Source organism: Meles meles, chromosome 7 (genome assembly GCF_922984935.1).
Source record: "Meles meles chromosome 7, mMelMel3.1 paternal haplotype, whole genome shotgun sequence".
Lineage (NCBI taxonomy): Eukaryota > Metazoa > Chordata > Mammalia > Carnivora > Mustelidae > Meles > Meles meles.
Window position 1 is genome coordinate 102,570,015 of NC_060072.1, and position 144,179 is coordinate 102,714,193.

The window sequence follows — 144,179 nt, forward strand, 5'->3', positions numbered from 1 at the left end:
ATGTTTTTGTCATCGATACAACTTTCTTATGTTGCGCCAGTCACTGCCTGATTTTGAAGTACTGCCATCTGTTGCAGGCTGGGGTGAGGACGCTCTGGCTGTCTTGAGTCTGCAACGGGTCAGGCTGGGTAGGGCTGGGGCATCACATGTTTGCGTGCTCCAAGCTGTCTGAGGTGGTATGGGGAAACAGTGCACAGCTGGGGGACACCAGGGAGACTCCCAGATTCTCCTGGGATGCTAGTGACTGTCCTCCACTTCTGGTTTTTGGAGCACCTGCTTTCAGCCATTTCCAACAATTTATTAACTCTTTTCCCCTGCCTCTCATTAAGATTTCCTAGACATTTTCCCAAGAATCAGGAAGCTAAGAATTGTCACTCTCTTTAATAAATGAATTCCTTAAATATTCTTCCACTACGACAGTATTATTGATACGAGAATTTAATAAAAATAAGCAGTGAATGCTACCTTTAAATGAGGGGATAGTCTGTGTTCTTAACCGAGACCATTTCTCGTACAAGTCAGTTAGAGGACCTTCTGTGTGTCTGAGCTGTCCTTTCCGTTCACTGCATGGTTCTGTGGCTCACACTGGACTGGGTCATGCGGGGGCTTGCTCCAGCGGATGAATATTCTGGAGGGCAGGGAGTAGGCTAATAAGGAATTCCAGGCAAACTCTGGAAAGCAGAGTGGCTCTTGAAGAAATATGTGTGGACTGACTTTTTTGTGGACAGTAGATGACACAGTTAAAGAGAACATGAGTGCCCTTGTGAAGGTGAGAACCAGGATGGGTTCTAATTCAAGAGATGGAAGGAGGCACTGAACGTGGGAGAAGAGACATGGAGCATTTGGGTGGAGGCTGGTCCGGTGTGGCTGCTCCAAAGTCAAGGCCACGGTCCTGCCTGCTGTAGAACACCACTGGATACGCATGTCAGGTGCCAAAACACTGATTGGTGGGAGTCCTGACGGGCTTGACATTTTTAAGAAGAAACCTACAAAAAGAAAGGCTGTATATTATCATCACGCTTTATGAAGTTAACATTTTAACCTCGAGTTTTATTTTTACCATTATTTTGTCTCTGAATGCTGTGGAGCGATAAAATTCTTATTCAGTGTTCTGTGACATTTCTGAACACACTTCCTTATCTGACTATTAAGCGGGCATGCCTGTTAGTCTCAGTCTGTGCTTTTCCATCTCTGATATTTAAGTGGAATTACAATCATACTTCCAGACTTCATTTTGAATATAGTATATTTAAAATTGGTATAATTGGTAGATGATAAAGTATGGAATTTCTTTAAAATTCCTTTGTAGAGGGACACCTGGCTGGCTCAGTAGGTAGACCGCGTTGACTCTTGATCTCAGAAAACAAAAACAAAACACAAAAAACAAACAAACAAACAAAAACTTTGAGAAAAAAGCCCCATAGTTGGATACTGTATTCTGTCTAAAGAAATAATATCTGGATACTATGATAGAAGTTTTAAGTATAACTAATTGTTCTGTACCTGCATATGTTCTTACCACAGATAACACAAGATGAAGAATTGCACACTAGGTTCACTGGGGGGTGGGGTGCAATGTGACATTGATTCCAGGAGAGGGGACAAGCTGACACAGAAAAAGCAGCCATCATTTGCATGACCATGTTTTTGAAATCCCCTCGGGTCTTTCAAAAATGTGTTACGTTTCATTTAAATGTAATACTTTAAGGGAAAAAAAAAGCAAAGGAATGCACACAGGAATTAAATTTGTGAAAACTTAGATCATTTATTTCTGTACTTTCCTCATAATTTGCTAAAAATAGTTTCATTTGAGATGCAGAGTTCTAAGATATAGTAAATGTGTTTAATTCAGATGAAAAAACTTAATTCAGATGAATAAATGTATTCATATTTAAATTCTGATTTAAATATGAATACATGAGAAATCAGACCATCTCTGAAAAATAAAGGCTGAGAAGAATTTTAAATAGATTAAGACCAAAAAAGACATGAACGTTAGTTTTAGTTTGCTAGCGTAAAGCACGTTTGCCACTGTCTTCAGGGATTCTGCGAGAGGACGCGGGGTCATCCTCTGTGGCCCTCGGTGTCGCGCCCGCGGATGCTGTGGCTCCACTCCAGGTAAGCACGAAGACCTTGGAGCCAACTCTGTGGCCTCCTAGAAGTTCCTGACGTTCTCCGAATCGCCCTCTGCTCCGGCCCTGAAAATGCTGTGGCACCTGTCAAGTGAGAGGCCCAAGGGCTTGCCGCAAGCGCACGGGAAAGACCCGGGTGTGGCGGGAAACAAGGCTGTAAGTTCTTGTAGGACGAAAAGTAATTTTCATCGTTGGAGTAAAATAACCAACAGAACATTTTACGTGGTAAACTGTGCCACACGTACAGAGAAGGGCACCGGATAGCTGTGTGACCCGCGCCTGGGTGCATGTGGAGGCTTGGCTGACAGCTCAGGGACGCTGGCTGCCGGGTGGCAAGCCCTCCCTCCCTACCGGGCTGTCCTGCTGTTGGGGGAACCGACTTCCTCACCTCCTGCGATGGCGTCACAACCCACGTAGGGTCCTCCTTCAGAAGGCAGGTACTGGGACCTTGCTGTGGGCCGCAGAGCTGGTTTGTGAGTGTCACCCACATGGAGCACAGTGTGTCCAGCTGTCTTTCCGCTCAGTGGTCCATTATACAAATATGGTGGAGCTCGCGTCCCCGTTCCATTGTGCAGAAAACTCTGGGCATGTGTCTGGCTCCAGTCAGGAAATCAGGAACTGTATCTGTTTTTTTGTTTTATTTTATTTTATTTTAAGGATTTATTAAAGAGAGAGAAAGAGAGCAAGCACACATGCACAAGGGGTGGGGAGGGCAGAGGGAGACAGAGAACAGTAAGCAGACTCCATGACCCGTGTGGAGCCCCACACTGGGCTCAATGTCATGACCCTCGGATCATGACCTGAGCCAAAGTCAAGAGTTGGACATTTAACCAACTGAGCCAGCTGGGCACACCACGTACCAGTTATTTCAACAGACATGTCATTTTATTAATTTATCTTAAACAGCCTGACTTAGGTATAATTGATTGATATACCACGAATGCACATATTTAATGTATATGATCTGACACACACGGCTGGGAAGCCACGCCAACATAACAGACGTACCTGTCATCTCCAGAAGCTTCCTAATGCCTCTTTTTCATTGTTGTGGTAAAAACACTAACATGAGAAGCCCTCTTCACAATTTTTAGGTGCACAATACAGTATCATTAACTACAGGCAAGGTGCCATGCGGCAAATCTCTAGAACTTACTCATCTTGCAAAACTGAAGCTTTACGCCATTGACTGACATCTCTCCATTCCTCCTCCCCCGCCAAGCTCTGGTGACCATATCCCACTGTGCGCTTCTGTGAGTGTGACCGTCGCAGATTCCTCATCTAAGTGGAATCATGCAGTATTTGTTCTTCTGTGATGGGCTTATTCTACTCTGCATGTCCTCCAGGTTCACCCATGTGGTAAAGTCATTTTACAACAGAGACTTGATTTAACAGGTATCAGACTAAGGCAAAAAGCAAACTGTGAGGCAACACCGAGGTAGAAACTGCAAGGAGAAGTTACCACATCTGGGGCTTGCGAGACAAATGGATGGGGTTGGGGTTCAGAACCCAGAAGCCTGGAAGCCAGGCTGGTTCACAGTTACCAAGTGCAGAAGGGAGCTGCAGACTAGGCCAGTGGCCCTGGGAGGCAGAGCTCTGCGGGCGATTCTAGAATCGTGGTGCCCCAGGCAGAGCAAACACCTGAAGTCAGAGATTGTTGACGCTAATTCCTGGGGACAACTCTGGTCTCCCCACCATGGTAGTCAGCACAGAGCTGGGGCACACCGTGGGCAAATGACATTTTAGCCTGGGACTGTCTCTCAGTAGACCCAGTGATCCCTGCGTCTAACCTGTGGTGAGGTCCACTGTCACTGAGTGCATGATGGGAATAAACACACTCAAAAACTGTATGAGCCATGCATGACCCCCATGGCCTGGGGCAGCTCCTTGTAGGAAAGTCTCATAGGTGGGATTCCAAGAGATCCTGAAGATCCCTGCCACCCGCTGCACAAATGCTAGAAAATCCCCTCCGCTGAGTCTGGGCAGGATGAGTGAGAAGGAGAGGGACCATCGGCTCCCTTGGCTAAGTCACTAATCAGCTGACTCTGAGTGAATGAGAAGGGAGACTGCCCTCGGTGGACCTGACCTAATCAAGCGAACCCTCTCCAAGAAGTTCGTGTCAGAGAGAGATTCCCCTTGACCTTGAAGATGCAGCCCCTATGAGTTTGACAGCTGCAAGGAAAGGAATTCTGCTAACAACCAGGAGAGCTACGAAAGGAGCCCAAGCCTCAGGTGACACCGCAGCCCTTTCCAACACCTTGATTCCAGCCTTAGGAGACCTTCGGCGGAGGACCCAGCTCTGCCATGCCCACCAGACTCCTGGACGCCCAGAACTGGGAGCTAACGGACGGGTACTGTTCGAGGGAGTGGCTTTGTGCCAGCTGCGCTGCTGTGAGTCAGCAAGGGGAAGCTGAGACAAATAGTGGTGCCCAGGGAGTACCACGTCCAGGAACAGGTGCAGGGCACAGTGCGAAGACCCGACCAACTTGTAGGGCAGCTTGTCTCCAGCGGTCCTGCACTGCCCATCTGCTCTGTGCGGCAGCGCACAGACCGCACAGAGTGTAAGAGTTTACCGAAACTTCATCACATGGCGACTTTGGCTGCAGCTGCTACCGCACCTCTGGTGCCTCTGCTGGAGAAGAAGACCTCGCACACCTGCTTCTCAGCTACCCACCTTACAGATGCTTTTCCCCTTTTACACCAATTTCTGAGTTCCATTTCGTACACATATTAATGATCCCTATAGCTGCTTTTTGGCTGGTAGGAATTATAAAAGAACATGAGTTTCCATACATGTATCTATTTCAAAGATGTTAAAAATGTAAAAAAAAAAAGTACAAATTATAGTTTGTAAAATACGGCCAATGACAACCCTGAAAATAACTGCAGGGAAAATGCGGCATGCCGTACTCAGAAAATAATCAAACAGATCTTCTGTAAATGAAAATTATATGGACATAACTGGCAGGAAAAATGTGTAGAACAGAACAGAAGGGAGAATTAATGAATTGTAAGACAAATCAGAACAGGATGGAGAGAGAAAATTCTAGAAAATACAGCAGAGAGGATGAACATAGCAGGTGAGAGGTGAGAAGTTCCAACCAGCGTTTGGTCCAAGCTCTGAAGAGTGAGTGGAGACAACAGAACAATAGTTGAAAATAAAACAGGGAGATTTTTCAGACTCAGTAGTAGATCCACAGTCTCAAGAAGCTTAGCAAATCCCAGGCGTGATCAGTGAGAACAGATTCACATCTAGACACATACATCTTATGTCATCCTGAGTGAAAAAAGAGAGATTGCCTAAACATGATAGCAGATGGCATGGTAACAGTATCATCAGAAACTTGAAGAAGAAAGACATACTCAAGTGCTGTAAGGGCATCACTGGCGACCTAGAAACACAGAAGTATCTTTCAAGAATGAGGGTGAATTTCTTTCATTTACAGATGAATGAGAGCTAAGAGAAGAGAATCTGTCAGCAACACAATCCCACTGAAGGAAATTCTTGAGAAGGTACTTTGGGCAGAAAGAAAGCGGTCTGGAAGGACGGGTCTAGGATAAAAAGGGTAGAGAACAAAGAAGGTGAACACCTAAGCAGATGTAAACTAACACTAGAACAGTGGACACAATGTGTAGAGGACTGAAGAACAAAACAAGATGGACTTAAACTGGAGATAATAACATTTAATTCAGGAGAGGGGTAAGAAAATCTACAACAGTCTAACATCTGGGCATTGCCCAGGAAGGAGGGGAAAGGTTTGATCACATTCGGATTTGTGAGTTAGTGGGGCCACCTTAATTTCCAGGGAAACTACAAATAGAATAGGAACAGTATGACGAGGTTCAAAGGCAGAAGGAGCACTCACGGAGTCAGCTAATCTAATCAGATGAGAAAGGAGAGGCAAAGAAGCAGTGAGCAGATGGGACAAATGGTGATCAAGAACCAAGATGGAAAGAAATCTCAGTAACCACTAACCAAACTGATTACAAGAGACAGAAACACTCCAGGGACAAAATAAATACTGTCAGAATAGATACAATAAAATCTAACACATACTACATATTGTTCATGAGGGAAACCTCTGAACTTAAGCTAAAAAAGGTTTTAATGTCAATTAGACATTAACTGAAGGGAGGCTGAGATCACTATATAAATAATCATAAAACCTAACACAAAAAGTATTATTGGCAGTAAAGAAAGTCATGTAGTTATATAATGAAAAGCTACTTTTACCTAGAAGTCCATACTAGTTTTAAATATATATGGACCAGTAGTGTGCCTTAGATACATATAGTAAGAAGAAATTGACAAACCCTCAATGATAGGGAATTACTCAGTAATTTATAGGAAATATTTGAAATAAAATGATAAAAAAAAATTGACCTAATGGACAAATACAGGACACACAACAAATGCTGAAAGCACTTTCTTCTTAAAAACTCAGAAAAAAAATTTTTTTTTTTTTAATGAGCAGACTGACTACAAACTAAGTCTCAACAAACATCAGTGGGTGGGACTCATGGAGAGTATGTTCTCTGACGGTGAAAGAACAAAGTTAGAGTTAAGTATTTTAAAAATATATGTTAGGGGTGCCTGGGTGGCTCAGCGGGTTAAGCCTCTGCCTTCGGCTCAGGTCATGGTCTCAGGGTCCTGGGATCAAGCCCCACATCGGGCTCTCTGCTCAGCAGGGAGCCTGCTTCCTCTCTCTCTGCCTGCCTCTCTGCCTACTTGTGATCTGTCTCTGTCAAATAAATTTAAAAAATCTTTAAAAATATATGTTAAACTCCTACATGCAAATTAAGAAAAACATTTTTAAGTAAACCAGGAGTCAAAGGAGAAATTCTAATGGAAATGAGAGGACAGTTTGGACTGACTAATAAAAACAGCGCGCTTCAGTATTTGTGGAACACAGCTAAAGCAGTATTTAAAACCCGCGCATAGCCTTCTGTACATAAAATTTAAAGAAGAAAGCCTGAAAAATTAATGAGCTAAGCATCTGTTTTTAGAAGTTATAGAAAAATAGCAATTTAAACTTGAAGAGGGTGGAAGGCAAAAAAGTAGTAACTTAGAAGCAAAACTTCATGATATAGAGAAAGTACCAAAATAGAAAGGAAGAGTAAAGCCAACAGTTTCAACTTGGATAAAACCAATAAAAGTGACAAAAGCATGTAATGGTTCATTGAGAAACAAAAACGGGAAGAAAAGGTACATAAGGCTAATATAAAAAAATGATAAAAAGGACATCATATCTGAGGCAGATAGTTAACGATAATGTAGTACATACTAACTTTGGACCATTTCAAAATATGAAAAATATGTAAGAAATATTTGGACAAATTAGAAAATATCAGTTATTCAAATCCAAAATGTAAAAACCTGAATATTCCTATAATTATTAAAGAAACCGAATCTGTTGTTAATTATCTTCCCACAATAAAATTCTAGACCCAGATAGCTTCTATCAAACATTCAAGAAGAAATAATTCCAATCTTCTGGAAATCTTCCAGAGAACAGAAAATGAGGAAATACTTCCTGTGATGGTTAGTTTTCTGAGTTGACTTTATTGGGCCACAGAGTGCCCGGACATTTAGTCAAAACGAGTCTGTGAGGGTGTTTGGGATGAGATAGCCTTTGAATAGAAAAGATTGCTCTACCCAGTGTGGGTGGGCCTCATCCAATCAGTTGAAGGCCTGAATAGATGTCATACACTGACCCTCTTGTGAATAAGAGGGAACTCCTTCTGCTTGACCAAATGGGCAGGGCATTGGTCTTTTCTTGGACTTGAATAGAAACACTGTCTTTTCTTTGGTCTTAAGTCTGCTGGCCTTTGGTCTGGGGCTGACACCATTCCAGCTCTCTTAGACCTCCAGCTTGCTGACTTCAGACCTTGGGACTCTGCAGCCTCCATAGGCATGTGAACTAATTCCTTTCAATAAATCTTTGTATGTCTACAAAGTTAGGGTGACACATATAAAAATATAAAGATACATAAACAAATAATATATATATTTATTTATTACGAGGAAGTGGCTCACATGATTATGGTAAAGAACCAACAAGAGACAGATTTAGATAGATGTACTTCTCCTGACGGATCTCTTCCTCTAGACAGCTCTGACCAGGAAGGATTTTGGTGCCCAGAAGTAAAGTCTCCTCCAATAAATACTTAGAAATGAGGAAGTGGCTTTAGAACTGGGTGATGGGCGAGGCTGGGAGAGGCTTGAAGCACACCCAGAAAAAGCCCAGAAAAACCCAGGAAGTGTCTTTGAATAGATTATAGGCATTCTGGATGATTCTGGTGGGAGCCAGGAGGGAAAGTGGGGAGCTGGGTAGGAGGCCTCCATCTTCTTAGAGAACACATAAATAATCACGGCAGAGTGCTGGTAGGATGTGGACATGAAGGGCTGTTCTAGACAGTTCTCAGACATAAATGAGGAAGAGCTTATTGGAAAGCCAAGGGAAGACAAACTTTGTTGTAAAGGAGCAAAGAACGTGGCTGAACTGTGTTGTAGGATTTTGTGGGGGGGGCAGAACTTGCCCTGTTCAGCAGAGGGGACTTCTAGGCCAAGTGCTGGAGGTCTGGCTTGGGTCCTCATTACTGTGAGAGGAGAGGAATGAGTTGAAAGAAGGAATTGTCAAGCAGCCAGCAGCCAGAGGGGAGAATACCCTGTGGAGGGGCAGAGACTCGAAGGGCAGAGGAAGCCAGGAAGATGGAACCAGATGCTGGAGCTATGCCGCGGGGAGCTCGGGCTGCCTGGGGCCACGGTAGTTGGGGTGGCAAGGAAGGATCCTCCCCGGTGGGGCCTCGGAGGGAGCCTGGCCCTGCCTGCGTGCTTCTAGCCTCTAGAACTTCTGTCTTCATCCGCAGGTTGCTTTCACTGTCCCTACAGGCTTGTCCAAGGCTCTGCTACACACTAAGACATGTTGAGTCTTGGACAGTGAAGGACAGTGTCAAGGCCTCGTGGAAACAAAGACTGAATCAGTCGAGAAACTGGCGACTCTCAAGAACAGCCTGCTCTCTGCCCAAGAGCAAGGGGAATGAGAATTAACTTGCCCAAGAGCAAGGGGAATGAGCAAGGGGAATGAGAATTAACTGCTACATACTACAGACACCTTGAGTCTTGGACAGTAGGACAGTGTCAAGGCCTCGTGGAAATAAAGACTGTATCAGCCAAGAAACAGACGACTCACAAGAGCAGCCTGCTCTCCGCCCAAGAGCAAGGGGACTGAGAAGTGAACGAAGAGCTGAAGGAAATCTGGTTATGGTCACTTCTTAGGTTAAGTAGGATGGTGTTGCTGCTACATGTTCTCTGTTGTGTTTTGCTGAGTAGATAAAAAAGCCTTTCCTTCTTGATCCACTTCTAACCTTGGATTTGATAGACTATGCTTCTGCAAACTGAAATAAAACATTTTTCAAATTAAAAAAGAAAAGGAATCAGAAATCAGAACTTTAGAAAATTCTCAAGCCTGTCCATATCGCAAAAAAGGAGAAAGCTTTTTCTGAGAACACCAACGGTGTGCCTGAATCACCATTTGATAAAGACCTCCGGGCTGTGTCTCAGGGATTTAAGCAGCCCTGTCAGCAGGGGCCAGGGACAGAGATGGCATTAAAGCCACAGAGAGGCTGCAGGTTTGAAGGGAAAGGGACAGAGACTGATGGGGGAAGGGAGGACCGGATTTTACGGGGCTGGACCACAGAGCTACCAGGCTGCAAATGTGCACTGTTCCTTAGCAAAGGGAAGAATGACCCTGAAGGCAATTCAGAGGCCCTAAGGGCTGGGGCACCCAAGGGACTCAGTCAGTTGAGTGTTTGCCTTCTGCTCAGGTCTTGATTTCAGAGTCCTGGGATGGAGCCCAGAGTCGGACTCCCTGCTCAGTGGGAAGCCGCTTCTCCCTCTTCTCCTCAGCTCGAGCTCTCTGTCACTATTTCTGTTTCTTTCTCAAATGAAAAATAAATAAATAAATAAATAAAATTTTAAAAAACAAACAAGCAAACAGAGTCCATAAGGGTTGACCCTCTCACAACAAGCTCAGGGGCAAGGCTGTGTCTGTCCTCGGTTTCAGAGAGCAGAACAGCTACAGAGCACCAGGTGGGCCTGGGAAGGGAGGCTGTTGCCTTGGTGGGCCTGGATGGGAGGACATGCTGCCAAACAGGTTGATTCTTCAGCCTTAAGATGGGCTGGTATTTGCCTGTTTGGACTTGTCTGGGATCTGCCACTCCTTCCTTCTTTCCTTTTTCTCCCCTTTTGGAGTGGCAAGATCTCCCCCGGAGCCTGTCCCACCAGTGTATTTTGGAAGCAGTAAAGATTCCCCACTGGAGAGGAATTTGCCTTGGGACGAATCTACTTCCAATCCCTCCCAGACCTGATTTAGGTGATTCTGACCTTGGACTTCTGACTTAGAGGTGGTGCTGAGCAAAGCCTTTCAGGGATATTGGGGTGAAATGCAAGAATTCTGTATGTGAGGATGTGAATTTTGGGGGACCAGGGACTGTAACTATAAAACAAATTGTGTCCCTCCACCCCCCCCACCCTGATTCTTTTTTTTTTTTTTTTAAGATTTTATTTATTTATTTGACAGAGAGAGAGATCACAAGTAGGCAGAGACGCAGGCAGAGAGAGAGGCAGAGAGAGAGGAGGAAGCAGGCTTCCTGCGGAGCAGAGAGCCCGATGTGGGGCTCGATCCCAGGACCCTGAGATCATGACCTGAGCCGAAGGCAGCGGCTTAATCCACTGAGCCACCCAGGCGCCCCCCCACCCTGATTCTTATGTTGAAACCTCGATGCTCAATGTGACTGCATTTGGAGATAGGGGGTTTTATAAGATTATTAAGGTTAAATGAGACAAGGTTGGGGCTCTACTCTGATGGGCTTGGAGGCTTTTCTCCCTCCCTCCCTCCCCTCTACCATCCCCTCCCCACCCCCTAGTGAGAACTCAGTGAGAAGGCGGCCATCTGTAAACCAGGAAGAGTCTCTCACCAGAACCCCACTGTGCTGACCTTCCTCTTGTCCCCCACTGCACAGTATTTTGTTCTGGCAGCCCTAGTTAACTGAATCATGCCCCAGATCACTCTAAGTGGCTAATGTAACTTGATGAGAACACTATTAGAAGGAAAGATTACAGTACAGTACTAGTAATCTTACTACGGAATAAAAGAATTCTTTTAAATTAGGATTTTATTGACTTTACATCTGCTGTGAAAAATACAAGTTATTGTTTTAACTGAGAACATAGCCTTAAGTTTTAGCCACAGATTTAAAAGATTGCTGAGGGTAAGCCTATAATAAGAATGCTCCCTTGGTTATTAAAGAAACTTGTACACAACCCAGCATTTTGGCTGAAAACACAGAAGCATTTTTGAGCTATAGCTCTGAATTTTAACAAGGACATGCATGGTTTCACCTGTGCTGATGGCAGCAGTATTCCTTGGAGCGAATCAAAGATAATAGACATTGTTTTCAGCATGTTTCATTGTTATTGCCCAAAGGTGGAACATCTTTGTGAAACACCAAATCTGATCTTTTGAATGAGCTTAGTTACACAAGGGAAATTCCCATGATGTTGAACACGAAAAATTATTTTGAAAAATTGCCGAACTGAATCCAGTTATATAAATAAAAAATGAAAAGCTAAAACCTACAGTCTGGCTGATTTGGTGCCACCCCAGTTAGGCTAGTGCGACGAGGCTTGTTTGCGCTGCCTTCCTGGCCCCAGATGTCCCCTCTCTGGTGTTAGGATTGTCCTCCCTCCTCCTGGGACAGGGAGGGCACCTTTCACAGCGAGAAGATTGCCTGCTTTCGGGAGGACAAGGGAGGGTCAGAGTGTCCTGCTTGCACTGTTTCTCAAGTGCCTTTAATTCAAAACATCAGTATGCCTGAGTGGGACAGCTTCAGTAAGTACCCCACAGGCAGAATTCCTCTCGTTAGTTTCTAGTCCACTTCTCTTTTACCCACTCTGGATGGAATCCACCTTTCTTTCCACATCTTAGCACTTTCTTTTCTTTTTCTTCCTTCCTTTTAAACATTTTACTTATTTGAGAGAGAGTGAGCATGCACGAGCAGGGGAGGGCAGTGGAAGAGGGAGAAGCTGGCTCCCCACAGAGCAGGGAGCTGGATGAGGGACTGGATCCCAGGACCCCGAGATCATGACCCCAGCGGAAGGCAGAGCCCTGCAGGCTGAGCCCCCCAGGCGCCCTGTCCTGGTGCTTCCCAGGGGAAGGTTAGGCAGGAGCCTGCGGAGCAGTGCTCTATGCCGTGGTGGGAGCAGACCGCTCCTGGCGGCGTGACGGCAGCAGCCTCGTGTGTTCAAACACTTCTAACAAAAATGCTAGAATTACAGCCCCTTACTGAGAAATACTGTAATGTTCATGACGGACATTAAGAATCATGAACTCTAAACACTGAGCTCCTGCTTTTTGTTTTTTTTTCTAGACGGATCCGGTTGAGAACACATTTGAACAGAACCCTGAGATCAAGTTCTACATCAGTTCTGGACCCACATCTCCGTCCTCACACAGTGGAGATGAAGTCAACCCCGTTAAGGTGCCTCCTGGGGGCGTTTGGCTCCCACACTGTTCACGTGTGACACAACAATGGGAGAACGAGCCCCAGTCAGACAGACAGTGGCGTGTCTCTCCTCGTGGAATGCACTGCGGGGCTAGCATGGTCCCTGGTCCCTTTGGGGATCGTCAGGTTAACTGGCGATGCCGGGGGATGTGACACTCACAGGAGAACTCTGTTCCTCAAAGCCTGTGACAAATGACACAGCCTCCACGGTCTCTTGAGGAATAGCAGTTCACAACTGCCTCTGCTCCGAACACTCGGGAGTCAGGGTAGAGCAGGAACCTACATCGGAACATCCAGTCTGGGTCTAGGTATAATTAGTAAGCTGTAAAGATATCTGTGATGACACTTATTAAAACTGGAAATATTTTCTCATCTTCTATACAATGGTACATAAAACGTTTCATTGGCTCTTCCTTCACATTAGTCAGAGACTGAGTCTCTGCAAGAGAAAATATTTCCTCCAGAAGGCGAAGGGGTCGGTGCCTCTCTGCTCACGTGCTCCCTGTTCAGAAACGCCACTCCCCTGCACCCCGATTAATCCGGGCAGGGGTTCTTTGCTGCTGGCTTTGGGACAAGGGACTGGGTCGCAAGCTGTGGGGGGGCGTGTGTGTGTTTAGTCGGGAAAGCTTCCGTGTGGCCTCTAGCGGTGCCAGACCTTACCTGCGAATTCTGCTCTGCTCAGAGCCTCTGAAATTTTGATAACAATTTATCTTATTGTTTTAAAAGCTTAGTAACTGAAATATTTCCATCATAGAGGAATAACCTACCATGAATCCACAGATCTACTGCCCACAAATGCAGCCAGGTTTGTGTCAGATAAAGAAATGAGGATGAAATGGAAGGCAGTGCCCGCGTGACCGGTACTGTCCTCCCCTGGGACAGTCCTGCCCCTTTCTTGTACTCTGCGTCACATGCTTGTACTCATACTCCATAGCTGGGGACTGCTCAGCTGGCGTGAAGCACGCGCACACGGAGTCCCCGCTCCTGCCCAGCAAGCCGTGCTGAGATGCCTCCCTCGCTCAGAGTGCGGTGCGTCGTTCTGGCCTGCCTGTGCCCATGTGCTTAGATTTACAGGACGATTCTCCTCTGGAGGCACGTCTGGGTTCCTTCCCTGTCTCAGCACCACAGTCTTTCCATTATAGTGAGCCTGTTGGGGCCCTGCTGCTTCTGTGGTGGCCCCTCTCCCCAGTCCAGGGTCTCAGTCATCTGAAGCCAACCAGGCTCCAGGGTAGATGACCTCTGCCTGACAGGTGCTCAGGAGGTCCCCAGGCCCCGAGCCCAGGGCCTACAGCATTCACCTCATGTCATCTCATCATGCAGGCACTTCAGCATCCCCCATATCACAAGAAGAAGGGTAGGGACCGGACAAGTAGATGTTTTCGGAGAAAGAGAGAGACCACATTCACCTAACTTTTATAACAGTATATTGTTCAAACTGGTCAAGTTTGTTATTGTTGTTCATCCCTTACTGTTCCTAATTTATAAAGTAGACTTATTCACAGGTGTGTATGAATAGGAAAATGTATTTATGTATATAAGGCTTGGTACTGTGTGTGGTTTCAGCATCCACTGGGGTTTTACTTACATATGGGCGAGTTTGTTCACTATATTCACATACATGCATATTTTCAATGTAAAAATTTGGCAACAGAGTGCTTTAATTTTCAGGGAATAGTTACAGGTTTTATGGAAGCTTTGCAGGTACAGAATGAATTTAGTTTTCCTAGACTACTGAAGGCTGCCATCTGACTATCACCTCGAATACTCCAGCGTGTATTTCTTACAATCAAGAATATTCTTCTATACAAACCATAAGAGACTCTTAACCAAAGGAAACAAACCGAGGGCAGCTGGAGGGGAGGGGTTGGGGGCTGGGGTCACTGGGTGATAGGCATCAAGGAGGGCATGCGATGGAATGAGCAGTGGGTGTGAATCACCAAACTCTACCTCTGAAACTAATAATACATGATGTGTTAATTAATTGAATTTAAATAAAAAAGTAAAAAAAAAAGAAATATTCTCCTACATACATATACACCTACAGTACAACGATTGTGCCTGATGATGTCATATGCCTGCCATCTGACCCCAATTAGGGCCACAGTTGTCCCGTGGCTCCCATTCCAGCAAACGGACCCAGCCCAGTTCAAACTCCTGCTTTGCCTGTGCTTGTCATCTCTCTGCAGTCTCTTCCCATCTGCGACAATTTCTTAGTCTTTGATTTTGTGACCCTGAGACTCTCAAAAGGCACAGGCCAGTGTCAAGTAGACTGCTTCTCATTAAAAAAAGAAAAGAAAAGAAAAGAAGAGAAAAGAAAAGAATAGTTTCCTCAGGGCTTTATGCAGATTATGCATAGTTGGGCAGAATATCTCAAAGCCAGGCTGTGGTTTTCTCACTGTAGCCCACCAGGCTGCTTGTCTGCTTTGGCCACAGCAGATTTGCCAGGCCTCTCTTTTCCTTTGTAATTGGTAAGTATCTTGTAGATGTTAGGTCCCCCAATAATGGGTCTGTGATTAAAGGAGCAAGACTGATAACAAAGCAAAGGTCAAGCAAAGCTTTATTTTCCGCCAAGCATCAAGAATCAAACCGGGGGCGCCTGGGTGGCTCAGTGGGTTAAAGCCTCTGCCTTCGGCTCGGGTCATGATCCCAGGGTCCTGGGATCAAGCCCCGCATCGGGCTCTCTGCTCTGCGGGGAGCCTGCTTTCTCCTCTCTCTCTCTCTCTCTGCCTGCCTCTCTGCCTACTTGTGATTTCTGTCTGTCAAATAAATAAAATCTTAAAAAAAAAAAAAAAGAATCAAACCGAACGTTCGGGGCAGCACCTCTTACAAGAGAGGGCGACCTTTCTCTGTTTCACAGACTAGTTTTTAAGGGCAAAGGCCATGTGGTTGGACCTGGCCACACACAGGTGGCCAATAAGATTGTAACACAGAGGAAACTCCACAGTTATGTTAGGTCACACATAAGTGACCAATTGAATTACAATTTACCCTATAGTAGACATTTGGCCTAGCCTATCACCTTGGTTAGAACTGGTGCCCAAAAGGCTCCCAAAGGGCGAGGCCCATACTCCTTAGAGATAGGGAGACAGTATGCAACCCCCCACTGGTCAGATGTCTCCACCTGGCCTGACCCACCCTTGTATCTGGGCTTTGTTACCTGGGGCTGGTTTCCAGGACTTGTTTTTAAGTAAGTCCCCTGGGGGAAGGGGAGCAGGGACAGTTTAAGGGTTAAACAACAAGGTTATTGTTTAACCTGGATGGAAGCCTCTGGCTAAATTGGTCCTTACAGTAGAGAGGTACTCTGAAACCATTTGAGTACCCTATTGCTCACCAAACTTAACATTTCTTTTTATCTGTATGGACTCATGGTTTCTTATTTTATTCAATGGCCTACAATCTCTTGGTGTCATTATTATGACATTCAAACGGTCGCAGAAGTGGTCTGTGTGAGCCTTTTGGTAGTGTCCTCTTGACGTGCCTTCATCGCCCATGGAGCGCCTTCGTTCTATCTGGCAGAACAAGACGCATCAACGTCTGTAAGGTATTGCCCCAGCCCTGCATTCAGCCATCTCTCCAAGGAACACGGATGGCTTTTAGTGTTTACAAGTCTCGCTCTGAGTGTTAGACGTGCCCTCTGCTATTGGAGTACCACTATGCCAGGCCCTTTTACTAGAGAAAATTTGTACAGTAGTCTAAATGGGGAGACCTTTTTCCTTTTTAAGATTTATTTAAAGAGAGCGCATGCATGCACGCATGAGCATGAGTGTGGGGAGGGGCAAAGGGAGAGAATGAATCCCAGCAGACTCCCCGCTGAGTGCAGAGCCTTACTAGGGGCTCCATCTCATTAGCCCAAGGTCGCGACCAGAGCGGAAATCAAGAGGTGGCCGCTTAACCAACTGAGCCACCCAGGCGACCCAAAATCAATCCACCAGTCCATCTACGTATCTATCCATGAAAGCCGGGTCCGTGCACACATAAATAACTAATTCCAATCCAGCATCATGGGGTTTGCTCTAGTTTTGTCTCTTTCCACATTTCTAACTCCCTTCTGCGTCCAGTCTCCCACCTCTGCAGAGCCCATCCTCACCCCACGGGGTCTCTGCATCCACATGCCAGGGCACCCTGCACGTACTTCTCTTCTGCCAGCACCAGAGCTTTAGAGAACCAACTTCCACTCTTCCTTGGCAGCATGAGAAAATTCTCATTTCCCTACATCCATGTCAACACCAACTGCTACTAGGCATTTGAAATTTTGTAATTCTGATGGATATAAAGTAGTATTTGATTATTGCGTTCATTTGGTCAGGCAGAGGTTTTTTTTAAAAATTTTTTTTAAGATTTTATTTTTATTTATTTGACAGACAGAGATCACAAGTAGGCAGAGAGGCAGGCAGGGGTGGGGGGAGGAAGCAGGCTCCCTGCTGAGCAGAGAGCCCAATGCGGGGCTCGATCCCAGGACCCTGGAATCATGACCTGAGCCAAAGGCAGAGGCTTAACCCACTGAGCCGCCCAGGCGCCCCAGGCAGAGGTTTTTTAATTTTAACACCATAAAATCCATCAGTCCTTTCTTTTATTGCTTGCACTTTTTGAGTCTTTTCTGAGAAATCCATTTCTATCATATCCTTCTATCCCAAAAGTTCCAAAAAGATTTAAGGTTTTGTTTTTCACATTTGGGAAATTAGATCTTTGCTCGTAGGAAAGACAAATCAGTTTTGTCAGCATGACGGCTCTCTAGTCCCATGCATTGACTAGTCCATTATTTCCTTGATAATTTGTACAGTGGAACGCCATTTCACTGCAGTCGGCTGCCCTGCACTCCACAGATACTGTGGTTTTTACAAACTGAAGGTTTGTAGCAAGCCCGTGTCCAGCAAGTCTCTTGGTGCCATTTTTCCAGTAACATTTGTTCATTTCTTGTCTCTATGTCACATATTGATAATTCTTGCAATAGTTCAACTCTTTCATTACTGTTGTATTTGTTACGTGATCTGTGATCAGTGACTCGCTGAAAGCTCGATGATGGCACTTTCTAGCGATCGACATTTTTAAATTTAGATATCGATATTTTTAAATTTAGATATTTACATTGTTTTTTATTAGAAGAACAATGTTGGCATACAATCAGTTTCAGGTGTACAACATAGTGATACAGTTCTATACATTACTCAGTGCTCACCACCGTAATTGTAGTCACCATATGTTATTACAAAATTATTGACTATATTTCCTCTGTTGTACTTTTCATCTGCATGAGTTACTTATAACTGGAAGTTTTATTTTTTATTATTTTTTTAACTTAAATTCAATTAGCCAACATCTAGCACATCATTAGTTTCTGATGTAGTTAGTGTTCAATGATTCATTAGTTGTGTATAACTGGGAGTTTGCATTTCTTGGTCCCTTTCACCCATTTCATCCATCCCACCACACATCTCCCTTCTGGCAACCACCAGTTTGTTCTCTATTTATTCAGGGATATTTATATTCACATCTTCTTTATCCCTTCATTTATTGGTGGACACTTGTGTTGCTTCCATGTCCTGGCTATCGTAAATAATGTTGCAGTAAACAGAGGAGTGCAGATACCTTTTCAAATCAGTATTTTCATTTTCTTTGGGTAAATCCCCAGCAGTGGAATTACTGGATCATATGGTACTTCTATTTTTAAATTTTGGAGAAAGCTCCATATTGCTTTCCATAGTGGCTGCACCAGTCTGGATTCCCACCCACAGTGGATCTGGGTTCCCTTCTCTCCATATCCTTATCCACACTTATTTCTTTCCTTTTTGATAATAACATAATGACAGGTATGAGGTGGGAGCTCACTGTGATTTTGACTTGCATTTCCATGATGGTGTGAGTGATGTTGAGCATCTTTTCATGTGTCTGTTGGCCATCTGTGTGTCTTCTTTGGGAAAAAAAATGTCTGTTCCAGTTCTCTGCCCATTTTAAAGTCAGATTATTTGGCTTTTTGGTGTCGAGTTGTATGAGTTCTTTATATATTTTGGGTATTAACCCTTACTGGATATAGTATTTGCAAGTATCTTCTCCCATTCAGTACGTTGCCGTTTCATTTTGTTGATAGTTACCTTTGTTGTGCAAGTTTTTTAAAATTTTGGTGTACTCCCAGTAGTTTATGCTTGCTTTGTTTCTCTTCCCTGAAGAGACATGTCCATAAATATGTCGCAGAGGTGATGTCCAAGAGATTACTGCCTATATTTTCTTAGGGTTTTTATGGTTTCAGGTCTCACATTAGGTCTTTAACCCACCTTGAGTTTATTTTTGTGTATGGTCTAAGAAGTTCTCAGTTTCACTCTTTTGCACTTAGCCGTCCGGTATTCCCAACCCCATCTGTACCATCCTTTTCTTACTGAGCAGTCTTGGCACCTTGTTGAAAATCAGTTGATTGTATAAGTGAGGGTTAATTTCTGGGCATTCCATTGGTATATATAACTGTCTGTATGTCAGTACCACACTTAGCTTTCTAAGTGTGAAACACCCCCCCCCAAACTGTTCTTTTCAATACTGTTTGGGCCATTTGGATCCCTTGAGAGTCCATATGCATTTTGGGATAAATTTTCCTATTTCTGCAAAAGTATCTCTGAGATTTTAATAAGAAGTGCACAGAACCTGTGGCTCGTTTTAGGTAATATGGACATCTTAACAATATTAATTCTTCTAATATATGAATAAGATGTTATTCCATTTATTGGTGTCCTCTGGGTTTCCTTCTCCAATGTTCTGTAGCTTACAGTGTACAAATTGTTTGCCTCCATGGTTAAGTTTATTCCTAAGAATTTTTTTTTTCTTTTCCATGCTATTACAAATGGGGCTTTCTTCATGTATGATCATGTCATCTGTGAATAAATATTCACATGTCCTCTTCCCATATAAATTTTAGAATAATATTGTTTATATTTGTCACAAAGCCTTAAAGTACTAACATTTTGAGAGAAGCAGCATTAAACCTGTATTTAATCTAGAGAGAACTGGCATCGTTCCTATGTTGAGTCTTCCCATTCATGGTCTCCTTATGCCTCTCCTCTTACTCAGAAATTCTTGGACTTCTCTCAACAGCATTTTGTTGTTTTGAGCACACAAGTCTTGGATGTATTTTGTGAGATTTGTAGCTAAGTTTTTGTTGTTGTTGTTAGCAATTGTAGATGGTACTATACTTTTAGCTTCAATTTACATGTATTTATCTTTAGTATTATCGAAGTATAGTTGATTTTTGTATGTTGATCTTGTAACTTGAGAACTTGCAAAGCTCATTAATTTCTAGGACGTTTTTGTTTGTGCGTATAGATTCCTTGGAATTTTCTATGATCATTTCATCCAAAAATTGGTACAGTTTTATTTCTTCCTTCCCAATCTGTATGGCTTTTGTTTCCTTCTCTTGCCCTACTGCCCTGGCTAGAAATTCCACTGCTATCACAGAAGAATGGACACCTCTTGTACTCACATTAAGGGAAAACAACTCAGTCTTTCACCATTAATTATGATGGTAGATATAGGATTTTTGTAGATGCTTTTTATCAATTTGAGGAAGTTTCTTCCTTCCTAGGTTGCAGAGAGTTTTTAATCACAAATAAATTTAAATTTTTGGAATGTTACTTCTGCATTAACGTATTATATGATAAATTTTTGTTCATTAGCCTGTTAACATGATAGATAGCACTGACTGATTTTCAAATACTGGATTAGCTTTACTTCCCTGGAATAAACACAATACTCATAAAGTATATGCTTTGTATACACCGTGGGATTCTATTTGCTACTACACTGCTAAGACTTTTGTATCCACATTAACCCAGAATGTTTGTCCGCAGTGTTTTCGTGTGTGTGTTGTGCTTGTCTGATTTTGCCATCATAGTAATACAGGCTTCACAGAATGTGTTGGAGAGTATTCTCTTTTATTTAGTGAAAAAAATTATAGGAGATTATTGATAATTCTATTTTGAGCATTTGCTATAATTTTCAAATAAAGCTAATCTGGAAATACCTTTTTGGGAGGTTTTAAGTTAAAAATTTGATTTCTTTATAGTTTTCAGGTTATTCAAATTACTTATCTCCTATTGGGTGAATTGTGGTAGTTTGTACTTTTGGAGAAACTGGTCCATTTTATTTAAGATATTTCATTATGGATATATAATTTACTACTCTATTGTGTCAACATTTTATCTGATCAAATAGAGTGTGGCAACTTCACCTCCTTTACATCATTTTACTCCTCCTCATTTGTAACAGAATTGTGTTACTTCTCTCTCTCTATGCACTGAGGAATATTAGACTGTGTTACAATGTTTGCTTCAACCAGCTAACATAATTTAGAAAATCTATCAAGACCATACTTTCAGGGATCATTTCTACCCTCTGTTACTAGAAAAGTTTCTCTCCATGTGTAAGACACCCCAAACCACAAGGAGGAGATGCAGTGTCCCTTCCTGAGCATGAAGCCAGGTCTGGATGTTGCTTCTCCAGCTGCCCTTTGCCACTGATGATTATTTTTCTCCTCCTCTGGGGGAGTAAAAGGGAAGGGACACCCTTTGAGAGGCTTCTAAAAAAAATCCTATTTACCCATATTTTCACTCTTGCCATGTTCTTCCTTCCTTTTGGTTCCTTCATTTCCCTTCTGTGGAGAGAACTTACTGTAGCCATCCCAGGTATACTGCAGACAAGTACTCTCCATGTTTTTGAGACTGTTTTGATTTAAAAATCACTTAAAAATTTAGTGGGCTTTAGGGACACCTTGTTGACCCAATCTGTAGATCATGCAACTCTTGGTCTCAGGATTTTAAGTTTGAGCTGCACATTGGGTATAGAGATTTCTTAAGAATAAAATCTTTTCTTTTTTCAGAAAGATTTAATTTATTTATTTGACAGAGAAAAAGTGAGAGGGAACATGCGTGGGAGAGGGGCAGAGGAGAGAGAGAAGAAAGCTCCCGCTGAGTAAGGGGACCAATGCAGGGCTCCTGGGGCTGGACCTGAGTCGAAGGCAGATGCTTAACTGACTGAGCCACCCAGGCATCCCAAGGAACCTCTTAAAAAAATAAAATCTTCGGAAAAATTTAGTGGACTTTATTTGGGGCTAGTTTTACATTCATAGAAAAAGTTAGTGGCAAATACAAGTTCTTACTTATCTGTCTCACCACCACCCACACAGCCCCATTCCAGTTATTTCCATTATTAACAACTCGCATTAGTTTGGTACATTTGTTACAGTTATGAGCCGTTATTGTTGTTATTATTATTATTATTAACTGAAGTCTATAGTTAAGGTTCACATTTTGGATTACACACTTTATGGATGTACAAACGGATAAATGACAAATGGATGACAGACAGAGATCAATCGCTACAGTACCAGGAACGTGCAGTGTCACTGTTTTAACAACACCTATTCCCCACCTATTCTTCCCTCCCTCCCTTCACCACCTCAAATCCTGGAAACCACCAGCCTTTCCACTGTCTTCACAGCTTTGCTCTTTCCACTGTCATATAGCTGGAATCACACAGTTTTTTCAGATTGGCTTCTTTCATTTAGCAATGTGCATTTAATACATTTTCCCCCTCTGGCTGCTTTCATTATTGTTATTTTTTAGTTTAATTTTTGCCTTTAGTTTCCAGAAGTTTTACTACATTGTGACTTGAATGTATTTCTTTGGGTTTGTCCTATTCAGAATTCAGTCAGCTTCTTGAATCTATTGTCTATGTCTTTAGCCAAACTCAGGAAATTTTCAGACATTATTTTTCTGAGGACTTTCTCAGCCTCATCATTTATACTCATCTTCTGGGACTCTGATGTTAGATCTTTTGTAATAGTCCTATTTTTCCTGTCTATTTTGTCTATGATGTTCATATAGGATAATTTATATTGTTCTATCAAGTGTATGAATTCTGTCCTCTCTTCTGTCCTTCTATTGAGCCATCCACTGAATTTTTAATAGTGATTTACTGCATTTTTAAAATTTCTCAAATTCCACTGGTTCTTCATTACAGCTTCTATTTCTTTACTGAGACTTTTTACAAGTTTTTAAAAAATGCTTTTGCCAGAATGTTTCTTTGATTCATATAAAAATTAGAATCTCCTTGTCTATAGCTACAAAAACTCTTCCTGGGATTTTGATCGGTGTTGCATTAAATGAATAGATTAATGAGAATTAATATACTCACTATACAGCATCTTCCAATTCATGAACATGGTATGTCATTCCATGTGTTTAGGGGTTAATTGCTTTCAGCAGTGCTTGGTAGTTGTCAGGCAACAGAGCCTGTGCATGTTTTGTTAGGCTTATTTACATGTGTTTGTAAATATATATTTACTTATTTAGTTATATATATGTGTATATGTGTGTGTATACACACACACACACATATATATATATATTTAAATTTTAGAGGTACTGTGAATAGTATTTAAATAGTACTTTAAAATTAGTTTCCTATAGATTCAATGCAATCCCAGTCAAAACTCTGACAAGTTATTTTGTGAATGTTGACAATCTAATACTATAGTTTATAGGCAGAGACAAAAGACCAAGAATTATCAACATAATATCAAAGGGGAAGAACCAAGGTGGAGGACTGATGCTATCCAATGTCAATACTTACTATAACGCTGTAGTAACCAAGACAGCATGGTATTGGTAAAAGAAAAGACAGATAGATTGATGGGACAGAACAGGAAGCCCAGAAATAGACCCACATAAATATAATCAACTGATCCTTGGCATAAGAGCAAAAGCAAAATGACGGAGCGAAGGTGGTCTTTTCAACAAACGGTGCTGGGACAACAGGACATTCACCTGCAAAAGAATGAATCTGGACTCAGAGCTTACACTCTCACAAAAATTAACTCAAAATGCACCACAGACCTAAATGTAAAATGCAAAACTAGAAAACTCATTGAAGAGATCACAGGAGAAAATCTAGATGACCTTGAATTTGGCAATGACTTTTTAGACACAGTATCCAAAGATAAGCTGGGCTCTATTAAAATGAAAAACTCCTCTGTAAAGACAATGTCAAGAGAATGCAAAGACAGTTGACAGATTGAGGGAAAATATTTGCAAAGACAAATTTAAACTGCTATCCAAAATATACAAAGAACTCTTAAAACTCAACAATAAAAAAACAAAACAACTAAAAATGAGCCGAAGATCTAAATAGGTACTTCAATAAAGAAGATACATGGATTACAAATAAGCACGTGAAAAGAGGCTTCCTATCCGATGTCATTGGAGAAGTGCAAAACTTAAAACAACAACGAGACACCACTCCACACCTGTCAGCATGGCCAAAACCTGGAATGCTGACACCACCACATGCCAGTGTGGCAACAGCAACTCCGATCATCGCTGCTCAGAGGGCAAAATGGTGCAGCCCTCTGGAAGGCAGTCTGGCAGTTTCTTACAAATCTAAGCACACTCTTACATACTACCCTGCAGCTGCACTCCTTGATCCTTACCTAAATAAAATGAAAACTAATCCCCATATCGAATTAAGTACACGGAGTTTATCGCAGCTTTATTCGTAAATGCCAAAACTTGGAAGCAACCAAAATGTCCTTCAGCAGGTGATGGATAAATGGTACATCCAGACAATAGGACATTACTCAGTATTTAAAAGAAACAAATTATTAAGCCATGAAAAGACACGAAGAAACCTTAAAGTATTAATATGTAAAAGAGTTAATCTGAAAAGGCTACATACTGTACGATTCCAACCATCTGACATTTGAAAAAGGCAAAACCATGGGTATAGTGAAGCGATCGGCGCTTGCCATGGTTCAGGGGAGAAGGGGTGAACAGGTGAAGCACAGAGGATTTTCAAGGCTATGAAAATACTCCGTATGATACCATATTGGTGGACACATGCCTACACATTTGTCCAAATCCACAGAATGTACAACACCAAGAGTGAACCCTAACACAAACTATGGACTTTGAGGGATTACGATGTGTCAGTATTTCCTTGATTCTAATTCTAGTGGGAGATATTGGTAATTGGGGAGGCTGTGCCTGTGTGGGGGCAGGGGATAGTGGAGAAATCTCTGTACTTGCCCTCAATTTTTCTATGAAACTTAAACTGTTCTGAAATATTGTCTTAGTAAAAAAAATCAGTTTTCAATTATTTATTTGTGCTAAACAGAAATATGATTAACTTGTATTAGCCCTGTGTCCTATGATCGTCCCAAACTTACCAGTTCAAGCTTTTTTTTCCTTTGACATTCCTTGGCATTTTCTATGCACACAATCATATCATCTGCAAATAGGACAGTTTGCTTTCTTCCCTACATGTATGCCTATCTTTCCCAGTTCTGCCTAGAACACCGGCTAGGATTTTCAGTTCCATGTTGAATTAAAGTGGTGGTAGTGGTCTTTCTAGCCTTGTTTTCATTCTTAGGTTGAAGCATTCGATTTATCACCCTGAAAGGTAATGCTTGCCTTTGTTTTTTGGTAAATGCCTTTCATTGGATTAAGGAAGTCCCTCCTTTTTCTAGTCTGTTAAGAGTTTAATTGTGAATGGATGTTGAATTTGCCAAATGCTTTTTGCATCAACTAGTATGATGTATCTCTTCTTTAGATTGAAGATAGTCTCTTATAAGCATAATTCATCAATAAGTGTATCTAATATTTTTAAGAGGGAATCCTTATCATATTCATTTTTATAAATTCATGTGAGAAAGTCTATTTAATGGGACACATAGTAAATAGCACAGTGAATCTCCATCAACTTTTTTTTAAAACATGCCTCGATTTTTTTTTTTTTACTTTATTAACATATGATGTATTATTTGTTTCAGGGATACAGGTTTGTGATTCATCAGTCTTACACAATTCACAACGCTCACCACAGCACACCCCTCCCCATTGTCCATCACCCAGCCACCCCATCCCTCCAACCCCACACCCACTCCAGCAAACCTCAGTTTGTTTCCTGAGATTAAGAGTCTCTCATGCTTTGTCTCCCTCTCTGGTTTCATCTTGTTTCATTTTCCCTCCCTTCCCCTATGGTCCTCTGTCTTGTTTCTCAAATTCCTCATATCAATGAGATAATATGATAATTGTCTTTCTCTGATCGACTTATTTGACATAGCATAATGCCCTCTAGTTTCATCCACATCATTGCGAATGGCAAGACTTCATTTTTTTGAGCCTTTTTAAAAGTATTTTTTGTAAATTTGGCAAATGTCCCAAGTCTCCTGCATTTACTACCAAACTTGTAGGTTTTCTCCATGGTATCTGCCATCCTGAAAGGAGGGACATTCCTCAAGTCTGTATACCTACATGTTCTGCTCAACCATTTAAGATCTTCCTTACAACTAAGTGTACTCCCCAGTAACACCCGTAAGCATACAATTCTTCCCATTTCAAGAAATATTTTCTAAGTTCCCAGGAAAGAAATACTGTATGTCATATAGACAGCAAGTTTTATATAGTTGTTGAAGTCTAACTATATAAAGGTGATCTAGATTACCTAAGAATATTTTTAGATAGTTAGTAGTAACATAATCTTGCTGAACCCTCTGTAATTGATTTTAATATATTTCTATATATGTACAGCCATTAAATTCTCATTTAAGCTTATAAAACAGGTATTGCAAAGAGTCTTTTGAGGATTCTGATCATATATCTACTTATTAAAAGTCCCTTCCAAATACGCTTATGATGAGCATTCTTTTTTTTCTTTTCTTTTTTTTAATTTTTGTTTTGTTTTGTTTATTTGTTTATTTACAGCATAACAGTGTTCATTGTTTTGGCATCACACCCAGTGCTCCATGCAGTACGTGCCCTCCCTATTACCCACCACCTGGTTCCTCAACCTCCCACCACCCCCCCCCCCCCCCGCCCCTTCAAAACCCTCTGGTTGTTTTGCAGAGTCCATAGTCTCTCATGGTTCATCTCCCCTTCCAGTTTCCCTCAACTCCCTCTCCTCTCCATCTCCCCATGTCATCCATGTTGTTTGTTATGCTCCACAAATAAGTGAGACCATATGATACTTGACTCTCTCTGCTTGACTTATTTCGCTCAGCATAATCTCTTCCAGTCCCGTCCATGTTGCTACAAAAGTTGGGTATTCATCCTTTCTGATGGAGGCATAATACTCCATTGTGTATATGGACCACATCTTCCTTATCCATTCATCCGTTGAAGGGCATCTTGGTTCTTTCCACAGTTTGGCGACCGTAGCCATTGCTGCAATAAACATTGGGGTACAGATGGCCCTTCTTTTCACTACATCTGTATCTTTGGGGTAAATACCCAGCAGTGCAATTGCAGGGTCATAAAGAAGCTCTATTCTTAATTTCTTGAGGAATCTCCACACTGTTCTCCAAAGTGGCTGCACTAACTTGCATTCCCACCAACAGTGTAAGAGGGTTCCCCTTTCTCCACATCCTCTCCAACACACGTTGTTTCCTGTCTTGCTAATTTTGGCCATTCTAACTGGTGTCAGGTGGTATCTCAATGTGGTTTTAATTTGAATCTCCCTGATGGCTAGTGATGATGAACATTTTTTCATGTGTCTGATAGCCATTTGTATGTCTTCGTTGGAGAAGTGTCTGTTCATATCTTCTGCCCATTTTTTGATATGATCATCTGTTTTGGGTGTGTTGAGTTTGAGAAGTTCTTTATAGATGAGTATTCTTTTAATGCAGTCCACACGCTATGACATTTATTTAAAATGGCCAACCTGCAACACGCTGTATAAGATAAGCACACCCTTTGTGGAAAGGGAAGCATATACTAAATTACTTAAAATATCTTTTCACCACTGTAAGAATTTTAATTTTACTATGTTTCTGTCTATTAATCAGTATAATCCTTTTGCCTCACTTGAGGAATAACTTAATCCTAACAATTTTAGAGATCTATGTAACATGCCCTTGTTTATGTTCATTTCCTTGATTCAGGTTGTAGATTCTGCTCATCTTCCAATCCACACACCAACAATAAAGAGAAAGGAATATCATAGTAATATCCTCCTTCCAACTAAGGTACTTGATTTAATTATAAGCTTAGCGGGTTCCTTTCAAAATGAGAATAAACTGGTTTTGTTCTTACTGCCTTGGTTTTACCAAAATCTTTTTTGCAATTACATTCATCAAACCTCCAATCAGATTTAAAAATTAACACAACAGAAAATTCCACTATAAAAATCTTCTTAAGGTTTGAATATAGCACAGGGGTGAAACATTTAGTGACTATTTTAGGGGAATGTCTTTTCCATTAAAGGGGCTTTGCAGTGTCTGTCAAGTCTCATTTAGAAATCATAGATGATGGTAAACTAATTAACTGAGTTTTGCATTAAATCCACTCAAGGGATCTGTATCCTGCATCTCATAACTTACTCCCAGATAAATTCCAAATTCAGCCATAATTCAAATGTAAAACTGAAGCCACATATTAGAAATGTATTAGAAAGTCTTGGGGCTCCTGGGTGGCTCAGTGGGTTATTAAGCCTCTGCCTTCAGCTCAGGTCATGATCTCAGGGTCCTGGGATCGAGTCCCACATGGGGCTCTCTGCTCAGCGGGCAGCCTGCTTCCTCCTCTCTCTCTGCCTGCCTCTCTGCCTACTTGTGATCTCTTTTTCTGTCAAATAAATAAATAAAATCTTAAAAAAAAAAGAAAGTCTTATAATTTTGGAGGAAAGCCTTCATTTTTTGAATCAATGTACTGCCTATTTAACAAATAATTAAAAATGACCAAAATATTCAAAGCATTCAGTTTTATTAGCCATAAGTAACCAGAAGCCATAACAAATATCAATAAAAAGGAAATTCATAAATACAATAAACCTGTTTTCCCAAACCTGATAGCAAATACTATCATAAATGATGAAACACTAAATATTTTCAGTTAAAACCAGGAACAGTATAGAATTACCCCATATCACCATTAGTATTCAGTAGTTTCTAGGAAATGCAATAAAAATGAAAATAAAATGACTGGAATAAACACTGGAACATAACAGTCTTTCACAAGGTCGGTATGATTGTTTGCCCACAACACCTAAGAGATTCTGGTTTTAAAAAACAACCTACTAAAATTAATAAGGTAATTTGAAAATAAGGTAAATATATAAAATAACACAGGGTATCTCTGTAATATAATGAATATCTAGGAAAGAAATAGAAGATATTTCTATGCCAAGATCAACAAAAATATATACTAAGGAAAACTAAAAATAAAACATGATGAGTGCTTTGTCAAAATTAATGTAAGGCAGTATCAATTTGAATATCAAAAGTATTTTATTTTCTTCTTTCTTGTTTTCCTTCCTTTGTTGTGGTTAATCATAGTCTATTAGAAAAGGCATACATCTCTGCTTTCTAATTAAAGCCGATAAAGGGAGAAAAAAGAGCAGGCACAGAAGTCAGCTTCAGGTTGGAAGGTGAAAGCGTGGGTGAGGTGAGCAGAGCTCAGGAATCTTCATGCTGAGTGATGGAAAGGGCCTACTGACCAGTCACCAGACAGCGGGTCCCTTAGAAGGCTAGAAGGACTCAGGGACTGGAGACACCAGGTCCCCCAGGAGACTAGGGTACTGTGCAGCTCTGCAGAAGGGGGCAAACTGAAGACCTGAATAGGGGGTGCAGGGAGTCCCACCCACATGCGGCATCCAGGGAAGGGCCTGCAGACTCTAGTGTTTGGAGAAGCCAGGGTTTGTTAGGATTCCCATGTTGCTAGTTTATGGTAGCAGTAGTTCTGAGGACAAAGGGGACTGATCAAGAACTGTCCGATCCTCAGTGGGTGACCGAGTTGTTGCTCATTGTGCCAGCACATGCAGCTTTCCTCGGTGGGGTTTCAGTTCAGAGTTTCAGGATGCCCTCTGTCTCAGTCACATAGCCCGCTTCACTGCACCCTCCAATTCATGATTTTTTTTTTTTTTTGGTAGAAAATGAAACACATGATTTGCTAGAGAGAAAATTTTGAAATTATTCTTTCCTTCCAAAGAAGGTATAAAGACCATGTTCCTTCTTGGTTACTTCCCATTAAAGTATATACGCAAAGGCAGTCTCACCCTGTCCACGGCCCTGTCAGTTGAGAGAGCATCTTTGCAAGGTTCAGGATATACTGGACTAAATAAAAGCCAGACCTGATTTATTTGGTTCCAAACAGTATTAATGAGTATGTGATCACTAATGAGACAATTCTCTTCCTCCTCCTTTTTCTTTTCTTGGTAATCTTTTTGGGATCCCTTGCTCAACATTTTGTAGTTACGAAGGAATGAGGGGACAAGATCTTCCATTCTAGTGAGAAAGTTGGAGAGCTGCTTTTCTTGGCACATAAAATGGTATCTGTGACCAGAACCACCTCTTCAACGTGATTTCACCATCCGTGCTTGTTTGGTCTGTCTTGTAGAGTAAGAGCCACCGGTTTTTCCTCATGTCCTTCACTGTCCCCACCAAGTGTCTCCAGTGCACGTCTCTGATGTTGGTTTGATAAGACAAGGTTGTGCCTGTGACACTAAGACCCAGGGAAGAGCAGTGCGGGGTCCAAGGCCAGCATCTCTATCCTCACGTGCCCTCATCTGTAGGGGCTCCCGCAGCGAAGCACACACCTGGGCGGGGTGGGGGGGGGGGTGGCGGTATAGAAACACAGACATGTTGCTCAAAGGCCGGAAGTCTGGTTCTGGTGAGAGCGTCTTCAGGGGGGCAGAGTACGGACTTCTGCCTGTACCCCCACAGGGTGAAGGGGCCAGAGAGTTTTCTGGAACCTCTCTCATCAGAGCATTCATCCCATTCATGAAGGTTCCACCCTTGGTTCCTCAGCACCTCCCATGGATGGGCCCCACCTCCGAACATCACTGCATTGGGAGGGGGTACAATGTCAACATACGGATTTTGGGGGGACACAGACATTCAGTCCATTGCAATATGTTATTAAGCAAACATTCTGTTGTCTCTGAATTGCAGAAGCATGGCAGGAAAGAGATCCCTTTGCTAAAAATCTCTCTGAACCTGTTGCATTTTGGAAAGATCGGACCCTTGGCCATTGGGAATGGTTGGGGGGACCGTGGCACTGTGAGACTGCAGCCTTTTCGGTCTGTGCATGCTGTCCCTGGAAGCCCTGCTGTGTAGTCTGCAGGCAGGGCCACATCTTTTAAGAACATGCGTTTAGGAATATTTTGTTCTCTGTAACACTGGTAGAGCACGAAGACCAAATTCAGGAGTTTATGCGGCAGGAAACTGAACGCTATCCGTGAACTGTAACTTCTTTATCCGACGTATTCAATCTACTATAAATATTACTGTCAGGGAGCAAAGTGCTTTTGGAAATATCGGACAGTGGGTCACTGTGCTCTAGGATGAGGAATGAGGGAAACTTCTAGGGAACAGACTCTGTGCCGTGGCGGGTTCTCTTGCCCGCGCTGTCCAGCGCTCACTCCAGGACACGGCGCTGAGCGGGACAACTTTCCTGCCCTCAGCCCTGCCACCGTCTCAGCCCCCTTCACCATAAATGCAACCTGATGCATGAGACAAAACGGGATCTAAAATGGGGAATTTGGTGCTTATAATATCCTCCCAGGGTGGGGTAAAGAGGCAGGCTCTGAGCAGAGTGCTTTGGCTGCTATCAGGGTCAGAAAAAGATGACAGGATCAGGAAGCGGCCGCCACCGCTGCAGCTCCCTGCGCCCGCTACTTCTGCCAGGATCAGGAAAGGCCCTGCCCTGTCTGCAGCATCAGGACATCACCCACCGAATAATGCCACCGCCCCGCAGCTGGGACCTCACACCTGTCCGGGCAGGGTCCACGCAGTACAGCGGGAGGTCGGCAGCCAGCACCTCTCCCAGCCAGCCTGGATCAGCTCAGTCTCACAAAAGTCCTCTTCTCCACTTGCTGGTGGAACTTCCATCAGGCCCATGCTCCACTGGAAGGGAGGCTGGGATATTTAACTTTTAGCATTCTGATGCTCCAAGAGCAGACCAAACTGCAGTGGAGGCTGAGGGAGGGAAAGCATTGTGTCTCCTGCTGTCATGTCTCTTTATTCCCTCCAAAAAGCATGTGGGTTCCCATGTCACACAACCTGTGTAGAAAAGGGTCCCAGAGTGCCTTCTCAGCAGAAGAAAGGTGCCCTCTGTCTAGACACATAGGCAGGTATGGGAACAGCCTATGAAGGCCGTGTCTGGGAAAGTGTCGATATTAGGGGTTTAGATGAACTCTTGTTAAGTTTATCAATCACCTAGCACTCTGTGAGCACATTCGTAAAAAAAATTGTGTGTGTATATATATATATATATATATATATATATATATATATATAATATCTATAACAGATTATGCAGTACAAATTGTGTGCAAATGAAAATATTTGTTCCATCTTGAGAAGACAGTTTGAGAACAAAATGCAGTTGTCCCCAGTAGGATATTTTTAAATGTCTCAAAGTTTTCTGTTCAAACCTCACCCTGTGATGAATAAATGTTGAAAACTAATGACGGAACTTTGAATTCCAGTATGTAACGACAAATTATAAGACTAAAAGTAAAATAACTTTTTTTTCTTTTGAGGTACTATTTTTATTTTATTTTTTTTATTGTATTGTGTTAGTCACCATACAGTACATCGTTAGTCTTTGATGTAGTGTTCCAAGATACATTGTTTGCATGTAACACCCAGTGCTCCATGCAACACTTGCCCTCCTTAGTACCCATCACCAGGCTCACCCATCCCCAAACTCCTTCCCGTCTGAAACCCTCAGTTTGTTTTCTGGAGTCCACAGTCTCTCATGGTTTATCTCCCCCTCTGACTTCCCTCCCTTCACTTTACCTTTCCTTCTCCTAATGTCCTCCATGCTATTCCTTATGTTCCACGTATGAGTGAAACCATATGACAATTGACTCTCTGCTTGACTTAGTTCACTCAGCATAATCTCCTCCAGTCCCATCCATGTTGATACAAAATTTGGGTATGCACCCTTTCTGATGGCTGAGTAGTATCCCATTGTGTATATGGACCACATCTTCTTTATCCATTTGTCTGTTGAAGAACATCTTGGCTCCTTCTATATTTTGGCAATTGATTCCACTCATTTTTATGGCTGAATAACATTCCACTCTATGGATAGACCCTATTTTTTTTTGTTTAATTTAATTTTTTAAAATTTCTTTTCAGCGTAACAGAATTCATTGTTTTTGCACCATACCCAGTGCTCCATGCAATGTGTGCCCTCCTTAATACCCACCACCTGGCTCCCCCAACCTCCCACCCCCTGCCCCTCCAAAACCCTCAGGTTGTTTTTCAGAGTCCATAGTCTCTCATGGTTCACCTCCCCTTCCAATTTCCCTCAACTCCCTTCTCCTCTCCATATCCCTGTGTCCTCCATGTTATTTGTTATGCTCCACAAATAAGTGAAACATTTTTGATAAATATTTAAAATCAAGTTGAATTTGAGGCATGGTGTTACCAAGTTTGAATTTAATGTTACCAGGGACAAAAAGAAATTATTTGACTATATCCCTAGTGTAAACTGAAATGGTGCCAATATTATTTTAGAAGAGATGCTCAGTCTTCAAAGGAATTCCCTTGTTTTTTTGAAATTTCAATTATGGTATATACAGTTCTGTCCCACATCTTTAATAAGAAAAGTGACAGATTTATAACATGTTCATTATTTTAATTGTATGTGTAATAATTGGATATATGATGTTTCAGCTCATACCGTTTTTATTTGTTGATGTTTTTAAATCAAAACTAAAGATGCCAAAGAAGGCAGGGGCGAAGAAGGGATGGCATAGAGCACAGGCTATAGTCTGTGACTTCAAGCTCTTCCTGTATAATATGGATGAAGAAAAAGACTCCAAACCCAACATTGTCCTGAGTCGAGTGATTGACATGAGGCAAACTTTGAAAGAGAGAATTTTTTAATTAAAAAAAAATGGGAATAAAAATGGCTTCTGATATTTTCTTTAAAAAGTGTTGTCATTAAAATTTAACTTGATGTTAAAGTTCCTAATTTTCTCCATTGCCATGTAAACTTCAAAACAGAAGATTTTGGCCCAAAGTTTACATAACCTGCCCTAAGGTAGGATCATAATTTGTAAGGTTTTTACTCAGAAGTTATCTTCTTAGTGTGTGTGTGTGTGTGTGTGTGTGTGTGTGTGCGCGCGCATGGCAAGGGAAGAGATAGCATCTCAGAACCAGACATTATCATGTGAGATGCAATTCACACAACATAAATGTCACCATTTTAAAGTGTGTCGTTCGCTGGTTTTCCCATGTTCACAAGCTTGTACAACCACCACCACAATTTAATTTTAGAGCATTTTTGTCAGGCCAAAAACAAACCATATTTGCCTTATCTACATTCTCCCTTGCCCGAAGCCCCCGGCAACCAGTGATCTAGTTCTGCGTGTCTGGATTCGTCTGCCCTGGCTATTAATCACACGTGCAGCTTCCGTCACTGAGCGTGCTGTTTTCCAGCTCCCTCCACGTCTCCTGTATCCTATTTCATTACTTTTCATGGCTTATGCCCTGCTTCAGTTTGAGGAAATTCCCTTCTAGTTCTAGTTTGTTAAGTGTTTTTAACAGGTGTTGGGTTTTGGCAAATTCTTTTGCTGTGTCTATTGAGAGGATCATATGGTTCCCCCCTTCATTAGCATGTTGTATTACGTTGATTTTTTAGAATACAGAACCTACCTTACATTCCTCGGATAAATCCCATTTGGTTATGGTGCGGGAAAAAATAGGAATATCCTTTTTACATGCTGCTGGATTGGATTTGCTGGAATTTATTGAGGATTTTCCGTCTGTATTAATACAGAATATTGGTCTATAGTTTTCTTTCATTAGATATTTTTGCCTGGCTTTGCTGTTAGAGTAATAATGGCTTCATAATGAGTTGGAAAGTACTTTTCCCCCTCTTATTTTTTTGGAAGAGTTGTGAAGGGTTGGTATTAAATATGTTTGGTAGAATTCACCAATAGAGCCATCTGGTCTTGAACTTCTATTAAAGGGAAGTTTTCTGATTCCTGTCTCAGTCTCTACTTGTTATAAATGCATTCAGATTTCCATACCCTCCTGAATCAGCTTTAATATTTTGTGTTTCCTAGGAAATTTTCTATTCTTTTAGATTTTCTAATTTTTTTTGGCACATGATTGCTCATAATATTCCCTTACACTTCTTCTAATTTCGGAGAGGTCAGTTAGTTATGTGCCCTCTCTCATTTCTGATTTTAATAATTTGAATTTTTTCTAATTTTTTTCTTGGTTTAGCTAAAGGCTTACCAATTTTGTTAATCTTCTTAAAGGACCAACTTTTGCTTTTCTCTTTCTGCATTCTGTTTCTTTAATCCCACACTCCATTCTTTGTCACTTTCTTCCTTCTGCTAATTCTGGGTTAGTTTGCTCTTCTTTTTCTAGTTTACTAAGGTGGAAAGTTGGGTTATTGAATTGAGATCCTCAATTATTTCTTTGTCTCCTTTTGTCCTTTCCCTTACTTAGGGTTCCCATGATGTTTATCTTAGTATTCTTTATGGTGTCTCACAGGTCTCTGAGGCTCTGTTCGTTTTCCTTCGTTGTTCTTTCTTTCCTTTTCTCAGACTGGATCATACTAATCGCCCGTCTTCAAGTTCAGTGATTTGGTCTTCTGCCTACTCAAAACTGTTTTTGAGCCCCACTAATGAATTATTCATTTCAATTATTTCACTCTTCAACTTCAGAATTTCTATTTGGTTCCTTTTTTACCATTTCAAATTCGTTATTGATACTTTCTATTTGGCAAGACATCATTCTTATATTTTTTAAAAAAGGTTTTATTTATTTATGACAGAGACACAACGAAAGAGGGAACACAAGCAGGGGGAGCTGGAGAGGGAGAAGCAGGCTCCCCGCTGAGCAGAGAGCCCGAGATGCAGGACTCAGGTTATGATCTAGTCATAACCTGAGTCAAAGACAGATGCTTAATGACTGAGCCACTCAGGCATCTCACATTCTTATAATTTTCTTTAGTTCTTTAGCCATGGCTTCCTTTAGGTCTTCAAACGTACTTAAAATGGATGATTTAAATCTTTGTTCAATAAATTCAACATCTGGGTTTCCTGGGGAACAGTTTCTACTGGCTATGTTTTTCCTGTGTATTTTTTATACTTTTGTGTTTCTTTCCATGTCTTACAAATGTTTCTTAAAAAGTGGACATTTCAGGGCACCTGGGTGGCTCAGTGGGTTAAGCCTCTGCTTTTGGCTCAGGTCATGGTCTCAGGGTCCTGGGATCAAGCCCCCCATCAGGCTCTCTGCTCAGTGGGGAGCATGCTTCCCCCTCTCTCCCTCTGCCTGCCTTTCTGCCTGCTTGTGATCTCTGTCTGTCAAATAAATAAAGGAAATCTTTAAAAAAAAAAAAAAACCCTGGACATTTCAAACAATGAAACTGGCAGTTCCGGTAATCAAATCCCACCTCCTCTCCAGGATTTGTTGATGTTGTTACTTATAATTGCTTTTTGTGTCTTTGGTGACTTTTCTGAATTCATCTGTAAAGTCTTTACTCTTGGTCCTATGAGGTCACTGAAGTCTCTACTTTGTTAGCTTAGTGGCCAGCTAATGATCATGCAGAGGTATTTTAAGCATCTGGACAGAGTATATCTTCCAGTCTTTGTTGAAGGGCTTGTGTGCAAATTGGGGCGCTCCTTCAGCACTCAGCCAGGCAGCTGACAACACGTCTTAGCCTTTACTTTCCACCCATGCAAGTCCTCAAGAACAAGGGAAGAAGTAATAGCTGAAAACTTCCCCAATTTAATGTAAAACATTAATCTACATATCCACGTCAGCAAGAAGGGAGTACTCAGGGTCTTCTCAGGTCGTTCCTGAGAATAGCACAGCCCCAGGAATGTTCACAGCCTGTACATGTGCATCGACTGCTAGATGCTCTCTGAGGAGAGAATCCTCAGAGGTCCTTACTCTGCCATTTTTGCAGATGTCTCTCTAAGTGTTTATTATTAAGTAATTCTGAATCAGTGAACTTGGAGCAAGTATATCTTAGTGAAAGAAATGCAGTAATATGTTCTCTCCTCCCCCCGCCTGTTCCGAATCTTTTAAGCCCCTTTACACATTCCTCCTGGTGTATCTGGGCATCTGTCCTTAGCCTTTTACTCCTCCCCCTTCTGCACACACCCAGTGTGATCCTGTCATTTTCCGTGGCTCCAGGTGTCACCTGCACCATGACGACGTGCCCTGCCTAAACGTTCTATCACAGATTATTTGGGTCTCCATGTTCATCCAGTTTTATTTTGATACGTTGCCCAAATCTCTGTTCTGTATTCTTCATACTAGTGAATGTCACCCTTGTCAGAAATTTGATGGTACCCTGAGTAACTGGCACAGGAAACCAGGTTATCTTGAAGGGGACTTTGAAAGATTAGTCTGGTAGTAGATATTTTTTTTATGAGAGAGAGAGAGGGAGAGAGTGAGTGTGTTTGGTGGTGGGGACAGGAAATGAAAGCAATGCTGCAGTCAAGTCCCGCTGGCAATCGTCCACTCTTCAGATTGAATGAGTGTCTGCGCTACTGCGATGGCTCTAGGAATTACAAAAGAAGGGGTGGGTACAAGAAACCCTGCCTAAGGTGATCTGACAGAGAAAGGAAAATGAAGAGAGTAACAAAAATAGATGTACTGAGGTTTTAAGTCATGAAGAATAAGAAAGGGGAACAGCAGTAAAGTTGTAATGGAGAATCATCATATTGGGGGAAAGATATAAGTTTGTTTTAGATGTTGAAGAAGTAGAAAATTACCAAGTGAGCTGGATCAAACAGACTTCTACTTTCAACCAAAATGGAGTAACAAGGGCTCAGGGTGCAGGACTGACTCAGGCAGAAGAGCATGGGTCTCGATCTCAGGGTTGTGAGTTTGAGCCCTATATTGGGTGTGAAGATTATTAGAAATAACTTAAAAAAATGGGGTAACAAGGGACTATATTTAACCTTTCCTCTGAAACAACCAAAGAAACTGATTTAAGGTGCTGGACATCAGATAATAAAAGGCAGTGATCCCTAAAAGGTGGAAACAAATGAGGTGATCTGTATATTTGCCTCAAATTACTACCTTGTGAGAGTTTCAGGGACATAACACAGGAAGTGGAATTCCAGGCAGAGTCAGGTGGACTCCTAGAGTTGAAGACTTGGCACTGAGTCAGAGAGAGACATCCAGGGATCTAAAGAAGACCTCATTCAAGGAGTCAGCAGATTACTGATCAGCACGTGTATGTGAGGAAACTACCAGAGGCCAGTGAAAGAACCACCTGAAGGGTTAGAGAGAAGAGTGTCTGTTCCAACCAGTCAGAATGCAAACCTTGAGATAACTGAATAACTCTGTATCTGTTAGGTAGTGGAATTTTAATTAAACATTATCCCGCAAAGAGAATTTCAAGTCCAAATAGTTTCACCGAGGTATTTTTTCCTATTATTTTTTCCCCTAATTATTGACAATCTAAGGAAAATGCAATACCAGTTCTACATAAGATTTTCCAGGAAACTGAGTAGCAGGTTCCTAACTTGTTCTATGGGACCTGCAGTACCTTGATACTGAAGCCAGACAAAGACATTACAAGAAAAGTACAAACCCTTCTTCTCAAACTGTTCCAAAAAATACAAGAGGAAGGAAAACTTCCGAATTCTTTCCATGAGGCTAGTACCACCCTGATACCAAAACCAGATAAAGACACCACAAAAAAGGAGAGTTATAGGCCAATATCTCTCATGTACATAGATGCAAAATTCTTCAACAAAATATTAGCAAACCAAATCCAATAATACATTAAAAAATCATACAGTACACATCAAGTAGGATTTATTTCTGGGACACAACTGTGGTTCAATATTCACAAAACAATCAACACGATATGTCATATCACTAACAGAAAGGGTAAAAACCATACGATCATTTCAATAGATGCGGAAAAAGCATCTGACAAAGTATTATGTCCATTCATGATAAAAAACACTCTGCAAAATACGTCTAGAGGGAACATAGCGCAACATAATAAAAGCCTTATATGGAAAACTCATAACCAACATCACACTCAATGGTGAAAAACAGAGAGCTTCTCCCTGAGGTCAGGAGGAAGACGAGGATGTCCACTCTGACCACTGTTATTCCGCGCAGCACCAGAAGTCCCAGCCACAGCAATTAGATGGCATAAAGAAGTAGAAGCTGTCCAAGTTGGTAAGGAGGAAGTGAAACCCTCACTATTTGCACAAGACATGATGCTATATATAGAAAGTCCTAAAGACTCCACCAAAAAACTGATAAAGCTCAAAAATGAATCTGGTAAAGTCACAGGATACAAAATTGATGTACAGAAATCTGCTGCATTCCTAATAATGAAGCAGTAGAAAGTGAAATTAAAAAAATAACCCCATTTACAATACACCAAAGACAAGAAAATATCTAGGAACAAACTTATCCAAAGAAGTAGAAGACCTGTACCCTTAAAAAACACTGATGAAAGAAATTCGAGACAATGCAAAGAAATGGAAGGATAATTCATGCTTTTAGACTGAAGAACAAATATTGTTAAAATGCCTGTACTACCCAAAGCAATACAGATTTAATGCAATCCCTACCAAAATGCCAACAGCATTTTTCACAGAACCAGAACAATCTTATAATTTGTATGGAACCACAAAAGACCTCGAATAGCCAAAGCAAGCTTGAAAAAGAAAAAAAAAATAGCCAAAGCAAACTTGAAAAAGAAAAAAATAATCACAATTCCAGAATTTACTTTATACTACAAGATAGTAGTAATTAAAACAGTGTGGTACTGGCATAAAAATAGGCACAGAGATCAACGGAACAGAACAGAAAACCCAGAAATAAACCCATAATTATACGGCCAATTAAACTCTGACAAGGTAGGAAAGAATATACAACAGGAAAAAGACTGTCTATTCAAAAAATGGGGTTGGGAAAAGTGAATGAAACTGAGCTGCTTTCTTTCTCACCATCTGCAAAAATAAAATCAAGATGGATGTAAGACCTCAACGTGAGACCGGAAGCCAAAAAAATCCTCAAGGAGAGCATAGGCAATTATGTCTCTGATGGCAGCTGAAGTAACTCTTTTTTTTAGCTCGGTCTCCTGAGACAAGGGAAATAAAAGCAAAAACAAACTGTTATAGAAACCGTTTCCGCATGGCAAGAGCAACAGTCAACAAAACTGAAAGGCAATCTGCTGAACAGAAGATACCTGCAAATGGCACATGTGATAAAGGGTTAGTATCCAATACATATAAAGAACTAATACAATTCAACTCCTCAAAATCAAATAATCCAATTTAAAAATGGGCAGAAGACACATCTGGGTGGCCAACAAACACCTGAAAAGAGGCTCAACATCACTCATCACCAGGAAAATGCAAGTCAAAAGATCCCACCTCACCCCAGTCAGAATGGCTAAAATAAAAAACACAAGAAACCACAAGTGTTGTCAAGGATGTGGAGAAAAAGGACCCATCTTACACTGTTGGTGGGAATGCAAACCGGTACAGTCACTGTGGAAAAGAGCATGAAGGTTCCTCAAAAAAGTTAAAAATAGAATTATCCTACAATCCAGTAATCGCACTACTGGGTATTTACCTCAAAACTCTTATTAAAAAAAAAAAAACAAACAAAAAACTCTTATTCAAAAGGATACAAGCATGCCTATGTTTACTGCCACATTATTTACAATAGCCCAACTATGAAAGTGGCCCAAATAGATGAATGGATAAGGAAGATGTGGTGCGCACCATGCGCATGCACACACACACGCACACTGCTCAGCTATAAAAAAAGAATGAAAATTTGCCATTTGCAACAACATGGTTAGAGCTCAAAGTCAGAGAAAGACAAATCCATACGATCTCACTTATATGTGGAATTTAAGAAACTAATGAGCAAAGGGAAAGAGAGAGAGAGAAGTCAAGATCGAGATCCTAACTATGGAGAACTGATGGTTACTAGAGGGGAGAAGGGTGGGAAGATGGGGGAAACGGGGGATGGGGCTTTAAGAGTACACTTACATGACGAAATAAAATAAAATATTTAAAAAACACAAACCAATATTCTTTGATTGCAAACTTAGTTGCAAAAAGTCTTTACAAAATGTTAGTAAACTGAATCCAGTGTTATGTAAAAATTACACTGCATCATGAACAAGCATGGTGTATCTCAGGAAGGCCGGATTAATGTTCCAAAATCAATTTGCTACTTTAACTAATGAAAAAGGATCATGTCAATAGATACAGTAAATGCATTGGACAAAATCACATTTATTCTTTTTTTTAATATTTATTTTTATTTGTTTATTTACAGCATAACAGTGTTCATTGTTTTGGCATCACACCCAGTGCTCCATGCAGTACGTGCCCTCCCTATTACCCACCACCTGGTTCCTCAACCTCCCACCCCACCCCCACCCCCCTGCCGCCCCTTCATAACCCTCTGGTTGTTTTTCAGAGTCCATAGTCTCTCATGGTTCATCTCCCCTTCCAGTTTCCCTCAACTCCCTCTCCTCTCCATCTCCCCATGTCCTCCATGTTATTTGTTATGCTCCACAAATAAGTGAGACCATATGATACTTGACTCTCTCTGCTTGACTTATTTCGCTCAGCATAATTTCTTCCAGTCCCGTCCATGTTGCTACAAAAGTTGGGTATTCGTCCTTTCTGATGGAGGCATAATACTCCATTGTCTATATGGACCACATCTTCCTTATCCATTCATCCGTTGAAAGGCATCTTGGTTCTTTCCACAGTTTGGCGACCGTAGCCATTGCTGCAATAAACATTGGGGTACAAATGGCCCTTCTTTTCACTACATCTGTATCTTTGGGGTAAATACCCAGCAGTGCAATTGCAGGGTCATAGGGAAGCTCTATTCTTAATTTCTTGAGGAATCTCCACACTGTTCTCCAAAGTGGCTGCACTAACTTGCATTCCCACCAACAGTGGAAGAGGGTTCCCCTTTCTCCAAATCCTCTCCAACACACATTGTTTCCTGTCTTGCTAATTTTGGCCATTCTAACTGGTGTCAGGTGGTATCTCAATGTGGTTTTAATTTGAATCTCCCTGATGGCTAGTGATGATGAACATTTTTTCATGTGTCTGATAGCCATTTGTATGTCTTCATTGGAGAAGTGTCTGTTCATATCTTCTGCCCATTTTTTGATATGATTATCTGTTTTGTGTGTGTTGAGTTTGAGAAGTTCTTTATAGATCCTGGATATCAACCTTTTGTCTGTACTGTCATTTGCAAATATCTTCTCCCATTCCGTGGTTTGCCTCTTTGTTTTGTTGACTGTTTCCTTTGCTGTGCAGAAGCTTTTGATCTTGATGAAGTCCCAAAAGTTCATTTTTGCTTTTGTTTCCTTGGCCTTTGGAGACATATCTTGAAAGAAGTTGCTGTGGCTGATATCAAAGAGGTTACTGCCTATGTTCTCCTCTAGGATTCTGATAGATTCCTGTCTCACGTTGAGGTCTTTTATCCATTTCGAGTTTATCTTTGTGTACGGTGTAAGAGAATGGTCGAGTTTCATTCTTCTACATATCGCTGTCCAGTTTTCCCAGCACCATTTATTGAAGAGACTGTCTTTTTTCCATTGAATATTTTTTCCTGTTTTGTTGAAGATTATTTGACCATAGAGTTGAGGGTCCATATCTGGGCTCTCCACTCTGTTCCACTGGTCTATGTGTCTGTTTTTATGCCAGTACCACGCTGTCTTGGTGATCACAGCTTTGTAGTAAAGCTTGAAATCGGGTAACGTGATGCCGCCAGTTTTGTTTTTGTTTTTCAACATTTCCTTAGCAATTCGGGGTCTCTTCTGGCTCCATACAAATTTTAGGATTATTTGCTCCAGCTCTTTGAAAAATACCGGTGGAATTTTGATCGGAATGGCATTAAAAGTATAGATTGCTCTAGGCAGTATAGACATTTTAACAATGTTTATTCTTCCAATCCAAGAGCATGGAATGGTCTTCCATCTTTTTGTGTCTTCTTCAATTTCTTTCATGAGTGTTCTGTAGTTCCTCGAGTACAGGTCCTTTACTTCTTTGGTTAGGTTTATGCCCAGGTATCTTATGGTTCTTGGTGCTATAGTAAATGGAATCGATTCTCTAATTTGCCTTCCTGTATTTTCATTGTTGGTGTATAAGAAAGCCACTGATTTCTGTACATTGACTTTGTATCCTGCCACGTTACTGAATTGCTGTATGAGTTCTAGTAGTTTGGGGGTGGAGTCTTTGGGGTTTTCCATATAAAGAATCATGTCATCTGCGAAGAGAGAGAGTTTGACTTCTTCCTTGCCAATTTAGATACCTTTGATTTCTCTTTGTTGTCTGATTGCCATTGCTAGAACTTCTAATACTATGTTGAACAAGAGTGGTGAGAGTGGGCATCCTTGTCGTGTTCCTGATCTCAACGGGAAGGCTGCAAGCTTTTTCCCATTGAAGATGATATTTGCTGTGGGTCTTTCATAGATAGATTTTATGAAGTTCAGGAATGTTCCCTCTATCCCTATACTTTGAAGCGTTTTCATCAGCAACGGATGCTGGATTTTGTCAAATGCTTTTTCTGCATCCATTGAGAGGACCATGTGGTTCTTCTCTCTTCTCTTATTGATGTGTTCTATCACACTGATTGATTTGCGAATGTTGAACCAACCTTGCAACCCAGGGATGAATCCCACCTGGTCATGGTGGATAATCTTTTTAATGTGCTGCTGGATCCTGTTTGCTAGGATCTTGTTGAGAATCTTTGCATCCATATTCATCAGGGATATTGGTCTGAAATTCTCCTTTTTGGTAGGGTCTTTGCCTGGTTTGGGGATCAGGGTAATGCTGGCTTCATAAAAAGAGTCTGGAAGTTTTCCTTCTGCTTCAATTTTTTGGAACAGCTTCAGGAGAATTGGTGTTATTTCTTCTTTGAAAGTTTGGTAGAATTCCCCAGGGAACCCGTCAGGTCCTGGGCTCTTGTTTTTTGGGAGGTTTTTGATCACTGCTTCAATCTCATTACTAGATATCGGTCTATTCAGGTTGTCGATTTCTTCCTGGTTCAATTTTGGGAGTTTGTAGCTTTCCAGGAATGCATCCATTTCATCTAGGTTGCTTAGCTTATTGGCATATAACTGTTGGTAATAATTTCTGATGAATGTTTCTATTTCCTTGGTGTTAGTTGTTATCTCTCCCTTTTCATTCATAATTTTATTAATTTGGGCTTTCTCTCTTTTCTTTTGGATTAGTGTGGCCAATGGTTTATCGATCTTATTGATTCTTTCAAAAAACCAGCTTCTAGTTTCATTGATACGTTCTACTGTATCTCTGGTTTCTACCTCATTGATCTCTGCTCTAATCTTGATTATTTCCCTTCTTGCATGTGGAGTTGGTTTGACTTGTTGTTGATTCTCTAGTTTTTTAAGGTGTAGAGACAGCTGGTGTATTCTGGATTTTTCAATGTTTTTGAGGGTGGCTTGGATGGCTATGTATTTCCCCCTTAGAACCGCCTTTGCTGTATCCCATAGGTTTTGGACCGAGGTGTCTTCATTCTCATTGGTTTCCATGAATTGTTTAAGTTCATCTTTGATCTCCTGGTTGATCCAAGCATTCTTAAGCAAGGTGGTCTTTAGCTTCCAGGTGTTTGAGTTCCTTCTGAACTTTTCCTTGTGATTGAGCTCCAGTTTCAAAGCATTGTGATCGGAGAATATGCAGGGAATAATGTCAGTCTTTTGGTATCGGTTGAGTCCTGCTTTGTGACCCAGTATGTGGTCTATTCTGGAGAAGGTTCCATGTGCACTTGAGAAGAATGAATATTCTGTTGTTTTAGGGTGGAATGTTCTGTATACATCGATGAGGTCCATCTGGTCCAATGTTTCATTCAATGCTCTTATTTCTTTATTAATTTTCTGCTTCCATGATCTGTCTATTTCTGAGAGAGGTGTATTAAGGTCTCCTACTATTATTGTATTCGTATCAATATGACTCTTTATCTTGATTAATAGTTTTCTTATGTAATTGGGTGCTCCCATATTGGGGGCATAGATATTCACAATTGTTAGATCGTCTTGGCGGATAGTCCCTTTAAGAATTATGTAGTGTTCTTCTGTATCTCTGACTACAGTCTTTAGTTTAAAATCTAATTTATCTGATATGAGAATCGCTACTCCGGCCTTCTTTTGAGGCCCATTGGCATGAAAGATGCTTCTCCATCCCTTCACTTTCAGTCTGGGTGTATCCTTAGGTTCAAAATGGGTCTCTTGTAGACAACATATGGATGGGTCCTGTCGTTTTATCCAATCTGCAACCCTGTGCCGTTTTATGGGCACATTTAGGCCATTCACATTGAGAGTGATTATTGAGAGATAGGTTTTTATTGACATCGTGTTGCCTTTGAAGTCTTTCTGTCTATAGATTGTTTCTGTATTTCTGTTCAATGATATTCTTAGGATTTTTCCTCTCTTATAGGACCCCCCTTAATATTTCCTGCAGTGTCGGCTTGGTGGTTGCATAGTCTTTTAAGCCTTGCCGGTCTTGGAAACTCTTTATCTCTCCATCCATTTTAAATGTCAGTCTTGCTGGATAGAGTATTCTTGGTTGCATGTTCTTCTCATTTAGTACTCTGAATATATTTTGCCAGCCCTTCCTGGCTTTCCAGGTCTCTGTGGAAAGGTCTGACGTTATTCTAATGGGCTTTCCTCTGTATGTAAGAAGCTTCTTTGTCCTAGCTTCTTTTAAGAGGGTCTCTCTTGAAACAAAATTCCCCATTCTAACGATAAGGTGCCGTGAGGACTTTCGAGAATCTAAAATCTTGGGAGGAAATCTTTCTGCCTCTAGTACATGAACGTTGTTTCCATTCGTGAGATTGGGAAAATTTTCATAGACAACTTCTTCCACTATATCTTCTAGACTTCTTTCTTTTTCTTCCCCTTCAGGGATTCCAATAATTCTGACGTTGGAACGTTTCATGGCATCGTTTATTTCCCTGATTCTGTTTTCGTGGCTTCTGAGCTGTTTGTTCCAGGCTTCCTCCTGATCCTTTCTCTCTATCTGTTTGTCCTCCAGATCACTAATTCTATCTTCTGTCTCAGTTACCCTAGCTTTTAGAGAATTTAGATTGGATTGGAACTCATTGAGAGCATTTTGAACATCATCCCTGGTGGCTTTCAGTTCTGCCCTAACATTGTGAACATCATCCCTGGTGGCTTTCAGTTCTGCCCTAATCAATTCTGTTTGGTCATCCATGGCTTTCTCCAACCTAGCTATTGCCTGGATAATTGTTAGTCTGAATTCCTTTTCTGACATATTGTCTATGTCGATAGCCATTAGCTCTGTTGCAGAAGGCCCATCCTCTGTATTTTTCTTCTGTTGGGTATTCCTCCTCCTAGTCATTTTGGTAAGAGATGACTAAAGAGATGCAGCTGGACTTATCGATTGTGGTGCAGTCAATGTGCACCCTGGAACGCTTCTGTGCAATCAGGATGCCCCACCCAAATGAGAGAAAAACGAGAAGAAAAAGAAATAGAGAAGAAGAAAGAAAAAAAAGGGGGGAAAGAAAAAAGGAAAAAAAAAAAGAGAGAGAGAGATAGGAAAAAAAGGAAGATAAAAGAGAAGGCTCAGCCCAAATGGGCCACAAGGTAAGATTTGTGGAGTATACAAACAAAAACAGACAAACAAAAAGACTGATAAATGTATATGACAAGAGAAAAAAATATGTATATATAAGCAAAAAAAAAAAAAAGGGAAGAACCTCATCAGAAAGAACCCCAAGTATAAGGTTTATATATTATCAGGACAAACACAAATTCACAGAAACACTGACAGAAGGAAAAATTGGGAGAATGGTTATAGATTCTCAGTGTGGGTGAGGAAGGTTATTTTGATTCTTCCTGAAGGTATCTTGATGTTTTTGTTAAGGGACTCAACTTTCCTAAGTTACAGGGGGATTAGAAACTGGTTTGCCTATAGGGGTAGCATTGATTGGGGAAAGGGGATTACCTTGCAGTTTAACTCTATATGTATAGTAGAAAATAAAAATTAAAAAAGAATAAACTAGACTAAACTAAGTTAAAATTAAAAAAGAATTAAAAAAATAGAAAAACAAAAGAAAAACACGGGTGTATGTATCAAAAAGTTCAGGTTAGAAGGTTATTAAAGAATTTGATGTACTGGACATCTCAGTGTGATGGTAAATAGGTTAAAAATTATCTGTATGTATAAAAAAAAAAGAACCAGAATATTGGTAAAGAGTTAAAAATAAAAGTTGTATTTATGAAGTAGTGGTGATTGTTCTCTTGTAGTCTTTTTTTTTTTTTTCTTCCTTCCTGGTTGGTTTTCTGGGGGAGGGGCCTGCCACGTGGGTTTTCAGACAATGATGTTCCCTGAGTTAGGTCCTCCCGCTCCCCTCAAGGGGGTGAGCTCTTTTTTTTTCAGGAAACTGTTTTTTTCAGCTTTTTGTTCTCTGGGGGTTTTTATGTTCTTTCATCTGCTTTCACTCACCTTGACAGCTTTTGATGGTTTTTGGAGGTTTAGAGGAGAGCAAACAGCACCCTGACCTCCCTCTCAGAGAGAAGCCTCAGACTGTTTTGCAAAAGCTGCTGGCAGAGTCGGTTCTGAGTCACTGTCCCTGGGGATGCAGGAGCTCCTCGTTGTACCCAAAACCAGGGCAGCGGTGGCTGTTTAGGCAGCTCCAGACCGCCAGAGAGGTTCCGAGCAGAGATCGCACACTGAGATTTTCCCGCTGTCCCGGGCTGGGAATGTCTGGTTTTTCCGGCTGCCAGAGCTCCAGGCTAGCGCCTATGAGCACCTATCCCAAGGGAGGGTGTGGGACGCGTTCGTTTCAGGATTGCCGTCTGGCCAGGCTCCCAGCCCCTCACGGGAGCCAGACCCCACTCGTTCTCAGGTGCGCTGGCGTTCAGGTGCACTGGCCGCTCAGGGACGGAGACCTGATTTCTCCGCCGCACTCTCTCTGGCTCCGCGCCAGGGGAGGCTGTCCTGGGTCCGGGGACTTAGGTCCCTGACCCTAACTGCCCAGGTTCCCACTATTACCCCCCGCGATCCTTTGCTGTTTGTTTTTTGAGTGCTTTCAACCAGACTCCAAGTTAATGCTGGTCCCCAGACGCAGAGCACTCTCGTGTTGGGGTGTTACTTTCCGATTGGTCACCTCTGGTGGCTCCCTCCCCCTTTTCTTTATCTTCCGATATCAGTCGGACGTTCCCAGTCTGCTTTACCTGCCACTGGCGTCTTCTGCTCCTGTAGAGATCCAGACGTGTATAATTCTGATCTCAGGCTGATTTCATGGGTGGTCGGAGTTCTTTGGTAGGTAATCAGCTCACTTTAGGGTACAGGTTGAAATGGTGCCTCCTCCTACTTCCCCGCCATCTTGACTCCAAAATCACATTTATTCTTGATGAACTCTTAACAAGGGAGCTTCCTCATCCTGATACGAGTATCTATGAAAATCTTGTTAATATCATAATTAGTGGCAAAAGACTCAGTGCTTTCTCTCTAAGAGCAGAAGCACGACAATGATGTTTACTCTCACCACTCTGATTTCTTTTTTTTTTTAAGATTTTATTTATTTATTTGACAGAGGTCACAAGTAGGCAGAGAGGCAGGCGGAGAGAGAGGGGGAGGCAGGCTCCCTGCTGAGCAGAGAGCCCAATATGGGGCTCGATCCCAGGACCCTGGGATCATGACCTGAGCCGAAGGCAGAGGCTTTAACCCACTGAGCCACCCAGGTGCCCCAACCACCCTGATTTCTTTAACATTGTACTGGAAATCCCAGCCAGGGAAGAAAAAGAAATAAAATACATCCAGGTTGGAAAAAAGGAGACAAAGTTATTCACAGACAAAATGAACATCTATGAAGAAAATCCAAACCCATCTATAAAAAAGCTCTTAGAACTAATATACAAATTTAGCCAGTTTGCAGGATGCATGATCAATATATAAAAATGGATGCACTTCTTTATACAAGAACAAGTAATCAGAAACTGAAATTAAATAAGCAAGAGCATTTGCAATAGCACCAAAACATATTAAAAGTTAGTAATCAATCTGACAAAAGATGTGTAAGACTTGTACACTGAAACTATAAAATATTGATTAAAAAATTAACCAAGACCTAAATAAATGGAGAATGACTGTGTTCATACACTGGAAAAGTCAGTATTTTAAAAAATGTGAGTGTTCCCAACGTTGACCTATATTTTCTTTTTTTTTCCTCACAACTAATCTTTTTAAATTTTTTATTTATTTATTTTTTTATAAACATATAATGTATTTTTATCCCCAGGGGTACAGGTCTGTGAATCGCCAGGTTTACACACTTCACAGCACTCACCATAGCACATACCCTCCCCAGTGTCCATAACCACCCCCTCTCCCCAACCCCCCTCCCCCCATCAACCCTCAGTTTGTTTTGTGAGATTAAAAATCACTTATGGTTTTCAACACAATCTTAATCACAATCCCAGCAGGCTTTTTCACTTTTGGTAGAAACTGACAAGTTAATTTCAAAATTCATAGGGAAATGCCAAGAGGTAGAAGATACAAAACAACTTTGAAAAGAAGAACAAATCCAGAAATACATACACAAATACATACATATATAAAACATTTGTAATATACACACAAAATGTATTTGCAAATATACGAGGTATACTTACATATGTGTACATAATAGGTTTGTGTGTGTATATTTCTGGATTTTCTATTCTATTAATAGACAGCTGATCCTGGAACAATACAGGTTGGAACTGTGCAGTCTACTTACACACAAATTTTTTTGATAAATAGAAGAGTCCAGCATACTATATTATAAATGAATTTGCTTTTCCTTATGATTTTAACAACATTTTCTTTTCTCTAACTTATTTTATTATAAGAATATAGTATATATAACATTTATAAAGTACAGAATATGTGTTAATCTACTTGTTTCGGCTATCGGTAAGACTTCCAATCAACAGTAGGCTACTAGCAATGAAGTTTTAGGGGAGTTAAAAGTTATACAGGGATTTCTGACTGCACGGGGATGGTTCAGTGCCCCTAATCCCCACATGTGTCAACTGTATACAGTATTTTCTAACACTTGCCAAGTCTATCAACAAATGGTACTGGAATTTTAGATATTTATGAAAAAAAATCAACTTTGATCCACACTTTTTACCATATATAAAAATTAACTGAAAATAGATCAGAGAACCAAATGGAGAACCTAGAACTATAAAGTACCTAGAAGTAGACATACGAGAAAACCTTTCTGATCTTGGATAAGACAAAGAATTTTTAGATATAACACCAAAGCACAACACGTACAAGAAAAAAAAATTGATAAATTGATGATACCAAAATTTAAGACTTTGTCTCCTTGAAGTCCTCTGTTGTGAGAAGCAACAAGCTGCAGACTGGGGGCGATCAAACTCCTGACAATGACTTATATCCGAAATGTAGAAAGAATTCTTAAAACTCAATATAAGAGAGTAAACAGCTCAACTTTCAAAAATGGGCAAAAATTTGAAAAGATACTTTAACAAGGAAGATACACATATGGTAAGTAAGCACATGAACAAATACTCAACATCCTTAATTATTAGGGAAATTCAAATAAAACCATCATGTGATGCCATTACACATCCGTAAGAAATGTTAAAATTGAAAACACTGAGCATTTCCAGTGCTGGGAGGATGTGGGGACCAGGAACATTTTTACACTGCTTTGTAAATCGAGTGACCAATTTGGAAAAACACTTGGCAGCTCCTCATAAAGTTAAATGCACACCTACTATACCATTCTGTCTCTCTGGAGGGACTGGAATTCCTGGAAATAGTCCCAGGAATTTTTTTCCCAAGAGAAATCACATGTCCCTGGAAGATGTCCCTGGATAGTCACAGCTGCTGTACTTACAACAGACCCAAACTTGAAATAACCCCAATACCCAGTACTGGGAGAGTGGGTACATTGTGGCCTGGGTACATTGTGGCCTGGCCACACCATGGAATATTGCTCACCAGCGAAAGAACTGCAGATTCATCCGTGCAACAACATGAGTGACAGCCACACAAAAACTACATATCGTGTGTCTCCATTTATAGAAAATGCTAGAAAATTCAAACTACAGCAGCAGGAAGGAGATCAGTGACTGACTGGGGAGGGATTACAAAGCAGTCCCAGGAACCTTCTTCGGGTGACGGGCACGCTCATCATTTTGTGGTGATGGCGTCACAGGTGTACACACAGACCAAACCTTTTCTAACAGTCCACTTGAACACACATGCAATTCCAGGCCAGGTACTCCTCAGTAACAGGTAAAAAAACCTACCGAATCAGCTCATCTGAGGGCACAAGGCCCTTACTCTAGGCCCTGGCTTTGGAGCCAGTAGGTGCCCCCATTCCAGTCCTTGAAGACTGTCTGAATTGGGGTCAGCCTAGAATTTACTGAGGTTTTCTTTTCTTTTTTTTCTAAAGATTTATTTATTTGAGAGAGAGAGGGAGAGAGAAAGAGAGTGTGTGAGTGGGAGAAAGAGGGAGAGGGAGAGAAGAGTCAGACTCCCTGATGAGAGGGGAGCCTGCTGTGGGGCTTGATCCCACAACCCTGAGATTACAACCTAAACCAAACCCAAAAGATAGCCCTCAACCATCTGAGCCACCCAGCTGCCCCTACTTGGGTTTTCCAATACACTGCTGGCCAAGCACTGCGGATGCAACTTTCTGATTGCTATCAGTTACTGCAGAAAAAAAAGTAAAAAATCAATGAAAGTAAAATGGATGATTATGTTAATATATTCTTGCTTTCAGGTGATTCTACTCACTTTCACTGTCTTGATTTTCCTTCAGGGATGGAGCATTTTCTGTCAGCTCTGTCTGGCCCTCCGATTTTATTCCTGCAAGGAGAAAGGAAATGCCCCTTATGTTTAAAGTAAGCGTGCATGCCTCCCTGGGTCTCAGGGTGGTGCAGCCCTGTGCACTGCTGAAGGTCCCAGGAGGCTGAGGTTTCAGAAATGCTGGGGGATCATGTCCCCCTTCCTACCTCCCACTTGCCACAGCATATCTATTCCCCTATTTCTATTTGGGGATAACATAAAGAGCTTTTTACAGGAGCCACAGTGTTTTCACCCTACAGTTAAATCTGAGCTGGAAAATGCGGATGTTCCTGAGACGGTCCATTTATTCTGCAGTATAAGCCAACAGGACAGGTGTCAGATCTGTTGCTGAAACAGAGGATGACTAAGCAGAGTGGTATTGAGAGTATGAATGAAGAGGGGAAAACAGTGACAGAGAAAGAAAGATGACCTCCTTCAAGGTCATCATGACTAGTGGTTCATCGTGGACCTGCAGTAGCGTGAGTGTGCGACTTTTGAATCTAGAAGCATTTTGTAAAAATTGTTTCCTTTGAGGCAACCTTTTGAAGTCCATTCAAAATTCAAACCAAGAGTACAAAATAAAAAATGAAGCAAGAATGTACTTTTGCAATCTCTCTTTTTAAAAAAAGATTGATTTTATAGGGTGAGAGAGAAAGTGCTTGCACAGCAGGGAGGGCAGCAGGAGAGGAAGCAAGAAATGGAGATTCCCTGCTGAGCGCATGGAGCCTGACTCACAACCCCGAGATTATGACCTGAGCCAAAACCAAGAGTCCAATGCTCAGCCGACGGTGCTGCCCAGGCACCCTTGCAATCTCTTAAAAAACAAACACTCTGCTCTTTAAACTTCATATAAAAAAATTAAAGTGATCTTGGAAGTGATTCTTTATAAAGTGACAGAGAAAGGAAAGGACTGTGTTCCCCTTGTGACCCAGGTGGTCACAGTCAATCCATGACTCTTGTATTTAATAAAGGCTGCACAAAGGTGTTCCTGTTTCCTTAGTCCCAGGGTAGATATCTATGCAGACTCTACCCAGAAACCAAGAAACCCTACAATGATCTGGCCATTGGCACTGACTTAGGAAGCAGGAATTTATTATACTACTCTTGCTTAATTAATGTTTACAAAAGAAAGTTTTACATATAAATTTAGAGCGCTGCTAGGTTAAGTATGTATTTTTAAGTTTAAATTTTATTTGCCATTCACTAGTAATTTCTACCAGAAACATGGCCGTAATTTCTTTGGGGTTAATACCCCCATGAGCTAGAAAATAACTTCTGACCCTTGCAGGTTGACTTCCAAACTTAGAGGGCTCTAAGCAGTCGGCAAGAGGTATAGGCTAATCTATCAGGACAGTTCCCTAAGATGATCAAATTAGAAGCAGGCAGGCTCATGCGCTAGCTGAAAAGAGTTTCACTTTGTTGTTTTTCAATGAGCTGAAGTGTTTGTTTATGACCTGTTCCCTGTTGGGCAAGACAATTTCTAAAGATTCCAATTATTCACTGTCTCCTTCAGAGCAGCAGGTGTCTCTGGGGCTGACACAGTGGCCGTGACCACCCTGTGGAGGCGAGGAATCCCTTGCCTTTGAACGAATGACTCGCTTTGGCCAATGGAATATGGGGATGAAGGCAAACACAATTCCCTCATCCAAAGTTAATGTTAACATTTAAAAATATTTCCTACTGGTTTTTGTCCATTTTTAGACAGTGATTGAGTATGCAGACACACACACTTTAATGTGATGCTTTCTAAACTTTACATTCTGTTCAATGAATTTTCATGTTTTAGTAATACTTAAGTTGCTGATACATTTTTATAAAGAGTCACATCAATATATATGATATATTTTTAAAATAGTCTACCAAGATTATATATAGTAATAATACATGAAAATAGGGACAAGATTTTATTTTTATAACAACAATTTTGGAAAATATTATGCTTCTCAACATCCTAAAATATTAACAAACTAGAAGAGGGGGAAGTATGCCCTGTGCCAGGGGACTAGGATATTTGATCATTTCAAGCTCATTTAGGATCCTGTTGTGTTAGTCTGTTAAAGCCTTAGCACTGGGAGAAAATAAGATTGCGCTGTCCAAGGCAGAATGTTTGGACTGTCCACTCTTGATTCTTCCTTCCCCCTTCAATTCAGCTTTCCTTCTTTTCTCTTTCTTCTCCCTGTACTTTTCCGATTTAATTGAGCATTGAGAAAGTGAAGCACAGACATTGTTGTATGCACGTATTTCTTAATACCCTTAACTGACCACAGTAATTTTTGCTAGAATATAATTTGTGTCAGAACGTGACTGGCCAATCTATGACTGTGGGAGGTCAGATGCAAGGACCCTGTGGAACCACACATTTACTCAATGAACCTCATTCTACAGGTAACCCCTTCCTCCTAGATCCTCCATGACCAGGATAACATGTGATCTCATTGCCTGTTAAGAAACCCCCAAGCCCAAAATGGATGAAGGATCTCAATGTGAGAAAGGAATCCATCAAAATCCTGAGGAGAACACAGGCAGCAACCTCTTCGACCTCAGCTGCAGTAACAGCTTCCTAGGAACATTGGCAAAGGCAAGGGAAGCAAGGGCAAAAATGAACTATTGGGATCTCATCAAGGTCAAAAGATTTGCACAGCAAAGGAAACAGTTAACAAAACCAAAAGACAACTGATAGAATGGGAAAAGGTATTTACAAACGACATATCAGATAAAGAGCTAGTGTCCAAAATCTATAAGGAACTTAACAAACTCAACATCCAAAGAACAAACAATCCAATCAAGAAATGGGCAGAGGACATGAACAGACATTTCTGCAAAGAAGACATCCAGATGGCCAACAGACACATGAAAAAGTGCTCCACATCACTCGGCATCAGGGAAATACAAATCAAAACCACAATGAGATATCACCTCACACCAGTCAGAATGGCTAAAATTAACAAGTCAGGAAATGACAGATGCTGGCGAGGAAGCGGAGAAAGGGGAACCCTCCTACACTGTTGGTGGGAATGCAAGTTGGTGCAACCACTCTGGAAAACAGCATGGAGTTTCCTCAAAATGTTGAAAATAGAACTACCCTATGACCCAGCAATTGCACTACTGGGTATTAACCCTAAAGATACAAACGTAGTGATCCAAAGGGGCACATGCACCCGAATGTTTATAGCAGCAATGTCTACAATAGCCGAACTATGGAAAGAACCTAGATGTCCATCAACAGATGAATGGATAAAGAAGATGAGGGAAACTGGAAGGGGAGATGAACCATGAGAGACTATGGACTCTGAAAAACAACCAGAGGGTTTTGAAGGAGCGGGGGGATGGGAGGTTGAGGAACCAGGTGGTGGGTAATAGGGAGGGCACATACTGCATGGAGCACTGGGTGTGATGCCAAAACAATGAACACTATTATGCTGTAAATAAACAAATTAAAAAAAAAAAGATGTGGTATATATACATAATGGAATACTATGCAGCCATCAAAAGAAATGAAATCTTGCCATTTGTGATGACGTGGATGGAACTAGAGGATATCATGCTTAGTGAAATAAGTCAATTGGAGAAAGACAACTATCATATGATCTCCCTGATATGAGGACGTGGAGATGCAACATGGGGGGTTAGGGGATAGGAGAAGAATAAATGAAACGAGATGGGATTGGGAGGGAGAAAAACCATAAGTGACTCTTAATCTCACAAAACAAACTGAGGGTTGCTGGGGGGAGGAGGGGTTGGAAGAGGGGGAGGGAGGTTACGGACATTGGGGAGGGTATGTGAGTTATGGACATTGGGGACAGTATGTGCTATGGTGAGTGCTGTGAAGTGTGTAAACCTGGTGATTCACAGACCTGTACCCCTGGGGATAAAAATACATTATATGTTTATAAAAAAATAAGAAATAAATTAAAAATTAAAAAAAAAGAAACCCCCAAGCCCACATCTATCCCGAGTCTCTCCCTTTCTCTCTGAGAGGCTCAGCTGTCCTCTGTGGTGGGTCTCCATTGCCCAGTCAGCTAAATAACCTGGTGGGTTTCAGGTGAGTTCATGGTGAAGTTTGGTAGGGTGTCTAAGATCGTGATTGGATTGTTTTCAAGCATGGCTCTGTGTAGCTGCATCTATAGGGGTTTTAGGAATTTCTTACCCATTTTTTTTTACTTACAGGTGCCAGATTAAGTGATGGGCGCTGGCATTCAGTGTCCCTCTCATTGAAAGGAAATCACCTGAGTGTGATTGTGGATGGTGAGGCAGGCTCTGTGGCTTATTCTCTGTGTGGGCAGATTGATTCAGGGGACACCTATTATTTGGGCAGTAAGTGAAAGGAATTGGCGGTGCTGGAAATCAAACTATCCTTGTCTTTCCAGCTCCTGCCTTCTAAGACAACCGGCAATTTTAAATGAAGGTTAATACTGAAGAGTGAGGTTTCTCATTCAGTTTAGTCAATGAGAATGTTGAGCAAAGACAGTAAAATTTTCTTAAGGATTTATTTACTTATTTTAGAGAGAGAGCACAAGTGGGAGTGACAGAGGGAGAGGGAGAGAGGATCCCAAGCAGAGTCCCCATTGAGTGTGGAGCCTGACATGGGGCTTGATCTCATGACCCTGAGATCATGACCTGAGCTGAAACCAAGAATAGGGTGCTTAACCTACTGTGCCACCCAGGCGCCCTGGACAAAGGCGGTAAATTATGGCCTAAAATGCAAGTCTATGGGGGCCTTGTTTTGATGTGCATTTGCTAAGATTGGTTTTGAATTTAGCACTCGTTTTCACTGCAGTCACCTGGAAAGCTTCCAGAATGCTAGGGCCTGTCCCCATCTCTAGAGATCTGCTTTCTCTGGCTCTGATGCCTGGGGAGTGGGCTCTTCAGGTGACTCTATGCAGGCCACTCTGAGACCTCTCTCTGTCTCTTACCTTTTGTGCTTCGCTGTATTTTCCGAAGGCCAGATAACTCTTAGAACCTTTTATTCAGGTGTTTTTATGCGACAGTTTCCTTGTTGCACGTGGGCTGTCTTCTCTTTGTCAGCCACTCTCCTCCCCGAGGGGCCCAGGTCCTCCAGTGTGGCCTGGGAACCACTCATGGCAGCACTACTTTCAAGCCTGTCACAGGTGCAGATGTAACCCCCCTGACTTCCTGAGCCAGAATCTGCATTTCCCCAAGATCCCCAGCTGCTCTGTTGCCCTAAGCATTCAGGAAACATTCTGTTGCCTACTATCTATGCACAAAGACACCGTTACCTGCACCAGAGCAAGAGAAGAACTTAATGGCTACTGACACTCACTCACTACCTCGTGGTGAACTTTACCAAGACAACACCAGGCCATCACCCCGACTGTAGGAGACGGTGCGTTTGCCTGTTCGGTAGAACTTTGACCAAGTCTGTCCAGGATCCTTGCAGCCAGGGAGGGGGAGCTTCTGAGAGTAACAAAGGTCCTGAGGCATCCGTGTGAAAAGTCTGAGCCACCAGAAGTTTAGGCCTGTCAGTTGTGAGACTTCCTTCTAATCGTGGCTGGAAGCCGTCCTTGCTCTTACTCCCGATTCGCATTTAATGGTTGTTTTGTTCCAAAATAAGTTTGAAGTCATGGTGAAGATAACTTGATAGCCCAACAAGAAAGTATAAAATCCTCCCTAAGAATTGACAGTAAGCCCACAAACCACGCATCAGGGTGTTTAATCTTTCAAGCCCCCTAAATCAAGCATTGCTGTGAGCATGGAGCGGAGCCAGGAGCATTAGAACATTCGATTGCTTGCTCTCCCCGCTTGCCAAATATGGTGCACCCTCTGACCCAGACAGATTTTTAAACCTTCATGCTTATGATGGATTTTAGAGCTCTGCAGAAGAACCGATTGTTCAAAACTAAATAAAGAATTTATCCAGGAGTTGTAACTTAAAACATAAAAGATTTTAAAGCACTAAAAGGGATATGAAGAAAAATCCTTGCTGTATTGTTTAATGGTGTAAAATGGAATGCTTGTTATTTTGTATTAAAAAGTTAAAAAAAATACTTTCTAAAACCACAGAGTCTTCTCTCATATTTGAGCGTCAGGCATGTTCCAAATGTGCAAGGCACAGCTACATGAGAACAGGTACCTTCCATAAATACTTACATGTTGGTGTGATATGAAGTCACTATGTAATTCATGTATGTATTTTAAAATACTACTCATGTTTCTTGAAAGAGTGTTTGTGGGCTAACCCCCTAATGTACCAATTAAACACTACAATGCTTCTAATGTCTCCCTAGGTCCTCTAAATTCTCATTCCTCCAGTTAAGGATTACCCTGCCCCCCTTTTTTACTAATCTTTGTATTGCCTTTTTATGTTTTAATCAATGTGTAGCACCATGTCAATTTCAGATGTGAGCATATGACTCAGTATTTGTATACTTTGGGAAATAATCCCACAATAACTAGTTAATACCCACCACCATACATAGTTATAATTTTTTCTTGTCAGAAAATGCTAAGGTCTACTTTCTTAGCAACTTTTTTTTTAAAATATTTTTATTTACTTATTTGACACGTAGAGAGAGAGAGATCACAAGTAGAGCAGCAGGCAGAGAGAGAGGGGGAAGCAGGCTCCCTGCAGAGCAGAGAGCCCGATGTGGGGCTCGATCCCAGGGCCCTGAGACCATGACCTGAGCCGAAGGCAGAGGCTTAACCCACTGAGCCACCCAGGCGCCCCAACTTTCTTAGCAACTTTTAAATAGACAAATTTTAAATAGATTACTTAGCTGTAATCACCATGCTGTACATTGCATCGCTATGACTTGTTTTACAACTGAAAGTTTGTAAATTTTAATGTGTTGCTTTTCTTTAGAACCTATATCCATGCAGGTGACTTCACACAGTAGTGTTATGTGTTCCCTTGCTTTTCAGTTTACAAATAGGGCATGACCGTGTGCCTTCTTCTGGGTTCTTTTTATTGTTATTGTTGTCACTGTTTTCCAGATTAGTTTTGGAGTTCCAGCCCTGTGAGTATTTATAGGTAAAGTTAATTAATTTTTACTGCCCTGTGGTTTTGATGTGTACGATACCATGTTTCACTTATTAAATCCGCCATCCCATTTTATTGTAGAGCAACAACTTGATGGTGCCCATTTTTTTGCTATTATAAAAGATGTGATAAATATCCTACATCTGCCAAGAATTGTCTTGCCAGTGACTTTAACATTTTCCTTATGTACAAACTATCAAGCTCTCCTAATATGCATCGTCAATTTAATGAAACAACCTTTGGTTGTTTCCAGCCTTTGGTCTATGAAAGGACCCTAGAGATTTGGAGGCAATGTATTGAAAAAAAGCACAATAGGCTTTTCTTACGCCTTTTCATAAAATTGTGTTGATGTGCAGAAAAGCTGTCTCATTAGTATAGTTTGCAATAACAAATAGTGTCTCTAAGATGAGCAGAATTACAAAGTTTAAACATCCCATGAGAGAGTGTAATGACTTTTCTTCATTACCGGTTTGCTATTTTTTGATTGTAATTAAAATTTGGCACCGAGGGGCAAAAATAGTGTAAGATCTTGCAATCGCAGCACACTGTCTGTAACTAATGTATAAATTCAGAATGACCTGTACGTACTGCGCTGTAAACACCCACTTGATTCCTACAGAGCAATTCCAGGTGCTGATTCAAACCAACTTATTCAACTCTCCTTTTTATACCAACATAACAGCATCTTTTTTCCTGGAGAAGGAATATACACTTTCCAAACAACCCAGCTAATGCCGTCACCAGGCTGCAGCAAACACACAAAACCAAAACACCCCAATTTACTGATGTTAAATGAGAAGATGAGCATTATTTGTTGTGAAGAAAAAGCAGGAGAGGCAGGTCTAGGACCAGTGAACATGCAGCCCCGATTTTCAGTAGATGTGCTGTGCTCAAAGCTGTAAGCACAGGGAAAGAATCCCTTGTTCAGAGCCCCTCATCTGTATGGTCCGTTGGAATCCCCAGCTCTGTTCTGGGGAAAGGCGGGTGGGGGGGGGCAGGTCATTTTCAAATTGAGTGGGAACTTTGAGACCCAAAGATGTCAATGCCAGAGATGTTTTATCCAGTCCCAAGAATGGTGTATGCCAGTGTCTCTTTAATTATGTTCTTTTTGTTTGTTTTTAAAGATTTTATTTATTTATTTGACAGAGAGAGAGATCACAAGTAGGCAGAGAGGCAGGCAGAGAGAGAGAGGAGGAAGCAGGCTCCCTGCTGAGCAGAGAGCCCAATGCAGGGCTCGATCCTAGGACCCCGAGACCATGACCCGAGCCGAAAGCAGAGGCTTTAACCCACTGAGCCACCCAGGCACCCCTAATTATGTTCTTAATGGATGTCCATTGGGACCAGAATACGCATTGTGTTAACAGAGAAATCCACTTTATCCAGCCCATGCTCGGTAGCAATATGTGGTATTCATGGCAGTCGGTGCCCCATGTTCTGAGACCCTCCTTAGCGCACTCTCCTGACAGTGGTTCAGTGGCAAGTTCCCGCTCACCATGTGGTCAGTGACTCTTTGTTGCCATGCTTTCCCATAAGGGCAGATTAGGGCATCTTCCTATTAAAGTTAGGGTGGCCATATAATTTATTGTCCAAACCAGGACACTCGAGCGAATGGAGGGGATGATCTCGATAATTATGACAGGACAGCAGGCGTAAAGGAGAGCTCTGTGGCTTTCTTTCCATGACAAAGTTCCTCTCGCAGATTCGTAGTCTTTTTACATGTGGTGTAGGTTTCCCTTTTTCCTTTTCTATTTCTCCTCAGTGTGAGCTTTGTTTGTAAATTGTTCTTCTGACAACAGTTTCACTCTACCCTACCGTACACAGAGTTCAGTGCCTGCCGGGGAGGGTAATAGGAAGCTGCTGTCCTCTGGATTCCTTTTGTGGAATCGTGGGGCTGTCCACCAGCACACACGCCCTGCAGAGTTAGGAAACACTAAATTATGCTCCGAATCTTACGAGTGTCCTTGTGTGTGTGTGAGGCCTTAGCAGACCAGGGAACAATGACGGCTGTAACGAGGTCTCACTTCATGACCCATTCTGGGGTCGTGACATCCAGTGACAATTTCTCTGTCATCTTCAGAGGTACTTAAATTTCTGACTCCTTCCATGGTGATGGATATGATCCATTGACTTAGCAGTAACTATCCCCTGTCCACTTTCACTGTCCATCCTGAATGAGGTCATGGAGGAATGACCCTCTGCCTTCTCTTACCATTGGGACTTCGGGCAATCTGTGTGGATGAACAGACACCTGGCGGTCTGGGCTTGTCTTGGGCCATGGCACTCCTTGCTTCTTGACCTTTCTCTCATAACTGGAGCAAGGAAGGACTTTGCAGTTTGACCATTCCTTCCTAATGTTCCGCTTTGAGAAAATTTTCTTTGTGACTGCTAGATTCAGTTGAGTCTTTATAGGAACACTTAGGTACTGCACTGTATTTCTTTTTTCTTTTTCTTTCTTCCCTTCTTTCTTTCTTTCTTTCTTTTTTTTTTAGAGAGAGAGAGAGTGTGTAAGTGGGGATGGGTGGGGAGGGACAGGGGGCGAGAGAGAATCTTGCCCAGCGCAGAGCCCAACACAGGGCTCAATCCCACGACTCTGAGATCATGACCTGAGTGGAAATCAAGAGTTGGACGCTCGGCTGACTGAGCCACCAGGCCCCCAGATACTGCATTGTATTTTAGATGCGTCTGAAGTTTGTGATCTGGAGAAAGGGGAAGGTTTATTGGCTGGACGTTTCTGATCCTGTATCTTAACATTCTCAGTCCCTAAGCACTGTCAGTAGAACTCGCCTATAAAGACACAAAGATACACCAGGTGTCTTCCAAATACATCCAACCTTCCAGAAATTCTTTTACAAACGGAAATGCACATATTTTCACATAAAACAAGGAAAAAGGAAAGGGAAACGGGACAGTTTGTCCATTCTTTGTGATGTAACATCACACTTGAAGTATCACCTTCTCCATGAGGCTAATTTATGGGGTTTCATTGTGCCCAACAGTGAGTTTAACCGGATGCAGGCCTTGGCTGGTTTTGGGGTATATTTGTTAGGAATGCAAAGCCTCAGTCACTGAAGGAAGAGGAGAGATGGACCATGTGCATCTTGTGGAAATTCTTAGGTTCAAGCTTGTGGCTGTTGGGCGGGAATGAGAGGAGGCTACATCTTCAGTCCCTGCCCTTTGAAGGTGCACCAGAAACCCTCACGACAAAAGTTCAGAGAGAGGAGAATGAAAAACATTTAAGCACAATGAGTAAAATCTTTATGAAATTACTGATTCCAGGGGCACCTGGGTGGCATAGTTCAATGTCTGATGCCTGATGTTGGCTCAGGGAATGATCTCAAGGTCATGAGATCTGGCCCCACGTTGGGCTCTTGGCTTGAGTCTCCCACACTTTGTCCCTCCTCCCCTCATGGTGTCACTGTCTCTCTCTCTGTCTTTTTCTCACATTAAATAAATAAATCTTTCTAAAAAAATTACTGATTCCATTTTATTTAAAAATTAAGAGACTTATAAAATAACCTCAAACCCCACTGTAAATATTACCAAAAACTTCCTTAATATTTAAATGCTTGGAAAATTATTTTTTAATGTTTTTTTAGAAATATGAATAGTTATGACTCTGTATCTAACAAATTAATAGAAAACATCCTCCTGGAAATGATGTCAATGAGACAATTGTATAAGGTGCAGAATTAATAAAATAGGTGAGTTTCTCAGGAATCACAAAATTTATTTCACAATTTCCTGGAATTAAAAGAATATTAAATTATTAAAAAATGTTGTGCTTCTATTGCTTTTGCATCTGAAGGCAAAATACCCAATTAAGTGAATGCTTTGAGATTTTATCCAATGTGGCTACAGGTAGTTTCCCCAGGAAGCTGGCTCTCTGCTTGGGATACTTGTGTGTATGGTGGTTTAGTGAGGTTAATTCTCAGGAACGACACACGCTGGGGGGAAGAGAGCAGCTGGGATGAGCAGAGACAAGGCGAGGTGTGATGCCGTTGCCATAGAAACCTCAAGGGAGCTCTGAAGAAGTATTGCCCCTCAGGGACGTCCCAGTTGAGGCTGTGGGTCACTGACCCATCCATTGCATCTGTAGGCACTGGCCATCCCTGGGGAGGGTACCACCCATGAGACCCAGCTCCCTACAGCCAGGGCAGTTCCTAGGAAGAACCTCAGCCTCAGTCTCCAAAATGAGGGGTATGTGTGAAATGGAGACGAAGCTGTGTCTGTAGATTTCTCCGCATGATGGCCTTTTACCAAAGCATTTTCAGTGAGTGTGTTTATCTTTTCCTGTTCCCTGGGAATCTGGCGGCGTTCACATCAAAGGACCTGTGATTGCTTTGAGGGCAGCTCCGCAGACTTAGGTTCTGCGGAGGGTGGGAGAGCACGCGCCAGCCTGTTGACCCCACAAGGGGAAGGAGGCAGCTCTGAATGCGGATTGGCTTTGACTTTGATTTCAAAGCTATGGCCTTGCTCATCATGGTTATAAGAACCTTGTCTTCGTGGGAAACCCAGGGGGGTACAATAAAACCACCACCTGCGCATTGTGGTTTGTAATGGTAGAAGATAACCTGAGGCGAATTCAAATTTTTAAGGGTGTTTTGGAGCAAAAACTGATCCAATCACACAACACCAAAGTAGAAGTGATCAGGAGTGTTCTGTGGACAGGAGCCGGGGAAGGGCTCCTGGAGAAAAGGGGCTGCAGCAAGGAGAGGAATTACTGATTGGCTCCAGCTGAAAGCGGGGGTGGCTGTCTGGGGTCAGCTGTCCGTAGGTTCCGGTTTCCGAGCCTTGACAAGCCACACGAAGCCACATAGAAATCAAACTCTTTTATAGCCTCAGACTCTGGTTTGCTGTCCTAGGCCACTAAAGCATTAGTGAGTCACCACTGTCTGATGGCTTCTCTCCTTCATTAATTTAACAGTAATTTATATAAGGACCTACTTAGCCAGAGTGACTCCATCTTGGTCAAAAGCCATTTTGTTGTTTGTGCAGTAAAACTTAAACTGACCCTGGGGCGCCTGGGTGGCTCAGTGGGTTAAGCCGCTGCCTTTGGCTCGGGTCATGATCTCAGGGTCCTGGGATCGAGTCCCACATTGGGCTCTCTGCTCAGCGGAGAGCCTGCTTCCCTTCCTCTCTCTCTGCCTGCCTCTCTTGTGATTTCTCTCTGTCAAATAAATGAATAAAATCCTAAAAAAAATCCTAAAAAAAAAAAAAACTTAAACTGACCCTGCCTCCCTCCCCCTAGAGAAACTTACTTAGAAGCAAGTCTGGGAAACCAGTAAAATACGGTCAACTAGTTCCTAATAATAGAGCCCAGAATACAAGGACGAGTCATCCAGTTCCTGTTAATAGAGTCCAGAATATAAGGACGAGTCGGGCCAGGTGGAGACATTCAATCAGCAAGAAACACACATACTTTTTTCCTAACCACCAAAGAATGTAAACCCCGCTGTTTGGGTGCCAACCTTGAGCACCAATTCTGACCAGAGTAATAGGTTAGGTCAAACAGCTAATATAGGCTAAATTGTAATTCAATTGGCCACCTGCGTGTGGCCTAACATGACTACAATCTCATTGGCCACCTATGTGTGGCCAGACTTTGGCTCTATAAAGGGTAGTCTGTAAGATGGGGAGGGGTCGCTTTCTTCGGAGGCGGCCCTGACTGGTCTGTCAGTCACTTCTTAAGCCTGTAAGCTGGGGGTGGTCGCTCTCTTTGGAGGCGGCCCTGGACGGTCAGTCTGACTTCTAATGCTTGGCAGAGAATAAAGCTTTGCAAAACTTTAACTTTGTTTCAGTCTCGTTCCCCTAGCCAATCAGTCTGACTTCTAATACTTGTAGTAAAATAAAGCTTTAAATAACTTTCACTTTGTCTCAGTCTCATTTCATTTAATAATGGACCTAACAATTTACAGCAAGCCAATTAGTGAATGCAGCAGAACTTGTAAAAATTTACTATTATTAAAAACAGTCCAAGCCCGTGTCTTTTTCATGGGGTACTCCAGGATGCTAACTTTTTTCCATTATTCTCAAGGCTGTATCATTGAGATACTTGTTAATTATGTGTGTGTGTGTTACAAGGTGTTTGACTAAAATGCCTCTTTCAGAAACGGTTGGAAACATAAGTCATTTACATTGTCGTTAGATGTCTCTGTTTACGGTCAAACCTTGTTTTAACTGTATTGTGCTTGCACATGCACGCCCAAAGAAGGAATCTCACATACATAATTATTTCTCAAGCATTTTAAATTCTGTAGGTCCTAGTAGGCCTGTGATTTTTTCTTTCTGATTCTGTTATACCATGGCCTTTACTTCATATGGTTTAATATCATGCTGAAAGGACTGATTTCTCCGGGTGGTTTCAAAAGAGAAATCAAACTCAGCTTAGAGGAAATGGGCCTTGACTCTACTGGTAGACTCTACCTTCAGGTCGTCTGTCGATGAGCCTGGCTCAAGTTGTTATTTCTGTGCTTTACCAAAACCAGTAGTGTCTGTTCTCAGCCGTCCATGAGGAAGCGTAATCCTCAGGTGTCTGCGAGCAGGAGGTGGCAAACTTGCCCGTACAGAATACTGACGGCTGTTTGGGTCATGACTGTTGACTTTCTCCTTTGTGCGCCTCCGTGTTTATTCAGGCTGTCCTGACAGCAGCTCTGGCCCTGGATGCGAAGGTCCCCTGGCCGGGTATCAGGGCTGCCTGAGGCTCATCTCTGTTGGCGACCAGGCAGTGGACCCCATCACGGTACAGCAGGGATCACTGGGGACTTTCCATGATCTCCAGATAGACACCTGCGGCCTCACTGACAGGTAAAGCCATCCCAGGTCATTTCGGCTTTCCTGATTTCAATTTTTGTGTAGTGGGTTAAGACCAAATGGGCCACTGAGGGAGAGCACCTCCTTCTAGCCCCTTCTCTCTTCCTGATAGCCAACCCGTATGGAAAACTATAATTAACTGAAAATTAGAAAATGACCCTGTTTAATTTCAAACAGTTGTTCCTTTCAAATGGTGTTTTCTTCGAAGACGCACTGTCGTGAGTTTTCCTTGCATATGTCCCCAAGCCACTTAGTTTTTACAGAATCCTGTTCATGGTGCTGTAATTGTTGATGAGTATAAATACTGATGAGTAAAAATGCTTCTAAAAATTCTTTCACAGCACAAAACAGATTAGAATATTCTAGAGAGATGATGAATCTTTGAGAACCAGGAAGTTAAAAGCCACATGTGGTCAGCAGGATTCATCCAATGCTCCCTTCTCTATGTGGAAAATGAAAAGTAACTCTTCCTCCTCGATGGTCTCGGCCTTGAGGATTCCTAGTTGCACAAACACAATGAGGAATGGAAGGAACCCAGTTACCAACACTGAGCACAGTACCGGTCAGTGAGGACATAGTGGGGGAATGGGTGCAAGAGGACAAAGTCACAAACTTCCTGCTCTAAAGTAAGTGTGGAGATGTAGTGAGCAGCACACTGACTACAGTGAATACTGATCTTGAAATTCCTTGTCACAAGAAAGAAATTTTTGTGGCTGTGGGTGGTGCTGGATGTTAGTGAGATTTACTGTGGTGATCATGTCACAAGACACACAAATATTGACTCACTCTATTGCACACCTGAAACTAATATAATGTTATAAGTCAATTATACCTCAATTAAAAAAAAAAAAAAGAAGGAAAGAAAACCCCCAAAACCGTAGGATGTTAAAATCGTGAAGCCTTGCAACTTTATTCAAACTCTCTTGTTTGTCATGCTCTTGAACTTTCAGGTTTTCTAGCTAAAAGGGATGGCTTAGCTTGATGACATTAAATTTTTTCTGTGCCTGTTATGTCTGCCCTTCCTGAAGCAGGACTGCCTTACGTTCCTGTTGAATAAACGAGCATACTCCAGACACCCTCCCACATCCGTGCGTGGCCAACTTCTTCCAAGTTCACGCTGTGCAAGGTGTTTTGTGCAGTAAATCTGTTCCCAGTTTAACGACACTAGTTGGAATCCCATGCCGTGTCCAATAAAGTACAAGTTGTGTTGCAATTTGGCAGTGTGTTAGAAAACCGTAAGTTCCAATAACCTGAAATATTAACTCATAAGAACTTGCTTTCCTTAATGCAGAATGTTCATGGGTATACTTTATATTCTGTTCATTTGTAGGGGCAAAAGGAGATTCAAAGAATTAGGCAAAAACTCTGAATCCTAATTCTCAGATTATGAAATGTCTGCTGGCATAGAAACTGGCTTCATCTTTAAGTTATACCTTCCGCCAGCTCTGGAACCCTGAATCTTAATATTGGAGTGGGGTGGGCTCAGAAATACTCTCTTAGAGGTAGGGTACAGCCCTCGCCGATGGGAATGGCTGTCAGTGGCTCAGGAGGGTCAGGGGTCAGGGGTCAGGTTGTTGTTCAGTCGTGGAGCTCGTGAAGCTCACGGGAAGTTACTTCAGTGCCCTGGAAATTCCCACACAAAGCATGATGCAATCACATTGTTTCTCTTACATAAGAAATGCACGTTGCCCCTTTGTGCAGGAAGGTCTTTAGCCAAAAACACACACAAAAAAAGAAAACCAAAAACCAACAACAACATATGCATGAGGTATGCCTGTGTATGTGTGTGTGTATCACCAAAATAGAAAGATTTTCCATATCACACCTAAAAATGGTTGTTAGAAGTATGTACCAGCAATGGATGGGGACCTCTGGGATCTGGGATATTAAGTTACCTTCTCCACTCAGAGCAGAAACTGAGGTTCATGGCAACCCTGTAAGTGGGTCTGAAAAGAGCCATCAGCACTTTGGCTGATGTAGCCAATAATTGTAATTTTTTATGGTTTTTGTGGTTTAACATCAGAAAACATGTCCTTACTCTGCACTGTTAGAAACGTTCACTCTTCCTTAGTGCTTCACGCCTCACCTCCACCTCCATGTTCAATGCACCACAAAATAGATTTCATGTGGAAATATGACAGAACAACCATCCATGCCGGGCTCTTGCCAGGCACTTGCTCCATGCCGAGCCTGGCCATCCGCCAGCCCACACCTTGCTTGTCCAGAGCCAGTCAGGCTGTGCTCAGGTGAAGCTGAGATTTATGACTAAAATGCAGGTGATTTTGTAACTCTCATCTGTTGGGCAAAGGAGTTAATAATTCGTGATGCATAACAGCATCCTGGCCCAACGGCACAGGAGGTTATGAAAAGATGTTTGAAACTGGCTGGGGATACAGGAGACCTTCCTGAGCTACACAAGGACTTATGCACGCCAGGCTCCCATGACACAGGGAAAGCTGTGGGTTCTTGGGGGCAAGGCTTCGGGAACAAAGTATCCCGTGTGATACTTTGTATCATGGTGAGGGATCATGTCTTACAGCAACTGTGTTTTTGACATTAGGATTTCGTGTCCTATAACTCAGGTTATACAGTCCTTTCCAGGTTTCTTTTAGGATCACAGGAATGCCACCTTGAACATCTCTAGGCATGGACTGTACTGATGGGGCTGCTTTTCCCACCTTTGTGGACTTTGGCCAGTGTTCATGTTCTAGATGCTAAATGCAGCATCACGTGCTCTACGTGTTGTTTTTTAGAGATCAATAGACTGAAGTGGAAGTTGTGGGGGGGGGTTGTGGAGACATGTGGGATGGGTGCCTAATTTGTGCTGGGACAAGGCAGGGCTATCAGAGAGGAGGGAGAGACACCTACCATGGGGGGGAAGGTGGTTATGTCAGTTGAGCGAGAGAGGCTGGACATCCAGTGAAGGTACAGCCATGAGCCCAAGCCAAAGTTCCACCATAAGTCTGCCTGTTTGAACATGGCTGCTGTAGAAATTGGGTATCTGAGGATGAGCAGCAGGGATGGTGAGAGAAGGGGTTGCCTGGCTGGGAAGGAGCTACACCACAGAGGCCTGGTGGTCAGCTCAAAATCCAGACACTGATCTAAGGTTCCCCAGGAAGTCACTGAGGGCTCTGTGCTAGGAAGCCCCTTGCATGGCTAAGCAGTACTACTGACAGGAGAAGATGGTTTGGGTGTGGGCCACAGAGAGAGGGTGTGTGGCCCAGAGGCCAGGTAAGGGGCTGCCTACCTATGGGAGAAGGGATGATAGCCTGAGGTAAGGAAGAGAAAAACGTAAACGACGTACACAGTGTTTGGTGAACAGAAGCGCAAGCTGATGAGTTTGTGGCTATGGGGGGATGGAGAGGGACAGGTCAGGATGACCCTCAGGTTCTGGCTTGGACAGCTGGATAAAGGGTGGCATCACCACTCAATGGAACACTGAAGAAGAAGCACAATGTTTGGAGGCACAGAGTCAAGAGGCTTAAATCTGCAGATATTTTGGGAATCACAGAAGTACAAAATCCTAAAGCTGAGAAGAATCTTAAGCATGACATCTATTGAAGTTTCCATCTCAAAGCAGGGATCTCTTTCTCACTGTAGAGAAGAAAATCCTGCTTCTGTTCATCTTTTGGGAATGAGACCCTTGCCCATTCACCAAATGTTTCATCAGTATCCTCTTTTCCACCAAGATTTCTACCACGAATCTTCATATTTTCTGCTCTAAGTCTAGGCACACTTTATCCCCATAGTCCAACAAGTACTCAGTGAATTCCTTTCATTGGCTCTCCTCTAGGCTAACATCTGTTCTCTTAGCAACTGTTTAGAGGTCAAGGCATTAAGCACTATCTCAATCCTGATTGCCCTCCTCTGCACCAACTGTGGCCAACATCTACACTAAATACAGAAGGGACCTGGTCCATGCATGATATGTAGGATTCATAACCTCCCTTCCCAAAGAAACTGGTGTAGACTAAGCTCGCCTCATCTGTGTGTAAGCATCACCAGCATGCTGGACTTGTGGTTTCCACCAATCATAAACATGGAGGTGTGCCGCCATTTTAATTTTCTTACTACAGCTGTTGCCTCTCTCTGGTCTTCTTGTGCATGCTGGGTCCTCCCAGGAAAGCTGGAGGTTTGGGGTAAGGAAGCTGACCTCAGATGTGTAGAGTCAAGGAAACTGTCCTAAATAGGCCAAGGACTTGGGACAACAGTCACTAAGGGAAGGGACCGGATACAAACAGACCTGTTCTATAATCATTGGAGGTGAAGGGATGTTCTTCCATTTTCCCAAGAAGCTCACCTTCTACTTCTTGGCATGGAATCAGGTGTCTTCAACTCAAACGCCAGAAGACCTAGCAGGGAGTGTTTATGTGTGTCCTTTGAAAGACATTGGGCTCATTTCCAGCACCTTCCTCCCAAATAGCAAAGGAGTGCTAACTGCGTATAGAGTAGAAGGAACCCAAAGTTACCCATTCCTTTGACTCCTTGAGAGAAATAGGCATTGAGCTCCAGAGGATAACGAGTACTTACATAAGTTCCTGCAAATTTATGAGGCTTTTGAAGGACTATATCGAGAGCTTTAACTGTATAACAAGAGAGGCCATGTGGCTTGTCAGGACCCAAGTAATCTGCCTTTAAATTGATGTTGGTCTTCATTTCTACATCATTGACAAAATTGTGATGCATAACATTTCCTTGTGAGGATATTAACAAATTTGTTTTACCCATTCCTCATTTGATGGACATGTAGGTTGTTTCCACTTTTGACTCTTATGAATAATGCTGATGTAAACATGAATTACAGGTTTTTGTGAAGACCTGTGTTTTTGGTTCTTTTGGGCAGATACCTAGGAGTGGAATTTCTGGGTCAGGGGTGAGTTTGTGTTTAACTGCTTGAGGAACTTCCAGATTGATTTCCAAAGTACCATTTTATATTCCCAGCAGTGACATAGAATGGTCCAAATTCTCCTCATCCCTGCCTACACCTGTTATGATGTCTTTTGATGAGAACCATTCCAGTGGGTGAGAAGTGGCATCTCATTGTGGTTTTGATTTGTGCTTTCCTAATGACTAATGATGTCGAGCATGATTACATATGTGTATTTTCCATCTGGTCATCTTTTGTAAGGCATCTGTTCAGATCATTTGACTCTTTCGACCCAGTTTTTAATTGGTTGTTCATTGTCCTTATTGTTGAATTTTAAGAAGTTTTATCTATATTTTGGATACCCATCCTGTGTCAAATACAGATTTTGCAAAGACAGTCTTCTAGTCTGTGGCATCTAGTCTCATTCCCTTAAGTTTTAATTTTTTTTTTAAAGATTTTATTTATTTATTTGACAGAGAGAGATCACAAGTAGGCAGAGAGGCAGGCAGAGAGAGTGAGAGGGTAGCAGGCTCCCTTCAGAGCAGAGAGCCGGACGTGGGACTCGATCCCAGGACCCTGAGATCATGACCTGAGCCGAAGGCAGTGGCTTAAACCACTGAGCCACCCAGGCGCCCCTTAAGTTTTAATTTTAACAAAGACTGAATTATCAATTTTTTCTTTCATAGACCATATCTGAAAAGTCCTTGCCATGCCCAAGGTCAGCTAGATTTTTCTCCTGTGTTCTCTTCTGGGAGTTTAACAGTTTGGTATTTTACAATTAGGCCTATGATCTAAGTTGAGTTAACTTTACATTCTTTTAATCTGTAATTAAAACGCAGTGAGGGGGGAGTCAAGATGGCGGGGAAGTAGGAGGAGGCACCGTTTCAACCTGTACCCTAAAGTGAACTGATTACCTACCAAAGAACTCTGATCAAAGAAATCAGCCTGAGATCAGAATTATACACGTCTGGATCTCTACAGGAGCAGAAGACGCCAGTGGGCAGGTAAAGCGGAGTGGAAACGTCGGACTGATACTGGAAGATAAACTAAAGGGGGAGGGAGCCACCAGAGGCGACCAATTGGAAAGTAGTACCCCAATACAAGATTGCCTTGTGTCTGGGGACCAGCATTAGCTTGGAGTCTGGTTGAAAGCACTCAAAAAAAAAAAAGAACAAAGGATCGCGGAGGGAAATTGTGGGAATCAGGGCGGTTAGGGACAGGGGCTTAAGTCCCCGGACCCAGGACAGCCTCCCCTGGTGCTGAGCCGGAGAGAGTGTGGTGGAGAAACCAGGTCTTGGTCCCTGAGCTGACAGTGCGCCTGAGCTGCCAGCGCACCGAGAACATGTGGGGTCCCACTCCCGTGAAGGCCTGGGAGCCTCGCCAGACAACGTTCCTGAAATGTGCGCGCCCCACACCCTCCCTGAGAGAGGTGCGGGCAGGCATTAGCCTGGGACTCTTAGATCCCCGCAGAGGGATCAGAGCCTGAGGCACGTGCGCCCCACACCGTCTCCTAGAGGTGCTCACAGGCGCTAGCCGGGAGCTCTGGGACCCAGAAAAACAAGGCACTCCCAGCCCGGGCCAGTGGGAAAATCTCAGTGTGTGATCGTTGCTTGGAACCTCTCTGGGTCTGGAGCTGCCCAGACAGCTGCTGCTGCTGTGGTATTGGGTACAAGGAGGAGCTCCTTCATCCCCAGGGACCGTGACTCGGAACCTACTCTGCCAGCAGCTCTGCAGAGCATTCTGAGGCTTCTCTCTGAGAGGGAGGTCAGGGTGCAGTTTGCTCTCCTCTAAACCTCCAAAAACCATCAAAAGATGTCAAGGCGAGAGAAAACAGATGAACAAACAAAAACCTCCAGAGAACAAAAGCCTGAAAAAAAACGGTTTCCTCAGAGCCCACCCCCTTAAGGGGGGCAGGAGGACCTAACTCAGGGAACATCATTGACTGAAAACCCACATGGCAGGCCCCTCCCCCAGAAAACCAACCAGGAAGGAAGAAAAAAATAAAAGATGACAAGAGAACAACCACCACTACTTCATAGATACAACTTTTATTTTTAACTCATTACCACTATTCTGGTTCATTTTTTATACATATAGATAATTTTCTAACCTATTTACCATCACAGTGAGATGTCCAGTACATCAAATTACCTAATCACCTTCTAACCTGAACTTTTTGATACATACATCCGTGTTTTTCTTTTGCTTTCCTATTTTTAAAAAAATGTTCTTAAATTTTAGTTTAGTTTAGTCTAGCTTATTCTGTTTTAATTTTTATTTTCTAATATACATATAGAGTTAAACTTCAAGGTAATCCCCTTTCCCCAATCAATGCTACCCCTATAGGCAAACCAATTTTTAATCCCCCTTTATCTTAGGAAAGTTGAGTCCCTTAACAAAGACATCAAGATACATCCAGGAGGAATCAAAATAACCTTCCTCGCCCACACTGAGAATTTATAACCACTCTCCCATCTTTTCCTTCCACCAGTGTTTCTGTGTATTTGTGTTTGTCCTGATAGTATATAAATCTTATACTTGGGGTTCTTTTTGACAAGGTTCTTCCTTTTTTTGCTTTTATATATATATATATATATTTTTTTCTCTTGTCATATACTTTTATCAGTCTTTTTGTTTGTCTGTTTTTGTTTGTATACTTCATAAATCTTACCCTGGGGCCCATTTGGGCTGAGCCTTCTCTCTTTTTTTTTTTTTTTAAAGATTTTGTTTATTTATTTGACAGACAGAGATCACAAGTAGGCAGAGAGGCAGGCAGAGAGAGAGGGGGGAAAGCAGGTTCGCTGCTGAGCAGAGAGCCCGATGTGGGGTTCGATCCCAGGACCCTGAGATCATGACCTGAGCCGAAGGCAGAGGCTTTAACCCACTGAGCCACCCAGGCGCCCCTGAGCCTTCTCTTTTATCTTCCCTTTTCCCCCTGTCTCTCTCTCTCTCTTTTTCTCTGTTTCTTTTTCTTTTCTTTTTTCTCTCATTTGGGTGGGGAATCCTGATTGCACAGAAGCATTCCAGGGTGCACCTTGACTGCACCACAGTTGATACATCCAGCTGCATCCATTCAGTAATCTCTCACCAAAATGACTAGGAGGAGGAATGCCCAACAGAAGAAAAATACAGAAGATGGACCTTCTGCAACAGAGCTAATGGCTATCGACATAGACAATATGTCAGAAAAGGAATTCAGGCTAACAATTCTCCAGGCAATAGCTAGGTTGGAGAAAGCCATGGATGACCAAACGGAATTGATTAGGGCAGAACTGAAAGCCACCAGGGATGATGTTCACAATGTTAGGGCAGAACTGAAAGCCACCAGGGATGATGTTCAAAATGCTCTCAATGAGTTCCAATCTAATCTAAATTCTCTAAAAGCTAGGGTAACTGAGACAGAAGATAGAATTAGTGATCTGGAGGACAAACAGATAGAGAGAAAGGATCAGGAGGAAGCCTTGAACAAACAGCTCAGAAGCCACAAAAACAGAATCAGGGAAAGGATGCCATGAAATGTTCCAATGTCAGAATTATTGGAATCCCTGAAGGGGAGGAGAAAGAAAGAAGCCTAGAAGATATAGTGGAACAAGTTGTCTATGAAAAATTTCCCAATCTCACGAATGGAAACAGTGTTCATGTACTAAAGGCAGAACGGTTCCCCCCCAAGATTTTAGATTCTCGAAAGTCCTCGAGACACCTAATAGTTAGAATGAAGAATTATAATTGTAGCCAGACCCTCTTGAAAGCAGCTAGGACAAAGAAGCTCCTTACATATAGAGGAAAGCCCATTAGAATAACGTCAGACCTGCCCACAGAGACATGGCAAGCCAGGAAGGGCTGGCAAAATATATTCAGAGTACTAAATGAGAAGAAAAAATACTGTTATGCTGAAAAAATAAATAAATAAAAATTAAAAAAATTTTTAAAAATCCATGTGAATGGGATTGAGAGGTACAGACTTCCGATTATAAAATAAATGCTATGGATGAAAAATACAGCATGGAGAATATAGTCAATAATATTGTAATAAGTTTGTGTGGTGACACGTGGCAATGACACCATTCAGGGAGGGTGTTTCATAATGTATGTAACGGCTGACTCACTCTATTATACACCGAAAACTAATACAATATGTCAACTGCATTTTTTAAAATAATTTTTTAAATTTCTTTTCAGCGTAACAGTATTCATTGTTTTTGCACCACACCCAGTGCTCCATGCAATACGTGCCCTCCCTATTACCCACCATCTGGTTCCCCAACCTCCCACCCCCCGCCCCTTCAAAACCCTCAGTTTCTTTTTCAAAGCCCATAGTCTCCCATGGTTCACCTCCCCTTCCAATTTCCCTCAACTCCCTTCTCCTCTCCATCTCCCCATGTCCTCCATGTTATTTGTTATGCTCCACAAATAAGTGAGACCATATGATACTTGACTCTCTCTGCTTGACTTATTTCACTCAGTATAATCTCTTCCAGTCCTGTCCATGTTGCTACAAAAGTTGGGTATTCATCCTTTCTGATGGAGGCATAACACTCCATCGTGTATATGGACCACATCTTCCTTATCCATTCATCCGTTGAAGGGCATCTTGGTTCTTTCCACAGTTTGGCGACCGTAGCCATTGCTGCAATAAACATTGGGGTACAAATGGCCCTACTTTTCACTCCATCTGTATCTTTGGGGTAAATACCCAGCAGTGCAATTGCAGGGTCATAGGGAAGCTCTATTCTTAATTTCTTGAGGAATCTCCACACTGTTCTCCAGAGTGGCTGCACCAACTTGCATTCCCACCAACAGTGTAAGAGGGTTCCCCTTTCTCCACATCCTCTCCAACACACGTTGCTTCCTGTCTTGCTAGTTTTGGCCATTCTAACTGGTATAAGTTGATATCTCAATGTGGTTTTAATTTGAAACTCCCTGATGGCTAGTGATGATGAGCATTTTTTCATGTGTCTGAGAGCCACTTGTATGTCTTCATTGGAGAAGTGTCTGTTCATATCTTCTGACCATTTTTTGATATGATTATCTGTTTTGTGTGTGTTCAGTTTGAGGGGTTCTTTATAGATCCTGGATATCAACCTTTTGTCTGTACCATCATTTACAAATATCTTCTCCCATTCCGTGGGTTGCCTTTTTGTTTTGTTGAGTGTTTCCTTTGCTGTGCAGAAGCTTTTGATCTTGATGAAGTCCCAAAACTTCATTTTCGCTTTTGTTTCCTTTGCCTTTGGAGATATATCTTGAAAGAAGTTGCTGTGGCTGATATCGAAAAGGTTACTGCCTATGTTCTCCTCTAGGATTCTGATGGATTCCTGTCTCATGTTGAGGTCTTTTATCCATTTCGATTTTATCTTTGTGTACGGTGTAAGAGAATGGCTGAGTTTCATTCTTCTACATATAGCTGTCCAGTTTTCCCAGCACCATTTATTGAAAAGACTGTTTTTTTTCCACTGTATATTTTTTCCTGTTTTGTCGAAGATTATTTGACCATAGAGTTGAGGGTCCATATCTGGGCTCTCCACTCTGTTCCACTGGTCTATGTGTCTATTTTTATGACAGTATCATGCTATCTTGGTGATCACAGCTTTGTAGTAAAGCTTGAAATCAGGTAACGTGATGCTGCCAGTTTTGTTTTTGTTTTTCAGCATTTCCTTAGCAATTCGGGGTCTCTTTGGATTCCATACAAATTTTAGGATTATTTTCTCCAGCTCTTTGAAAACTACCGGTGGAATTTTGATCAGAATGGCATTAAAAGTATAGATTGCTCTAGGCACTATAGACATTTTAACAATGTTTATTCTTCCAATCCAAGAGCATGGAATGGTCTTCCATCTTTTTGTGTCTTCTTCAATTTCTTTCATGAGTGTTCTGTAGTTCCTTGAGTAGAGATCCTTTACCTCTTTGGTTAGGTTTATTCCCAGGTATCTTATGGTTCTTGGTGCTATAGTAAATGGAATGGATTCTCTAATTTCCCTTTCTGTATTTTCATTGTTAATGTATAAGAAAGCCTCTGATTTCTGTACATTGACTTTGTATCCTGCCATGTTACTGAATTGCTGAATGAGTTCTAGTAGTTTGGGGTGGAGTCTTTGGGGTTTTCCCTATAAAGAATCATGTCATCTGCGAAGAGAGAGAGTTTGAATTCTTCATTTCCAATTTGGATAGTTTTATTTCTCTTTGTTGTCTGATTGCCATTGTTAAGACTTCTAACACTATGTTGAACAAGAGTGGTGAGAGTGGGCATCCTTGTCGTGTTCCTGATCTCAACGGGAAGGCTGCAAGCTTTTGTCCATTGCAGATTATATTTGCTGTGGGTCTTTCATAGATAGATTTTATGAAGTTCAGGAATGTTCCCTCTATCCCTATACTTTGAAGCGTTTTCATCAGGAATGGATGCTGGATTTTGTCAAATGCTTTTTCTGCATCAATTGAGAGGACGATGTGGTTCTTCTCTCTTCTCTTATTGATGTGTTCTATCACTGATTGATTTGCGAATGTTGAACCAACCTTGCAACCCAGGGATGAATCCCACCTGGTCATGGTGGATAATCTTTTTAATGTGCTGCTGGATCCTGTTTGCTAGGATCTAGTTGAGAATCTTAGCATCCATATTCATCAGTGATATTGGTCTGAAATTCTCCTTTTTGGTAGGGTCTTTGCCTGGTTTGGGGATCAGGGTAATGCTGGCTTCATAAAAAGAGTCTGGAAGTTTTCCTTCTGCTTCAATTTTTTGAAACAGCTTCAGGAGAATTGGTGTTATTTCTTCTTTGAAAGTCTGTTTTTTTATTGTCTTTTGTTGGCTCATTTGTTTGTTTGTTTGTTTTTTAGATTCAACATTCAAATGAAATCATATGGTATTTGTCTTTCTCCATCTGAATTATTTCACTGAGCATAATACCTTCTAGGTCCATCCGTGTTCTATCAACTAGCAAGATTTCATCTCTTTTATAGCTGAGCAGTCTACCGTTGTATGTATGTATACCACATCTTCCTTGTCTACCCATCTGTTATGACTACTCAGGTTCCTTCCATGTCTTGACTGTTGTAAATAATGCTTGCAATAAACATCAGGTGCATGTATCCTTTTGAACTCATGTTTTTATTTTTCTTGGATAAATACCCAGAAGTGGAATTACTGGATCATATGTCATTTCTATTCTTAAATTTTTTGGGGGAATTTCCATACTGTTTGCATAGTTGATGCACCAGTTTACATTCCCACCAATAGTGCATAAAGCTTCCCTTTTCACCACATTCTCCCTAACACTTCCTATTTCCGGTCTTTTTGATACTAGCCATTTTAAGTGGAGTGAGATGAGATCTCATCGTGGTTCTTATCTGCCTTTCCCTGATGGTGAGTCATGAGCATCTTTTCATGTGTCTGTTGACCATCTGGATGGTCTCTTGGGAAAACATCTGTGCAGATTCAGTGCTCATTTTTAAATTTTTTATTTATTTTCTGATGTTGTGTTGTATTCACTCTTTATATATTTTGGTTATTAAGCTCTTATCAGATATATCATTTGCAAATATCCTCTCTCACTCAAAAGGTTGCCTTTTTGTTTGTTGATGGGGTGAAACTTTCTGAGTTTGATGTAGTCCCAATAGTTTATTTTTGCTTTTGTTTCCCTTGCTGAGGAGGCATATCCAGAAAAATATTGCTAAGGCTGATGGGCAAGAGTTTATTGCTTATGTTTGCTTCTAGGAGCTGGTTTTTTTTTTTTTTAGATTTATTTATTTATTTATTTATTTGACAGAGAGAAATCACAAGTAGGCAGAGAGGCAGGCAGAGAGAGAGGAGGAAGCAGGCTCCTGGCTGAGCAGAGAGTCTGATGCAGGACTCGATCCCAGGACCCTGAAATCATGACCTGAGCCAAAGGCGGAGGCATTAACCCACTGAGCCACCCAGGCGCCCTGCTTCTAGGAGTTTTATGGTTTCAGCTCTCATATTTTGAGGTCTTTAATACATTTTGAGTTTATATTTGTGTGTGGTGTAACAAAGTGGTCCAGTTCCATTCTTTTGCATGTGGCCGCCCAGTTTTCCCAACAGTCATTGAAGAGACTGTCTTTTCACCATTGTATATTCTTGCCTGCATTGCCATAGATTAATTAACTATACAATCATGGGTCTATTTCTGCACTCTCACTTCTATGCCATGGATCTCTGTGTTTGTTTTCGTGCCTGTACCATAATGTTTTGGTTACTGTAGCTTGGTGGTATAGTTTGAAATCTAGAATTATATCTCTAGCTTTGTCCTTCTTTCTCAAGATTGTTTTGACTATTCACGGTAATTAGACTTCAGAAATCTGGAGCATACATACATTTGCCTTGAACGTTGAAGGACACTTAATTCACACACTTTAATTAGATAACATACTTGTTTGGGGGAAAAGACAGGTATTTACTTCTTGATGAATCATTAATATCTAAGAACTTCACGTTTCCGATTTAGGGATTCTAAGAATACAGACTCCTAAATGCTTCAGGGAATAAGTTTTTTTTTTTTCCCATTTTATTTATTTTTTTCAGCATAACAGTATTCATTGTTTTTGCACAACACCCAGTGCTCCATGCAAAACATGCCCTCCCTATTACCCACCACCTGTTCCCCCAACCTCCCACCCCTGACCCTTCAAAACCCTCAGGTTGTTTTTCAGAGTCCATAGTCTCTTATGGTTCGCCTCCCCTCCCCAATGTCCATAGCCCCCTCCCCCTCTCCCAATCCCACCTCCCCCCAGCAACCCCCAGTTTGTTTTGTGAGATTAAGAGTCATTTATGGTTTGTCTCCCTCCCAATCCCATCTTGTTTCATTTATTCTTCTCCTATCCCCCTAACCCCCCATGTTGCTTCTCCATGTCCTCATATCAGGGAGATCATATGATAGTTGTCTTTCTCCGATTGACTTATTTCACTAAGCATGATACGCTCTAGTTCCATCCACGTCGTCGCAAATGGCAAGATTTCATTTCTTTTTTTTTTTTTTAAAGATTTTATTTATTTATTTGACAGAGAGAGATCACAGGTAGATAGAGAGGCAGGCAGAGAGAGAGAAAGGGAAGCAGGCTCCCTGCTGAGCAGAGAGCCTGATGTGGGACTTGATCCCAGGACCTGAGATCATGACCTGAGCTGAAGGCAGCGGCTTAACCCACTGAGCCACCCAGGCGCCCCGCAAGATTTCATTTCTTTTGATGGCTGCATAGTATTCCATTGTGTATATATACCACATCTTCTTTATCCATTCATCTGTTGATGGACATCTAGGTTCTTCCCATAGTTTGGCTATTGTAGACATTGCTGCTATAAACATTCGGGTGCACGTGCCCCTTCGGATCACTACGTCTGTATCTTTAGGGTAAATACCCAGTAGTGCAATTGCTGGGTCATAGGGTAGTTCTATTTTCAACATTTTGAGGAACCTCCATGCTGTTTTCCAGAGTGGTTGCACCAGCTTGCATTCCCACCAACAGTGGAGGAGGGTTCCCCGTTCTCCACATCCTCGCCAGCATCTGTCATTTCCTGACTTGTTAATTTTAGCCATTCTGACTGGTGTGAGGTGATATCTCATTGTGGTTTTGATTTGTATTTCCTTGATGCCGAGTGACGTGGAGCACTTTTTCGTGTGTCTGTTGGCCATCTGGATGTCTTCTTTGCAGAAATGTCTGTTCATGTCCTCTGCCCTTTTCTTGATTGGATTGTTTGTTCTTTGGGTGTTGAGTTTGCTAAGTTCCTTATAGATTTTGGATACTAGCCCTTTATCTGATATGTCGTTTGCAAATATCTTCTCCCATTCTGTCAGTTGTCTTTTGGTTTTGTTAACTGTTTCCTTTGCTGTGCAAAAGCTTTTGATCTTGATGAAATCCCAATAGTTCATTTTTGCCCTTGCTTCCCTTGCCTTTGCCGTTGTTCCTAGGAAGATGTTGCTACGGCTGAGGTCGAAGAGGTTGCTGCCTGCATTCTCCTCAAGGATTTTGATGGATTCCTTTCTCACATTGAGGTCCTTCATCCATTTTGAGTCTATTTTCATGTGTGGTGTAAGGAAGTGGTCCAATTTCATTTTTCTGCATGTGGCTGTCCAATTTTCCCAGCACCATTTATTGAAGAGGCTTTTTTCCATTGGACATTCTTTCCTGCTTTGTCGAAGATTAGTTGACCATAGAGTTGAGGGTCGATTTCTGGGCTCTCTATTCTGTTCCACTGATCTATGTGTCTGTTTTTGTGCCAGTACCATGTTGTCTTGATGATGACAGCTTTGTAATAGAGCTTGAAGTCCGGAATTGTGATGCCACCAACTTTGGCTTTCTTTTTCAATATTCCTTTGGCTATTCGAGGTCTTTTCTGGTTCCATATAAATTTGAGGATTATTTGTTCCATTTCTTTGAAAAAAATGGATGGTATTTTGATAGGGATTGCATTAAATGTGTAGATTGCTTTCGGTAGCATGGACATTTTCACAATATTTATTCTTCCAATCCAGGAGCATGGAACATTTTTCCATTTCTTTGTGTCTTCCTCAATTTCTTTCATGAGTACTTTATAATTTTCTGTGTATAGATTGCAATAGGTTGTTATTAGGACCTCTGGGTTTTAGACAGTGGAGTATCCTCAGGAGTAGCTCAGGTTCTCCAGAGTCACCTGCAGGGACTGACATGGCCTCTGGGGGGGTCCTCACATGGACAGACCCCTATGCACCATGGGCCAGTGCTTTCCTTTCTCTACCGGAACAGGATATTCTTAGGCCTATGTCACTCCTGAGCTTGAGATTGGCTGCCCAGAGACTGGCTCCACTCCCTGTTTTGTTTTGTTCTTGTTCTTCACAATGAATTTTCTATCTGTATTTAAAAAGGAAATTTTTAATAAAAATACAAATTACCAACTTCCATAATCTGACTATTGTGGATAATGCTGCTATAAACATCAGGGTGCATGTATTTCTTTCAATTAGTATTTTTGTCTTCTTTGGGTAAATGGCTAGTGGTGCAGTTGCTGGGAGGTGGGGTGGTTCTCTTTCTAACCTTCTGAGGAGCCCCCATACTGTTCTTCAGAGCGGCTGCATCAGTTTGCCTTCCCACCAGCGGTGCAAGAAGGTTCCTCTTTCTCCACATTCTCACCAACACTTGTTGTTTCTTGTGTTACTTTTTGCCATTCCGACAGGTGTGAGGTGATACCTCATTGTGGTTTCGATCTGCGTTTCCCTGATGGTGAGGGATATTGGGCATCTTTCATGTGTCTCTTGGCCACCTGTGTGTGTTCTTTGGAAGGATATATATTTGTGTCTTCTGCCCATTTCTAATTGGATTATTCACATTTTGGGTACTGAGTTTTGTATGTTCTTTATATATTTTGGATACTAACCCTTTCTGAGGTGTGTCACTTGCGAATACCTTCTCCTGTTCCACAGATCACCCTTTAGTCTGCTGATTGTTCCTTTCACTGTAGAGAAGCTTTTTATCTTGATGAGGTCCTGTGGTTTATTTTTGCTTTTGTTTCCCTTCCCTCTGAAGACACATCCAGAAAGAAGTTGCTGCAACCAATATCAAAGAGGTTACTGCGAGTGTTCTCTTCTAGGATTTTACAGTTTCAGGTCTCACATTCAGGTCTTTCCTCCATTCTGAATTTATTTTTGTGTGTGGTGTAAGGCAGTGGACCCGTTCCATCCTCTTGCAGGCAACCGTCCAGTTTTCCCAACACCAAGGGAGGTGGGTGGAGGGATGGGGGAACAGGTGATGGGGAGTAAGGGGTGCACCAGTTGTGATGAGCACTGGGTGTTGTGTGGAAGTCTTGAGTCACTAAATTGTACACTGGAAACGAGTATCACACTGCATGTTAACTGGCAGGAATTTAGAAATGTAGATGATCAGTTTCCTTATTTAAAAAAATTAAGATCTACTCATCTTGGCAGCAGCAGGTTAAAAGTGGGAGCAGATGCCTCTGTAGGATGAGGTATGAGATTCTCCATTAGGCCACACCACTAGGGTCCCTCTCATCATGTACCCAGTGCAGAGGCTGCGCATCTGCCTTCTTGTGTTCGCCGTATGTACTGTCTACACTGTCTTATTAATGTTACCTGACTTCTCTGGGAGTAATATGAGTGTCTGATGAAGAGGCTAACTTAATGGGAGCATGTGCCATGAAGAAGGGGCCAAGGGGCCAAGAGACTCAGGCTTGTGGGTCAGGAACTTCAGTAATGAGCTCTATGATCTCAGACAAGTTACTCCACTTCTCTAGCATTGGTAATCCTTTGTAAAGTCAAGGGATTGGAATATTCAGCATTTTTCAAATCATACACTGCTGTTCACAAGAAACTAATAGGTAACCCATAAAAAAATGAAAATTTTCTTCTAAAGTGCATTTTTAAATATAGGCTTACAAAAGCTTAAGTATGCAAAATAAGCTTATTGTTCTGACTTTATCCTGCCAACTTTATCTTGCAGCTTCCCTAATTTATATCTGTAGGTTGTAACTATGTAAGAATTAACACGTCTAAATCCACACCTTTGATCCCCCTAGTCCTGTCCCCACTCCCACTTCCAGATGTCAAACTATCAACCCAGCCACTGGAGCAGAAACCTCCGTAACATATTTGGCTCACTATTTCCCCAGATGTATCTATACCGTCAGCTAATTCTGTCTCACTATCAGTTACCCAGCTGTGTAAAAAACGACCCCAAAACTTTGTAGCTTAAGAAAACAAACACTTCATTAGCTCACAGTTCCACAGGTCAGCAGTTTGGCCCAGATGCAACTGCATGGGCTCTTCTCTTGGTCTTAGGGAATGCATTCCAGTGGCAGCATTAGCTGGGGGGTTGGCTAGTGTCTGGTGGTACCCAAGCTATGACAGCCTGTATCTGCTACATATATGTAGCCCAATACATATATGTATTCCAATACATATATGTAATCCAATCATTTGGGAGGCCAGCTTTGGCTTCTTCCCATGGCGATCTAAGGGCGGCAAGAAAGGGCAAACACCACGAAGAAGGCACATTCCAAGTCCTTGTTTGCATCGTATTTGACAATGTCTTGTTATTCACAACATGTCAGCTGGCCAAGTCCAGAGTCAGAGAGGGACCACAGAAGAGTGTGGATAGATGAGACGCCATTGGAGACCACTGCTATGACCCTATTTCCCCAAACCCAAAGCAAATCCCACATCTCTTTGCACTTTCCATACCCACTGACTCATCTGGAATCCAAGACCATTTCATCTCTCACTTGGAAATTGTAATAGATTCCTACTAAATTGTCTGTCCAGTTTTTCTCTCAGATCCCCCTAACAGGTTTTCCAAGGACAACAGATTATTTAAAATGTAAACAAGGTGGTCTCGTTCCCTGTCAAGAACCCCTCAAGGATTTATCATTTAATTGAGAATGTGATGCAGATGAATTCTTGGGCAGAAACATCTCGACAGCTTTGTCTCCATTTACCTGTGCTGTTCATCTTCCTTTCACTCAGCTGTTGTCAGGGATGCCATTTTTCAGTTTCACAGAGAAATCGAGCTCTTCCCAATGATGCATCTTTCAATTATGATTCACGCATGCCACCCATGATGTTCTTCCCTCAGCCATTGCATGACTTGGCTCCCTCTGGGATCTCATTAAAGTGGGATCCTTCAATGACTGTCTTTCAAATCTGGCCTGTTTCTTTTGAAGCTCTCTGTGGGTCACAGTTTTTTGTGTATGGTTCCTTTTCCACTTACCTGTTAGCTGTTAGACAGTAGTCTGTGGGCATATGAGGACAGGGTTATGACTTTTTGTATTCTCACTGTTTAGCTTGTCGTGCTTATACATAGTAGAAACTCAAGAAATCTCTGTACAATGATCTCTCCAAACTCAAAGCAGCATTATCCATATGGCTAAAAAGTGGAAATGTCCCAGATGCCCATAAACTGATGAATGTTGAATGGACACAATATGGTACATCTATACAGAGGAATCTTGTTCCACAATAAAAAGGAATGAAGTAGTGACACATGCCACAGTATGGTTGGACCTGAAGCATGACACTAGTGAAAGATGCCAGACCACAGCAAAACCAGAAACAAGACCCTACATCTTGTAGGATTCCATTCACACGAAATTTCCAGAATAGGAAAATCTGTGGAAACAGAAAGTGGATTAGTGTTTGCCAGAGCCTGGGTAGTGCAATGCTGGGAGACAGGGAAAGGCTGCTCATTTATATGGAACTTCTTTTTGGTGGAAAACACTCTAAAATCATATAACCAGTGGAAATGCACAACTCTATTAATCTACTAAAAAATTAAATGTGCACTTTATGTGGGAGGATTTTATTATATGCGAATTATATCCCTTCAAAATTGATTTAAAAAAACCAATTCTTAGAGAATGAAATGAAGTCAGGTGCAATAATGTTCACATTGATCCCGATTGAGGGGGCATGGGAGGGGAACAGTTATTTCAAAACTTCTTCAATTTCTGTGCATTCTCTTTTTCATTTAAGAGGTAAAACTGTAAAAGAGTTGTGAAACCAGAAAAAGGAGGAGTCAGCTTCAAACTCCTTTGGTAAAGATGTTTTAGTTAGGGGCGCCTGGGTGGCTCAGTGGGTTAAAGCCTCTGCCTTTCACTCGGGTCATGATCCCAGGGTCCTGGGATCGAGCCCCGGATTGGGCTCTCTGCTTGGCAGGGAGCCTGCTTCCTCCTCTCTCTTTCTCTGCCTGCCTCTCTCCCTACTTGTGATCTCTCTCTGTCAAATAAATAAATAAAATCTTTAAAAAAAAAGATGTTTTAGTTAAAGAAAAGTTACAAAATCACGGAATTTTAAAACTTGAATTCACCCTAAAGAATATTCCATCATAAAATGCAATGTTCTGGAATGTATTTTAATTAGCTATGCACGTTTGTGTACACACACACACACACACACACACACGTTCTGACTTCATTTCGTCTGTGCAAGCACCAGGCAAGAGCCAGCCAGCCATTTCCAAGTCCTGACATAGGTGTGGAAATTGGCTTTTTCTTTCATTGTGAAAATGTATCCTGGCTGTCAAAGAACTAATCATTATTTATTTTAACCTGCCTGAAACTTAAAGTCATTTGAATTTGCAAACTGAATGTGCTCTAATTCCCTTTTTATTCAAATAAGGAAAGTCAGCTAGTATGTTTGAGACTGACCTAAGACGAAACAGCTAAAAAACCAAACTCCAGACTGCAGATTTAATTTTCCTTGCTCTTCCTCCTGAATTTTATTACCATTAACTTGTCATTTCTGACCTCTAACGTGTTGTAATAATATCTTCCTTTGGAGTGTGCTTCCACTGAAACTTTTTGGAACTGTGAAAAAGGAATTATTTATCATGATGGTTCACCCATTAATGTCACATTTTTGTTGATACCTGATGCTGTTGAAGCTACTCTTTTACAACATCCAGCGTCTTGCCATTCAAGAAAAATAGCCACCAATCCACACAATTCTTTTCAGAAAACTCTTTTCCTAAGAAGTGTGATCATTTTATTTCCCACGGCACATATTCTTTTCTGTGTTCTACCTTATGCTTAGGAATTTAGGAAACACGTACATAAACAAAACAAAACAAACCACACACACACACACATACATATATATAAAATATAAATATAAATATACCCTCTGAGATAAAATTCTGCTTTAGCTAGTAACCTTGGATTGGACAATTCTGCTAATAGTTTGTTACATGACTACGTGGCAATCAAAGGAGACAGTAAGGTACCCGAGCTCTTCAAGTTGTGTTGGATCCCCACACTTCCCCAATTTAACAAGGATCCTCCATGCCAACAGGACAACCCATTCTGCTCGCATGAGCCTTGCCTCTCTCCTTGACTCATGGGTCCAAACAACAAATGCTCCTCGAACTAGCAATCTGACTTCCCCCCTTGCCTTCAAACAGCCCACCTGAACGAGAGTCAGGCATGTAAGATACAATGTAACTTAACAATGAGATCAGTTAAATATTGAATTTGGAATATGAGTATAAAGATATTTGAATGTGAAACTGAACAGAGGTTTATCTAGATAAAGAACTGATGAACTGGCTTTAGTCCACAATTCTTCTTATAGGAAGGAAGACAAATGGTGATTTATGAAGTAATATTTGATATGCCAAACAACTTACAAATCATGTTCTATTTAATCTTTACATTAAATGTATGAGGGAAGTGTTGCTCCCTCTGTGAACCAGAAGACTTAGAAGTTTGAGAAGTTGTAATAATTTATTGAGATCACATAATTTGTGAAATACAGAATTACATTTTAAGATATAGTTGATCATGTCATTTCTATAATAGCAAATTATTCTCCTAGAGTTCTTTAAACTTAGAGAAATACATAGAAATTCAGTCAAGATCATCCCACAGTAATTTATTGAGGACAGATGATAATACAGATCTTTTGCGAATTGAAAAAATCATTAAGGGAAAGCAAATTGGTAAACTGCATTTTTTTTCCCTGAAACAAAATGCTTTTCTTGTTCTCAGAGCTAGGAATAGGGTTCAAAAGCAAGTGTATTGTCTGTCTCTTTGCTTCTCAGAGACGCATGAAAGCCTTCCAAAATTTAGTGCAAAATACTAGAAAACCTGATGTTACAAGATGTCTTGGCTCCAAAGTTTTCTTATTGCCATTTTGATGCAATTTGTTGACTTTGCTGCTTCCATATTTAAGACAAGCATAGAAAACATCAATCAAAATTATCTCAAAATTCTCTCCTTAAAATATTCACCTAATTAATACTGTCTTCCTTGATGCTATCGATAAAACCTTTCCAATTTCTAAACCTTTTTTCACTGAATGTATTCTCAGTGGTTCCAATTCCTTAATTAATACTTCAGAAAAAAACTTGATTTACTGTTCAAAGTTTACTAAGTCTATTTTTTTTTCCTTAAAGTTTTTTTTTTCATTTTATTTATTTTTTCAGTGTAACAGTATTCATTCTTTTTGCACAACACCCAGTGCTCCATGCAAAACGTGCCCTCCCCATTACCCACCACCTGTTCCCCCAACCTCCCACCCCTGACCCTTCAAAACCCTCAGGTTGCCCCAACCTCCCACCCCTGACCCTTCAAAACCCTCAGGTTGTTTTTCAGAGTCCATAGTCTCTTATGGTTCGCCTCCCCTCCCCAATGTCCATAGCCCGCTCCCCCTCTCCCAATCCCACCTCCCCCCACTAAGTCTATTTTATGTCAATGTGTACTTTGTTTTGCACACAGTTGTTAACTAAGTGCAACTGTCCAAGATCTTAAACATTACAACTTTGTCAAAATATTTTTGTTTGAACAGACATTTCTGCAAAGAAGACATCCAGATGGCCAAAAGACATATGAAAAAGTGCTCCACATCACTCGGCATCAGGGAAATACAAATCAAAACCACAATGAGGTATCACCTCACACCAGTCAGAATGGCTAAAATTAACAAGTCAGGAAATGACAGATGCTGGCGAGGATGCGGAGAAAGGGGAACCCTCCTACACTATCAGTGGGAATGCAAGCTGGTGCAGCCACTCTGGAAAACAGCATGGAGGTTCCTCAAAATGTTGAAAATAGAACTACCCTATGACCCAGCAATTGCACCACTGGGTATTTACCCTAAAGATACAAACGTAGTGATCCGAAGGGGCACGTGTACCCGAATGTTTATAGCAGCAATGTCTACAATAGCCAAACTATGGAAAGAACCTAGATGTCCATCAACAGGTGAATGGATAAAGAAGAGGTGGTATATATATACAATGGAATACTATGCAGCCATCCAAAGAAATGAAATCTTGCCATTTGCGATGACGTGGATGGAACTAGAGGGTATCATGCTTAGTGAAATAAGTCAATCAGAGAAAGACAACTATCATATGATCTCCCTGATATGAGGATGTGGAGATGCAACATGGGGGGTTAGGGGGATAGGAGAAGAATAAATGAAACAAGATGGGATTGGGAGGGAGACAAACCATAAGTGACTCTTAATCTCACAAAACAAACTGAGGGTTGCTGGGGGGGGGGTTGGGAGAGGGGTAGTGGGGTTATGGACATTGGGGAGGGTATGTGCTATGGTGAGTGCTGTGAAGTGTGTAAACCTAGTGATTCACAGACCTGTACCCCTGGGGATAAAAATACATTATATGTTTATAAAAAAATAAAAAATAAATAAAAAATTAAAAAAAAATTTTAGTTATCTGTCCATATTTTACCAACTAAAACTTCTTATCATGTAAAGTTGTACCTGCTATCAATATTTTTGTGCAGATTCTTTTTACCAAGTGTATTTTTTGGTATTTTATTATCGCTGTTTTCAGTATTTCCAAGCTATATGATTCTTCAAAAATATTTTTACTTATAAATATCAGTTTGGGCATTTGTTGATTACTTCAATCATAATATTTACTAAGAAATGGATAAAAGTTTTGGATGTAATTATCATAATGTTTTCATGATCAGCATTTCGAACTTTCAAAAAATGATTATCATTTGGCTTAATAAGAGAAAAAAAATATTCCTGGATTCATTTGAGAAAAAAAAATTCTTACAGCTTTAGTAATTACAAAATAGGAATGCTATTTTCAAGAAATATTACAAACACTAGCATCATTTGGTCTATTGTGAAAGACTAATCATTCATTTAAATAAAATAATAGATGTTAATTTCACTTGACCTTAGTAGAGATATAAGTCCTATATATTATTTCTAAATCATGTATTTTTTATTATGGCCAAATATACATAACACATACTATTTTATCATTTATCATAACAGCTGCCATTTTAACCTTTTTTTTTTTTTTAAGTAAACGCCACACCCAGCATAGAGCCCAACACAGGACTTGAACTCACAGCCCTGAGATCAAGACCTGAACTGAGCTTAAGAGTTGGACACTTAACAGACTGAGCCATCCAGGCATGCTTTTAACCATTTTTAATTGTACAATTTAGAAGCATTAACTTTTATAATGTTAATCACCATGATCCATTTCCAGAACTTTCTCATCATTCAGGACACTCTACACCATTAAGCAGCAACTTACCATTTCCCCCTTCCCTCAGCCCCAGGTAACCTTTTTCCTACTTTTTGTCTCTATGCACTTAATTATTCTTGGTACATCACATAAGCAGATTCATGTAATATTTGTTCTTTTGTGTTTGGCTCATTACACTTAACATAATATTTTTGAAGTTCACATACAAAGCATGTGTTAAGATTTTATTCTTTTTAAAGACAATAATATTCCATTGAATGTAGACACCATATTTGTTCTTGCATTCCTCTGTTGATGGACATTTGTGTTGTTTTCAGCTCTTGGCTACTGTGAATAGTAATACTGCTGTGAATGTTGGTGTGCAAGTATCTGTCTGAGTCATTACTTTCAGTTTGGGGAGGGGGGTGGTGAATACCTAGAAGTGGAATTGCTAGATCACATCATCCAGCTCTTTGAGGAACTAACAATTTCACACAACAGCTGTGCCATTTAAAAGTGCATATGGATTTCTGGTCCTCCATGTCCTTACCAACGCTTGTTGTTTTCAGCTTTTTTGATAACAGACACCCTACTGGGTGTGAAGTGCTATCTCATTCTGCTTTGTCTTGCATTTCTCCAATAATGAGTAATTTGAGCCTTTTTCATGTGATTTTTGGCTATTTGTGTATCTTCACTGGTGAAGTGTCTGTTCAAGTCCTTGCCTATTTTTTTTAAATTGTGGCTCTTCATTTTTTTATTCTTGAGTTGAAGTATTTGTATATTCTGAATATTAATCCATTATCAAATATATCATTTGAAAATATTTTCTCCCATTCTATGTTATTTTTCCCATTCTTGCTAATGTCTTTGGTGCACAAAGTTTTTAAAGTTGATGAAGTCAAATTAATTTTCTCTTCTTGCCCATACGTTTCATGTCCTCCTCCATGAAATACCAAATCCAGTGTCATGAAGACTTTTCCCTACGTTTTCCTGTATGACATTTATAATGTTAGCCTTTTCATATAGGTCTTTGATACATTCCAAACTAATGTCTGTATATGGTATTAGGTCAGAACCCAAACTCATCTTTACCATGTAGATATCCAGTTTTCCCAGAACCATTTGCTCAAAAGACTGTTTTCTCTCCCATTGAATGGTTTTGGCACCTCGCTAAAAATAATTTCAGGATACATGTATGAGTTTATTTCTGGGCTCTCTAGTCCATTCATTTGTATTTCCATCTTTATTCCAATACCATGTTGCTGTGATTACTGTGGGCGTAGACTACATTTCAAAATCAGGAAATGAGAGTCCTCCAGTTTTGTTCTTCTTTTTCAAGATGTTTTGGCATTTCGGGTTTCCTTGATTTTCAGCAAAGTGACTTTTGTATTTGCTCATGTGTTTACTTTCACAAGAGATCTTTATATCTTCCTATGGGTTCTACTTGCTGTCTAAAGTTGTTTTATTTCCATCTGAAGGACATACTATTTTTTGTGGGAGAGGTCTGTGGTCAGGAATTTTATCAGATTTTACTTATCCAGAAGTGCCTAATTTCTTTAATTTTCCCCTCAAAAATGAAGGACAGTTTTGCTGGTTATAAAATTCTCAGTTGACAGCATTCTTCTTTCAGCTATCTGAACATGCCATCCCACAGCCTTCAGACCTCCAAAGTTTCCAGTACGAAATTGCCTGGCAATCTTCCTGAGGATCCCTTGTATGTGATGACTCATGTCTCTCTTGCTGCTTTCAAGATCCTCTCTTTGCCTTTGTTTTTTGATAACTTCATTAGTGGGTTTCAGTGTGACTATCTTTGGGTTTATTCAACATGGAGTTTGTTGAACTTCTTAGGCTTATGTTATTTATGTCTTTAATCCAATTTGGAAAAAATTTTTAGATCATTTCTTCAAATGCTCTTTCTATCCCTCTCTCTTGTCTTTTCCTAGGACTCCCATAATTCTTATGCTGGCTTACTTTGGGACTGTCCCACACATAATTGATCCTCTGCTTATTTTTCTGTGTTATTTTTCACCCTACTGAAAGTTTAAGGTACTCTCAGATCTTTTCTGAGCATACATCTTTTCTGGGCATGGACATGGTTTTCTAATTTCTCCCCTTATATGTGGTTGCTTTCGAATATCCTAATTTCCAAAAGAGTCACATCCCAGATTCTCTGGGACTCAGATGGTCTATTCTGTATCTCCACTTGTAATCTCTTTTTCCAGGCATCTGTGAGTATAGCTCTCCTAGCTTTTACAAACAGTTCCCATTACTTTTCCGACTTGTGTTCTAAGTTATGCAAGATGGAAATGAATGCCTTACATCAGTATTTTGGGAATTTTCAGATTACAGTAGATGTACACAATAACTTGGGGAAAAAAAGTCTGTTCCTCTAACTTGATGGGAAAATGGAAGCAGGTTGCTATCAGTTTAAGACTGAGATTATTACCAGGTCAGGCAGGGGATGGGGTTAAGATGACTATTGCTTGGTTTCTATAAACTTTTACTGTTTTCAGAGCTCTTACAAATTGATTCATATGGCTTCTGGTGTGTGCATGTGTGTGTGCATGTGTGTGTGTGTGTGTTATATGTAGAAATCAGTCCTTGGGATTTTCTACTTTGCCATTTTGCTGATATCATTGCCATATTTTTTAAAACCTAAGAAATGTTTACAGATAAAATATCTCTTTGCATACTTTTTCTGCCCCATTTTAATTCCCTTCTATTTGGACTCTAATTGCACTCATACTGGGAACTTTGGGTAAGTCCAACGTGTCTCTCCTGTTCTTTTTCTATTCTTGTTTTTCTCTGTGTTATACTGTGGACATTTTCTATTGACCAGTTCAGTAATCTTATTCTATCCAATCTGTTCTTAAACCCATCCATTCTGTTCTTAATTTCACATACATATTTTTCAGTTATAAGCTATGGCTTTTGCTTTTATATAATGTCTAATTCTCTGGTTAAAATTCTCATTCATTTTTATGTCTATCTTTCTCTTTTTTCCTTCAGCATATTAATCACAATTATTACAAGGTCTGCTAATGTTATTTTCTGGATTCTCTGTCAGACTTGTTTTTTAGAGTTTTATTATCTTGTTTGTTTATTTCTTGTTGGTTTTAGCCATACTGTATTACCTCCTTGCATGTCTTGTAATTTTTAACTGCATGAAACATATTTCCGACAAAAGAACCTTTGAGGGTCCAGATGGTATCTTCCACCACTTGTCCATCTCCCCCATTAGGCAAAAACAGTAAGTGGTTGGTAACTTCCATTTAATCACTAAATTTCAGTTTAGGTAAGATTCAGTTTCCCTCTCCTTCATCCCTCCTTTTCAGATGAGTATCCACCACCCGGGGCAGAGGGAAGGCATCTGAGTGCAGCAGCTAAGTTATTCCTAAGTTAATATATACATTTAAAGTGATCCCAGTTAAAACACCAACAGGTTTTGACCTCCCGTTTTTGTTTTAGTGAGTGGTGAGGTCCTTTAGTCAAGCCAATCCTGAAGTTCCCGGAAATAGACCAAAAAAATTTTTCATAAAACTCTGAACAACAGAGTGACATTGCCTACCAGGTAGTAAACATTTGCCCCCCTGTCCCACCTGCAAAATGCCTTCGCCCTATCCCAACGTTCCCCAAAGTCCTAACCCATTGCAGCATCACCTGTAAGTTCCAAATCTCATCCTCTAAATCATCCACCTCAGGCACAAGTATGACTCTGAGTAGAGGCCACACACAGAAAGACTCCATCCGTGGACCTGTGAAGAGAGAAAATAGCTATATTCTTCCAGAATAGCATGGTGAGGCAGGTACAGGATAGACATTCCCATTTCCATAGAGGGAAACTGAAAGGAATAGAGAGGGTCACCAAGTGAGTCCAAACTCAGCAGAACAAGTTCCATTAAGACTTGGAAGATCCACTGAGGCTTGGTGCCTTGTCCCTAGGGCTCTTGGGGTGGTTCTGCTGACCTGGCCTTGAGCCTCTCTGACCTCTCTCTCCATGTCCACATGTATGTCTTTGGAGTCATTCTTCCTTGTTCCTGAAGGACAGCTGGTGTTTTCCTGCAGGTAGCTCTGGAAGCCCACTTCCTGCTTCTAGAATCTCGCAAGTTTTGGACAGCCTCCCTTCATTTCTTCCTGTCTCTGTTCCTTCAGGAGAAGCTGGTGGTGTTTCTGCTGATAGAACATTCCATAAAACCGTGCTGGTCTGTGGTGTACATCATGGGGACCCATGCTGTTAGATCCCTCCTGCCAAACCCCATCTCTGTTCCTGGCTCTGCTGAGATGTTTGAGTGGATCCATGGGGCCCCGGCTCATCTCTTCCGCAAGAAGGTTGCCCAGCCTCGCCCTTGGCCCTCTCTCCTGAGTGCACTTCATCAGCCACAGATAGCCTTGTTTTCTCAATCCCAACTGGGATTGGCTTGGGACCTCCTAGTCAAACGCTAGTCTATCTTTGCTGAGCAAGCCCTCCTCAATTTATCTCCTTCCTCACACCTTGCTACAAGCTGAGTGGAGCCCTGCTTGGAAATCTCTTCAGTGATCCTCAAGATCTCCTCAGCTAAATCTCAGCTAAATCTCTCCATATTTGCCAGTCGTAAATTCTGTTTTCCACCAAACAAAGGAACACAGTTCAGTTGAGTTTTCTGTCACTTTGTAACAAAGATGACCTTTTCTCCAATTTCAGATAACATGTTCCTCCTTTCCTTTTTAAGACCCCACCAGAAGCACCTTTAACATTTCTATTTCTGCCAAGATTCTGGTCATCAACAACTTGATGTTCACAATGAGAAACTTTCTCTGCTTTGCTTCTTCCCAAGTTGTCACCAGAATCCCCCTGAACATCCATTCTTCCTTCCCAGTTCCGAAGCCACTTTCCTTGGGCGCTGCCATAACAAACTGTCACAAACTTGGTGCCTGAACAGAAGTGTTAAGGTTGTGACAGGGTTAGGGAAGGCTGTTCCTTCTGGAGGCTCTGAGGCAATCATTTGCTCCACACTCTCTCCTGGTTTCTGGGGGCTGCCAGCAACCCTTGACATTTCTTGAACTGTTTACACATCGCTCCCATCTCTGCCCCTATCTCCACATGGCATTCTCCTTTGTGTTTCTGTGTGTCCTTTTCTGCCTCCTACAAGGGCAATCTCACCTGATTTAGTGCCTGTGCTAATCTAATGGGATCTCATCTTGATTTACTGTATTAATATGTTGTCCAGACCCAATGCCAATAAAGTCACATTCCGAGGTTCTGAGAGGATAGGAATTTTCAGGGTCACTCTTCAACCCACTATAGTAAATTAGACTTCAAGCAAACTATTAGTAAACAAACAAACAAACAAAAAAACCCCAAACAAACAAACAAACAAACTTGTCCAGAGCTTGCCCATACAGGATAGCACTAGGGCTTGTTTCTCCTGCTGGAATTTTCTGAGTGATCTCCCCTAGCCTGATTTGGCCAGATGAAAAGTCATGTTATCCACACAGTGATTTAGACTGATCCTTCCCTTCTGTCAGGTAAATTACAATTTTTGTCTCCGGCTCCCAGCATTGAATTTTCCTTTTGCTCTGACTGACTTCTGGAGTGATAATGCTGCAGTGCTGAACACACAGATGCTGCTGTGTACATCAGGCTGTACGGCCCCCTTGAGGGGTTTCTGGAACTTTCTTGGGAATCATAGCAGCCAGTCTCATTCATTTTTTCACACCATGTTTACTACTGTTTTCTAGACTCCAGCTACTTCTACCAATTTGCTGCATTTCCATCCACACAGAAAGTCTATTTCTCCCTCTCTTAGTCTCTGTGGCATATAGGAAACCTGTATCCCACTCTTCCCTTTTGCAGCACTGATGTGACTGGACATTCCCTGAAGCAGACTTCCAGCCCTCCTGCTGCTTCCTCCTCGGATCCGCCAGTTATGAAGATGTCCGTCTTATGGCAGACCTTATTATGAGGTCCAGTGCAACACTTGTAGCTTCCATAAAGCCAGTTTAAAAATAACTGTATCTCTCAATGTTTCATGAGATAAGCAGCTGGTTGTCTTAAGGATTCCAATACCATAGGTTGCATCTTACTCCCTTGTGCTGTTACTAATGTTAATGTTACTTACAGTGGTGTTTGTTTTCTGATACAAAATCAGTTTTAAGAAACTTCTTATAGTTAGGGGTATAGAAGCAACTTTGAGGGCCAACTTCCTTATATCTGTCTTTCCTCAATTCCCTAGACATGTAATATACATACCAAAATGCAGCCATGGGGCGCCCGGGTGGTTCAGTCGGTGAAGCATCCAACTCTTGATTTCAGGTCAGGTTATGATCTCTGGCTCATGAGATCGAGCCCTGTGCCCAGCCCTGAGCTGAGCATGGAGCCTGCTTAAGATTCTCTCTCCCTTTGCCCCTCTGACACTCCCCCCTTCCTCTTTCTCCCTTCCTCTCTTAAAAAAAAAAAAATGCAGCCACAAATGTCATATACTACACTGATCTGCTTCCAGACTCAGAGCTCTGTTCTTTTATCCCAACCAGATCTGTTTCCACCTTGTCCAGAGCCACATGACTATCAATGCAGCGTCTAGGTGGGACTCCCTGAAGATGGTGGGTGCTGCAACCTTACTTCCGTGAGAGCAATGTCAGTGGTGTTTGATGCATGAACAAAGTATGTGTGCATTCCACTTTGATGCAGGTTGAGAGCAGACATGAGAATGGGTGCACTTGGTACAGCATCCAACGGAGTGAAAGTAACAGTTTAAGGTAACCACTACTACTACTAGGGTCCCTCTCTACAGTAGTTGTAGGTCGAGGACATATATGAGAATTATAGCAAAAATGAGTGGCTTTGGTTTTGAGCTGCTAGAACGATTGTCGGAAAGACTCCTATAATCATATCATGAGGCTCCAGCCCCACTGTGTCCACCCTCCTTTGTCCTTTTATGTGAAGGGGAAAATAAGTTTCTAATAAAAAAAAAATTAATTGTTTTGGAGCTACTATTGCTTGCAGTGGAATGAAGATCCTAATTAATTCACCGCCATTTTTCGATTCTCTTCCAAGAATAGTTCTTAAGCTTGTATAGTAGTTACTGAAAATGTCAATATAATTTCACTGTAATTCTTCCTGAGATGTATATGGATAAAACCAATCAACATTACATTGTATAAGTGGATGCAATTTCATTTAAAACAGTCATGCGAAGCCATATAGTCTATATTCTCATATAAAACATCAATAAAACAAGTTCCATGTAATTAAAAGACAAAAAATATTTAAAACTAAATAAATATTCATCAGGGGATAGGAGGTGGAAGAAATTGGTAAACTGTTCGCATTTTTTAATTTAAATAAATTGAATTTTAAAAAGAAATAAAGGGGAAATTTGTCTTAAAATTGTTTCTACCTGTAACTTTTAAATAGCTTTAGTTGGGCTAAATTGGAATAGTAGAAAACTTGGAAATGTCCCGATTAAGTGTTTTTTTTTATTCTAATTAAGTATTCATTTGCTTGTGATTTTCACATATGGGCAGGTATGGATTTATTAATTGCAAAAACGCTGTTGAACTGGTGCATCTGAAAATGTTCAGGGAAGACCCATAGTTCGAAGGAAGAAGGACTTTTCTAAGCAGTGGGCTTCATTTTATCCTTTCAAAGGACAATCACCCTGCTGTTTTGGGGTTTTCTCCCTCTATGTATGTGGTGATGTCACATCAAGTTAGAAAGATACTGCACAGTGATGTGACAATCTATTCATGTGTGCGTGAATAAAGGGACAGTGCCAGTTTAGCTAGGTCCCACAGCTGAAAGACTAAGCTATTCTCCTCTCTTTCTCTCTGTGTTGTCGCTGCATGGAGAAGAAGGGCATTTCAGTGCATTTGGCCACATGTTTCACAATGAAAACACAAACTAAACGCTTCTTAGAATAGCCAGATCATTTAAAATATGGACCATAAAAATGCAAATAAAATAAAATACACTTGAAATGGAATACAACAAAGTGAAATGTGGACCATAGACACATGACGACACACGACAACTTGCAGAGGGAACATGCACCAGCTTTAGTGATTACACCCACGAGTGTGAGTGAAGGAGCACAGAGCAGAATTGAGGAGATGAAACCCAGATTTATTTTTTTTCGGCCTTTCTCATTCCACAACCCCCTCCCCCAAAGAATCCAAAGCAGACTTAATGCACAAAAACCTTCCTATGAATAAAGGTGGTTACTACCTAATGACAAAATGTCTGATTCACCAGGGAGATCCAATGAACGTGTCCACACCTAACACAGTCTCAAAATGGATAAAGCAAAAGTTAACAGAGCTAGGAGCAGAAATGGTCAAATGAGACCAACCATGACCACCGCAAAACAGGCAAGGGATAAGCTTCGAATCCTGACAATTCTGAGATATTGTGGAAAAGAAGTGTTCTCAGAAGAGGAAGGGTATTTGAAAGCCAAATGGGAAAACATATAAAAAGATGCAGAGAATCTGGCATGGTGGAGAGGTAAGGCCAAGGGCTGATCAGAGGGAAATTTGAAGAGTATTAGCAAGGGAACCTTGACTCAGAGGGGATGGACTTTGGCATGTGGATAGGGAAAAAAACCTTAAGGACCGCAGGAAACTGACCCAGGATAAAGTGAGTGCATTCATTGTGCAGTGTGTCTGTCCTAAAAGTTTTTAGTAAAGGTCGAGACCAAAATCCAGAGCCGGAGAGAGACAGTCCTTCCCAAGAAATTGCACTGGCGGGAGGAAACCCAGCAACACATACATTCTGAACGATTCCAAACAAAAAGAGTGGGAATGAGTTGGCTGGAACTACATAGGACAAAAGTGGGAGAGGCAGAGTTAAGGGGAGTGGTTTATGGCCCTTAGAACAAAGCAAAAGAGAAGGAGAAGAATTCCATCCTGAGACTTAGGACTTTCTGAAACATGAACGTTTCCAACTGTGTGAAGAAAAATAAAATACAGAGCTGGAAAAAACAAAATGCATGGAGAATGGGAGGGCCAATTGGGTGACATGAGAACAAAGATCATTTGAGTATTCCATGAAGAAGAAATTGATGTTCACTGTTTGGGAGCATGTAGTTGACATCAGATTCTTAGGGAATTTTGAAAATGTTAGGGGAGAGACACCTGGGTGGCTCAGTGGGTTAAAGCCTCTGCCTTCGACTCAGGTCATGATCCCAGGGTCCTGGGACTGAGCCCCACATCAGGCTCTGCTCAGCAGGGAGCCTTCTTCTCCCTCTCTCTGCCTGCCTCTCTATCTACTTGTAATCTCTGTCAAATAAATAAATAAAAAAGAAATGTTAGGGGAAAAAACCCTCTGGAACCAACTCATTTCATTCAACCTCATTTATTCATACTCATATGGCTGACTTGGTTTTGCGGTGCACCCCAGCAGATAGCGGCACCTCCCTGTCTAAGATGGAGTTAGACATGTAAATACTTCAGGACAATAAAACGTTACATGATCTGTGAAAAAATATACACACAGTCCTGCCAGTGAGGAGAGGTAGGTTTATGTGATGGCACAAAAATTCCAAAGGTCTTCGTTGTTAAAGAATAAAAGTTATTTCTTATTCACTTGTCAAATGCAAGCTGGCAAGGACAAGCAGGCAAGATGTCATTCAACCGGTAAGAAAAGATTTAATGTCCAGTGATTTTGTTGTTCTTGTTGTCTGTCACTGAGAAGGGTGGCATTTGTCTAAAAAAATCACTCTCTGAGAGCTTTGTCCTGCAATGTATGGAGGCGTGTAACAGCAGCCCAATAGCAGTAAATCGTGTGCTTCAACATGAAATTGGCTTGAATATTTAGATGACGTGAAGAGTTTGTTTTTAAACTTGAAGGGAAAACAAAAAGAAGGGAGGGGGCGCGATGGACATTTGCTACAACCATAATCTCAGTATTAGAAACATGTCAAGTAATAATCTGTTCTAAAAAGGTACCGAGATCCAACTGTGATGTCCTGAAACAATGAAAAAGCGATTTTTCTCTTTTCTCTGCCTCCTTCTGCAAGTGTGCTTCATTACTACACGTCTGGTTGGCGTGGCCCTTTTGTTCCTTCACGGAAGTGGCCATCTCAGGTTGCTTTTTTGTTCAGGAGATGAATCACATGGGAGCAGGGAGGGGAAGCATTTTAGTCCCATTTTAACTTTCTTGGGAAGAACTCTTCCCCAGGTCATCCCGCCTGGGGTCAGGAGTCACTTTACAGTGTGGCACCTGCTGTGAAGATCGAAGATGGGTGGGGGGGATGGAAGGGGTTGCCAGAAATTCATGGATGAAGGGGGTGAAAAGTTTCTCCCAGAAAGGGAACCAAGACAGCTAGAACAATAAATATCCCGGCGGGCGGGGGCCACAGTGCCACCACCTGGAAGGGAAGGTAAACTGCCACAGCATTACCAGGTCCTTGGAATGTTCCCAGCAGTAAGCCAGAGGGGGTGGGGAAGGGTAGTGGGTGGGGGTCACAGGTCACTGTTAGACTGAGGGGCTCCTCCTCCTCTCCTGGGGGAGCTTAAGGCCCAATTTAATGAGTGCTCCTTGTGTCAGCAGGACATGGACACCTTCTCTCCCAACCCCCGTATTTACTCTCCTCTTCTCCCTCTTGCTCCTCAACAGACACCTTGACCTGAACTTTGCCCATTGCTTCTCACTGTGTACTGTGGTTTCCTGCATCTTTAACTTTCTTGATTTTCTATATTCAGAAGATATTTTCTTGCCTCCTGAAATCACAGATGATCCCAGGGTTTATCTAAATAAGTCAGAAGGAAGATTTTCATCAACTCAGGAAAGTTCTTCTTGGCACCCCACACTCTCAGGGCTTATTCCTTTTTTTTTTTTTTAAAGACTTAATTTATTCATTTGACACAGAGAGAGAGATCACAAGTAGGCAGAGAGGCAGGCAGAGAGAGAGGGGGGAAGCAGGCTCCCCGCTGAGCAGAGAGTCCAACGCGGGGCTCGATCCCAAGACCCTGAGATCATGACCTGAGCCGAAGGCAGAGGCCTTAACCCACTGAGCCACCCAGGTGCCCCAGGGCTTATTCTGAAATCTGAAGAAAGTGATGGTGTCCAGTCTTTTTCTCACAGGGAGCTAAGGAATCTGCCATGGAAGGAAATTCTGCTATTTAGCATGACTGTTCTGGTTACAACTGTTTTCAGAACTTTGGTGTCACTGGTGTTTTCTCCCTGTGTGACCCCCATTGTAGCAGAGGATTAGTCATGAACAATGAGAAGAAGCAGGCAGGAAGCTTGGAGGAGATGCATAAGAATACATAAAGAAAGCAACATATTTGCCTTATTGGTTTTTCCCCATTTTGTTTTTTTACATTCATTATTTAAAGTATACTTCTTACAGAGAGAAGGGCAGCAAAACATAACCACTTTTTACAGCTAATTTGCAAATGGAAAGTGTTAATTTGAGGCTCTCAAAGTTTCTAATTAGCCTGTAAAATTCATTCTGCTATTGGGGTTTGAGTTTTTATTTCTTTTCTTGGTTGTATCTCTAATTATAGACTATAACCTAAAGGGTTTTTGTTTTTGTTTTTGTTTTTTATATTTCACAAGAGCATAATAAAAGAAAACCACCAAAGTTTTAAAAATATAAATGGCTTCCTAAGATTCGGTTGATGCAAATACTATTAGATAATTTGGTTCACTGTGAAGTGAAAACTTCTAACAGAAATAACTGAGCTTTTACTTTCCTATCCTCAGGCACTCTCAGTTGGTTTGCCATGAGTAGATTTTCTTTTGCATGAACATGTACTCATTTTTTATTTGGACTTCGCATAAAATGATTGCTATCCCTGACCCAGTGGTCCCAAACCATTCACGTGTGTCTAGAATGTTCTGTGCCTAGGGACGCTGTCATATGATTGCGGAAGCCAGCCCTCCTGCATTGTTCATTATGTGACATTCAGACCTCTCAGACTCGTCGGCTTCATTAGCTTATTCCTACTAACCACACAATCCATTAAAGCAGGACGACATAAAAATGGGATTCAGACAAAAGAAGCCAAGCTAAACCAAGAGACTGGTTCTTTCCCCTCTCTTTGTTTGCAATGTTCAGTTTATCTACTTTACAGTTGGAAAGGAGTGGAATGGCTCACTTACACAGAGTAGAAGTAAGTGGAGAAGAAACGTTAATTAGTGAGAGCAAGGGTATCCTCGCGTTAGGTTGACCATCTGTGTGGGAGAAGAGAATTACGAATCTCTACGGGAGGTTTGTCTAACAAAGGCCGTGCAGTTGGGAAGAGCAGAGAGCTCTGGAAGTGACATGCGTCTGTGATGCCCACCACATGACATGCCTTCACCCAAACCTCTTTCTGTCTTACTAGAACCTCTCACTACCCAGCATGGTTGCCTGCTTAGTTCCCTGGCTGCCGTAAACCTTCTGGAAAGAGAATAACTTTCCATTTGGAACATCAGTATTGCTGGCTCTCCTGATGGCCCCCCTTCCAGGTCCATGACTCATGCCTCGCTACCTTTGCCCTTGAACGGCTCTCATTGATAACTTGACCTTCCTTTGCTCCTGTCAAGACCACTCAGCCCCCTTTAATAGAAACAAAGAGTGTTCAGTGATAGTTGCAAAAAGACCCACTAAAAATAGAGCCCAAGTCACTATTAGAAGGCTCCCTGTAAATAATTCTCAAAATCAAAGCCGACCTCCCAAAGCCAAGGAAACTCCCTGACTGAGAAATACACTAAGACAGCCACTTTCCAAGGAGACTCTTCCTCCACCACCACACACTGTCCCCCGCTCAACCTTCTGTAGATACAGAAACTTAATGGACCAAACGCACTGCAGCTTCTAACACCTGAGGCTGAGAAGCTCCTTGGAAGGATGAGGCAGGAGGCTTCGCCACTCAGATGGGTTTTGGAGATACCCAAATTGGCCACTGGGTCTCTCCGTGGTCCTTCACCCAAAATTTAGTTCACAGCCTTCATAAGATTACACATTAGCCCAAAGGAAATCTCAAAGATCTTCTCCACAAATATCGGTGGTAATGATGGTAACTAGCTCTCGTGCACAACCAGAAATAGGCACTGTGTGTTCTCATTTCTGGGCTTTTGTCTGATGCACGCGGAAGTTTTAGAATTAAAGCTCTTTATTTGTGTCTGTCTGGATGTTTTTGTGTCTACAGGTACGTAACAGTTTCCTACCTTTGGATGGTATTACAAAATTACACCATAAGTTCCTTAAAAGGACTTCTATTTTAATTGCTGTAATGATAATAAACACATACAGATTGAACAGTTCTAAAATTCCCAGAAATTTGGGAAATTTAACTTTTAACACTTTCATATGCTTTAAAAAATATTCTTATACAAACTGACTCAAAGATTTCCAAAACTCAAGTTTCCATAATTTGGGTAAGTCCTTCACAACCAAGACTAGTTTGATATTCTTGGCTGAAACAATGACGTTTCTAGCATCATACATTTGTATTCTATTTGGGTATATTCTTCCCAAACTTACAAAGGTTTCCTGATTAAATAAACCCGCCTGTGGCTACAACTGTTTCAGACTATCAAAAGTGTGAATTTTTCCTTAACCAAATTGAACCTTCTTCCGACCAACCTTATTCAACAGTACTTATGATTTGTAGTATAAAATTAGTTTCCAAACTCTTGAGGTAACTTAAAACCTTAAACTTATGGTAACCTGAGTTAGCATGAAATATCATGAGTTAATAGTTTTCTTTAGACACCCAGGTCACTTATAGGAAGATAAAACACTGAAACTTAATTATTAAGCATAATTTTAATTCTATATGCTTTTTGTCTCTAATTTTTACATGGTACAGACTGGGATAAGATTTCAGAATTGCATTCAGGCCAGGTTCTTTCTCCTGGAGAGCACACTTCTGTTCTATAGAAAGCTCTGGACATATTTCCAAATAGTTCCTATGGCCCAACTACCTCCTCCTCTCATTCACTACCCTCCAAAGCCACAAGGGCACCTTTCTCCATCCTCACCATGAGAACCTACGGGGGTCCTGATGGAGAAGCCCCCAAAACGGTGGCCTCCAGGATTTTCCCAATGAGTGACACCCAGCCTCCAGCCATTTGTGAATAGTATCATGTAAGTCTCCCCACGCATCTGTGGCTTCAATGTGCCTGCTACCGTCCTCAGGAGGCAGTCACAGGCTCAGCTCCTGTATCTCTGGATATGCCTGCCTCTCTAAATTTCAGGGTGGCAACTAGTCTTGAAGCCTTGGTTCTCTGATGAGTCCAAGAAAAGCTACTGATTTCCAGTTTGTCCTGATTTTTCTTACTGTAAGGCTAAAAGTGATGACTTCTGGAAGTTGCTTCCCCTGCTGTCAACATGTTATACAACCATGTTATGTCTGTAATACTGAGCAGTGAGCATTCGTACCACTGTTAACTACAGATTTTATTCCGATTTCACCAGTGTCTTCCACTAATGTCCTTTGTGTCTCCCAGAATCCAAATAAGGATAACACATAGAATTTAGTTATGTATCAGCTTAGTCATCCTCAATCTGTGATACTCCCATAGCCCTTTCATCTTTTTCAAGACTTTTTGACATTTGAAGCTCTCTCATTTTGGATTTTTATGATATTTTCTATTAATTAGGCTGGGCTATGTTTTGGGGGAAGTATAGCACAAAGGTGAGTCCCCTTTTTATGCATCATATCAGGACATACATGACAGAGGGACTAATCACTGGGGATGTTAGTTTGATCATGGGATTTAGATGACACCTGCTAGATTTCTCTGCTGAAAAGTTGCTTTTTCCCCCCTCAAATCTCTGTCAGCTAGAAGCCAATCACTAAATTCAGTGCACACTCAAGGGGAAGGGAATTAAACTCTACCTCTTGGTGGTAGGAATACCTGTATCTATATCATGAATAATTTTTCTGTTACTTATGTTTTCATATGGACTCATGGACATTTATCTTATTCTTTGGAATTTGGGCCAACATGAGCATGGTTGTGTCATTGCTCAATTTGTTAAAATTTCCTGGTTTCATCTTTGTTTGAGCTTATGACTTCTTCAGTCTGTGTCTGCCCTGAGTAATGCTGCATTCTTACTTCTCCCTGTGTGTACCTGTCACTCTCTAGTTTCCATGTTGCTTCTTTTTCCTGTGACATCAGTTCTCTGCTGGGTTCACAAAAAGTAACTAATTTCCAGCAATGCTCTTTCCAGGTCTCTATGTCTCTGAAGTCATTTATTAGACTGATATCTGTCAAAAACACTTTCCATTCATCCATAAAAATGTCTCAAAAAAATCTCTGATAAATCATGATCCAAGAGCTCACATGAAAATAAAGGATGCATAATTACAATATGAGTTCTGACTCACTGGTTCTGTGTGCTCTGAAATATTCTGATCCAGGCTGGTGCCATTAAAGAAGATAAAAATAGATTATTTCTTTGTGTCACTTCAATTCTCTCCCTTCACATCACTCCCATCTGTCCCTCACCTACAGAACCCATTATGCACACAAGGCCCATGACTTGGCTTGTTCTATATCCATACTATCAATCATGCTCTTTGGCCTTACAGCAGTAGACTCACTCCTGGCTTTGTCCTCAGGGGAGAATATAGTAAATTATCAAAAAGAGAAAGTTCACATTACTCTCATAAAGTGTAGTTAACAAGCAGGGAGGACGTTCATACAACACTCCCATCAATCAGTGCCTGTGCTGAGACATAACAGTAAATATCAATGGTAGTAATAATAATAACAATAATAATAATAATAATAATAATAATTGAATAAATAAAGGCTTTTAAAATGGGTACATCTCTCAGGATCTTAGAAAGAAATGTGATATGCATTTAGGACTCTGAGAGTTTAAAGGTCAGAACAGGCCAGGAAGAGTAAAACTAATACCATTTCATAGATTTGAGCAATTACTTTAGGAAAAATCCATTACACAATACACCTGTTAGATGCTGAGTAACTAGTATGGAAAAGGATTATCTTGTCCGATAAAACACTATCAAAATGTATTCTGGAAAGGGATTCAAGATGGCGGCAAAGGAAGATCCTGAACTGATCTCCCATAAACACACCAAATCTACAGCTACATACAGATCATGTCCCTGTGAAAAAGATCTGAAATCTGCATGACAATCAACGGATAAAAGAATGTCATTGAGACAGGTAGGAGAGGCAGAGATGTGGTCTTCACAAAAGACTCAAGCTCCAGAGCCCAGCACACAATTGGGAAGGGTCTCACCAGTCTGGTGCTTCCTCTGGAAAAGTGAGGAATTGGTGCCTCATATCAGGCAGTCCAGCCCTTGGGATCTGCACCAGAGAGATGAGTTCCCCAGAGATGCTGAGCTTAGAAAACCAAGGGGGATGAAGGATCCAAAGTACTATAGGAAACTGAGGTTCTACTTCTAAAGAGCTCATGTTTGGTCTCACTAATCCTGGGATCCTGCTCAAAAGCACCACTTTTTAAAGTGCCTAGATTGTATGGCAAGAAAATTCATTTTTCATCTGAGGGTATCTGTCCAAGGGTCAGGGGAGCATCAAGGATCTCTCTGGAGACAAAGGCTCTGGCAGACACCATTTGTGTGTTCTCCACCTACCCTGCTAGCCCAGGTAGGCACACTATGGCACAGCACCTTCCTGTTGCCTCACAGAGAAGGGTGTGGGCACACAGTCACAGCATGGTCCCACCGCCTTAATGAGGCTAGAGAGAGCAGGTGGTAGCTTCACTCCCACAAGGCCATACTAGTGTGAACAGTCACGGCATTTCCCTGCCCCCAACCTGGGGCCTGGGATAGGGCAGTCTCTCATAGCACGGCTGAAACCGATGAGTGCATGCAATCAAGGCATTTTCCTGTTCTTGTTCTGAGGCCAGAGGGTGTGCCTTTCCCCCTGCACATACCAGCTGCCCTGCTAAAGCCAGTAGGCATATGCAAACCACACAGGGGATGCCCCTTATTTGTTTGGCTCTGGTGGCCAAGGGGGCTGGCATTCCTGAGCTCCAGGGAACTATAACAAATGGAAAGACACTTCTCAGTACCCCTAGGGCACTGCCTCTCCAGCAGGCCAAAACACAACCCCAGTCTTCTTGTGAAAAAAGCCTTTTTACTTACCCTGGAGCTTCAAGCTGAGGGACAAGCTTCATGTCTCCCAGACATCTAGAGGCTACAGAGGTGCTCCCAGGGAATGTAAGCAGAGAGAAACCATCCTTGCTCACCCCCTTTGCCTCAGTACAGCTCTACCAAACATCCCAGAAAGGAGCTTATACACTTATCTGAAGCCCTGATTTTTGAAACTGTCACCCAGGGACACCTCCAGATCTCCCAATCTGGAGTGCAACTGGGATTACAATTGTCACCCCACAGGACTATATATATTTGCACACTTTAAAAGGCTCTGCCTGAGATTCTGACTTCCAATCAGTCTAAAATGAAGTGTTAGATTAGATTCCTCTCCTTGAAACACTGACAGGTCTTGGGGACAGATCAGAAATAAATCAGGCTGTTCAGACAATCACAAAGGTTAGAAGACAACCAAGAACCAGGACAAGGGTGAGTGAGAAAGTTCATCTCCCACACATGGCAACTTTTCATCACTGGAAGAAGTAGCTGTTTTGCCAAATATATAGAAACGCAGGAAGTCAAGCAAAATGAGGAAATAGAAATAAATTCCAAATAAGAGAATAGGACAAAACTTAAGAAAAATGTTAATGATATGGAGATAAGTAATCTACATGTAATGAATTTAATTTGATAGTCATAAAGATGCCCATGGAACTCGGGGGAAGAATGGAGGAACACAGGGGGAACTTCACCAGCAACAGGAAGTGTGAGAAAGAACAAACCAGAAGTGACAGGGATGAAGAATACAATAATTAAACTGAAAACTACACTAAAGGTGTTTGGCATGAGACTGGATGAACAGAAGATAGGGTCTCTGAGGTGGAACACAAAGCTGCCCAATCAGAGAAACAAAAAGAAAAATGAATTTAAAATGTTAAAGATAACTTAAGAAACTTAATGTGACATCAAGCAGGATAATGCTCAAATTAAAGAGGTCCTAAACGGAGACTAAAAACAGAAAGGTGCAGGAAACTTATTTGAAGAAACAGTGGGTGAAAACTTCCCTAACCTGGGGAAGAAAACACCACACTGGGAATTTCAAATCATAAAAACAAACAAACAAGCAAATAAAAAATACCTCGGGGCGCCTGGGTGGCTCAGTGGGTTAAAGCTTCTGCCTTCGGCTCAGGTCATGATCCCAGGGTCCTGGGATTGAGCCCCACATCCAGCTCTCTGCTCAGCAGGGAGCCTGCTTCCCTTCCTCTCTCTGCCTGCCTCTCTGCCTACTTGAGATCTCTGTCTAATAAATAAATAAAATCTTAAAAAACAAAACAAAACAAAAAACAAAAAACACCTCAAAGACCCCAACACCAAGCCACATCACAATCTGAGTGTCAAAAGTTAATGATAAAGAATATAAAAGGCAGCAAAAGAACAGCCATTTATAATGTGCAGGGAAGTGTACCCAGTAGTCTACCAGCAGATTATTCAGCACACAGGCCAGAAGAGAGCAGCATGACGTATTCAAAGTGCTGAGAGAACCACCTCAGTAGCACAACTGGTTAAGTGTCCAACTTTTGGTTTCTGCTCAGGTCATAATCTCAGGGTTGTGGGATCAAGCCCCACATTGGGCTCCCTGCTCAGCCTGCTTGGGTTTCTCTCTCTTTCATCCCTCTCCCAAACAAATAAATTTTTTAAAACAAGAAAAAGAAATGCTGGCTGACTGCAACCTGCCTTTCTTTCCAAAGTGCGAAAAGAAAAACATGCAACCAAGAATACTCTACCCAGCAAGGTTGTCATTTGGAGTTAATAGGAGATTAAGAATTATCTAAACAACTAAAGGATTTGCTTACCACTAAACTGGCCTTATAAGAGATGTTGAAGGGACTTATTTAAACTAAAAAGAAATGACATAATTAACAAGAAAATACATAAAAATAAAATCTTAATGGCAAATGCAACATACAGTGTATGTACAGCAAAGGAAGTGGGTAAATCACTTATAAGCTATAATGAAGACAAAAATAGTATGTTTAACTAAAACTACAATAATTACTTAAAAGATTTTTATCTTAAAAAGGCCATAACAGTGTTGTGCAAAAAGAATGAATACTGTTACGCTGAATAAATAAAATGGAAAAAAAAAAAAAAAAGGCCATGACATCGGGGGCGCCTAGGTGGCTCAGTGGGTTACAGGCCTCTGCCTTCAGCTCAGGTCATGATCCCAGGGTCCTGGGATCGAGCCCCACATCGGGCTCTCTGCTCCATGGGGAGCCTGCTTCCTCCTCTCTCTCTGCCTGCTTGTGATCTCTGTCTGCTAAATAAATAAAAAAAATCTTTAAAAAAAAAAGGTCATGACATCAAAAACATTAAACACGTGGTTCCCCACAGTATAGAACTTCAATACCCCATTTACATCAATGGATAAGTCATCCACACGGAAAGTCAATAAGAAAACATCAGTCTTAAATGAACCATGTATACTGGTTGAATGGATAAAGATCACACACATTGATACTATTCAGCCATAAAAAATAATGAAATGGTAATAGTCATGGTAACATGGAGAACCTTGAGAATACTATGTTAAATAAAATAAGAGAAAGACAAATACCATATGATTTCACTTGTATGTAGAATTAAATAAAACAAAACAAAACAAAACAAAACTCAGATTCATAGATATAGAGAAGAGACTGGTGTCTGCTGAGGGGAGGAACTTGGAGGCCCAGGAGGGCGGAGGGATAGAGTCACAGGGTGGGGGGAGGGACTGCTTCTCTCTGTCCTCTCCCCCTCTCTCAGGAGCCCTTTGTGACCAGACAATAGCTCTGTGATGTGGGCGTGGTACTTGTGTCTGCACCTCCACACCCCGGGCTCAGTTGCCTGAGGGCAACAGTGCAATTGGTCACTAACTCTCAGGGCTCAGTTGCCTGAGGGCAACAGTGCAATTGGACACGAATTCTTTTCAGGGAAAAGAGATGGAGAATTATCTCTTCCCCCAGAAATGCTTCATTGATGCTTGGCTCAGCTGCAGTCCCATTATCTGGGCAGTTAATGGAATTCTTGCCTTTATATGTGGATTGGGACTCTTCGTCTTCTTACTCTCCTATTTCCAGCCTGATCCGTCCTCGCCACCATGCAAAAAATATAGGAAGAGCAGGAAGGTAAGGAACCCTTGGCCCAGACCCAGCAGAGTGTGATTCTATCTTCTTTTATTCTTTCCAATTTTCCGAGTCACTGGAGAGACTGAAATGGGAAAGAATAGAACTTGTATTCTCAGGAAAGAGTAGACCACCATTCATCCAGGACAAGCCAGATCAGGCAGGGGTTAGAGGGACATGAGGATTTCTCCCCAAAGATCTCGGGCCGGAGTCCAGGTGTGGTGGAGGGTTCCAGGACAGTGTCCCAAACACAGTGACCAGTGGCCGAGGACAGGAGGCTAAGAGCTGCCTCTCTAGTGGAGGTCAGGTCCCTGAGTACCGGGTCACCAGCTGCCATCCCAGGACAGGTGTTTCAGGTGAATGTTCCCCCTTCGGGGCGAATCGAGGGCAGTACTGAGCCCAGGAAGTCCCAAGCAGCAGCTGGAGTGGAGCTCTGGCCTTGGAAAGTGGGGTCCTATGTGAAGGAGTCCAGCTGTGCCCCCAGGTCTGGGATTGTGTGTGTTTCTTGGGCAGAGGAACAGTGGCAAACTTCTCACATAGAAAATCCTTTTGTACATTCTTCAAAGAAGGAAAACTGGAAACATTTGTATCCATTTTGAAAAGGAAATGAGTAAAATGGAAGAAAACCACAGCCCACCTGCCCCTTAGTTAAATGTAGAAAGTCACACTGTTCATGAGCAATGAGCACCTGCTGCTGGGGCGGGGGTCCCAGCCTCCTTGTGTTCTCTTCTCTCAGTACCAAGGGGAGCCAGAGAGAAGGAGCAGCAGAAGCCAGAAAAAAGAGACTCAGAAAGGTGAGCGTCCGCCACTCACCCCTGCGTGCCCCAGTTGCACCGCCCCCCTGCTCTGAGGCCCAGCCCCACTGTCTCCAGGACACCAGGGCCTGAGCCCATTCCTCAGGAAACAGAGCCCTGGGTGGGGGGTTGGGGGCTCCTGGGAGGGAGAGCGGAACCAGAGGCTTCCCAGATTCTGGGCCAGAACGAAGCCCTGAGGGGTTGGAAACAGTTGTCGCCCAGCAGGGACCCCAGGGCCTGGACTGGGGGTGGGACCTCTCACTCCCACTGTGGACAAGCTGTTCAACTCCACTCAGATTCCTCTGTGAGGCCACGTGGTCCTTCGTCCCCCAGCAAGGTCATGAATGAGGAAGCACTTTGGAAAAGACAAAGTGATCCCCATCGTGAACCCTGTAATCACTGTGCAGGCACGTGGCCTTGGACAGTGCTGTTTGGGGCTCCCAAGTCCAATCCTGCAAAGGTCTCCCCTAAAGGGACATTGTACCCAGCCTCCTGTAAGATCCCTGGGCCCCGCCTTCCGCTGTGACCTGGTCTCCTGTTTCCAGCTTGCAGAAATTGCCTGAAACAGATGGAAGAGCTCCACCACTTAGTCTCCCTTCTGCAAAGGTAAAGAATCTGCCCCCTTCTCCCCTAGGTGGGCCTTCCCTAGTCTATGGTGTGAACCTCGGGCTGCAGGGAACTGCCTCTGGGGCTGTTCGGGGGGCTGGGAGGAGCCATGGGGACATACTGTGACCAAAGCCCAGGGGGGAGTGACAGCAGGAGCATTGTGATGTGGGTGTGGGACGTGGAGGGCCATGGGGTCCCCTCCTGGCCCCGGTTGCCGCAGTGGCAGCTCATGTCTCCTTTCTCCTGCAGCCAGCTGGCAAGGCTCTCTGACCAGGGGGGCTTTCACCAGTTCTTACATCAAGCAGCCCCTGGGCAGGTGCACGGAGGGGTGCCAGCTGGAGCCCATCAGCCATACAGGGAGTGGGCCAATCATCGTGCTCCGCTGATGGGCCTCCCTCGGCCTCGGGTCTCCTTCAGCCTCTGGCCTCCACCCTGCCAGCGAGAACTCAAGAAGAGCAAACCAGCTTTAAAAAAAATCTGGACGCAGAAAGAACTTTCTTCCGGGTAATTCCTACTGGGCCTCTCTCATTCCACCCATCTCAGGCCTTGGCCATGCCAGCTACCCCATTTTATCCTTTTCCTGGTGGTAGGAAAGTACCAAGTCCTTGTTCTTGCCTGGCGCATTACAGCACAATTGCCAGCAAGAGCACGTGTCCCTCCACCCACCAGATGCCTCGTTCTGGGGTGGCCTTACTAACAGAGAGAGACTCATAACCCTTCATTTGTGAATCCGGATGTCCAGAAGCTCCTTGAACTACTAATCAGCAAAAGGGTAGAACTGAAGAGTTGGAAGGAGAAAGAAAAGGTGGTGCCCAGATGACCACCTGAGCTTCTGGGGGACTCTGTGGAAGCTGCTGGGTGCTGAGCAGAATACCACCACCCCACCATCCTTCTGGAACATGAAAAACAAACCAGAGCCACTGGCCCAACCTCAGCCATTCTCATCTCCTAAGGTCTTGGAAGACCACTTGCAATGGAAGCACACCAGCTCTTCTGGGGTCTCCCCTCTCTGCCCAGTGAGTCCCTGGTAGCCGCTGCCTTGTTCTCCACTCACTCTTCTCCACTACAGGCTCCCTTTGTTTTATTCAATGGGACCTCTAATTGCTTGCCAGCTCTAATTCAGGATCAAATATCTTCACAGTTTTCCCACGCCTCACACTTGCTCCACCGTGGGATCCAACCCCAACACTCAACGCTAACCTTGCCCCAGCCCCAGGCCCCCCTTGCACCCTCTGTCCCAATAGGACCACCTTTTCTCCCATCCCAGAGGAGGACCAGTAGGGTCTCTTGTTCTACATCCCAGAAGAAGACACAATCCTTCATCCCAACTGAAATGCAACATCTGGAGTGGCCCTTGTTACCAAAGCAACAAGGAATGGGGAAGACTTTACCCACTATGGAGAAAAGATCTCCAAAATTCTTTAGTCAAGTCCCTCCCAAGCTTCTGGAGGACCACCAGGCCTCCCAGGCCCACAGGTCAGGTTCCACCTTTCAAGGGGACTTTGTCATCTTTAATATCCAGAAGGCACAGCTTCAGAGGAAGCCCAGCAGGGATAAACAGCAAAGCGGCTTGCCCCACAAGGTTCAGCTGTCTCTGGAACTGATGTGGCCTCAGGATGAATTCCCGGGGGTGAGTCAGGCACAGAGAGAGCAGGGGCTCTCAAGGCCCTTTGTGTTTAAAGGCAAAAGCAGGCCTTTTGGAGGACCAGGCCCAGATACCACAGGAAGTATCAAGCAAGATTCCAAGTAGAGAAGAACTTTGGCAAGGGTCTATGGCAGTGTCTGAAGAGGACCCCAACAGGTGTCTCCAGGATCTCATCTAGGTTCCCAGTGAAGGTTCTGGGAACCAACTCTGAGAAGGAGTTTGGAAGACCCTTGATAAGGGCCTTGGAGTGTAACCCAGGAAAATACTTATCCAGGGGCCCAGATAAGAAACATCCAGAATGCGGTGCCTGGGTGGCTCAATGGGTTAAAGCCTCTGCCTTCAGCTCAGGTCATGATCCCAGGGTCCTGGGATCGAGACACACGTTGGGCTCTCTGCTCCGCGGGGAGCCTGCTTCCTCCTCTCTCTCTGCCTGCCTCTCTGCCTAGTTGTGATTTCTCTCTGTCAAAAAAAAAAAAAAAAAGAAAGAAAGAAACATCTAGAAAAAACTTTAAAGGTTCATTTTCACAGGAAATTGGGACGGCCCTGTGAGGGTCTGATCCCTGTGACTGTGCATCGATCCTGGTTTGTGGCCAGGCATGATTTTCCCAAGTCTCAACCCCACATGGATATTAGAAATCTAGCACCCTTGAAGAAACCCTGCATAAACACCTCCCATGAGCTGTCTTTCCTTTGTCCTAACACTCAGCAGAAGCTGGAAACACACATAAGGTTTCAAGTGAGGCGTAAGTGGGACCTACCTCTCCAAACTATTGAGCCCATAGATCTCCAACTATGTGAAGCGCAACACTTGCCCTTTCCCCACTCTCCCTTTCCGTGCTCAGCCACCTTTGTACCTGGGGCCCCCTTAAAAGCCAAATTTTACAAGTTCTTGGGGAAACCACCTCAGCCCCATCCAGGAGAGAAGGGTATAACTGAAAAGTCTGATCGCACTTCAGGGAGTCCCCCGCCTGTTCCCTCACCCATATGTGAGCAAATCCAGCAGGCCCTGGGAGGGACTTCACCGGTTGATGGTCATCAGTTCTCAGAGACGTCTTTATCAGCACAGGAGGGCAGATCACCTTCTCAGGCCTCCATTCTCAGCCTCCTAAACAGAACCCTGCACAGCAAGACTGTTATGGGAGCCAAGAAAGACAACCTGGAACCAAGTTCAAGTTTAGCAATGGCCAGGAATAAGCTAAAGGAGGAGAGTGGTAAGGTCAGGCCTCACCAGACAAGGTAGCAACACTGAAGATACAGCTCAGGTCCCAAACTCCAAGGGCTGAAGGGGTCACGGAGGCGATGGAGACCAAGAAGGCCACTGCTTGGAAAGTCGTCTTAAGACCCAGTAGGCTGGCCAACAAATCAGCCATTTATGTGGATCTAAGGATATCAGGATCTCCAGGTGCTAGGAAAAGCCCCTCACCATTTACAGTGTTGGTTGCTCAAGATCCAGAGGAGGTAAGCCTTAAAACAAAGGTTAGTAAGTTTGAGCTCCAAGAGAAGATAGAGTCGGAGAACCAGCCTGAAGGCCATACCACTGGTGTGCTTCCTCAAGCTTCTCCCGGTGACATCCTCCTTCCAGACTTTGCCACTTGTGTGCTTGTCAAAGAGTGGCACCAATGTGCTCCCACAAGACTCTCACACAAATGCTGTCTTTGCTGTAGACATCTTGACCCCTCAAGAGTCACCCTCCTGTTCCCAAAGGGAATGTGCCAGTGAAGACACACCAGCTTCCCCGGTGCCACATAACCTTAGCTCAAGTGGATCAAACAGTCAGGGGCAGCAAGAGCCCCACGGACCAAAGGTTGAGGAACCAAGTGACAGCTAGAGCAACAGTGAGACCACTGATGAGGAAAAGGATCAGAAGAGTCACAAACCAGAAGAGAATGAAGTCAGGTGTGCAGAACTGTTGGCAATCAAGCTACCAAGCTACTTGGGTTGTGGCAACCCAAGCTACCAAGATAGGCCACCCTCCCCAGGTCAGAGGATCAGGGGAGAGCCTTGGGAGCAAATACCTCCGGCTCATGCTACCAGAAAAGGGACATGTTTTTCCGGAAAGCCACTTTAGACAAAGGATGAAGAATTTTCTGCAGTGCCTTAATCCCAATAAAAAAAAGCAAAGGTTTGGAAGGCTCCCTTCAAAAAGGCAAGCCTGCATTGTCTCCTGCCCAGAGCTGGGTGCCAGTCAGAAGCAGATCGGTTATGGACAACAGGGCTGCTGTAACTCAGACAATCGCGACAGCTGTGGGACAAATCAGGATGGAATTGGGACTCCACCAAGGAATTCGGGTCTCAGAGATATATCAGCACAAGGAATTACAGGCCCCAGTACATAGGCATTCTTGCCCCCACAGGGCTTTCGTCTCCACAGACCAGAAGAGAGTGATGGGAGGCATAGCCTCCAATCAGCAAGGCACCCCCAAGGGTCAGACCTGCCCTAGCAAGAGCCAGCTGACCAGAGACAGGAATGACGAGTGGGAAAGCCTCCCCAGGGATCTGGGGCCTCCAGGCAGACCCAGCCAGCACCGGCCGATGGTGGCAGGTATCTCAGGTCGAGTGCACCATTATCCTACATGCAGTCTTCGAAAATGTGTCTCAACCCATCAGGCAGAGAGCGCTTCACACATCTTTCCTGGTCAGAAAGATTTCCTTTAAGAAAAAATCGAGTATATGCAAAGAAAGCCCACTTTTCTCACATTAGCACATCCTCTGTGTGCTAATGACTTCCCCGTGCCACAATTTTTATTGCATATATATATCCAAAAATATATGTTTTTTTTTCCCTCATGAGTGGTGCTGGACTCTGTGCCCTGCTTGGGGGTGGGGGGCTGGATCAGGGTTCGCTCTCCCTGAGGGCCTGCTTTGGCTTCCATAAGGGATGGGGCCTAAGAGGGCCAGTGACCCAGGGGGTCCACCCCCGCCCCTTTCCTCACACAACTTCCATTTCCACGACAAGGTGAACAAAACCCAGACCAGGACCTCGCTCTGCCCATCCTCTCCTGCTTTCCCTCCACCTGGAACTTGTGTGGCTGTAGGGAGGGTCTGCCAAGGCAGAAATCCCATTCAGGCTCCAGGAAGACAGAGACCTAGATCAGAGTGGGGCCTGCAGTTGGAGACACAAGGCTGGCCCTGAGGGCAGAGGTGAGAAATCCTGCCCCCATTCCCCCCAGTCTCCTTCAGGGAGTAGAGGACGGCTACCCCAGGAGCCTTTTCTCCCCAGGGAATCCTGTCTTAGCTCCATGCAGCCCCTCTTCTCACACCTCGGAGCAGCAAGGGATGAGCTTGCTCCCAGCACTGAGGGTGTGTGGGTGGTGCCGAAGAGACCCCCAGTGACCAGCCTGCCTAACCCCAGGGCACTAAAGGGGCCTGCTCACCAGCACCCCCTTCACCTTCTGGGGATGGAGGGGGTGTGACTGTGGGCGGGGGCACCCTGCGCTTAGGGTGGGAGTCCAGGAAGGAGGCCAAGTAACAGGGTGTGCCCATGCCTGGTGTGACGACTGAGGACCTGCGGTGTCCCACTGCCACCCAAGGGCCAAGAGGGGAGAAGTTAGAGGCCCTGGGGCTGTCCCCGCAGGGTCTCCGCCCCACTCCAGCTGCCAAGTCGAGGAATGAGGGGGGTGGAGGGCGTGGGGTGGGGGTTGTACAGAAGCCACCTGAGATCCCACATGGACCGCCAGGTGCCCAGAGGCAGCAAGGCCTTTAGGCAGAGAAGTTAACTTCTGCACAGTTTGATAAGTATGTAGGACTGTGGGCCCCGGGATGGACTTGTGGTCCATGTACAGCCTGAGTCTGTGGCCTCTCTGCGGGCTCACTCCATCTCACATCCCAACGGCTGTAGGCCTCCCTACAGCGTGTGGCCTAAGAACGGCTCCTAGGGGACTGGTGGGGACTCAGAGGCCAAGGGACGGGCCTGGCTCCCGGTCTTGGTTACCCCAGAGTCCAGAGGGTCAGGAGACCCTCAGATGGGGCTTGTCCCACCCCCAGCTGGAAAGGACGTGTCCAGAAGGAGGGTGCAGTCTAGGAGGGTCCCCCCCTGTGTGCCCCACTCCCAGCCCAGCAGCGTCTTCCGCCCCCCCCCCCCCACATCACTCACATAGTGGAGAGTCCCACTCCAGGAGGGATCCCCCATCCAGATGGCAACAGGCATGGCCCTGCCCTCATGCTGTCAGGATCCCCCATGTGGAAATGCACCCAGGGTGGGGGGCAAAGCGGGTGCAGTCCTGCTCTGTTGCAGCTTCTCCCTGGAGCCAGGTCCTGCCTTTAGGTCCCCAGGGTGGGCCAGAAGTGACAGTGTAGCCAGGGCCCAGGGGAGGTGGGACAAGGACAGACAGCACCCTAGGCCCTTGGAAGCTCAGTAGAGGGCTGCCCAGAGCAGGGTCCTGAACCTGGCTGCTGCTAGGCCCTCCTAGCGGCATCAGAAGATGAGTTCTGGGAGTTGAGGAGTCGGACGTGCACCCCATGCTCCTTTTGGTAGAAGTGCCACTGACAGGCGGCCGGTGGAACAACCAGAAACAGGAAGTTTCAGAAACAGCAAGTCCCCTTGCCCTTCTCTTGCCAGATGGTACAAGAAGGCCAGAAAGAGAAAGCCCCATGCCAAGAGACCTTGTGCAGATACCTCTGACAGAGACCCACACAAAGCCCACACAGACCCTACACAGAGACCTCTGACAGGAGCCAACATCAAGAGCCCTCACGAACACTATGTCCAGGGATGAGCCTCTTTTTTTTTTTTTAAGATTTTATTTATTAATTTAATTTATTTATTTAAGGATTTTATTAACTTGACAGAGAGATCAGAAGCAAGCAGAGAGACAAGGCAGAGAGAGAGAAGGAAGCATGCTCCCCACTGAGCAGAGAGCCCGATGCGGGACTTGATCCCAAGACCCTGAGATCATGACCTGAGCTGAAGGCAGAGGCCTTAATCCACTGAGCCACCCAGGCACCCCCTCCCACACATACCTTATGCAGAAACTCTCAGAGTGGCCAACACCAAGAGACTTCACAGAGACCTGTGACAGAGTTCCACACAGACTTCTCTCAGACACACCTCAGAAACTGATCTGAATACAGATACCCCCACACACACAGTTCTGCAGAGCCCATACAGAGGCCTCCCTGTGCCCTGCGGACATCAAAGACAGCCCTTGCACAGAAGCCTCACCTCCATCCTTAGGAGCCCAAGTAACCACCCAGACAGGTCCCGCATAGATCTGAAGCCACTTAGCAAACTGGCAATGCAGCTGTGCTCTGCAGAGAAAATGCTTGTGTATTTTTAAATTACTTATGAAAAAGACTTAGATTCCCCACATAAACCTGAAAAATCCTTTCTTCACAGATTTTCACTAGCTTCAGCTCCCATGCACAGTTTAAAGAATCAAAAACTGAAAACAAACAAAACTTTGCCGTCGTCTAATGGAGGAAGAACTCTTATTTGTCCAGTTTTAGTTACGGTTTAGTGAAATGGGCTCAGGGGTCACGTTCTTTTTGTTAGGGACAAGTCCCTCCACCCAAAGTGACTTCTTCATGTTGGAAACGCTCTGGGGAGGCCTACAGCCTTTGGGATGTGGGACGGAGTGAGCCAGCAGAGAGGCCGCAGACTCAGGCTGTACAGACAGCGCGTTCTTTGGCCCAGAGCAGCTTGTGGTAGGTTTGCGAGGCTTGCTTTATTTTCAAATCAAAACAAACTCACAGTGTCAAACACATGAAGCTGTTTTAGAAATGAGACAGTTTGGCAATATTTCTGTTATAGCCTTTGGCTATATTTTAATAATTTATATTTTATATTTATATTTAAAATAATTTCTATTTTAACAACTTAAAATCATGATATCTTTTTCTTTTTGTTCCTTTTAAAATATGGTAGTAACCTTAGATGATATCACGTATATGCCCAGCATATGAAAAAAATCATGAGCTAATGCTCAGCTATGATAGCTTAAACTTCTGGAGTCTTCGGAAAGTTTCGTATTTTCTAGAATCTTAAGGCGCACTTGGTTTCTAAGACTAGGGAAGTCAGGCTCTGCTTCATATTGTCAGCGAAAAAAGGACACAGTGCTTAAATAATTTTGAAATCTTAGAAAATATTCCATTTAGTTGCTGTTTGAAATATGCATTACCTCAGTTAAATTACTTGGAAATTGGCATTTTAACATCGTTAAATTTAAAAAGTATACATTTAATCAGCATTTCATTGTAATAATAAAGATCTCACCATCACCTAATATTCTCCAAACTGGACACTTAATTGAGACTCCATATTTCTCACTGGTCTTAAGAGTCCTGTTGCCCTGACTTGATAAGATCTAGATAACAGATCTCAAGTGTCTGCCTAAATCTCTCAGGTCACCCTTTGATAACACCACAATCTTTTCGCTCAGAAGAGAGGAAGAGCTGGTGTCAACTCTGTGAGTATATATACATGTTTTTTAATTAAGAACAAACATGGGCAGTAAAATATTTTATGGACTCACAGTTATTAATGTTATTAATATTTTGAAATTTGCTCCCTTGATGATACTTTCTCATGTTACTGAATCACAGGAACTATGGAAAGTGGCCCTGGATGGCCTATAATGTCCAATCAGTAGTATTTAATAACTAGGACAACTCATCATTATCCCACAATCCCACAATCATAAAAAAGATACTTTCTTTTTTAAGTTTAAGCTACTTCTAAACCATAGTTTTAGTCAGAATAAAATTAAATTCTTGTAAGAGGTATAAAATAATGTAACTTCTAAGAAAATAGACGGGAATTTTTGAAGTGCTACTGTCTTTTGAAGGAAAACATTACTGCCTCATCTCATCCTGATAGCAAGAAATGAGGCGACCCAGCTCTTTGTCTCAGCAATTTTATTTGTGTGTGTTAGTTGGTTCTGTGGATCAGATGCATTAGTATTCTTTTTTTTTTTTTAAAGATTTGTGGGACAGGCTATTTTTATAGACGTGATAAGGAAGTGATAAACAGGACATGTGTCTTAACGTCAGTAGCCATTCTTACCCCACTTGGAATAAGGGCAAGCAAGTAACTGACAGAAACATTTTTTGGGAAGTGATTCCATTACTTTGAATCTTTCTCAGTGGAAGAAAAGTTGGGAGGTCTCAGGTAGGAAGCTGAGACACTTTTGCCCCACAAATAAGTACATAATTCATAGGCTATTAAAACTGTGAGGGCTACTGCAGGCTGTTGGCTGGAAGGATTTGCAGAGGGCAAATGAAGAAGGAGAGGCAAGTTTAAGGTCTCTTGGCCATAGCCAGGCCACCATTTGCAAAATGTGCTCATAATATAAGTAGGAAACAGAACTTCACCAAAGCAAGCTGCGTGTCCTACCTTCCCTCCATTTACACAGGGAAGACACTGCCCTCCACCACCACCTCCCCGCAGAACCCTCCCTCATTTTCAGATGCTTACTGCAGATTTCAGATGAAGAAGTAGGTAAAGAAAGGAAGAGGAGGAGAAGAGGGGAGACAAAGAGCCATTACCAACACACACACACACACACACACACACACACACACACACACACACACACTGGTGGTGGTCTCTGCTTTATCCCAGCCACCTAGTTAACAAATGGGGACCCCATGGCATGGAGAGTCTCCCCAAGCCACATGGATACTCGGTTTCCACATCTGACTCTAATCCAATGCTTCCTCTGCTACACGACTTGAGCAGTGTGAAACGATCCCTTTCCTAAGTCAGACAGATGATATCCCCGCAGGAAATTATTTTCACCACCACCAGATAATGGTACATATCACTATTTTAGAGAGAAAAAAGGGAAGAAAAAGTCATTGTGCTATTTAGATAATGAACATTTCAGAGAATAGAAACCTCTCTTGATCAGTCTGGTTTTTCGTTTGTTTTTCAAATATTTTATTTGACAATGAGGATTGAGCCAGAGCTGAAGGCAGACGCTTAATGACTGACCCACCCAGGGGCCCCAATGACAGTTTTCGATTTTTATTTAAAAAGAAAAGAATGACAAATGGGAATTTAATTCTATTAACTTTCATGAAAATCAGTATAATGGAGTGTTTCCACTTCTCCCTCTGGGTAGACCCCTTCGTGAGAAGTGTACCTTTCTCTGCATCTTGAATCCGCCTGCCATTCCAGGTAGTCCTCACAGATTTTGAGGATTGGAGGCAAAAGTACACAAAACCCAGTTCCTGGAGATACCATTCCTGCTTTGCTCACCTGAGAGGTGTGGGAGCCCATTAGTAGTGAGACCCCTTGGTGGAGGGGCTCACCAGGGGACTGGACAGGACAGTACACAGGGGTGCAGAAGGAACACATTAGAACTTCCATTTGGAAACTTTTTCATCTCATTTTTAAAAAAATCCCAATATAAGCTTTGCCATGGATATAAATTATAGACTTACGATGCATGTGGTTAACTTACAAATACATAAAAACACACACATAAGAGGCTGCATACTCAAAGATTTTTATGGGCTCAAAGAATGGTAGAAATGTAGAGAGCACTGACATGAACAAGATTCTCAGTCTTTTCTAAGAAGATGATCCAGAATCCAAAACAACCATGGGTTCTGGGCTCCATCAGGCAAACCATGTATATGGCCGGTCCAGAAAGAATGAGGACTGTGGAACTCCAGAAGAGCTGTTTCACCAAACTTGGCAACCTTGAGCGTCCCCTCATAGGCAGAGGGTGGGTGACACAGAGGTGAGAGAACTGTTCTGCCCCAACTCACCTGCAAACACAGCACAGCTGTGCACAAATAGGACCCCAAGCCTGTGGTGAGGACTGTGTTGAGGGGAAATGAAAGGGAGCCGAGATTCAGTTAGAGGGCAATGAAGGGACCTCATGCCCTTTCTGGAACATCCATCAGACCTAAGGGAGGTATTCGGAGGGTGCAGAAGCCGTGGGGACCCCAGACAGCGTTTAGCAGAGATTGCACACACCATACTCAGGAGAATGGCTTATCGTTAAGAATGCAATGGCTTGCATTTCCATTACATTTTTGCAAGTATCCTATTATTTTCAAGGTAAAATTTTGAGGGTAGTAGTTTTATTTTCCAATGTAAAAAAATGGAAAATCCATTGGGAGATGTTATTTGCTTTGGATCATATGAATAGTTCTGGGGACAGAAAAGAATGGATTCCTGCAGTCAATCAAGCATATGGACACAGTGATTTGACTAGGAAGCAAGGGGGCTAAATACACTGGACTGAATTAAACAGATTGGCTATTCCTCGGGCGCACAACCACTGGTGGTGCTCACAAGCTGGTGTATTAAGACAGACCTCTAGCTACCAGGCCAAGCAGCTGCTGTGAGTGCACTTAAGCACGGACAGCCCAGGAAACACCCCAAGGTAAGGGCTGCAAGCGAGGACGCAGCGAGGTCAGCCAACGACCCAGTTCTGGTAAAGGCAGCTTCTATGCCGGTCAGCTCTCGCCATAGAAGATGATGTGAGAAGCGCAAGTGGAGAAAAAGAAGTATTCAACTTCGATGCCAGAATCAATCATCTGGACTTATCACTAGATGTAGAAAATGGGCTGAACTGAGAGTCTAACCGGTTTGTCCACAAGGCGCTGTCTACGTTACCTGCTTGTCTTCTGCAGGAGGGACGTCATTATTTCTCAGACTCTGATCCATGCCACACAGGGAGAGTCCAATATACTTGTCAAGGTGAAGCCAGACCTCAGGGGACAGACTCACAGGAAGTATGAACATCATGCAACTCCCCAAGAGACAGGCACTAGATGAAACATTTCACGGCATGATGTGATAAGATGATATATGATGGATGTATCGACAAAGGGTTGGTGAAAAATACTATAAATTATAAACATGAAAAAAAAAAGTGACCTCGGCCATCTCCAGAGAAGTAATCTACTTTTAACTTCATTCTGCAGCTCTCAAGGGCTGTCATGTCTGTGTTCTTTTTATTGGGGTGGAATTTTTGCCTGTACTCAGCATATGAATAATTTATCACTGAATAAATTCTCATTAAAACCCTTTGTAGGGGCACCTGGGTGGCTCAGTGGGTTAAACCTCTGCCTTCTGCTCAGGTCATGATCTCAGGGTCCTGGGATGGAGCCCCGCATCAGGCTGTCTGTTCAGCAAGGAGCCTGCTTACTCCTCTCTCTCTGCCTGCCTTTCTGCCTATTTGTGATCTCTATCTCCCTGTTAAATAAATAAATAAAATCTTTAAAAAACCCTTTGTATTAAAAAAGCAGACTTTATGTAATAAATGTCTTTATTATATGTCATTTATTTTTATGATAATTTATACATTTGTATACATTTTATGCATTTGTATAATAAATGTTGTTATATAATAAATGTTTTGTGAATGTCCTCTTTGTTTTATATCATTCCACTCTGATACCAGTCCACTAGTTTTCTAGGGAATAACACTGGGATGGTGAAAAGTCAGAGTTTGAAATCTTAAGCAAAGGGAATCAGCAGGCCCAGGCTGAGACAGTGCTTAAGAGAGAGTGCAGGAACTGAAATCATCTTGGGGGTTTTAACATTTATGAATTTTTACTATATTATATTGAAAAAAATATATAAAATCTGGGAGTGGAAGAGTTAAGCCAATCTTAGCGAACACACCCAAGCCAGCGATGCACTTACCCATTAATCTGTTTCTCCCCATACATTGAACAGGTTTGGCTAGAAGACCTGTACATTTCACTGATTTCTAGAATTCAAGAATTATGTCTCCCAATAGAAGGTAAAAGCTTACTCATGTTCCCTTTACTGATGGGACAGTGGTGGGGGGATCCAGCCCTGCTAATATACAGAAGTGGCTCTGACTCACACCAGGGCTGTGTTACTCTCCTCATGGACATAAATGCCAAGGGGTATCACCGAATACCAACGCCAGACAAAGTTACTCTGAGATCATAATAAAGGGGGACAAAATGAAGGTAACTCATAATTGTTTTCTAAGTATAGAGACAAAGATCACAGTGCCACCCCCCAAAATACCGGGCACTCCATTCTCTTCGTTAATACGAGTGACATCTACCTCGTTACTAGTAATGGTTTCTTCCAACTATAATCTTCCTTCCTATAGATAAGATTTATTGATATCATAGAATTGCCTCTGCCTTCAGCATCCAATTAAATGTGATTAGATTCAGCATCCAATCTAAATCCAATTTAAAGTGACCCCCCACTTTTTGTCCTTCCCTCAAACCACCCAACCAAAACCCAGTCCAACAGTAGACTTTTTTCTAACACCTCCTACCCAGACACCTCCTGGTTCCCCATCGTGTACGTCCTCACCTGTTGCAACGAATAATAAGCCCAGCTTGTTCTGGAAAAAACTTGCTCACAGGAGTGTTCCTGGTGGTCTCTGGCTAGAGGATGTGGACTTTGGAATGATCTCATGGCAACTAGCTGGCTCTCCCTCCCCAAGGAGAACACCCCTATTCTTCAGCCCTTCCTCCAAACACCACTCACTCCACAGCACTTCTCTCCTCCCCCAGCTGAGTCAGGCCCCACTTGCCGTGTTCTCCAGACTCTTTGCACTCCCTCCTGTGACAGCCACTGCCTATCATGGCAGGCTTCTCACAAGCGCATTGAAAGCTCCTGCAGGCCCAGGGAAGAATGTCTCACCACATTGCCTGTACTTAATCTGGTGCCTGTTAAGAGGGATCAGTAAAAGTTGGCTTATTAATGGACACATGAGGGAGAACTTTCTAATATACCTAAAGACTGAATCACAACAGTATAATCACATCTTTAAAAAGGTTTCTAAGTAGCCAATATGTTTTGAAATGAATCTGTAAGATAAAATAGCATTAACAATTGAAATTTAGTGATGCAAAGAAAACTCCAAATTATTGAATCTAAGTCTTTTATTTTATATGTCAAATGCGAATATCCTTATAGCTTTTGAAATTAATCACAAAACTTAAGTGTTTACAGAATACAGTTTAAAAAACAATTTTACCTTAAGGTATTACTTCTATGATGACAAAAAATTCATTTAAAAGGCTATTACCAAAGAATGTATTTAAGATAATTTAAATATGCAACTTGCAACAGCTACATATATTGTAAATCTACTATTCTGAAAACAAGAAACAATGATCTCTTGTTTACTTTAACATTTAATGTGCTGAAAAAAATCTAGAGAACCACTGGTTTATTAATAAATTCATTTAAAAAGGTGTAGTGAACAATCACACTGCATGCATTTTCCCTCTTTGAGAATTATTTTTGAATTATTGAAAGTGCTTAAAGACATTATTTGAAAGGTGTGTGAGAGAGAGGAAAATATGCCTGCATGCTTATCGCCTAACAATTTAAATTACAAATATACAGAGGTACCAACTTTCAGTTATTAGATGAATAAACTTTAGAGATTTAATACACAAAATGGTGATTATAGTTAATAATAATGTATTATATATGGAAATTTGCTAGGAGAGTAGATCTCAAGCGTTCTTACCACAAGAAAAGGGCAAAGACATAAGGTGATGTGTATATTAACTAGTTGAATTGTGGTAGGATTTCCTGGTTTCGCTTGTGAGATGATTGTGAAATCATTTCGCAATATATAGGTAAGTGAAAACATCACATTGTCCAAACTTAATCCATACAATCTATATTTGTCCATCATACCTCAATAAAGCCAGAAGAAAAAAATGCATGGATGTATACACACACATGTATATCTGGGTATATGTTACACATATGTATATACATGTGTGTGTTTTAGAATCCTTAAATTTGTATTACCTATTCCAGTTTTTGCTGGAAAATACTGTTTTCATTATTCTACATAATATGGCACACTAAGGTTGATAAGCAGATATGATGCCCAAGTAACTTTTTTCTTTCTCCAGGGGTTTCTGCCAGGTCGACCTGAACTTGAGTTTGGAGAATCCCCTCCCTGCTTCACACCAACCACTGCCAGCATCCCCAGCTCACTCCAATAGTCCTCTAGATACATATAGATGGACAGCAGATACAAAAAAAAAAATGCTCACCAGCAGTAACCATTAGGAAAATGAAATAAAAATGACAGTGAGCTACCTCCTCACACCTGTTAGAATGGCTACTGTCAAAAACAGAAGAAATAACAATTGTTGGTGAGGATGTGGAGAAAAGGGAGTACTCATGTATTGTTGGTGGAAATGTAAATTAGTGAAGCCAGTATGGAAAACAGTATGGATGTAAGCCATGGTTGAAATAATTCTATTATTATTATTTTAGAGAGGAAGGGGAGGGAAAAGGGAGAGGGAGAGAGAGAATCTTAAGCAGGCTCAATCCTACAGCACTAAGATCCTGACCTGTGCCAAAATCAAGAGTTGGACACTGAACTGACTGAGCCACCCAGGTACCCCATTGTTGAAATAATTGTAAACACAGTCCTTCAAGATTAATGTCCTCATATTATTCAATCAAACACTAATCTAGGTACCACTGTGAAGAAAATTTTGCAGATATAATTAAAACTTTGAGTCAGTTGACCTTAAGACATAGAGATTATCCAGGTGGGCCAGACCCAATCAGGCAGTTTCCTAACTTAGATGACCTCTGCTGCTTATACCTTGTGCTTCTACAGTTTATTCTTAGAAACCAGAAGGAGTGAGACTTATAAAACAAGGCATACAGTGCCACCCCTCTGCTCAAAACCCCAGAAGAACTTCCCAATTCATGCAGTCAAGTCTAAAGTGTTTACCATGGCTAACCAGGCTCTCCACTCTGACCAGCAACCCCCCATTCCTTGATCCTCTGTGTTGTCTATTTTGTCTCTGAGCTCTTTAAAACCTGTCACAGATTTTCACCTTATTTGCTTTGGCTCTGTCCTCACGTGCTTCTCCCAGACATTTACATGGCCCTGCCCTCACTTCCAGCTCCTCTGCTAAAAAGGCACCATGATAGTGAAAACTTCTCTGATCACCCTGTTTTTTTTTTTAAAGACCCTGGTCCCCACCTCCCCATTTTGCAATCTTTGCCCCCCTTTTGTTTCATTTTATTTAAAAAATTATTTTCAGAGCTGGTTCAAGATGGTGGTGTAGAAAGATCATGAACTCACCTCCTTCCACAAACACAGCAAACCTATGGCTGCATATGTAACAATTCCTTCCTCTGAAAGAATGCTGAAAACTAGATGAACAGTGCCTCCACCACAAATGATAGAAGAGCTACACTGAGATAGGTAGGAGCAGCAGAGACAAGCTCTCACCAAAAACACCATTCCAGGCAGGGCAACACATAATCAGAAGGATATCAAAGATATAGAACTTTTCCTGAGGGGCAAGGAGCTTGTCTTCTATATCAGGCACCACAACCCTTGGGCCCTACATCAGAGAAATAAGCCCCCCAAACACTTGGCTTTCAGAATGATGGGTACTAAATTGGGCATGTGTTGTGATGAGCACTGGGTGTTACTTTTTTTTTCTTGCCTGATTTTTTTTTTTTTTACTTTTTTATTATGTTATGTTAGTTACCATACAATACTGCATTAGTTTTTGGTGTAGTGTTCCATGAAGTGCTGGGCGTTATTCATAACTAATGAATCATTTAACACTACATCAAAAACTAGATGATGTACTATGCAGTGGTTAACTGAACAGACATACATAAGAAAAACACTTGGCTTTCAAAACTAATAGGGAGTATGTCCAGGACAACCACAGAGCTGTAAGGAATAGACCATCCATTCTTAAAGGGCTCACACACAGTTTCACTCAGCCTGGGACCGAGCATAAAAGCAGCATTTTGAAAGAACTAGACCATATGTGGAAGAGACTCACCTACTAATCTTAAAGTGACTTCCAGCAAGATAGGAGCCTGTTGTGTGACTCTTTCCATGAATGAAAGTGCTGGTGAGCACCACTGATGTAGTCCCATTCTACCTGTTAATGCTGGTGTTGGCAGGTACCATGTTGGCACTCTGACCTACTAGTGCCACTGGGCACACCCTACCACACACATAGCACCGCAGCCAGCCAGCAGAACCCCAGCTCTACCCCATATGGCAGCTACACCAGAGCCAACCAGGCAAGCACCCTGTCCCTCTGTGCTTCAGCCATGCCAAGGTCAGATGTCTCATCTATGCACTGCCTACAAGAGACTCACTTCACAGTGAGGGCACATGCACCCATGAAAAGACATTTCATGCAAGTGAAAACCAAGACAAGCTGTTGTAGTTAGACTCAGATGAAACAGACTTTAAAATAAAGGCTGTAACAATAGACAAAGAGGGGCATCACATAATGATAAAGTGGTCAATCCAGCAAGAAGATGCAACACTTATAAATGCATATGCACAAAATATGAGAGCACTACAAGACAGAAATCAAATATTAACAGTCTTGAAGGGAGAAATTGACACAAGAAAATACAATATACTACAATTCAAGTAGGCAACTTGAATCCCCCCTCCCACTTACATCAATGGATAGATCATCCAATTAGGAAATACATATGGAAACGTTAGCCTTAAACAACACGTGAGACCACATGGGCTTAAAAGACATGCACAGGACTTTCCATCTGAAAGTAGCAGAACACATACTCTTCTCAGGTGCACGTGGAAATTCTTCAAGATGCATCACATGCTAGGCCACAAAACAAGCCTCAATATATTCAAGAAGATTGAAATAAAATCAGGCATCTTTTCCAACCACAGCGGTATGAAATTAGAACTCAATTACAGGAAGAAAACTGGAAAAATCACTAAAATGTGGAAATTAAACATGATACTGGACAACCAATTGGCAATTGGAGAAGTCAAAAGACAAATGAAGAAATACCTAGAGACAAATGAAAATAGAAATGAGACATATCAGGGGCACCTGGTGGCTCAGTCAGTTAAGCATCTGCCTCTGGCTGAGGTCATGATCTTGGGGTCCTGGGATCGAGCCCCACATCAGGCTCCCTCCTTCTCCCTCTTCCTCTGACCCTTCCCCACTTGTGCACTCACACACATTCCATTTCTCAAATAAATAAATAAATAAAATCTTTAAAAACTTTAGGAAAAATAGAAATGAGACATATCAAAATCTATGAGATGCAAGAAAAGCGGTTATAAGAGGGACTTTTGTAACAACCCAAGCCTACCTCAAAAATAATCAAGAAAAATCTCAAACAAGCAATTTAATTTTACATCTAAAGGAACTAGAAGAAAAGAAAAACAAAGAACAAACAAGGCTTAAAGTTAGAAGAGGGGAAATAATAAGGATCAAAGCAGAAACAAATAAAATAGACTATAAAGGCAATACAAAAATATCAATAAAACTTAGAGCTGGTTCTTTGTAAAGATAAAGAAAATTGACAAAACTTTAGGTAGACTAGCCAAGAAAAATAGAAGATTCAAATGGATAAAATACAGATAACAGGCGAGAAGTCATAACTAATGTCACAAAAAATACAAAAGATCATAAGAGACTACTAAGAAAAAAGAGAAGGGCAGTCTAGAAGAAATGGATACATTTCTAGAAACATACACTGAATCATAAGAAATAGAAATTCTGAACAGTTTGATCACTGTCAAGGAGACTGAATTGGTAATCAATACTTCCCCAAAAAACAAACATCCAGGACTAGGGACTTACAAGTATATCAAAAAGAGTAAAATACCTAGGAATAAATTTAATTCAGGAGGTTAAAGACATGCACACTGAAAACTGTAAGACACCGATGAAAGAAACTGGAGATGACACCTATAAATGGCAAGATATTCCATTCTCATGAGTGGAGAGAATTGATATTATAAAAATGTCCATACTACCCAAGCTTTCTACAGATGCAAGGCAATTCCTGTCAAAATTACAATGCTGGTTTTTGTTTGTTTGTTTTTGTTTGTTTGTTTTACAGAACTAGAATAAATAAGCTGTATGGAGCCATGTAGCCAAGTAGCCAAAGCAATATTGCAAAAAGAGGGACAAAGCTGCAGGTATCCCACTCCATGATTTCAAATTATACAACAAAGCTATAATAATCACAATAGTATTGTATGGGCATAAAAACAGACCCAGATAGAACAGAATAGATACCCCAGAAATAAACCCACACATACATGGTCAATTTACGACAAAGGAGGCAAGGACATACAATGGGGGAAGAACAGTCTCTTTATTAAATGTTTGTAACACTGGACAGTTACATACAAAGGAAAGAAACCTGATCGCTTTCTTATACCATATACAAACATCAACTCAAAATGTATTAAAAAAAGACTTGAATGTAAAGCCTAAAACCATCAAACTCTTAGAATGAAACATAAAGAGTAATATCCTCTTCGTGTAGTTTTTTTGGAACTGACTCCAAAGGCAAGGGCAACAAAAGCCAAAATAAACAAAAGGGACCACATCAAACTGAAACATTTCTGTGCAGCAAAGGAAAACATCAACAAAAAGAAAAACAGCCTCATGATATGGAAGAAGATAGCTGCAAATTATATATCTGATAAGGAATTAATATAAAAATACATTTTTATACATTCATACAACTCAATATGAACAACAACCAAAATCTGATTTTAAACAAGCAGAGGACCTAAATAGACATCTTTCCTAAGAAATACAGAAGGCCAAGAAGCACTTAAAAGATACTCAACATTACTCATCAGGGAAGACAAACCAAAACTATAATGAGGTGTCCCCTCACACCTGTCAGAATAACTAGTATCAAAAAGACAAGAAATAACATGCTGGTGAGTATGTGGAGAAAGGAAACCCTGCTGCACTGTTGGTGGGAACGTAAATTGGTGCAGACACTATGAGATACGGTGTGGGGTTCCTCAAAAAAATAAAAAATAAACGACCATATGATCCAGGAATTCCACTGTGGGGTGTCTATTTGAAGAAAACAAAAATAATCTTTTGAAAAGCTAGTGTACTAGAGAGATACTGTTCTGTTCACTGCAGCCTTGTTCACAACAGCCAGGATGTGGAAAAAACGTAAGTGTTCCTGACAAATGAGTGGGTAAAGTACGTTATATCTGTATTATATGTGTATATACTATATATATATGTAATTGAGCATTCTCATAATGATAAAGTTGCCCATTCTCCAAAAATATATATAGCAATCCTAAATGTGCATGCTGCTAGCAAAAAACTTCAAATACATGAGGTGAAAGCTAATCAAATGAAAGAAGAAACACATAAATACCATAGCAGGGGACTTCAATACGCTTCACTTAATAAATGATAGAATAAGTGAGCAGAAAATCAGGTGAAGTATCATGACTTCAAAAAGTCAGATGTTTTTGTGATTTCAAAAACTTAACTAGAGATTATAATGTACCATTAGCGTGTTGTTTTGCCTATTTCTCAAGCATTATCTGAAGAGCAAGTGCGGTTAAGTCAGGGTCTTGAGCTGTGTGCTATTTATAAGGATTTATCTTTTTCAAGGAACACCAGGAAGAAGCTAGTGGGAATGAAAGGATGGCTAATACAGAGACAGTGGCATAGTACATTTGGATTGACCTAATTGTGGAAGTTCTTGTGGCAAGACTCCCAAAACAATTCATTATGTAAGAACATACATAAAATTGAGACTTAACCATTCCTTTTGTTGAACCCTATTAATGCTATGATACCTCTCATAAGCAAGTTTTCCTACCAGTGTAAAAGTTTTGGTTCTGATTTTTATCTCCAAACTACAGTGAAAACTACTTGAATCCAATTGCACATTAAGTAATAAGAAATTACAAGAAACATACAAGAAATTGTTCAATGTCTCCAATAAAATAATGTTTGCATGTTGAAGTGGGAAAAGCAAAGCAGAGAGGAAAGAGGATGACAGGGAATAGAAATTAATATGTCTCCTTTAAAAAAATATCTAAACATGCTGGTATGTTAAGCAAAACTCAAAGTTAGAATTAAATAAAAATTCTCACAAATGTGATTCTGCAGCAGAGACTGAGAACATGATAAACATGGCAGAAATCACAATACTAATAAAATGAGAGTCTGGTTATCAAGAGCTGATGGAACCCCTGGAACCACAGAGCTCCTGACCCATTAGTGGTTGAACTGAAGTGGAGAATCAGCATCAAATAGCAGTTTCCTGGAACCATAATAACTAAAATAATAATTACATAATTGTGAACATATGCACCACAGGAGAGAAACATTGGCTTGAGTTTATTAAGAAATTAAAATTAAATTATTAATTAATTAAATAAAATATTAATTAAATATTAAGAAATTAAAATTCCAGTATAACTCCAGAATAAAAGCCACTCCCTTAGGACTGACTATGGCAAGATAGCTGTACTTTCATAATTTACCTTTTAGCACATTATTAGAAATGTAGTGAAAATATCAGAGGAATTTATCAAATTTTTTCATCCCTCCCAAGTAATAATTAATTATTAATTATTGACAGCATCAATATTTTTAAGAGAACTAAAGGAGAAAAGAAAACACTAGATGAAATATATGCTTTAATTTAAAAAATCATACTAACTAGAAATATTAAGTATGAAAAACATGTCTAACCATTGGAGGAACACAGCAAGTCCCATCATACTGATCAATAATCAGACTATTTGAAAAGTCTTAATGAGGGTGGACACATTATAATAGGAACATTCATGAACAGCTGTAGCTCTAGAGGAACACAAACAGAAGATGAGGATTCTGAAAACATGGTCTCAGAACTTAATGGAACTAAGATTTGCTGAAAATCTGAGACCTGGAGGAGGTGCAGTGCCATATGGAAGTGAGGTCTAACTTGCTAGAAAAGTTAGAGAGGTCAAGAAGACTAGCACTGGTGTTCAAAGAGACATATGTAATGAATCCAGACTCTTCTACTCTGCCTGGAGCTAGCTTGGCCACAGCTGTAGAAGGGTACTATACAAGGAACACCTGTGGAAGCAGGAAGTTTCACTCAATGACTGAAATGTGTGAGGCCAGAGGAAGTGCAATTAGGATGGACTTTAGGGATATCTAGTCTAACTCCCCAAGTCTATGGGTGAGTTTACCAAGCCCTGGGAAGGAGAGTAATAAGGCAGTTGATAAGTAGCTGGGCTGTGCTATAATCCAGCTTTTCAAGTTTAGTGATAAGATGCTAAACTTCTTGAGGATAACCACCTTCCATTCTGAGAGATTTGAATTTCAGACTCAGGATTGTTTGCTCTCAGGAGATAGGTTTCCAGATGCCTGGTTTCCTGGAGACCTATACTGCTAATAAATGGACTAATACATAATTAGGCATTCAGACAGTCCTCGTTTATTTGGCATATATCCTCATATCCCCTTTTAATGTTTCTAGGCCCCATCAAGGCTTATAATGTAATCCACACATATACATTAAATACATTAAAATAAATTAAATACATTAAAAACACACATATACATTCAGGAAGCTTCTTTCAGAAATTTCATAAATGTCTAGGGTCTTCATTTTAAAACTATATCCCACAAAGTGCACAGCTTCAGAAGTCAATGGCATTTCCTTTCTCAATCCCTTTTTATTAATTCATGCCCTTAGGTACAATTATATCACTAAACCCAAAGCTATAAAAAGTAAATTTATAATTTTTTCACACTGAAACCTATCTGTAATTACTTTTATTTTTGCCATGATGATACTCTCCAAAAATGTGAAGTCGCTTGAGCTGATTTTTCCCAGAAGGCACTGTTTCTACTCCTAAATATTAATGCCAAGAACAGGTAAATTGCTCTCCTTAAGGGCCTTTATACTTTTATAATTACTTCACACTTCGCAATAATCAGTAATGGCAAAGAAAAGTTATTTCAGTTACTCTGCAAAGTGTTACTAGAGTGACACATGGATGCTTGATTGACTAGGATATTAGCACAATGTAATTTTCTGATTAATCAAAATGTCTAGGTTTTTTCAAATCATATTTTCCAGCTAGTCAATAGAACAGGTCATGGACACTTTAAGTTTAATGAAAAACTTAAAAATTAGAAATATCCAATTAGAAAACTAGAATACCCAATGCATGGAAACCAGTAAGGTTAAGTAAGTTATCATGCTTTGCTGTTAGGATCAATCCTCATGGGAGTGAAGACATTGGAAGCCCCAAGCATCCATCTCTTCAGTTGGACAACAATTGTACCAGCAGAAAGTATCTGAAGAAAACACTTTGGAACTCTGTAGTTTCTTTGACAACTTGAAATGTCCAGGGGATAGCTTGCTTGGGAAATTTTGGTTAACTTGGTTTTTTTAAGGCATGAAGGTAGTGGCAGCTACCCAGCCCCATATCAGGCAGTTGTAAAGAATATGACCCATGTTTCTGAGTCAGCTTACTGGACCAGGGTTGCCAACAATAATCTTATCATCCAAATATTAGGGACTTAGATTCTCATTAGGAATTACTGCTCTGATAGATGAGATGGGGACAGGGAGACTGGCCACCAATACTCAAATTTCCACAGCTGAAGTGACTTCAAGGAGATTTGAAAGACTCACATCTGTTACTTTTTATATTAAAACAACTATGTATAAGGGGGAATTTAGAAGGCCACCACACTAATCCAAGGAAAGATGCAGCTCAGAAAAAACACCTTAGCACAGAGGTACCTTATAACACAAAATAGCACCAAACCTTGATTAAAGGGGAGAATCTTATTTCCAGTTTCCCCATGACAAGATTCAAAACTCTAATTTTCAAGAAAAAAAAATAGCAAGGTGTACAAGGAAACAGGAAAGTATAGCTGATTCAGAGGAGCAAAATAAGTCAACAGAAAATGTACCTGAGGAAGCCCAGGTGTCAGGCTTATTGGACAAAGACTTTAGGACAGCTGCCTTAAAGATGTTCAAAAAGATAAATGAAGACATAGACAAAGAGGAAAATAATACGTGGAAAAAATATCAATAAAAAGAAATTTATTTTTAAAAAGAACCAAAAAAAGTTCTAAAGCTGAAAAGTATAATAACTGAAATGAAAAATACATCAAAGGGATTCAAAAACAGATTTGTGCATGCAGAAGAAAGAGTTGGTAGGCTTAAAGAATTGAAATTATCAAATCTGCAGAACAGAAAGAAAAAAAAGAATGAAAAAAAAAGTGGCTGCATAGTATTCCATTGTGTATATATACCACATCTTCTTTATCCATTCGTCTGTTGATGGACATCTAGGTTCTTTCCATAGTTTGGCTATTGTAGACATTGCTGCTATAAACATTCGGGTACACGTGCCCCTTCGGATCACTATGTTTGTATCTTTAGGGTAAATACCCAGTAGTGCAATTGCTGGGTCATAGGGTAGTTCTATTTTCAACATTTTGAGGAACCTCCATGCTGTTTTCCAGAGTGGTTGCACCAGCTTGCATTCCCACCAACAGTGAACAGTGGAGGAGGGTTCACAGACCTGTACTCCTGGAGATAAAAATACATTATATGTTTATAAAAAAAAATTGGAAGGGGAGGCGAACCATAAGAGACTATGGACTCTGAAAAACAACCTGAGGGTTTTGAAGGGTCAGGGGTGGGAGGTTGGAGGAACAGGTGGTGGGTAATAGGGAGGGCACGTTTTGCATGGAGCACTGGGTGTTGTGGAAAAACAGTGAATACTGTTACGCTGAGAAAATAAATAAAATGGAAAAAAAATCTTTAAAAAAAAAAGTGAACAGAGCCTAAGGGACCTGTAAAACACTATCAAGTGGACCAACATAGGCACTGTGGGAATGCCATCAGGAGAGGAGGGGTAGAAGGGAGAAGAGTGGTGCCTGGGTGGCTCAGTTGGTTAAGTGTCTGCCTTCAGCTTGGGTCATGCTTTTAAGGTCCTGGGATCGAGGCCCTTCCTGGGCTCCCTGCTCAACAGGGAGTTTGCTTCTCTCTCTTCCTCTGCCTTCCCCCATGCTTGCACTCTCTCTCTCTCTCTTTTTCTCACTGAAATAAATAAATAAATATCTTTTAAAGGGGGAGACAGAAAATATATTTGAAGAAATAATGTCAAAATACTTCCCAAATTTAAAGGATTGAAATTATAATAAATTAATCTACACATTCAAGAAGTTCAACAAACTCTAAGTAGAATAAAATAAAGATACTTGCCCAACAACACATTGTAAACAAAATGTTGAAAGATAAAGCCAAAGAAATTATTTAAAAAGCAGCCAGGAAGAAGTGACTCATCACACACAAGATATCCCCAACAAGATTATCAGTCAATTTCTCATCAGAAATCTTGGAGGCCAGAAGTAGGTGGTTTGCTCTACCCAATATGCTTAAAGGAAGAAAAAAACAAAGACAAACAAAACTGTCAACAGACAACTTTATATCCAGCAAAATTGTCCTTCAAAATTATGAAGAAATGGCACTCTCAGATTTTAAAATGCTGAGGGAGTTCATTACCACTATACCTTCCCTGCAAGACATGCTAAAGAAGTCCCTCAAGTTGAAAAGAAAGGAAAATAGTAACTGGAAGCCATACAAAGAAAGAGGGTAAAGGTAAGACACGGGCATTGGAAAAGCAATTATTATTATAACGTTGGATTATAATATAAGCCAACTGTCTATTTTCTTCAGGGTAAAAAAGACAAATGTACATGAAATAATCACTAATTTATATTATGCGGCCCTCAATGTATAAAGATGTAATCTATGACAATAGTAACAGAAAGCAAGGGTGGAGCTGTATAGGAGAGGAGTTTTGTATGCTATGGAAGGTAAGTTGGCATTAATTCAAATTATATTATTAAAACTTTTAGGATATTAAATGTAATGCTCATAGTAACTACCAAGAAATTATGTATACAGTATACATATAAGGAATTGAGAAGAGAATCAAAGTATTTCAACACACACACACACACAAAATGAACTAAATAGAAGACAGTAATGGAGAAAAATGAGGAATAAAAGGACTACAGGCGTGTAGAAAACATATTTGTTTGTCAGAAAATGGCAGAGATAAGTTCCTCCTTATGAGTAATTAAGTGTAAATAGATTACATTCTTCAATCAAAAAATAAGAGAATGGCAGAGTGGATAAAAACACATAATCCAACCATATGCTGTCTACCAGAGACTCAGATTATTTCTAAGACAAAAATAGATTGAAAGTAAAAGGATGGAAAAATATTGTCCATACAAATAGTGACCAAAATAGAGGTTTAGTGGATCTACTAATATCAAACAAAATAGATTTCCATTCTTAAAAGTTTAAAAGAGCAAAGGAGTAAATTATACATTTAGAAAAGGTAGAATAGTTCAAGGAAAATAAAAGTTATAAACATTTATGCACCTGATAACAAAACCTCAGATATGAAAAACTCAAAAATGAAGCAAAAAAAAAATAATAATAGCATGAAAGGGAGGAATACAAGAAGTTTTGCAATAGTGGATTCAATAATGGACTGATCAGTCAGACATAAGAAAAATTAAGAAAGTAAAAGACATAAGCAACAGGGGCGCCTGGGTGGCTCAGCGGGTTAAAGCCTCTGCCTTCAGCTCAGGTCATGATCCCGGGGTGCTGGGATCGAGCCCCGCATCGGGCTCTTTGCTTGGCTGGGAGCCTGCTTCCTCCTCTCTCTCTGCCTGCCTCTCTGCCTACTTGTAATCTCTATCTGTCAAATAAATAAATCTTTAAAAATAAAAAAAAAAAAGAAAAAAAAATAATAATAGCATGAAAGGGAGGAATACAAGAAGTTTTGCAATAGTGGATTCAATAATGGACTGATCAGTCAGACATAAGAAAAATTAAGAAAGTAAAAGACATAAGCAACAGGGGCACCTGGGTGGCTCAGTGGGTTAAAGCCTCTGCCTTTGGCTCAGGTCATGATCCCAGGACCTGGGATCGAGCCCCGCATTGGGCTTTCTGCTTAGCGGGGAGCCTGCTTCCTCCTCTCTGCCTGCCTCTCTGCCTACTTGTGATCTCTATCTGTCAAATGAATAAATAAAATATTTTTTAAAAAAAGACATAAGCAACACGATAAGTCAACTAGATTTAAAAAAAGATATACAGAATAGTCTACCCAACAGCAGCAGAAGAGAGGTTCCCTTTTAAGTGTACATGAGACATTCCATGGGACAGATCACATGTTAAACCATAAAACAAGTCTCAGTAGATTTTAAAAGGCAGCTATCATACAAAGTATCTCCTCCAACCACAACAGGATGAAGGTTAAAATACATAACATAAGGAAAACAGGAAAATTCATCAATATGTGGAAATTCAAGAACACACTCCTAGAGAAGCAATCACAAGAATAATTAGAAAACATTTATAGATCAATGCAAATGAAAACACAACTTACCAAAAGTTAAGGGCTGTGACGGAATAAGTGCACAGAAGGAAATCTATAGGTGTAAATGCTTGTATTAAAAAAGAAATAAGGTCTCCAATCAATAACACAACTTCACAACATAAGGAATTAGGTATGGGAAAGCAAGCTAAACTCAAAGCTAGCAGGTGGAGGGGGAGGAGCAAGATGGTAGAGCAATAGGGGACCCAAATTTCAACTGCTCCCAAGAACTCAGCTAGATAGTTATCAAATCATTCTGAATACCTACAAAGTCAACAGGAGATTGAAGAGAAGAAGAGCAGCAACTCTAGAAACAGAAAAGCAACCACTTTCTGGAAGGTAGGACATGTGGAGAAGGGACTCTGAGGTGATATATGAGAGGAGAGACCACGGAGGTGGGGGGAGTCGCTGTCAGCTGGGCCCCAGCAAGCGGTAGAACAGTGGAGCATGAAATCAGAAATTTTAGAAGTCTGCTCTGCAGAGGGATGTCACTCCAATGACTAAGCAGGGGGTGGAATCCTCGCAGAGACAGTGTGGTCTCAGGACCCATGAGGGTCACAGAAGATGGGGGTTATCTGAGTGTGGCAGAGCTCCCAGGTATTGGAGCAGGGAAGCTGGCAACAGAGTTGGAGCTGAGCAGTGGGCTCTCAGATCAGGGTCGCCATAAACCATGATCCCAGCACAGTCGGGTCACTCTTTGAGCAGGGACCCTGCAAGTGGCAGATCCAGAGAAACCCCTTCCTTCTTTCTCTGGAATGAGCAGTGCAGGAGTGGCACAACAGGAATCTGAGGGGTTTGGAGACTGCAAATGGGGCCATGCACCAGAGAAAGAAGCACTCGGTCACAGGCCAGGTGAGCTCAGAGTGCAGCCAGAGACCAGGGAGATGGGAGGGATTGATGGCTTTTCTCTGAGGGTGCACTGAGGAGTGAGGCCCCAAGCTCTTGGCTCCTCCAGCTGGAGACTGGGCAGCCGCCATTTTCATTCTTGTCCTCTAAAATGGTACAGAAAGTGCTCAGGAAACAAAAGCTCCCAAGAGCCAACAGGAGCAGATTACTTAGCCTGGTCCCTGGCAAGGGTGGTGCAATTCTGCCTCAGGCAAAGACACTTGAGAATCACAGCAACAGTCCCCTACCCCAGAAGATCAGCAAGAACATACAGCCAAGACAAAGTTCACTAACCAAAATGAGAACTGCAGAACTTCAGACTAAGGGGAATGCAACACAGAAAATTCATGGCTTTCCCCCCATGATCCTTTAGTCTTTCAAAGTTAAATTTTTAAAATTTTCTTTATTTTTTTTCTTTTTATTAAAAAATTTTTTTCCTCTTTCTTATTTTAACCAACATCTTATCAATACCATTTAAAAAATCTTTTTTATTTTTTGTTTTTGCAGTCATATTCTATCCCTTCATTGTGTTTAACCTTATTTTTTGTATATATATATATATATATATGTTTTTCTTTCTTTAAAAATTTAGGATACCGTTTCTTCTAACAGACCAAAATATAACATTTGTTCTAGTATCACACATGATCACATTCTCTCCCTTTTTAAAAAATTTTTTTCTTTCCTTTTTTCAACCAACTTCTTATCAATTCATTTTTTTAAAAGATTTTGTTTATTTATTTGACAGACAGAGATCACAAGTAGGCAGAGAGGCAGGCAGAGAGAGAGAGAGAGAGGAAGAAGCAGGCTCCCTGCTGAGCAGAGAGCCCAACGTGGGGCTCGATCCCAGGACCCTGGGATCCTGACCTGAGCCGAAGGCAGAGGCTTTATTTAACCCACTGAGCCACCCAGGTGCCCCTTATCAATTCATTTTTTAAAATCTTTTTAAGTTTTCATCTTTACAGTCATATTCCATCCCTTCATTGTATTTACCCTTATTTTTGTATATGTATATTTTTTTCTTTCTTTAAAATTTTGGGAGGCAATTACATCTAACAGACCAAAATACACCCAGAATCTAGTGTGTGGCTTTGTTCTATTCACCACCGCAATCATATCCCCCCCCCCCATTTTCCCACAGTTGCAGGTCTCTTCTGATTCATTTAATGTATAAATTTGTGGGATGTTTTTACCCTTTTAGAATTTCATTCTCTCATTCATCTATTCTTCTCCAGACAAAATGACAAAACAGAAAAACTCACCTCAAAAAAAAAAAAAAAAAAGAATAAGAGACAATACCAACTGCATACAACTGATTAGGGACCTAATCAATACAGACATTAGTAAGATGTTGGAACTAGAGTTCATAATGACGATTATAAAGATACTAGCTGGGCTTGAAAAAAGCTATAGAAGATACTAGAGAATACCTTTCTGGAGAAATAGAAGAACTGAAATCAAAACAAGTTGAAATTTAAAAAGTTATTAATGAGGTGCAATAAAACATGGAGACTCTTACTGCTAGGATAAATGAGGCAGAAGAGAGAATTAGTGATATAGAAGAACAAATGATGGAGAATAAAGAAGCTGAGCAAAAGAGAGACAAACAACTACTGGATCAAAGGGGAGAATTCAAGAGATAAATACCGTAAGATGAAATAATATTAGAATAATTGGGATCCCAGAAGAAGAAGAGAGAGGGGGCCAGAAGGTATATTGTAGCAAATTATAGTGGGGAACTTCCCTATTTGGGGGAAGGAAACAGGCATCAAAATCCAGGAAGCACAGAGAACCTGCCTCAAAATCAATAAAAATAGGTCAATACCCTCTCATCTAATAGAAAAACTTACAAGTCTCAACGACAAAGAGAAAATCCTGAAAGAAGCTAGATACATGAGGTCTGTAACCAAAATGGTAGAAATATTAGATTGGCAGTAGACCTATCCTCAGAGACCTGGCAGGCCAGGAAAGACTGGCATGATATATTCAGAGCACTACATGAGAAAATTATGCAGCCAAGAATACTATACTGAGTTAGGATGTCATTGAAAACAGGAAGAGAGAGAAAGAGCTTCCAGGACAAATAAAAACTAAAGGAATTTGCAAACATCAAACCATCCCTACAGGAAATATTCAAAGGGATCCTCAAAGCAAAGAGAGAGCCTAAAAGAAACATAGACCAGAAAGGAACAGAGCCCATACACAGTAACAGTCACCTTACAAGCAATACAATGGCACTAAATTCACATCTTTCAATAGTTACCCTGAATGTAAATGGCTAAATGCCTAATCAAAAGACACAGGGTGTGAGAATGGATAAAAACAAGACCCATCAATATATTATCTGCAGGAAACTCATTTTTGACCCAAAGACACCTCCAGATTTAAAGTGAGGGGGTCAAAAACCATTTACCATGCCAGAGGACATCAAAAGAAAGCTGGGGTGGCAATCCTTCATGTCAGACAAATTAGATTTTTAAACCAAAGACTATAAGAGATGAGGAAGGACACTATATCATCAATAAGGGTCTGTCCAACAAGAAGTTCTAACAATTCCAAATATCTATGCCCCAAACATGGGAGCAGCCAATGATATAAGCCAATTAATAACAAAATCAAAGAAACACATTCACAATAAAAATAGTAGGGGATGTCAACACTCCCCACACTGCAATGGAAAGATCATCTATACAAAAGATCAACCAGGAAATAAAGGCTTTAAATGACACACTGGACCAGACGGACATCACAGATATATTCAGAACATTCCATCTCAAAGCAACAGAGTACACATTCTTCTCTAGTGCACATGAAACATTCTCCAGATTAGATCACATCCTGGGTCACAAATAAGGTCTTAACTAGTACCAAAAGATTGGGATCATTCCCTGTATAATTTCAGACCACAATGCTTTGAAACTTGAACTCAATCACCAGAGGAAAATTGGAAAGAACCCAAATACATGGAGGCTAAAGAGCATCCTACTAAAGAATGAAGGAGTCAAGCAGGAAATTAAAGAAGTATTAAAAAATTCATGGAAACAAATGAAAATGGAAACACAACTGTTCAAAATCTTTGGGATACAGCAAAGTTGGTCCTAACAGGAAAGTATATAGCAATACAAGCCTTTCCCAAGAAACAAGAAAGGTCTCAAATATACAACCTAACCCTACACCTGAAGTGGCTGGAGAAAAAACAGCAAATAAAGCCCAAATCCAGCAGGAGAAGAGACATAATAAAGATTAGAGCAGAAACCAATGAAATAGAAACCAAAAGAACAGTAGAACAAATCAACGAAACTAGGAGCTGGTTCTTTGAAAGAATTAATAAGATTGATTGATAAACCCCTGGCCAGACCTATCAAAAAGAAGAAAGAAAGGACCCAAATTAATAAAGTCATGAATGAAAGAGGAGAGATTGCAACCAATACCAAAGAAATACAAGCAATTATAAGAACATAGTATGATCAACTATATACTAGCAAATTAGATATTTGCATTCTAGAGACATATAAACTACCCAGACTGAACAGGAAGAAATAGAAAACATGAACAGACCTATAACCAATAAGTAGAATGAAGCAGTAATCAAATATCTCCCAACAAACAAGAGCCCAGGGCCAGACAGCTTCCCAGGGGAATTCTATCAAACATGTAAAGAAGAATTAATGCCTATTCTCCTGAAACTGTTAAAAAAAAATAGAAATGGAAGGAAAACATCCATCACTTCTTGGCCTTTTGGCTAAGATCAAGTGTGGAAGGAAAACATCCAAACTCTATTTTGTGAGGTCATAATTACCTTGATCCTAAAACCAAAGACCCTGTCAAAAAAGAGAATTACAGACCAATATCCCTGATGAACATGGATGCAAAAATTCTCACCAAAATACTAGCCAGTAGGGTCCAACAGTACATTAAAAGGATTATTAACCACAACCAAGTGGTAATTATTCCTGGGCTACAAGGGTGGTTCAACCCTCACAAATCAATCAGTGTGATACAATACATTAATGAAAGAAAGAACAAGAACCATATGAAACTCTCAATAGATGCAGAAAAAGCATTTGACAAAGTACAGCATCCTTTCTTGATCAAAGCTCTTCACATTGTAGGGACAGAAGGTACATACCTCAATATCATAAAAGCCATCTATGAAAAATCCACAGCAAATATCATCCTCAATGGGGAAAAACAGAGCTTTCCCCCTAAGGTCAGGAACACGGCAGGGATGTCTATTATCACCACTGCTATTCAACATTGTACTAGAAGTCCTAGCCTCAGCAATCAGACAACAAAAAGAAATAAAAGACATCTGAATCGGCAAAGAAGTTAACATCTCACTCTTCACAGATATTATACTTTATGTGGAAAACCCAAAGACTCCACCCCAAAACTGTTAGAATTCATACAGGAATTCAGCAAGGTGTCAGGATATAAAATCAATACACAGAAATCAGTTGCATTTCTATACAACAACAAGACAGAAGAAAGAGAAATTAAGGAGTTTATCTCATGTACAATTGCACGCAAAACCATAAGAATACCTAGGAATAAATCTTACCAAAGAGGCAAGGGATCTGTACCCAGAAAAGTATAAAATACTCATGAAAGAAATTGAGGAGGAGGCAAAGAAATAGAAAACATTCCATGCTCATGCTTTGGAATAATAAATATTGTGAAAATGTCTATGGTACCTAGAGAAATCTACACATTTAATTCATTCCTTATCAAAATACCATCAACTTTTTTCAAAGAAATGGAACAAATAATCCTAAAATTTATAGGGAACCAGAAAAGACCCCGAATAGCCAGAGGAATGTTGAAAAAGAAAAGCAAAGCTAGTGGCATCACAATTCTGCACTTCAGGCTCTATTACAAAGCTGTAATCCTTAAGACAGTACGGTACTGGCACAAAAGCAGACACATAGATCAATGGAACAGAATAGAGAGCCCGGAAATGGACCTTCAACTCTAAAGTCAACTAATCTTTGACAAAGCAGGAACAAATCTCCAATGGAAAAAAGACAGTGTCTTCAACAAATGGTATTGGGAAAAATGGATAGCCATATGCAGAAGAATGAAACTGGACCATTTCCTTACACTACCCACAAAAATAGACTCAAAATGGATGAAAGACCTCAATGTGAGATAGGAATCCATAAAAATCCTTGAAGAGAACACAGACAGCAACCTCTCTGACCTCAGCTGCAGCAAATTCTTCCTAGAAACATTGCCAAAGGCAAGGAAAGCAAGGGCAAAAATGAACTATTGGAACTTCATCAAGATAAAAAGTTTTTGCACAGCAAAGGAAACAGTCAACAAAACCAAAAGCCGACTGACAGAATGGGAGAAGATATTTGCAAATGGCATATCCAAAATCTATAAAGAACTTAACAAACACAACACCCATGGAACAATAAATCCAATCAAGAAATGGGCAGAAGACATGAACAGACATTTTGTCAAAGACATCCAGATTGCCAACAGACACATGAAAAAGTGCTCAACATCACTCAGTATCAGGGAAACACACCACACACTTGCTAACATTAATAAGTCAGGAAATGGCAGGTGTTGGTGAGGATACAGAGAAAGGGGAACCCTCCTACACCATTGGTGGGAATGCAAGCTGGTGCAGCCACTCTGGAAAACAGCATGGGAATTCCTCAAAAAAATTGAAAATAGAGCTACCTTACGACCCATAAATTGCTCTACTGGGTATTTACTCTAAAGGTACAAATGTAGTGATCTGAAGGCATATGCGCACCTGAATGTTTATAGCAGCAATGTCCACAA

The 144,179-nt window shown here is 41.7% G+C and overlaps 1 non-coding gene and 1 pseudogene across 1 annotated transcript; both read left to right on the plus strand.

The window, feature by feature from the left end:
* Positions 1-21,039: 21,039 nt before the first annotated feature.
* Positions 21,040-21,253, plus strand: LOC123947697. Its single transcript, XR_006819782.1, has one exon. It is a non-coding gene; the product is annotated as a small nucleolar RNA U3 (small nucleolar RNA).
* A 39,256-nt stretch (positions 21,254-60,509) lies between these two features.
* On the plus strand, positions 60,510-115,055 carry LOC123946460 (annotated as a pseudogene).
* The last annotated feature ends 29,124 nt before the right edge of the window (positions 115,056-144,179 follow it).